Here is a 140,537-nt window from a genome sequence, read left to right as displayed (position 1 = left end):
TCACATATGAAGTTTGAAGCAAATGAATAAGATAGGAAGCTGAAATTGTGCGTTATGATTGGACGCATGTATTAACTTTAAATCATAGATTTTAAACTTAAAAAATAATCGGTTGGTAATGAAAGGAATATCGCATTTGGCATAGTTACCATTCGATAAGGCTTCGTTTTCTTGTCAGTTCTGTTAGATACCTTTAAAAGAAAAATAGTTGTTCTAGAAATATTTGACTCTTAAAAGATATTTTTAAAATGGTAGAAATAATGGAAGTTTGCTTTATTTGAGCCACCTAAACATTTTATAATGAACAGGGATAGAGAAATAATTTCAATAAAGCAAAAGCTGTATAATTTTTACATTTTATTTATCTTAAAAATAAAAATAAAAAACATTAAAAATTAGTTAGAATTAAAGCTTAGAAAGAAATGCACTTTATAATAGAAAACACAGCATAATTTATTAAAATTGTTTCTTGTGTTCCAATTAAATAAATTGATTTCCCGAATTGCAACACCAATTTCTTTAAGCTCAATTAAGAGCGAAATATTTTTTGATTTTAAAATTCATATCAACATGTAATGTTTGAATTTGACATTTTATGAACTGTTTTTTATTTGTTTGTTTGTTTCTCACATACGATACAAAAAGGCACAACTTTAGTCTTTATTCTTCTTGAAGCAACATTTGATGACTTTAATACCTCTCTATTGTGTCTTTTTGCTTGTTCCTATCTACTAGCACTGATTGTTATAACTGCTTTCTGGGCGTGGTAATAGTCCCCTTGATTTGATTTTTGTATTCGGGCAATGATTTCAAGTCCAATCTGAGCAATTTTTAAACAAAACCCAAAACATTCGCCTAACTTTATCTTTAAAGTATTAACAAAATTATTATAGTAAACGTAAGTACTATTAAGAATAGTGTAAGGAGTATTAATATTTTGTTAAAATATAATAATAATGATGATATAACCATAGGTTCCTATACAACTCATGACGCTTTCTTGAAAAAAATAATTCCATAAACCAAGCTTATATAAATGTGAAATAAGCACTTATTTTGCTGTCTAAATTCTTAACGGAATCGCGGTTACAATAATAATCCAATCTACGCGATTTTCCAAATGGGATAATTCTCCATTTTGAACAAAAAAATTCACAAAAGAAAAAAGCAGTATAAAATAGAAAATGGTTATAAAATTATATGCGACTTTCAAGTTTACATGTACATAGATTTAAAACAAATTGAATATTAGCAAGAAATTATTATCAGTGTTTTTATGAAAATAGGTAATAACTCACTAGCATTTTACTTGCAATAATACATTAGCTCCTGACAGTGTATCTGAGAATCCAGCGTTTTAATGCAGCACGTGTAGTTATTGCATTTACCTGTTGATATAACATGGGGTGAAGTATTTAAATAAAATAATAAATGAGTAAGAACCGAATAAAATGTATGCTGAACAGGTTTTTCTATTTAAGAATAAAATAAGGTAAAGTGTCTCAGATTTGAATAAATCGCAATCATTTTTACATTTTCAGATTGAAAATATGTTTTTTCTAAGAATTCACCAGCATTTATTTTTAAAACAATTGATATGAATCCTATCTGACTTATGTTAGCCAGAATGCTTATTATTTTGCCGAAAATTGAATTTAATACCACTATTTCGGCTTAGCATTCCTTAACCTTTTTCTCAGATATTGTCTTGTAGATTACATATAAAAATATTCAATTAGCAATTATTCTAAGCGTTTCTTTGAATAAAATGAAATTATTTCAATTATCACTATTGAAAAGTTTTTAAGAACGTGCTAAGAAATCACGTTTCTAGAATAATGTAATACATACAGCATCATGAATACAGAAAACGATCAGATGCTTAATATTCCTTTGACAAGATTATCAGAGATTTCGTTTTTTTTTTAAGAAAGAAAATATTTTAAATTGAAATTTAAATAACCTTCTATCGATTTTTACTTCTAAACAAATTCTATTATAATCAATTATCCTAATAAATTAAAATGTCAATACATATTTTTAAATAATATAAAGGCATGTATATTTTCAAAATTACTGGAAACTATCTACAGCAGTTTTTTAAAAAAAGAAATTTGAAAACATTTGAGGCGAACCTGCATGGGGACTTTTTAGCATTGTTTTACATCCCATAAAATTTAAATCGGGCATTGAGTGATACTGATTAATATTTTAAAAGAATGTATAAATTTTGTTCTTTTTCAATGAATCTAAATGAATCATATTTTTTAATTAATTCTTTGTAATTTTTTAAATATATACAGCTGCGAGACAACAATTAGGTACGGAAAAACAGCAAATTAATACTTTCTATCTTTCGATTTGTTATAGTTATAGAAACGGAAACAAGAAATTTATGGTATTTCGTTTATATTTCAAAAGGATGTTGAACATGAATCATTTTAAGAATGAAATAACCATTCATATGGTTTCGTCTTCCATTAAACTTACAAGAAACTGAATTATTTATTAAATAGAAATGAATGTGAAAAGTCAAGATGAGTAAATCTTTCTATGGTTTGAAAAGAATTTTAAGCGAAACGGGATTAATTTTAAAAGTTTATAATAATGATTTATCAAATTTCTCATTTAATTGAACAGTTTATAAGAAAAAGATATGAGTTTGCAAGATGCCACGAAAAGAAAATCTACAGGAAAATATTCAATGGGGTTCATAAATGCTTCAAAATCAGTTACATAATAATGGTTCGTAATTGTATGTGAGCTGCTAGTTTTCCAAAATCAGATTTTATATAAAATACATTCCCGAGAATCCGGCCTAATGTTGGAAGGGAAAGTTGGATAACAAAAAAGCCGGATAGACCGGAGTTCCATGAATTTATTTCTTTGTCCACCAATACCAGAAGACAAAGGTTTTATGCCAAAGCTCACTGTAATAACACGCATTTTCTCACTTCTTATTGAGTACTAAGCCCTCCATTTATCTCAAGCTATGTAGAATGTGAATGCGGCCGTGGCCCATTGAATCTTAGAAGCAGTTGCCGGTAACGTATCGAGTTAAAATAGAAGGCTCTTTGCTGGTAGTTTATATATGTCTATATACTGCACTGCACAATTCAAGAATTTATTAGAGAAAAAGTAAATTAAAAGATATTAATTGTTCACATTTTAATATAAATTCTGTAATGCCTATCTTAAATGCAGGAAACATAAACAAAACATTAACGTAAATCGTAGGTTGAATTCTTAAGAAAACTGAATCAAACTGATTTTATTTTTCACTGATAAATGCTTACACAGATATGAAAAGGTAACCCTAAGATAAGAGCCAAAACTTAGCTTTTAGATTTTGAAAAAGTCCTTAATAGATGACAATGAACAACGAGCGGAACGCTACTCTTTTCCTATCACAACTTGTATTTTGCACACGATACGGAGGGGGATCATAGCAGACGCCCACTTCCAATGTCTTAGCAATGCAACACTTGCCTTCCTCATTTAATTGCGATAAAAAGAAAACTAGGCTGGTTAGTCGTGAACCGGATACTCAGGAGTGTACTGTGTCTCTCCACCTTGTTCAAGAATTTTTGATAAAATGTAATGCATTAACTTTTTCTGTAAAAGAAGTATCAACATTGAATTATTTTCATCTGGAATAGTGTTATTTTCGTAAAATATTTTTCATAATCAGTTGTAAATAGATAATAAATAAACACAAGTCCGCAAGCATTCTTTAAATTTATATTAAGTTATTACTTTCATTTTGAAATATCAAAAGAAAACAATTTTAGAAAGTGGAGCAGCAACTAGAATATTTATGAAAACGTTTAGTGATTTTTTCTTAATAGCATAAATCTTCTTACTTTGAAAAATATTCACATTAAGCTTTTTACATATGTCCGATTTTAAACAACTCATCCACACAACATAGAAAAAAATATTTTCTGATAAAACTGAATAATTAATATTAAATAAAATTTTAAAGAGCAATTCAAGAACCCACCTTCAAAATACTTCTTCACCTCACAAAAAAAAAGCCAGTTCACAAACATTTGTGAAATGTTTGAAAACAAATGTCTTTCATGCATCCATTTTTATACAAAGAATGACATTTTAAATTAATATTACAAACTTCATGGAAGTTTATGTTAAAAAAAAGGCGGGTTTTAAATTATATTTTAGTTGAAGTTACCTATAATATTTAAATGACGCAGTGGTTTGAAGGAGTAAATAGAAATTACATCTCTTCTCCAGAGATTAACCCTTTCGCGACGGGCGTGTCATATATGTATCACCTACGAACGTCTCTCACAGCCCGGCGCACCACCCGTGCATTTCTGGAAATCGAAGCTTGGGACGGTGATGCATATATGCATTTTAAATTGGAACCATTTTTAAACGCCACTTGATGGCACCCATTACTTTTGGAATAAATCTAGTTTTAGTATCCTGACCTTCAGTTTACTCGTATTCAGCCTGATTTTGGTATTGTACTCATCGGCTGTTGCGGAGGAAGGAGATAAGAAGAATGTAAGTAAACAGAGCTGGGTTGTGGAACTTTCCACTTGATAGAATCATTGATCTCCCTCCGAATTCTTCTTCTTTTTTCATCATTACTGTATAACTGTAATTAGTCTTTTTATTGTCCGTTGTGTTGTATTTCGAGTAGCTTTCGGATACATTTTGTGCACTTCTCTTTTCATTACAGAAACCCTTGGTTTCGGTTTATTATGGCAAGAAAACGCTATTTTTCAGAGGAAGAATGTGCTCGTATTATGAATTCACTAATAATCTAAAAAGGTAGAAAAATTAACAATGTTAGAACTTAAATGCAATTTTTTGTGATTTTGTTTTTCAAAGTTAGGCTTATGACACAAAACTCCCGTCCTGTGAGATAATTCCTTTCGTGTACGCTCCACTAGAGGGCTCCCGTCTTTAAAGGATTAATCAAAGAAAATGATAAAATTTGCGGAATTAGTTCCAAATAAATAAATTTAGAACAAAAAAATGGAAATCAATAAGAGAACCCTAAGTGGTCCCTCCGTAGAAAGAAACGTGAATTACAAGTCAACCTGAATCGAATGTTTGAGAATGCACATCAAAATGTCGAAAGAAATGTAACAAACATGATTAATCCTTTATTAAATATTCTGACTCCGTATACTTGTTTTTACAATCCCTCTTTCAAAGCATTTCAAAAATTTCATCGAACCTTCACTTTAATTAAATATCCAGCCTCAATACAAGATTTCTTGAGATTCAATGTCAGAAAAATTCCTTCCCCTTTTAATACAGAAAATAATCCTTCCAGATATTATTTTGACTTTTTTTTTTTTTTTTTGTATTTAAGAGACACTGAAAAAATCAAGTCCAGAGCAATACAGGATAATAAATATAAGCAAACAGCTTACAAAATTCGAAAACCACCATATTTCATGCAAACCTTGTTTACCTTTTTTTTTTTTTTTTTTGTTTGTTTGTTTTTCATTTTAATTTATGTTTTCTTTCACTAATCTTAAACATTCATTCACAAGTTAGCTTTCTTATTTTTCACATATTAAAATCCCTTTTAATTAATTAGTGAAATTATTTCAATTCGATAAATTAAATATTGAAAATAATAAAGAGCATCGAATCTAATAAAGAGCATTTAAATATCTGTACTAATCAGAAGAAATTCTGAAGTTCCAATGCTCAATAAAGTATTCCGTTCTCAAATAAAATTCAAAATTAATTATCTGTTTTAAATATGAGGAAAAAAGCATCTGCTCTTTTTCCCAAAAGTGAGGTTAATTTTTCAATTCAGTAACACATTTTCAAAAGATATACCGTAATTCCTATCTAACTTAAAGTAAGTCCTCAAAGTTTGAAACATTGGGAAACAGGACAATGTTGATTTGGTTTAAGATATTTTATTGATTTAATTCATCTGAAGCACGTCATAAATGTGTTCAATTGCGGATATACACGAAATTCTCTTTCAAAACCGAGTATAAAGCATTTGATGAGCATTCATTTTCTATCATCTAACGAAGAATAAATTTTGGAAACACAGTGGTAGGGTCTTACATCGCGGAAGCAGACAGTTTTCTATCTATAATTTTTATTTCCTAATCTAAGGTGGCCTCGTGGTAGGGTCGCTGGTTCGAGACCCGATTCTATGGAAAATCCATCGTGTGTACGGATCTGATACAAGTAAAATCAGTCAAATGTCATACTTTCTACATCTGACACGGAGCGAAACACTACAGAAGTGTTTAGTTTAGTTTAGTTATATTAATGTAGCACAACTAAGACTATTTCGGGACGAATCTCGTAATTTTGAACCCCGTAGGACAACTCCTGAGCTAGCACTCCCTCTCCAAACTTCCTCTCCACACCAGCTGAAGGACACACTGCAAAAGGGAGAGTCAGCACAGATGTTGTACTAGCCATCTGATCATGAGTATCATCCCTAAATAGCCCTCGGGTAGCTTCTAAAAGGGATGTTAGCATAACGAAATCAAATTCCAATCTGAGTATCGTCACATACTTTTAAATGGATTTCAAAGGAATTAGCAAAAGAGTCTGATACAGATGAAAGAGGAAAAAATGGCGACTCCATTAATCTCACCTATGAAATCTCAAAAGTTTGATCATTTTAGTTTTGACTTTTTAAACGTAATCAAATATCAGTAAAGGTCGCCAAATTATTAATCGACTTTTTTAGCTATTGAGATAGAAATTCTGAAAAGGATGATGTTCAAATATTGCATTTATCCACTTCGATCTCGCATGCACCATGCTAATTAGCTAATTGCATAAATTAAATTTTTCCTGAAATATTAAAAAAAAAAATGTTAATATTATTAAATTCATATATTGGGGAAGAAAATAATTGCCCTCTCTTGCATTCCCAAAACCTGTAAAATGAGGAAATCTTCTTTTTTCTCGAATAAGCTAGAACAAAATTTTAAATCATTTAACAGACTCACACATTGGGGAGATAAGCAGCAGTCCCAAATTGGTTTTCCGAATCCTGAACCCGAAATTTTTTTAAAAAATTTAATTCAAGTTAATAGGGGCCAGTTTTTTTACTTGATAGTAATAATATTATTTTAAAGGAGACGCAACTGTCGTTCTGTTCAGCCTTTACAATATCCCCCTTTCTCATTTTAAATAATCAGAAAAGTCTACCAAAGACAAATGCTATGGAAACAAACACTGATATTACAGGACAATTTTCTCTTACCCCCGATTTGGCTGAAAATCATTTCATTGTGGCCATCAATACAATTTTCTCAATATGAAATATACTAGACCATATCAACTTAAGTGCAATATAATAGTTGTTACTTTCTGTAATTACAGATGGCGCCACGCTCTTAAAACGAATTAATTTTACTTCAGAGGAACATCGGAACTTGTTAAAAAAAGTGACGCTTACAAAATAATTCACATTGAAAGATCTGTTTTGAGTCCATAGAGAAATATTGATTTCAAATTCCTTTTTATTATTTTTATCCAGTCTTTATTTATTTGTTTTATTTTCTTAATTTGGAATTAATAACTAATTAGGTTAATTCAACATGGACTTAAAGATATATTAATAATGCAAGGATTACTTAAGAATATAACTGTTACACAAATAAACCAATTTCATATGTGTATTACTACTTTCCATAATTTTTCTAAAGAAAAAAGGATTCATTTGAAACCAGCGTTTCTCAATCAAATTAAGTAAACTTGCTAACTATTAAGAAATGAAATTTCGTATCTTCTAACGAATTACATTTTGTAAAATAATTCTTTTCAGACAATTTTTGAAAAGCAATTTTAAATTAAGAAGAAATATCTAGTAAATAGTCTCAGATAATGTATAGTTCTTATTTGTCATAAAATAAACGTCAGCACATATTTCTGTGACATTCGCTTCGAATGCTGTAGAAATCTTGAAATAAAATAATAATTTTATTTCAAATGTTAATTTTTTTCAATAATAATTATATTTTCAAATATTTATTTTAATTTATTTGTACTTATAAATTTGGGTAGGTTCCTTTTATTTGGGTTTTTTTTCTTAATAAATTTACACATATGTAAAACAGAACAAGGAATGAAAAGAGTAATCTTTTATTTAAGTAAGATCATTATACATTTTTAAAAAATATAGTTTCAAAAATCTGTCTAAATCGCTTTACAAAAATAGCGCCCTCACGGCAGAAAGTCTTTCCATTACTCGATGCGGTGATTTAAGCATCTCGCGGCTGTAAGTGCTGCACATTATGAAGCCTTTTTTTTTTTTTTTTTTTTTTTTTTTTTTTTTTTTTCAATAAACTGGTAGATTTAGCTTCAAATTTTAAACTGTTTTGAATTTAATTAAGATGTTAAAGATCTATTTTCAATTAATATTTTTTGTTCGTAGTAACTTTGGGAAAATGTATATTTATTTATTGATGCACGTCAGCCATATTTCCATACAATTATATTAAAGCAGTTATTTGTGCTTCAAAACACTGTCATGACTGAGTGAACTTAAATGGAGTGGTCTCCCAGGAACTTTCTCGCACACTGACCAATTAATGTTTTACTACTCTCTCCCCCCCATAAAATTATGGACACTGGGAAAGGCCGCAGATGCCTTGAATGGCATCAGCTAGAAATAGTTACGAAATATCGATCTTTATCAGGAACATTTTTACTGAGTGCTCACTGATCTCTCATGTGAATGTGTATTTTGAACGTCTTTTTGCCGACAGAATAAAACCAAAATTTGGCACGGAACTGCAGCTGAAACCGCAAGATAACACACTAAATTTCATTGACTTAAATCCTTCCGCTTATGAGTTGTTGCCTTTGCATGTATATTTGGTTCAAAATTTGATAAGAATCTATATTTTAGACGCTAAACCTGTGCACCAAATTTTATCTACCCAGCTGTTTGCAATTGAGAGTTATCGAGTTCACTTGTAATCGAACAGCCAGACAGACAGGCTGGTCCATATTAAATTTCATCCATCGAGCTCAAAGCAATTTTGATTTATCGTATAGACAGACAGATAGACAGACATAATGTAAAATACGTGTTTTTCGAACTCAGGGAGGTTTGAAACGTGGAGATTCGGCAAAATCTCGAGTTCTAATTATTTGACGATTGCAACACTTCCTCTACACTTCGTATGCGAAAATGTTATACATAAGATACATAGGAGCATGACACTTATATTTGAAAAAGTATTAATGTCATCCTAATAATTTATAATTCGGAGAATTTATATTTTTTACAGTTTTTTTTTTATTTGGCAAACTAAGTTATATCCCTTTTTAATTGAATTACGACCCGTTGGCCCTGAACCCAATGGCCCTGACTTGCCTAATAGGGAATTCGCCGATGACCCAATAGTCAGCAAGATATAATGTTTGAAAGATTGGCTTGTCATCATAGTTGCTCTAAAATACTTAAAAAAAGACAAAATAAATCAGGAATTCTTGCAGATTTGAGAAGGTCAGGAATTTGAGCTCATCAAGTTTCAAAGACTAAAGAAAGCATTCGTGCAAAGTTTGGGGGGATGTTGCTTATCAGATTATAACATGTGAACAAGTATGTACGAAATAAGGAAATGGATGAAATTCAGAAGATGAAATCCAAAAGCTCTTGAAAGAACAGTAAGAACAATATATTAATATAAAGAAAAAGATCTCAACATTTCCGAAAAGAAAAAGTTTGATTTTCAGGAAACGTCTTAGGAGATACATGAGGAGAAAATTCGTTAAAGTGAGCATGAACGCCGTGAAATCAGTATAGTTGCAATGAATAAGAAGAATTGCGTTTAGTGAAGATAAAAATCTCGTCACTGAGTTCTGTTAAATTTGAAAAGAGGGAGAAATTTTGCTTTTTGGATGATCTAGAATTTGTTCTATTAATGAACTTGCGTATCTGAAATTTCCTAAAACTACTTGCAACATTGGAAATCATTAACGCTTTATGAATGGCTAGAAGAACAGTTGATCCGAAAGTTCACATTTCATTAAATTCGTCCTCTAAATGAGGAAGAATTTAATTATTCTGCTAAAAACAATTGAGAATTATTCAAGATCACAGAAGCAAAATAAGTTTCTTTAAAATAAAGCAGATTCAACAAGATTTGTTGACTTCGAAGAAATAACAGAAACCTTTTCATCTGAAAAAGCAGGAAGAAAACATTTTTGCAGATATTTATGATTGAAATTCAATGGAAATCTTTTTAAAGATGATGATATCATACAATTTTATAAGTAAGATAGTTTACAATTCAGAATGTAATGTGATTCAAATATTAAAATGATTGCATCGAATACTGACATTGTTGAGAAATAAATTATTATATGGAATTTTTTTAATAATCTGTGTCGCAGTGGAATGCACAAGGGAAAAAGAAATATTTGCTCTCATTCCATAACAACAAAAACTCAGTTACTAAGAGAAAAGTTATAATAACTTAAGCAAATTTTTTGGTTAGCCAAAAAGTAGCAAACATTTTCTTTTGGAGAAATTGCTTAATTCAACACGGAAAGAAAGTAGCAATTAAGCATTCTGCTTTCAAATCTGCAAGTGATGTTATGATTTGAAGCATCGTTAATAAACGGTTTGCAGGGAGAAAATAAGCACTTGATTTCATGCAAGGAGATAGGTTAATGACAGTTTAGGCGGAAAATAATTTCTTAAGGGAACTGTTTATGGACCTCTTGATAATAGCAGTGACGATTTATTTTCTTCTCTTTCCGATGGTATAAATTATGTTATCTTTTTAATGTCGCATGACTATGCTGTTTTGAAGCGCAGTAGCTTGATTGGATTAAATATTTTGTCTTCATCATAGGACACATTTTTGTTTATAGATTCATCTCAAATATGTGTCTACAAGTGCCAGCTACAAGCTGAAATGAGGCATTAACGGTCATTACACATTGGTATCATTGCTACTGTTTACTATCGCATGGTTTTTTATGTACTTTTGTATCTAAACTACATTTAATACCTACATAGATTAATTTATTTAACATTTAATTAATTTACATTTAATGACAACAAATCAAATTTCTTTAGTTTCATGAAATCCATTCTAAAGGCAGTTCTTATTTCAAGTAAATCAATTTTTTATCCAAACAATATTCAAACACATCGCTTAAAAATACGTGAAAGAATATTCTCAGAATAAAAAATCCAAATCTTCGGTTTCTGGATTTATTCAATAACACTGTCAAATTTCTTAAATATAATTCGTTTGAGTTGTTCTTAAATAAAACCTGAATATGGATTTCTAAAAAATTCAAAATTTTACAGCATGCATCAATATTATTATACCGAATTTTTCAACTTTCGGAGCATGTTTCATTATATGAATGCTTTCTTAATACCAATAAAAAGTCCATAAAGCGTAGAATCCATCTTTATGAAAAATATTATTATATTACAGACAATGTATAAAAATCAGACTTTTGTAAAATGTCGGGATAAAAATACATTTGTGATTTAAAAAATATTTATTCTAAGCACTTTTATGTGCAGTAAAAGTCGTTCGCACATTTTTATCAAATATTTTTATGACTTATAAAAACGACAATCAACATTCAGATATAATTTCATATTAATATCTGCAAATAAACTTGTTTTGATTAAGGTATAAGAATTTTAATTTAATTGATTTTCTAAATTGGCGAATGCATTTGAGCAAGAAACATTAAATAAAATCCTGTTTCCGCAATAAAATTTCTGCACCAAAAACAAACGAAACGTTACAAAAAGCTTTTAAAGATTACATAAGTAATTTTTATGTTACATAATTGTTTAAAGGAAGTACAGAAACCGACATAGATAAATCATACTCTCATAGACATTTTACTTGGACTAACCCTAAATATGCCAATCAGATGAGAGAATTGGTACTTTGTAGTCAGTATTTAACATTTCGTAATATTACTAATCTCGTTGCATTTATATTCAATGATTATTAGATTTGAGCTGCTTGGCTTTTCAAATTGCTGCAAATAACAGCATATTTTTCAAGTGTCCTAAGAGATAATTTCTCAAGTCTTTTTTAAACTCTTTGTTACCGATGGCATCTGCTTTTGTTGCAGAAACAGCTCAACAATCAAGCGTAGGTGAAATGAGCGAATATGAAGCAAGACCACGCCAAAATTGCTCAAAAATCAGATTAATGATAACTGCTTTCTATGAAGATTGCAATATTGTGTATTATGAATTTCTTTCAATTAGTTAAATGCCGATAAAGAATATTACTTGAACGATTCGTGGGGCTTGCATGCAGCAGTTCTTCGAAAACAACTTGAATTGTAACTAAATGATTTATGTATTTTGTATCACAATAAATTTAAAAAATAAATATTATTTTACACTGCCATAATTATTTGCGAATTTTCAACAAAAAATTCAACAAATATAGTTAAATAATCCGTATTCACAAATATTGAACCATCTGCATCTGTTACACCTGCCTTTTTGTGGTCAAAGTTTTGAGCCTATTAATGTAATAATAATAATATTAATAATAATAAAACGCCCCAACCCCGAAAAGTTTTCTCGAAAAGGATTTATGCTCTGAGGATTAGAAAAAAGAATATTGTAAGAAGTGCATTGCAGTCGAATTACTTTGAAAGGAAAGTAATAAATATTGAACAAGTTTTAATAGCAGCCATTCCCTTTAGTTTTTGGTGGTTTCATGATATTTGAATCATTCTCATTCGTTCCCTATCCAAGGCGAGTTTCGTATGAGGAATATTAAATAGTTTGTATTTACAGGAAATTTAAGATTCATTCAAAATTCCATTTCAATGTATTATTTCGAAAAAGGAATTCTTATATTGTCCTTTTATTTTTCTGCAAAAAACTCCAGCGCTACTCATTCTGTGTTTATTAAAATTTCGAAAGTGTATTTTCCTTGAAATCATTTTTTACATATTTCATTTGTTTATATATTTATTTTAAGAGAAAATTCACATAACAAAAAAAATCGAGTTGAAGAGTGCATCACAAAAATGAGCATCAACATACAAAAAATAAAAGCTCTAAGTCCTGAAACATAAAAATATTTAAAAAGTTATTAGCAAATAAAATTATGCATATAGACAAAAAACACTAAAAGTTGGGAACGTTCCACAAAGTACTAATGTACTTTTAAAAGCAATCTTAAAGACGTATTTAAAAGTTCAATATTTTCAATCATAAAAACGTTAAAAAGCACAATAGAAAATTAAAAGTTGTAACTATTTAATTTTTATAACGTCAGAAGATATATTAAAAATATCAAGTTCCACAGAAAACTTGATGAATGTTTTATAAAATTAATATAACAGAAATTTATTTACTCAATTAAATTTGATAAACACATTCTGAAATAAGCTATAGACTAAATATTCTGGCGGGTACAGCAAAACGCAAAGAGATTAATATATCACAGAACACACGAATGAATTTACAGGATTAAATACATGGCGAATATAAGCTGAAGGTATATTACATAAAAAAAGATGGATATTTTTGTAATACAGGTATAGCATGAATTTAATTTCTACTTGCTCAAAAATTTCAATTGTAATTTTATAGTAAAGATCTAAACAAAGCTGCAACATTCAAAATTAGATCAGACAACACTGAAATACAAAATCTTAAATACCAACTCATTAGACATCCTTTGGTTTTACATTCGAAATCGAAATATTTTTTTATAGGTTTTGCTACTATGTCATCAATATGTTCTGAAAAAATTTAGTTTTATATCAAAAAACACCATGATCGTTAACTGAATCTGAGCAATTATTGCTGAAACAAGAGTGAAATGGAGAGTGTGATTTTCGAGTATAGCTAAGAGAAATATTTTTCTCAATATTTATAAGTAAAGGTTGTCCATGCACTGATGAAACAAATTATCGAGATCATTATTCAAAAATGCAGCATATTAGATCGTATAAACATAAAGAATTTCAAATCGCCAGAAATTTTTTTTTAAAAAATACAGGTAATTGTGAAATACAAAAGGTCATTAATAATTAAAATAAAATGAAGGGGTCCAAGGCTAGAATGGGTAAAGTGAGTCCTTGTAGTGATCCACAAGTACTTATAAGCTTATCAGATTCATTTGTCAACACAAAATCCATCCTTTCTTGCTGAATTTCTATAGTTATTGTTATAAAATGTTAAAGCATTTTAAATGAAAGTTGTCTATGAATTGTAGACAGTTGTAGATCTCGAGCTTCTAAGACAGTGAATTTCAAAATTCGAAAACGAGAGTATTAAAATAAATCATGTTGTTACAACAAGAATACTCTAATGTTATAAGGGATTTTCTGCACAATTTTGGAAAAGGCAGGAGTGAGCCTGGAAAAAATATCGCCGGAAGAACAATGGGAGACAATGCTTTCAAATAAAAAAGAAATGGCTAGAATAGCCATAAGAGTGCAGCCTACATGAACTGACCGAATAATTATAGGAGTGACAAGAAGTAGCATGCGATCGTCCATTTAATGGATTTCAAGTTTCCAAAAAAAGAAAATACAACCTCTCGGAAAACATTAAACTAAAAGTCAACCTAACGTTAAAAAATGTTAATATTTTTTCTTAAAAGGCTTTGAAAGATTTTTTTCTGTATTTTTATATCTTTATTGTGCAATTAAAAAGAAGTTTATGTTAATTATAATATTTATTTACATATTTTTCTACTTGGAATGTAAAATTTCTTATAATTTTTTTTCTTCTGTTCCTGTTTTTAGATTATGTCAGTAATTTAAAAAAAAAGTGTATTGAATTAATATCCAAGTTGGCAGAAAGATTTCTAAAATTTATTACGGATGGAAATGCCTTTTACTTCTATTCCTCGTATTATATATTTTGCTGATAGATTTATTATTGTACAGTTATTTGAAAAGATTGCTTCTTGGCATTTATTAAATATACATTTATGTATTTATTGAGTGACAAGAAGACAATAAATGTCAATAATAAACAATGCTATATTTTCAGTAAATATTTCAGTTTTAGAAATTATAAAAAAACTGTAATAATTACCATTGTTTATATTCATGCTGCAAAAATACAATACATAAATATTTTCTTTAGCTTTCGAAAATATTAGAAATAAGTAAAAATTATATTTGATACAAAATTATTACAAATAAATGCTTCTTGTAAGTTTTCAAAATTGTTGGAAACTACGAATTCCACCAAATTTGTGTAAACAAATATTCTGTTTCCTTTGATTTAATGTTACTCCTCCACTAAATCAACTTGTTTGATATAAATATTACCATTTTCCCATTTATAGTAGCTTTTTCTAATTGAAACCATCTATAGAAAGGTAATTCTTTTATATCATCAACTTCGGTTTAATGAATGTCTACAACTATTGCACTACGTCATTTGCTTAGTTGAGTAACATGTTCGGTATTATTGATTTTTTTTTATCTATGGAAAATGTCAGTAAGATTTTTCAAGTGTTAAAATTTATATTTGTCCATTATGAGTATTTTTAATCTATTTATTACTTATGAGATAAAAAAAAAGAGCAATCATATATATATATATATATATGAAGCATTATTTGAGCACAAATTCAGATTAAAAGTTAAAAATTCTGTTGTTGTTTTTCATCTCGGAAATTAGTATGATTTCTACATACCTAATACATTTCTGCAGAAACGGTTAGATAATGGATATTGCGTGGATCGTTCTTGATATCGATGAAATTTCTTTTATATAATACCACAATATTTTTAATATCTCAAGCACTTTTTGCATAAATTTATTCATTTTATTATTTAACTAAGCATATTTATTTCACTGCATGGTGTTTAAGTTTGTTACAATTCAATATTTTATGAACTTCAGCTTTTTTTTTGGGGGGGAGGAGGGTTCCAAGTCTGAGTCATGATTGTTTTTAGAAAAATAACCATTTAATAAGGAACATAATTATAATCAAATAAATCCTTGACACTTATTACAGGTAATAAAAGCTCATTAAACATTTTAAATTATATTCATAAAATTTCGTTGATTACCCTTTCAGTCCCACTTCCCGCATTTTCTTTCTTTTAGATATTAATATTTTATGATCTATTACATCAATGATAAATGAAGTACTTAAGAAAACATTAAATAATTGTAAACTGTGGGATAACCTAACTAGACAAAAGGCATGTTGCTAGTTTAAATGCTAATGTACGAAAGTAAAGATTCAGCGTGGTAAAAAGAAAGGAAAATAAGTTTCTTTTTAACATTGCACTATATAGTAACATATTTGCATCCGTATGTTTCAGTTGTATTTTATAATTTAAACTGTTCAATAAACTTATTTGCATATTTTTTTACAGGAAGAAGGAATATTTAGTAATAAAGAAATTCAATTAGTGTTTTTAATATATATTTTCACTTGTTTCTAGCATTCTTTCTACTTATATATATTTACATAATTTTGTGGTTTTTAAAGCTAGCAATTAAAAAAGCATGCTGTATAAGATTTAATGGAGACACTGTAATAATTTAACATCTAATTTAGCTTTGATTATCAAGATCTATAAATGTAGCAGAGAATGCATGCATTAAAAGGGCAATAATCACAGCACAAAAAGGAATGAATTAGTGGTATGTTTGTTCAAAATCTGTTTAAAAATTGGGGAATTTGGGTACAGCTTAAGTCTAACAAAACACTTCCTCACCTGCCCATCCATATCCTTTGTGTTGAGAAGTCAAATTTCAACGTTGGGAAACGCGATAAATATGTTATTAATTTATCTCAGTGAAAAGGCTCTAAACAACTAATTATGGTATGGTTAACTTCCTTTGAATAAATTTCCGGAAAAAATGGATAGAAATCTACAAATGTGGGCGCAAGTCCATATATCAAATTTCGTCTGTCTAGCTCAAAGCATTTTTGAGTTATCGCACAAAGAAGACCTAATGCAAAAAAATTCGAATTCAGGAAAGTCTGAAATGTGGACATTCAAGACTTTCTTTTTTTCTTTCTTTCGCCACAGAATATCCCCGAACTTGGAATCTCAAGGATTCCCTGTCGGTTACGGACATTCAAGACTGATAATTAATCAATGCATTCTTTCATGATGACTGATAAAGATATATTTATCTCGATGTTTTACTTATCAATGAAAGAAAATTTTCCCAATAAAATTGTTGAAAAAAATATTTTATTTGAATACTGCACCAAAAATTTCAAAATTGACGATCAATAACATACTCCAGGAGTCCTTATGTAATGCAAGTCTTACCTCTCACCCAACTTCCAAAATCATTTTTTTTTTAATTCTAATTTAATTTCCATAGCAGCAGATTTAAGCAGCCACTTTTGAAAAACTTAAATTAAAAAAATAATTTAATTTAAAAATAATATGAACCAAATTAGCTAACAAAAAATAACGAAGTTCTATTAATGCATTCAAAATATTGCTTACCCACAGGATCGGTTTTTTTTTTTTTAATTATAAAGTAAGATATTTTAGCAGAGTTATAAAATAATTCAAGGCAAAACTTGAGAAAGGTAATTAATATTGGTAAAATGTTATTTTAAAATTTAAGCGATATTTTTATTTTATTTGAATAACTTTGAATATCGTGATCTTTTTAAATTAAATACAATCATAAAATGGTATTAACAAATTAATTTAAAATACCTCAAAAAAATCACGCGCACCCATCAAAATTGTAGGGCACACATTCAGAAGTTTTCTTTTTCCTCTTATCTTTCATACGTAGGATTTTTCTTCCCTTCTGAAGCAAAAATATTAAACTTACTTAAGTTGAAAAATGCTTCAGTCATTTTTTTTATGTTATGTAATAATAATAATAATAATAATTTAAAAAAGAAAACTTTTTATTCGTGCTGGTTCTTAGATAACATCAGATGAGGTGCCATCTACTGGCAAAATAAACAAGGAATAACTTTAAATCTCATCTACTTCAAGGTATAAACACAACTTGTAGCTGATAAATTATTTAATATATAATCAAAGAACTTAGCTAGAGGTTTTTTTTAAAAAAAAAAGAATGGGAAGCTATGTTTCAGAAATAAATAAGTATAAACAACAATAAATTGAAAAAAGATTCTTTTAAAAATAACTATTTCGTCGACGTCTAACTTTTCACTTTCAAAAATATGATTTTAGTTTCATTAAATTAACATCTAGTTTTCAAGGTCGATCTCGCAATTTTTTTGATCAAATAATGAGGGCCTTAGCATATTCACATTCAATTCTTAATTAAATTTTCTTTGCAAAAGTTGTGCAATAATTTCTTTATAAATAATCTATTATTACATTTCCATTTAAATCCGTAGAATAATAGTTTTTATCGCTACCTTTTTAACTTAAATTTTAAAAAATATGTAGAATACATGTTTATCCAAATTTTCACAAGCAAAAAAGATGAAATTATGTACGACAAGCTTTCTTGGTACATAAATGATTAAGTTGAAGATAAAAAGCTTGCAATAGAAAGTATAATTATTTGAAAATAGTTTTGTAGTAGAAGAAAGTAGTTGGAAATGAAATTCCATAAGATAACAGATGTAATTTTAAAAATTAGCTTCAAAAAAGTGAAATCCAATAGTGGAAATATGAATGATTTCAATATTCATATTTCTGTAGAATTGTTTTTATTAATTTAAACGGTATGATATCCATATATATTTATATAATTACTTGATTAAATGTAAAATGACTTATTAATGAGATTATTTAGAAGATTATTTTTTCACATTTAATGATCATTTAAGAAAGAAAAATTTATTTGGAAAAAATATTCTACCGGTTTTTAAATCACTGCTTATTAAGAAGTATCTTTCAAGAAGAATGTTAACGAATTTCGGAACTTTAAAAATTAGTTTCTAGCAGGTTGGAAAATTATAAATTTTATACGTATCATCAATAATGAATAAAATAAACAGAAATTTACATTAAATGTTTAAAATTAAATGTAGAGAAGAATAAGAATTCCTCGGTTTCAAAGCTTTATTACAAACTATTATTATGTGGTATATCGTGCCAGCAACTAAACAAGAATTTGAAACAGCCATAGAATTCGATATCTTAGAGCAAGCTCCGCTCAATTTCACCATGAATGAGGTTGGATTTTATAAATATGAGACCGCAGCAAGGTTTAATGCAGGTCTTCAAAGTAGGTTCAAAGGTTCAAGGTTTAATGTAGGTCTTCAAAGAGTTAGCCCCCATCAGTGATTCTAAAATTAAGAATGAACTTACAGAGATGGTTTACAAGTGCAAGCCAGAGAAAGATAAAACCACTGATGTTTCAATGATAATTATTCTGAAAGATCATATACCAGTTTATTAACCAGTTCGCCGTCTGAAATTTCCAGTAAAGCATGAAGTCGATTGACAAATAGAGGAATGGTTGGAACAGGGAATAATTAGACCTAGTTCTTCTGAGTATGCTAGACCTGTTCTAGTGAAATAAGATAGCACTACTAAATTGTGTGTCAATTATAGAAAAATAAATCGGCAACGCGTCAAAAACAGAATTCCTTTACTTTTGTTTAGGCATGTTTTAGACAAACTCCAAGATACAAAAATTTACAACGCATTAGGTTTGAAAAATGGATTTGTCCATGCTAATGTAGACGAAGACAGTCGCAAATTCACTTCCTTTATTGTTCCAGATAGTCAGTTCAAATTCAACCAGGTACATTTTGTTTTAAGTACCAGTCTTGGTGTATTTCAAAAAATACGTCAACAGCATTTTTAGAGACCTTATGATGAAGGATACCATAACAATTTATATGGATGAATTTATTGTCCCATTAACAGATGAAGGTTGAAGATATATTTCATGATGGATTGATGATAAATTTCAAGAAATATCAATTCCTGTAAAGAAAATTTGAATTTTTAAGACATAATGTTGAAAATACACCCATCGCTTACGAAAATACTTGCCACTAGAAAATGTCCTGTATCAACTGTGAAACAAATACAAAGTTTTTAGGATTAGCATATTATTTTCGAAAATTATTTCAAGACGCTTCCAGGTTATTTCAAGATATATAAGCCACTGAATGATTTGACAAGGAGTGAAAATCGACTGATTTTTGGTCAATAATAGAGAGAAGCCTTTGAGAAACTTATTGTCAAGAAGTCCATCATAGAGCATTTTCAAGCAAGGGAAAAGAACAGAGCTTCACACAGATGCCAGCCAATATGTATATGGAACTGTGCTAAGACAAGAGAAAGAAGATGGAAAATTACATCATGTACACTATATATCCAAAAAGGCGTCTAGTTTAATCAAAATACAGTAGTTACGAAATGGAAATTCTTGTAATTGTCAAAGCCCTTAAAAAAATTGCGTCTGTTTGTTAGGTAATCAATTTACAACTGTTACTGATTGTTCAGCCTTTAGGAAAACCACGAATAAGGAGCTCATCACACGTATCACCAGAAGGATATTGCCATTGGAAGAATTTGACTATTAAACAGTGAATAGAGCAGGTCAAATTAAGCTAAACTCAGTGGCACGACAGCCCATGTGGGAAGGCTTACAGTGCCCATATCTGCTTTCTTGACCGAGGGCCCTGGGATGCAAGGCACATGTCCCGGTTAGGTGCTCAGCCTAACGTGGAACCCCCAGTGTTTAGTTCCCAAGCATGCTTGGTCCTCAGTTTATCGACCCATTGAAGGGACGAAAGGCTGAATCGACCTTGCCCAGCCCGAGGATCGAACCTCGGACCTGTGCGTTGTATGCAAACGGGCTTCCTATAGAGCAGGTCAGAGGATTCAATATATTCAAGCATGAGCAGGTACTTTGTTATGATTGTTGGAAAGACAATTACAGATTGGAGAAAGCTGCATCAGAGGATCAAAATGCCTGTACTTTAAAAACGTTCCTTGATAATAATGAATCTCAAGAATTTTTTGAACGAAATGGAATTCTTTATAAATTTGTAAAAGGTTGTGAGCTCATCGTATTTCCAAAGAATATGGAGACATAATTGATCAAATTATTTCATGAGAAACATCATTTTTCAGTCGTTAAAACCGAAGCAGTTATCAGACGAGAATTTTTTATTCACAATCTGAATAAGATAATCAAAAATGTGATCAGGAATTTAGTGTCGTGCACACTTTCCAATCAAAACAATGGAGAGAAGGAAGGATTTCCGAATCCAATTCCTAAGGAAGATGTACCTTTAAGCACTTATCATGTAAATGTTATTGGTTTATTATCATCCACCAACATATCCTAACAGTAGTTAATGCTTTCACCAAATTCGCATGGCTATAGCCCATGAAGGCTGTCTCGGTAGACGATGTGTAAGATAAATTGAAATTACAGCAAATAAGTTTTGGAAATCCTGAAAAAATAATAACTAACCAAGGATCCGATTTTATTTCAAAAGCTTTTAACGACTATTGTGTTGAAGAAGAAATCCAATATTTCCAAATAGCAGCTGGAGTCTCTTGAGGAAAAGGACAAGTTAAAAGAATCCATCGTACTCTCATGTTAGAACTAACGAAATCGACTCTGGATGATACTACAAAATGGTATCGACACGCAGACAAGACACAAACACTTCTCAACAGTATTACCAGAGGTAATATCAAATGGTCACCCTCCCAACTGCTAACTGGTGTCACAATGAAACACAAAGAATACACTGCATTGAAAGAATTGCTGGTTGAAGAGTTGATGGAAGAACTAAAAGAATAAAGAAATTAGCTTAGACAAGATGGGAAGAACTTTCAAACAATCCAATCCGAGAATAAAATGCCATATGATAAGAGTAGGAAAAAAGTGCCTAAATATAAAAAAAGTGATCTAGAGCGATCCAAAGAATGCAAATTTTTTTCCGGTTTAAAGCTAAAACCTACATTTCTAGGCCCATAAAGAATCATTAAAGAGAATTTCAGGGATCGGTACAAAGTAGAGAAAGTAGGCAACCATGGAGGACTTGATATGATCATCACTTCAGTCGATATAATGAAACCTTTCTCTTCCAGTTAAATTTTTAGCCTATTTTAATTATTTTGAATGTATTTTATATATAGGTTAAATAATATATAATAACAGTAAATATAATGAACATTAATATTTACTGTTATTTTATTCTAATTGTGTTTTTCTGAACTCACCATATTATTTTGATGATCATTACATTTTTTATCACAATTTTGCAGAGTATAGTTACTATGCAGTTTACATATAATCACTTATCAATGAAGAGGCTTGTCTGATGGCCGCATTTATAGGATTGTTTCGCATTTCTTATTTTTTTATATGTTATTGCTAATATATGCCACCTTTACAAGTAGGCAACGCGAATCAATATACTAAAATTGTTGATCACGCACGATTGTGTGTCTCGATGCGCAAGAGAGTGTCAAGTTGAAGGTATCTTGTTGCCTCTCCATAAGGAAGCTTCGAAATCGCGTTCTCGAAAGAGAAACAAAGGAACAGGTTCACAAGTTTTTTTGTTTTTTTTTCCGCATTCTTCTTCGGTATTTTTTTTTTTTTTTTTTTTCCTTTTCTTCTTTTTAATCTTATCTGTTTTAACTGAAAATATGCATTTGCAAATAATGGCAACTTTTTAAATATTCAATGAATAGTTTTTTCTTCCTCAATGCATACGTTTCATTGAAACCTCCCTAGATAAAACTCGCGTGGGTTTTTAAAAAACTTTACTTGTATATTATACATAAAGTGTTAAACAAATAAGTTGGAAAGGATTGCCTTCAGTCGCAGCTTTATTCTTCGTTGTATTAAGATTTTCCTTGCAATGACGGATGTAAGCATTTTAAGGCCCTAGGCAGCGCACATTCTGAAATGCCTTTTTAACAAACTGGTCAATTTAGTTTCGCTTTTTAACACAATTTTAATTTAATTAACATGTTAATAATTTATTTTAGGTTAATTTTTTATTTAAAAAATTTGTGAGCATGTAAATGCTTTTATTAGTTATTTATTATGACTCATGAATCTGTGGTATTCATATTAGTAAAAATTTTTTCTTTGAATCCAAATTATTAAAAAAAAAACGGATAAAATTTCATAAAAAATCCTTAATTTAAAAAACTATCTGTATCTTAACATTTAAAAATTATTTTTTTTATTCTTATTTGTAAAAAATTTTATTCTTCGTCCACAAATTTATTCCCTCAGTAATTATATATATATACACACACACAAAGTATTCGTCAAAATCAAATTCCCCAGAGTGAGACTCCTCTTTCAGAATACATAAAAACTCACCATAGAACCATAGCTCTATGGCATACAGTTTTAGAGAAAAATACGAGTCAGATTTATGTTTCTGGCTAGGTAGATTAGTTAACCGCCTGCGGTCGTTGGTTAGGGGATGCAGATAAGTCGATTAAATCGATGTTATAAGCCTAGTTATGCAAATAAACTTATAAAATATGCAAATTCTAATGAATTAGTATTGATATACTAAAATGTTGTACACTAGTAGAATATTAATGCCTTTTCAAACATTAATGGTAATGTTCTATAAATTTCATCACATTCATTTACTTATGATATTTATAAACACTGAGAATCTCTTAAATAATATTATATACAAATATGGATGTAGAAGATTCTCTAGTCATAATAAATAACTGATAAACACATTTACATTCTCAAAAATTATTAAAATAAAAAATTAAATCTAAAATAAATCATTAAAATATTGAATAAATTACAACCATGTTAAAAAGCAAAACTGAATTGACCAATTTGTTAAAAGACGAATTTCAAAATGTGCTCCGCCAAGGGCCGTAAAATGCTACCATCCGCCACTCGAAAAAAAAAGCAAGAAGATTTACTGAAAAAAAGGGAATAATATATATATATATATATATATATATATATGATACACAGTTTACACAAAGAAATTCTCAAATTGCCCACCTTACCATATCCAAGCACGCACACGTGGACCATATAATTGTTAACAGTATGCGATCTTTATATTCTCAAGTATAATTCTATTTTAATTAGGTTTGATTACTAAATTCTAAAGATGTCTCTTCTAGCAAAAACCTACAGGAGTCGTATTTGGTAATCGCGTCTGCTTTATAGCATTAGATCATTCCGATGAAGTTTACTATCGATTCTCAGGAAGTGACGTCACATTTTCCATTTTTATAAGATACTACAAGTAGATAGATGAATTATAAATTTGAGTAGAAGTTTTATATACTCAGAACAAGAAATTTTGTTATATACAATTAATGTGTTCTTGATGGAATATCTTGTATATCCTTTCATTTAATTCAAGTCAATCTTAAAGGAAAGACACTGAATAATAAGTAAATTATAAAACAAAAATCCAAAGCAAATGAGAAATAAAAAACACAGCACGTCTATTTTAGAAACATGGTCTCAATACAACTATTTAAAGAAAATAAACAAACTCGCTCAAAACCATGAAGAAGAATTTAAAACACTATGAAATAAAACAGATCAAGAGTCGAATCAAAACCATTAAAGCTTTTGCCAGCAAGGATGAGCAGCATCAAATTATAAAAAATCTTTGCAAAAAATGCACGTTAATCATTCATTGATTGAATCCTAAGTCGACTATATCTATCAACACTTTATCCTGCTAAATGAAAAAGTCAGGTGTGTGTGGGGGGGGGGATACACATGCCTATGTTTACAATTCAACTAAAATCAAAGCATAATTAACATTTTCAAAACAAAAGAGTAGTTGTTAGATATAAAGTTTCACAACTAACTTCTTTGCTTATTGCACTTTGTAACTTCTATTGCTTATCGTACGAGTATTAGGGATTTAGTATGATATATGATGTTTACTATGATTATTTGGCAAAATACTAAACAAGAACTCTAACATCTACTCCATCTCTTAAAAAAGAAATAGGAAACGGGATAGAAATGTTTAGAAAGTTATATGATACCAAAAAAAAAATTATTGAGGTTTTATTGTCAGAAAGAATAATGTTTAATTATTCTCACAAAAATAGTTATAGTTTTTGGACTTTGATTCCCAATGAAATGAACATTACAATTTTTCTTCTTTTGATTTGTTCTGTCTTTTAATGTGATGAAATTTCACTACTGGTCAAAAGTATTGCAAGTTTGAAAAATTTCACGTTTTTTCAAGAGTAAGCCCCTCCCCCCCCAAAAAGTAATATTTGTTTTTTTAAAGTGATATTTTCTTATGTCAATATGTTAAATTAGCCAATTAAATGTTATTATACTCAATTATATTTTGCCTTTAATTATTTTAAATTAAAGGCAAAATATAATTAAGTTATTGAACAAAAAAAAATATTTAGTTTCAAAAAGAATAAAATACAAATAAAATGTACAGGTTAACAGTATCGGAATCCATTTTGGTTCCCTAGAATAAAATGAAGTAAAGAAAAAATTTCAAGTTCTTTTGATCAGAAAAGATAATAGAGTTCGAGTTAACCGAAAAGCATTAAATAGTTGGTTGAGCCGCTTCTGGATTCGATCACAGTAACCACTCTGTTAGGTCTGGAATCCCCAAGGTTTTGCAACACTTCTTTCAGTATTTCATGGCACCAAACTTTAATTATTGTTCCCTAAATTTCTCATTTTGTTCTGGACTGATTCTCAGTTATTTTCTTTCCCATTACACTCCATAAATTCTAAATGGGGTTCTAATCTGGCGAGTTTCCTGGCTATGCGGGAACTTTAATACCATGTTTTGCAAACGCAGCCTTAACCTAAAATAACGAATGTTTCGATATAGAGGTCAGAACTTAACCGAAATGAAATTTAAAATTAAATGTAAAGTTTGTCTTGCCTTTTTCGATGAATGGCTGAGTGCCAGGTCTTGCTGAAATATCCATTTCTTCCTTGGGAACATGTTACGTGCACTACACGAAGCAATTGATCCTTCAGCACACCAACATATTTGTTACCATTCATGATTCCTAGTACAAAATGAAGTCGTCCAGTTGACTGATATGACATGCATCCCCCACCATTACGCTTACTTGTGTTTTGATGTACGAACCAGGCATTCTGACCTCTTAAGCTCCTTTGTTTTACGCCAAACATGGCCAGGCTTGTCAGACATTAAAGAAAAGCGACTTTCGTCTCTGAATATAACTTGTCTCCATTCCAAAATTCTCCAATTTTTGGGCACCTTGGCCCACTCCAAACGCTTTTTCCACAGTCTTTTCATCGGTACTGGGTTTTTTCTAGGTTTTTGTGCCTTGTAACCAGCTTCACATAGCCTCCTACGAAATGTTGACTGGCAATGACAGAGGTAGACTCATTTCATTCTCTTGCAAATGTAGCAGAACTGGCAAATCTATTTTTATGGCATAATCATGTCAATGTAGTATCAGCACGTGTAGAAGATAACCTTAGACGATCACTTCTAGGCTTTTTATCTTCGGTTCCTTCGGTTTTGAATCTCTTTATGGGGCGTGAAACAGTCGACTCACTGCAGTCGCATCGATGAGGAATCCTAACATTTGAAATGCATTAAAATAACAGCTTGGCGCTTCTTATGCGTAAATTCACACATTTTAAAAAGAAATTATCAGTTTAAATTGAAAAGCAATGCACAGCGAATGCACTTTGACGGCGCACCAAACGAAATGAAATCCTTCACAATCAGAGTGATTTTATAATAAACTACCAGGATGACACAATCGTAGCAGGTTATTACTTCACAATGGATGGCACAATAGCTGGAAACTTCTCCACCACATTTATACTAGAAAATATCACTTTAAATGGAAAAAAAAAATTACTTTTGTGGAGGCTTATTAATGAAAAAACATGAAATTTCTCAAACTTGCAATAATTTTGACCAGTAGTGTAATTTAAATGCTATTTAAAACGTGTTTCAACTTTTATTCTAATTAGTTTGCTTCAATCAGGTAAGTAAACAAATGATCCTTGAGACAATCATGCCACAGCAAAGCAAACGTTTATTTACAGGAATAAATGAGTAAGTTGTTAAAAATACATTGGTTGACAAGATAATATATTAGATAAATGTAGCCTTTATTCATCATAATTTGAAATGCTTTCCAAAGTAACATTTTTTGATCATTAAATTAAGTTCTGATGATTTAATTTCATATAAAGAAATTAAAAATAAAGAAATTCAAGTTGACAAATATTTATCCTACACCCAAAGAGATAGAGCGACCGATCCATAAAGCCCTAATTGCTATTATTTCATAAGGTACAAATATTACGGAATGGGGAACTTGCGCTCAATAAATAGTCCCCTACCTCATTAAAAGGTGTCTTTTGCGCTTATATTGTAGGTTTACTGGGATTTGGACCTTTGGCAGGAAAACTTGGCGTGCATCTACAGGGGTGACTGAGCGTAAGTTCCACACAGTTGCGCCTTCACAATCCACACTTGTTTCAGCGAATACTATCGCACCCCTGGAAACAGAATTAGTAAACTTTTGTAAAAGAGTTTGAAAGTTGCGGTTTATTCGTAAACTCAATTTTGCACATTTAGCTGCATCTCCGGTCGGGCTAAGTGGTGATAATGAAATTGCAGAAGTAAAATGCACAGCATCCTGTGAAAACATTACTCGAAAGGAATCAAAGCTAAAAATTTTGATTTCGGAAATTAAATAAATAAAAATCACAAATATTATTTTCAAGTGCAGAACCAGAAAAAAAAATTAGAAAACATAATAAGAATGTTTTCATAGCTTTTTCCCCTCTGGATATTTTATAACTGTATTTTTTAAAATATATATATAATTCAGAAATCGATGCTATTTTGTCTATACTTTTTTTTTGTAAAAATTTTGCATTTATCTTGCATTTATGAGACCTGGTACATACATTTATCTTATTCATATATCTTGCAAAAAATGACTATTAATTCTATAATTAATAAAATAGTAAGACTGTTTTTATCAGAAAAATAAATAGCGGAATTAAATTCATTTAAAAAGAAGTAAGATATAAGAGAATCTATAGCTGTTTTATTCACTAATATTTGAACATTCTCATATTTCTGAATGAATTTTCTTGAAAATCGCTATTATCTATACTCATAAAAGGGGGGAAATGTATGTGTGTGTGTATGTATATTACAATAGTTCACTAAGCAATATCTTTATTAAGAAACTAGCCGCCTTTGGTGACCAGCAGTTCGCCAGTATAAAAGATCTCTAAAATTTTCAATTATATATTTTATGTAACTTGGTCTCTTAATAGCTTTTTCTGCAAAATATTTAGCTATCAAAGTTTCGGAGTTTGATAGTTATATAATTCAGTCATACTATTATGTAGGCCTTAAACAGTTCTGTTCATTGTATTACTTATCTCTTACTAATTTTTGTCAAAGCTCATAAAATTTGCACGTTAAATTAGAGTGTAAATGTTAAACTGCAATTGATATAAAAACACTTTTTACTGTAACCAAGTACATCTTTTTTTGAATATGAAAATTGAATGCAGAGTCGCTCAGCATTGAAGTTGTATATGCAATGCAAAATAATTTTCGTAATTTATATAATATTTTAAAGAATTATTCAACAAAAATTTCTCTAACTCATCATAAAATTCAGTTTTTAGTTTTACTTTCAAAACATTTAAATGATGCAAATGAAAATATTTTATTTGACTTCAGTCAATAAATGTTCTTATGAAAAAATTATGAAGTTTAAATTTTACGCAGTCCTTTTGTCCTAAGGAGTTATATTCTGCGAAGTACTCTTGACACCAACTTTTAACTCAAGTTCAATAAATAAACTTTCTATCTTCTGCGATCAAATCTGTCAGTTTTTACATATCAATATTAGAACAATTAATATTTTCATAATCATAGGCCAATCACTGTTGAGAAACTCTGGTAAAAGATTGGCGTACCTTCTTTGAAACGGTCTATGAAGTGTTCTGAAATAGCCAATTTTTATAGAAGAGCGATATTCAAATTTGATAAATTATTTAGTTTTAGTGAATGATTTAGTTGATTGAAGTTCAAAGATTTTTATTTAACCCTCAGCGCTCAGAAAAGTAATTAGATGCATAAATATTTGCCGAATAAGAGGATTTGTTCCTTTCTCCGAAAAATTAATATATATGATTTTTTTTAGTTGAATTTTCGCGGAAAATTAATCTACAGATTTTTATCACTCTTGAGTATTTTTACCAGTCAAAATTTAAGAAAATAATTAAATAAAAAGCCAAAATGGTGCACTGCCTTGAATGCTGCCCGAGAGGAGATCGGAGTGCTAAGGGTTAAAATATTGATGTCTCAAAAAAAAAATTGTTAAATATGATTCAAAGGTTAATGTAAAAGGGTGAATCTATTGTTATTGTTAACTGAATCTATTGTTACCATACAATATACTTTTGTAGAAAATGAGACCAACTCAAGAACTTCTAAAAATGGCAGTTGTAACATATGAACAGAAAACTGCGAGCGATGATGAATTTCTTGCACGAAGAATTGTCTTCAATTTTCCAAACGTGAAAATTTTTAAAATTAATGTTTCTATCTACATCAAAGCAATATTCGTCTCTCCAAATAACATTTTTCAGAAAAAAAAGTTTTGATTTTGCATTGCAAAAATTCTTTTCTTGCTGAGTATTCCAGTAAGTCTCTGAGATTGTTTAAATATTCAGTTCCCCAAGTTTCTCTTCCCTTATTTATAAAGACAATAGTGCAACTGCCGAACAGTGAAAGTGAACAACGTTATTATTATTAAATTTTTTGAAGCCATAATGATTTGATGATGTACTAGTTGCATTCCGAAATAAACGCTTTCTTCCACATTTGTGGCCAGTCCTTCTAAATTTAAAACTAAGCATATTCTGCAAATTTTCTAGATAGAAATGTTAAATTTTGTATAGATGAAAATAAGAGAAAATATATACTAATTCACACTTGAAATTATGATGGATATATAAAAATTTAATTTTTGCAATTTTTGTACAAATGCCTATCTTATTTAATGAAATTTTGTAATTCAAAGTATGTTTAGATGCAATATTTAAAAAAACTAAAACTTGTTCGTAAGTGCAGTCCCTTAATGCCATTTTAGAAGAAAAAAAAAATAGTGACTTCGAAAACCATCTTACATAGTTGTGAAATTAGTTTTTATCTTAAGCCTAATATTTAAATATTTACCATTATAATTTCAATTTTGATTACGATAAAGTTGCAATCTATATGAATCTATATTTTTGGCAAGAAATTCAGGGGCAAAAAAAGAAAAAGAACGAATAAAATATAAAGTAATATATTTTATTTCTAGCTTTCTTTCTTGCATAGATTTAAGACAAATTGAAAATTAGTAATAAATCATTAGCAGCGCTTTTAAGAAAATAGGCAAAAATTTGCTACTGCATTACCTGCGAAAAAAATTTAAGCTCTTGATACTGTATCTGAGAATTAAGCGTTTTAATGTCTCATGTTTAGATGCTGCATTTAAATGTCATTTGCATTACATTGGATTATATATAACTAAATCTAAGCTAGAAAATGAAGTAATATATTTCAGATCTGAAGAAATTTCAGTAATTATCAACATTTCCTTATTGAATTTTTTTTTCGCCTGAGAATTAACCGGCAGCTGTTTTTAAAATTATTAATATGATTTCTATCATTTATTTTAGCCAAACCGCTGATTATTTTGCACAAAAAAAAAGCAACTTATTTGAACAGCTTTAACGTAAAAAATACATTAGCTCATTTCAAGTATCAGCTTGTGGAATGTATATACATAAAAACATACATACATATATATAGAAAGAAATAAACATTATTCATATCCATTTAAATTTGAATTTAAAGCCCTTTCTATGTATTTTTTTTTTCATTTTGTTAAATAAAGTTAAACCGTAAGAGATATAAATATTAAATCCTCATAAAACTAAAAATTATAATTCATTTTATTAGATTAAATTTGTATTATGCACATCAGAATTACAATTTTTATAAAGGTCTTCCGTATGGGAAAATTACAAACGTGTTCCTTTTTAATAAATACATTTTTAAAGCAAATTTTCTCACACTTTATATTAATTATTTTCAACACTCGTCTGAAACGCGGTACGGGTCATCAGAATTTTTCTCACGGAAGTTTCGTTTCGTTATCAGAGACAAGGAGAATCATTCTCTCATATTGATTTGATTGCCATTTGGCGTACATTGTAAAATCGCCAAATCTTATATGCAAACATAAAGTTCATAATGCGGTAGCCTTTTTTAAGGCTTCAGCATAAAAGACACCTTTTAATGAGGTAGGGGAAAATTTCTTGAGCGCAAGTACCACACAACCCAAATATTATACTCTGAATATAATGAACTAAAACGGAGTTTTCAACTAAAAAAAGTCGCGAGTTAAGGGAACATTATGTGAATTCTTATATACAGTTTAAATATCCATAATTCAAAACAGAATAGAGTAATGGCGAAAACTATATTTGCTATCTCTGGCCATTTAAATGTTTTCTAATATTTAATAAGATTATTAACTGTCTGGTAACAGATAATTTATATTAAATACGCTAAGGAATGTACAATACGGCCCACTTATTGACTGACATATGCAAAAAACGAATTAAATAAAAAACACATTGCAAAAAACATTTTATTTAAAAATGTAGAACTAACAATAAAATTACAGTTACATAAATAGCTTTAAACTGATTCACGTTTGCTTCCCATAGCTGAGACCAAGACTACTTTGCCTTAAACTGGACAAGAAATCTCTAAAAGAGAATATATACATATATATGCAAATACATATCACAATATATACCAAATATTATAATTTTCAAAAAAAAAAAACATCACTTTTTTAACTTTGAAAATATATTAGTATTAAATGAAAACCTATAAATCAAACAAATTAGGAAATAATACTTTTTCAACTATCACATTATTAGGAAATTATACTTTTGCAACTATCAAATTATTATAAGCCTAGATCTCTACACAAATGCTTATAAGAATATCATTTTGTTCTTCTTAAGGAACTTGCTACTTCAAATATGAGCATCATTTTTAAAAACTGGATTTTAAAAAATAACAAAAATATTAATCAAGATCAGAAGTAAAGTTATGTTAAAAAATTATTATCAATGAATGAAAACTTGTTAATGTATTGATTTCGATAGAATAATATAGCAACAAAGCTTTTAACATTTCCTGGTCATCAGGTGCCATCTCAAAAATTTTGAACACTTTTTTCTGTTAGAATTCATGCTTCATAGGAAACCTAGTTTACATATTTTCTTAGACGTAAGATAAGAAAATTTCCATATATCTCCTATCTATAATCATATAACAGTAAAATGCACCATAAAAATTCCTATTATCTTTGACATACTAAATATGTTTCTATAATTGATGAAAAGCACAAGACAAAAAAAAAAGAAATATCCCTATGTTCTCAGTTTAATCATTCATTTTCAGATAACAGTAAATAGCTGCCCAAGTCTAATGCAAAGCTAAGGAAGCTTCAAAAGAATTGCATCTATGGCCGTTTTTTTTGTAAGCTCCAGCAGCAAACAAATAGTCCTCATAATAAAAAGTAAACCAGTTAGTTAAAAACAAATCTGTGGTTGAAAAAAAAAATTATTTACAAATATTTACAAATTTAAACACCAGTTTCATATCAGAAATAATATCTGCTCACCCAACACTTTCTTTTGGTCTTGAATTTATGGGATTCTTCTGGCTGCAAGAACCTGGGTTAAGTAATCAGAAGATTAAAATGACTTCAACTATATATATGAAATAAAATTCAAACATTTTACATCCGTGATATATTCAAGACAAAAAGAATTTAAAAAATTCATTCATGTGCATTTTAAATTAGTTAATAACACACTGCTTGGGAACCTGATGAAATGTAACCATTCTATGTGTTTATAAAAAAAAAGAGGAAATTTTACTGAAATTATTTATAATACAGCATAATTATATCGTAAAAATAATTCATTTTATATTACTAATGCAAGAAAAAAGAACCTGCACTAAAATGTTGACAATTAAGTAGATGAATTCCAAGCTGTTTTGCCTGAAAAAAGGTTTGACTAAATGATTAAACAACACTGAAATCGATGAACAATTCTAACAACGTTTTACATATAGCAAGAATTCGGTGTCAATTAAAGGCAGGGTAGTTATTTCCAAACTACAAAAAATTTTCATACTGGGGAAGACCAGGATTTATGAGAAAAAATTCTAATCATTTACACTAACACTAAAAGAATCAGCAACAAGGTGCAGCACAACAGAAAATAAACAAGAGTGAAAATAATAGAACGAAAAACAGTTATTGCGAACAATATAACATGCAATTGAATGGAATTCAACTTTGTTTATAATGGTATGATTGCTATAAGTTTCCAGTTTAGAGCATATTATGCAGGGTATTCCAAAAAAGTAGAACAGTTTATTTTACTAAATACTGCAAACAGATACTTATTGCAACAGATACAAAGTTTCATTAAATAAGATAAGCATTTGTGACAAAACACTCTGGCTTTTGTAAAGGTTAATTATAGAAATTTTTTAAAATTATTTTCTTTATTGCACACATCCCCTATAGTGTCAACTAGTAAAATGTTTTTCTTAATTAGTAAAATGCCATACTTGCACAAACAAATTTTCATACTTCTATTCAAAAAAATTGATTGAAATAAGAGTTTTTTTTAATTTACAGGGATTTGTCACAAATTCAGATGGAAATATTTATTTCAGAAATGCAAATTGATTCAAAACTGTCATACTGTTTGTTTCAAGATCCTGCAACTAGCATTTTTTAACAATTTAATTCCACAACGAGGTAAACTACATTAAGATGTGCGTATGTGCGTTTACAGAATTCTTTGTCAGATCTTAACTTCCATCACGTTAGATACATTTTATTTCATCTCACCCATATTTTAGTGGAATAAATGCCTCCTCACGCATGAGCAGAAAGGCGGAGAAGTTATGTAATTGACAGTATGTAAACATTTGTCTAGTAATATATATCATTAAATAATCATGATTTGAAATTAACTTGCTAATCATATTATGCTTGCATATTATTACTCATTTTGATTGGCTGACAAATAGGAAAGTAAAACTTTAGACTTGACATTTAAGATATCTCGGAGAAGTGTTAGAATGCTGAGCAAGAAAATAAAATTATTTTCTCGTACTTGTCTGCTTTCTAAAAAAATGACAAATTTCAGTCACAAGGGAATTTGGATAAGCTGACGATTGATGCTATATGTAATCACAATTCCGGTCTAGTTGTAAGAAAATATAAACACCGTTTCCCGAATTCCCAGCCTCATAGGAAGTGCTTCCAACTGTGTACGCGATATTAAAGCTTTCCGAAAGAATGACACACTTGAATAAAATGAAGAGATTTGAAATGTCGTTACAAATCTGCAATCAGAGGCGGCGGTAGCAGGGGGGCAAGGGGGGAAATTGCCCCCCCCGTCGGCAAAAGTGTTCATACTTCAGAACGGTTGTAGAAATCGAATCACTATTGAATATGATTGTTTAAAAACACCTTAATGTTAATATATTGTAAACAAGCGAAATATCCAACTAACGGTTAAAGTATTTTGACTATATTTGGCAAAATAATTGATAGGGTGGTAGTTCGATAATATACCGCATTTTGCGGGCAATTTTTGATAGACCGACTAACTGAATGCAATGGATGTTTGAGTTCGCAAATTTTCGGGTATCTGATTCATATGTCGTTCATTCAACTTATAATTTGTATTACTTTTTGCAATATAACCGATAAGGTAACAAGTGAATAAGATATCGATAAGGTAACAGACTCATTTTGCTAGCAATTTTTGTTCGGCCGACTATGAACTCAATGTGGTGAGAGTCGAAGACGCTAAGATTAGTTTATTAAACGGCAGATCTTATGTGGGATATTTATTATTATTTTATTCCCTAGAATAATATAAGGACATTTGAAGTAATGATGCGTTTTCAAGTGGTTTTTGCATTTTAAATTACTTAATACTTTCAATTAATTGCGGATTTAAAATTAAAAATTTAGTAATTCTATACGCGAGTCAGACTCGTTATTTATACGAAGAGGTTAAGAAAAACCAATGCATGCAACTGAGGGGATAAAACTCATTTTTGGGAGGAATATTAGCTTGCGATAATTTCAAATTGCTTAATCATAAGAACGCATATCTAAAAATGAAGATAGGGAAATTCATATTCCAGATTTAATTGTTTCTTAATAAAATGCATTGATTTTTTAAGCCTAAATATATATCGAAAAATACATGGGGGATCTAATATTTAATTAGTCCATCTTTCATATCTTACATAAAATATTAAGTTTATTCATATATTTACAAAATATTTCCTCCAACCTTCTTAAGTATCTTTTCCTTATTCTATATTGTTCGTATCCAAACTATAGTAAATTTTTGTTGAGCACGCGCACTAATTCTCCTCGGACTCGAAACACCTCTTTAACAAATATTTTAGAAAGGAAACTATGCTGACTGGATAATATATTTGGAGAAATATAGAATATTTTTTTATTTATTATTCTGGATTTCTAAAAAAGTTTTTTTTATAAAACTTTTTGTTTCAACATTCATTTTATATAGCTTCTGATATAAAATAATTAGAGCATGCGTTTGTCTTCAATTAGAGCATCAGATCTTCAATTAGCATGTCATAATTTGTGTTTCTATCCATATACTACAATCTAGAATACCATATTTTTTTCTAAAATTAGATCTCAGAGAAATTAAATTTCAAGAGTCTCATACTTTTAATTTGGTTATATTAACATCCCGTTTCAAAGCAACACTAGGGCTATTTTGGGACGGACCTCATAATTTTGAACCGCAGTCAGATAACGAGGACGACACATGAGCTGTTACCCCCTCTCCAAACTTTCACACTATACCAGCGGGAGGACGTTTGGTCCCGACGGATTTAGCGTGCAATAGGCCCGCTTACACGACGGTTCTTCGATGGAATCGAATCTCGAGCCTGATTTCCTCTGGTTCTGAAGCCGTGACCTTACCACGAGGCTACAGCGGCCCTCAAGAGTCTCAAAGTAATAGATTCAAATATTGACAATTTTTTGATGGCCAATAAAAAAAAACTGAGAACATATTTTTTACAAGTATCTTTGTAAATTTTAACAATGAAAGAAAGGATCGGCATTTGAATAAAAAAAAGAAACCAAATAATATTAGATTTTCTTTAATCAAATGTAAAATTAATTATTATGAACGGTTTTGAAGCCAAATTAGAGAGATTATGCTTGCCCCCCCCGTCGGCAAATCTCTGCCACCGCCTCTGTCTGTAATGTTACTTTTCAGCAAGTTTAGTTCAATTACTGGAAAGACAGTTTTACGATCAGCTCTGTTGGATGCAGATCGGGTGCCACGTCAGTGATCCCAGAATGTGGCGACCACTTGGCGACAAAATAGATATTACTGAAAACTTCCAGAATTTTAGCAATTGAGTTAATTGGAACTGAGATAAGCCTGATTGTTCCAGAACTTTCTCTGCCCGCCTCCAGGGAACTATAAAAGGCATGCAGTCTCGACCTGCAGTCAGTCGTAGTCGTGTATAGAGTCGTCGAGAGGATAGCGAAGCAACAGCGGAACAGTTGGATAGTCTGGCGAAGCGCAAGCGTTTGTTGAATTGAGCTGTGTGCCGAGCCCTGGTGTTTACTGTGGAAGCAGCATCGAGTCGTGAGTGGAGTAGCCAGCCGTGTAGTAGTGAGTCGGCAGTTGGATGCAGCTAAAGCGATTGGAGAATTGCAGACATTTGAAGAGACCGTGGAGTGAAGCTACGTATATTCCCTCCCTCTACTGAATTCTTTCTGGCCGCTTTGTGTGCTGTGGTTGCTATTGCTACCAATTACTACTTGTGGGGTACTGTTGTAGAAGTGTGATGCTGTGTTTTGTCTCGGTTGTGTATTTTTTGTCTTCATGTCTAATAAAAGTCGTCACTGTTCGTTACTAAAGGACTGATTATATTTCATCCACCAACAAATCGAAAAAGAACCCGATGAAAGTATCCGTCACAATATCTTCAGAAATACAATTCTGATAGACAAATGTCGCTTTAATCAAGACGCAAGTAACAAAAGTCAAAACAGTTACTTTCCAAACCGAAAAATCCCGTTCTTCACACAAAAAAAAAAACTTCCGTCATTTGTAAAAAATTTCCACAAATGTGATTTTTTCATTTTTATAAGTTTTTTTTATCGCTTTTTTTTTTTTTTTTTTTTTTTTTTTGCACAACAATATGTTTAAAGTGGCCGCTATGCTGCTGCGTACTTGATTTTTTTTCTCCGGTATCACAGACTTGACTTATTGATTTTCATTCATCGGGTTGCTTACGTTCTTCTAGATATAACACGTTTCCTATAAATGCAGCACATCCTTGCCGAGAAATTCAATAACTCTGTTTTGATGTCACAAATGAGACTTGGGAGTAAGTTCTGATGGGAAATGGCAACTTTCTATAGGTGTTGGCGGTGTTATTTTTGAACAATCTTTTTAAGCACTACAATTGAAGTATTATAAAACCATTATTTTAAAATTAAATGAGTTAATCAATGCATTGTTATTTTTCGATTCCGTCTTTTTAGAATCTTTTGTGATATGTCTATTATTCCTGGAAATCTACAGCGAAAACATTCGTTCTAGCACTAGTCTGAAGTAAGGGGAAATGATCGATGTCACTAAACATGTCTTTCAATATCCAAACAAATTCTACAGATAAAAGTATGAGACTTTGCGTCTTTAGAGATGAATATAAGAAAAATATTTTAGTCATTGAAACCTTTTCATAACGGGGACCATATGAAAATTAAATTTTTGTAACTTTTTGATATGAACCTTTACAGACACCACATTTATTTCAGACATTCAGGTACCTTATTTGATAAAACATTGAAAATGGAAGCATATGCCTAGTAGCAAAAATTAAGGAAAGAAATATTTACTTCGGGTTTTTTTTTTTTTTTTTTGAAGACCTTGTATAAATTATATTCAAAATTAAAAATACAATTTTTGTGAAAGTTTCTAAAGCATAATAATTAAAAATCAAACACTTACAATTATTATCAATAAAAAAATGTTTTCAATGCATTACTAGGAGTCATTTCTCTGGGGAGGAGAATCTAATTAATAGCCACCTTGAGGTATCTAATTCATCACTTTGAAGAAAAAGATTTACAATTTTAATTTTTAAGATACAGCTCATTTTAAATGAGTGAGAGATGACCATCATTATGAAAAAGGAAATAAAAATAAACCTATATTACGAAACATTGTAATTTATAATACGCGGTTTTGATTTCATAACTTAACTTCACCTAACTTATATTTAACTTTTAGATGACAGCTATCCAAAATCTTAAAACATTATCTATAAATGGAGATTCAGGCACACAAACAGGAAAGTGACTTCCCACATCCCTAGTTAATTGTAGAAAAGATATTCCTTTCAGTAATCATGGCATAAATTACTCCTTTACTTCTTGCAAACGTTCTATCAAATCATTAAATTTAGTAACACAAGATGAAGCCCAGAAGCCAAAATCTTAACTAATGTTCCGAACATTAATTAAACACAGAAGTCGATTGTATGACTCATTAAATCAAATAAAACACTTCCGTTTTAATTCAGTAAAAAACGAGTTTTAGAAGCTGAAAAGTGCATGCCAGTTAATTCATTCGTAATAATTCTTCATATAATGAATCTAGATCAGAGAAGCAAATACAAAGTTAACAAACTATAAGTTTCTCACATTTCTGAATGTACATTAGGGTGGAACGAAAATGGCCTTAAAAAATTTATTTTAGATTTTAGTTCAGTAATAGTGTGAAAAAGCTGCCTTTTAGGGTCAAAAACAATTTTTTAAAATTTGGTCGAAATATTACATTATCTTGAGGTGCCGCAAAACGCTTGCAATTCGTAAAAATATCGGAAAAAAAATGGAAATTTTTAAAATGGGCCTTTAAAAATTTTTCTTAAATTTTAGTTTGGTAATAGTGTGGAAAAGTTGTCTTTTAGATTCAAAAACAGTTTTTAGAAATTCGGTTGCCATATTATATTATCTAAAGGTGCCGCAAAAAGCTTGAAATTTGTAAAAAAAATTGAAAAAAAGAAAATGGAAATTTTTTTAAATGGCTGTTTAAAAACTTTTTCTTAGATTTTAGTTTGGTAATAGTCGGGAAAAGTTAGCTTTTAGGTGCAAAAATTTTGTTAAAAAATTTGGTTGCAATACAACAATATCTCGTGGTGTCGCAAAGAACTTAAAATTTGTTTTTAAAAAAATTGAAAAATTGTAAACTTTGATAAAATATTTTCATAAAAATTTCGTTTATATAATGCTACAAAAGATGATTTCAAATACATATATAAGCATTACAACTGGAAAAAATCATTAATTACAAAGTATAATAATAATAATAAAAAAATATTTTTATGTCAAATTTTGCGTTTCTTACTTCTGTATCTTTAATACTTACAAATGTTACAGCTGCGAAATGTTTGTTTCCACTTCATTGCCACATTAAACTGTTTTTTTTTAATTAAATTTAGGCCTATCCACACGTGAGTCAATTTTTTCTCTTATGTATCCTTCTCTTGCGATTGAGCCACAGATATTCTAAGCTGATTCGGCCACCAGTTTCACAAATCTTTCCACTCCTTGCATGAAACAAGGAAGCCTGGGAAAGTTGATAACCTAGTCCCCTATACTGTTTGGTTCAGTTTCAGGCGCCTTCCGTATAAAGTATTTCAGAGAGTCCATGGAAACATATTTTAACAAGAAGATTCAGTTACGCCATTTTCAAGCCACGATCCTTTACACCTAAGTTTATCTTTAGAACATTTAACTTCTTGTCTCTGTCTTTACTTTCCGTTCTTGCTTTTAAAACACGTCGTAAACCAAGTTCTCTTTGAATTTTACGTTCACCACTTAGCATGGACAAAAGGATATTTTCTGAAGCAACAAAGTACCCATTTCTTCAAATTATCTGGTATATAACGTTCTTGAGGTCGTCAAAAAGATAGTGTGAATATGAGATAAGGTTAAAATGATGTTTGAAACCATAAGTACATAAGGGTTTTAACGTAATATTAAACTACGCAGGCGCCTGATAGTTTTGTCTATTTGGTGGATCTGGTTGGTTTGCCTCTTGTAAAGAACACTGTTGTTCTTCAGCGTTGTCATTGTCGCCAGAAATCGTTTCTGATGCACTAGTATTTTTTGCCCGTTTTTGATTAAACTTAACTATTTTCTGTAGTTCTTAACTCTTTCTTGTTTCTGTCTTCCTTAAAACGTTTGTGGTAGCAATATCAATATTAACTATAACCATTTTCCTGTTAGAGCACTGATCGTGTAGAACACATTATTATATAACTAGCACTTTTTTTGCCTTTTATACAAGTCAGCAATATCAAATAAACGTCTAGTTTCTTCTCTAAATTATGTGAGGTTGTAATCAAACTTATCTGAACATTTTTTTACTTTTTTACTTTAATAAATTCCGGTATTTAGCATGATAAGCTTTTATCATTTGTAAAATTCTTTTGCTAAAAGTGACGGGAATCGAAGCTCTTCACCATATATTTGTTCTATTGTGGGAACTAAAGTGTCACATATTTCGCTTACAGAAGGATCCTTCTCTGAAGAAATTTTGAGGTTATACCTAGTATAACAGCAGCACTTCATAACAGAGAGAGTAGTAATAGTAAGTAGGGAGTTCAACTTCAAGCAAATCACTAAATTTCTCCAAAATAGAATGCTGCAACATTGTCTTGTCTTTAATAATTTAGACCGAGCCATTTTTACTCACAGTAAAGCCAAGAAGCACACAAATTAACAAATCAGTTACACAAAAGACGGAGCAGAGACGCCAACTGAATTGAATTCGGCAAGCTGCTGCTTTGAAACCAGGCCTGTCCTTGTCTGCGTTCGGTGACAAATCTACGTCTTACCTCACTAACAACAGCTCCGGTGCCATGTCAGTGCAATAGTAAAACTGTTTTTATATTTCTATTCATATGAAAACGCCTATTTAAAGCTTTGTATCTCATAACCGAGGCACGCAAAAATCCTTAAAAAGTTACATAAAGTGTGTTCTTGTGAAACTTCAACGTCCTTGCGGCACCTCATGATGTACTCCAATATTGTTTTATATTTTTTATTTATCTTATCTATATCAAAAGGCAACTTTTTCATGCTATTGCAAAATAAAAATCAAAAGTTGATTATTTCGTAAAAAACTTTAAAATGTATCAAAAATTTCAAATTTTCGAAACTTTAACTCCTTGCGGTACCTCAAGACTTACATCAATATTTTTCATATTTATAATTTATTTTATCTACACTAAAAGGCAACTTTTCCATAATATTACAAATTAAAAATCAAAAATTGATTTTTTCGTTCCACCCTAATGTATATGCATCAAAATGTGAAATAATTCACATTATAAAAGTACCCATTTTACACATGGCAGTGGAAAAAACCTTCCACACAGTCTTGTTTAGGAGAGAAGCATACTCCAGTACTATCATCCAGCATACTCAGGAATAAGATACTAAAAATTGGAAAAATCTTTAATGCAACATTTTCCAACCCAATTTAAAATATATTGGAATACAATATATATATATATATATATATATATATATATAGAAATTACAAATAAGTTAGCTTTTTTTTTTTTTTTTTTCATCATGAGCAATCCCTTTACACTCTAATTAAGAGATTGAAAATAAAAATGATGCAAAGTGACTAAAGCCAAGTCATTATTATTAATATACCAATACTTCCCGGTAATAGTATGCTCATATTCAGATGTAAAATATAAATGCCTATTAAATTTTTCTGAGTTATTTATCATTTTTAAGTTCTAAACGTCCAAAGTACATAATCTTTCAGAGCAAGTCAAAATAGGGAAAATAACCTTTCATGTGATTCCAATCTCTGAGATCCTGTGTTGAAGCCTCTATCATTTTTGTTACATTTTCAAGAAGATGATCTGTAGGTGACTGAATATGCACTGGTTTAGCTTCACTGGAAGACTTTCTAGTATTTTGTATTTCCACTGTTACTTCCATCAATTCTTCTAATGACAACTATAATGAAGAGTAATAATAATTTTATAATAATAAAATTTTGTTTTTGTTTGTCATATTTATAACATATAAATAATTTCTGGAACAAATATTTTAAAAATGAATAGTAATGAGATCATTTAAGCTATATAATAATGCTGAATGCAGAATTCTTAATATGATTCAAACACCCTGCACTAGTCATTTACATTTAACATTCATTTAAACTGAACCCTGCATTATAATTTTCACATCTTGCTATAAATTCATTTATCTCAGAAAAACAAAATTTTCTAAATACAACTAAATTATAATTTTGAATTATATTCATCCAGGTTTAAATGCAGTTTCATAAAATATGTAATTAAATAAATGCAATTCACTTGAAACTAATTAAATAAAACTGCTACCATTTAAAATATATTTAATAAAAAGATTTTCTAAAAAAGAAATGAAACATACTTGAAATAACGGGGGGGAAAAATAAATTTTGTTAAGAATTTATTGATACTGTTCCATAATCTGCAATGTCATGATGAATATACAATGAAACTCTTACTGCTTATTTTTAGCTTATTGGCAATCAGCTTGCCTTGGAACCTCGTTAGCATTAACATTTTATAGATTACTGTTCGAGGTTTTAATACCTGGCTTAGTCACAAAACTGAAAGAACATTGAAGAATTTAATGAAATAAGTATATAAAAAAGATTAAGTAAATGTGAAATATTCAATATAAAGATGAAAGAAAAAAATTATATTAGAATATACCTAACAAAAAAAAATTCAGTGCAGTTTGCAGGAAGGGGAAAAAACATTTCTAACTATTCACAATATATAAATGTCAAAATCAAGTATTAGATAAAACAAAATATTTATGTCCTATTCAAACATATGCAAATAATATTTAGATGAATGTGAGTATGCAAGCAGTTTCATTATTTAAAAAAATCTCAATAACAATATACATTTCTCTTTTTTAAACGACTTTACATAAGAAATACTCTCTGGATATGGTATATTAAGTAATTCAATATAAATTTAAAATAGGAAAAAATTTACGGATATCACTAACATACTTGAATGAAGCAAATAAGTCCTTATAGTGCTTTCCTTTATTTTTTATGGATTGAATTGATAATTTAGAGCTGAGTCTTTTAGCTATTTTTTTAATAAACAGCGAGAGATAAAAACCAAAACATGTAATGACTAAGAATCCGAAATTAAATTTTTATTTGTAGAAAAGAAAACAATGATTAAATTAGACGTATGAAAAACTAATTAAATCAATAATTTTCAGTTGAAGTGAATTGATACTGCTTTTTGTTATAAAATATCTGCGATATTGATTTCTTCAAACTGTCTGCATACGAACAAAATCATCAACTTTTCTAATGAAGCTCCCAGCAGCATAGTAAATGTCCAGAGACATCCATTAAACAAAACATTGTCAAAGTTGTGCTGATGAACTCCCATGGATTTAAATTCAATGCATTTTTCGGCAGCTCAAATAGTACGCTACAACGTAATTGGATTTGTCAGTCACTTCAAGAATAACTTACTTCGATCATGGCTACATAACAATACTTACTTTTTTTTTTCTTTGAAAAATACGTCCTTTAAGAAATCGTTCAATACTTCCTCTTCTATAGTATTTTTTATTTACAAAATAATTAAGTATTTGAAAGCAGTCAATATATAAATTAAATACACGTTTATTTTCAATAAAATATTAACAGAAGCTCTTTCATTTCCTCACCCAAAAGTGAACCTTAGTTGCTCTAAAGTGAAGCCAGCTAATTATTTATCGATTTGCTAAATCCGTTTATAAAAGACTGATACTCAATCTTTTCTTTTAGTCATTCAATGTCTAATATTTAAATTAATAAAATTACTGAATTTACTTGATGAGAATCAAATTTAAAAAAATATTTGTCAAAGATGTAAAAATAGAAATAAAGTGATGATTTCCATAATAAAATTTCCACCAAACAAAATTATTATAATTTTTGATACAATGCCCATATAAAATTGCTTTTCCATTGGACAGAAATATAAATACTAAAAGGATAGAAACACTTAAATTCCTGCTTTATTTTTTAAGGCGATACTTTAGATTAAAAGTAGACCGGTGGCGTAGTGTTAGCGCTTCGCGCTCCCAACGCACAGGTCTGAGGTTTGATCCTCGGGCTGAGCAGGGTCAACTCGGCCTTTCATCCCTTCAGTCGGTCGATAAACTGAGGATCAAACATGCTTGGGAACTAAACACTGGGGGTTCTGCGTTAGGGTGACATCCTAACCGGGTCATATTCCTTGCACTCCAGGGCCCTCGGTCAAAAAAGCAGATATGGGCACTGTAGGCCTTGGCCTACATGGGTTGTCGTGCCATGAGTTTAGTCTTAGTATTTTAGATTAAAAAGGAACATTAAATTTGTTTATCAGAGATTTATTATTTTATTTTTCAGTAAATAAAATTGTTTGATTTTTTTATTTCAGAAATCAAGAGTTTTTCCCATACACTCTGCAACTATAAATAGTTTCGATAATTTATAATAGGATTTGCATGAAAAAATTAGCTTGGAATGCTAATGAATTTTCAGACTGAATCAGTAGCTCAATCCTTCGCTACATTTTTTTCGTTAATAATTATTTAATAAAAAAATTATAATAATACATACATATTAAGCTAATTCATTTTTTGTGACTATTTTCTTCATAGATTATTCATATAAAATGTTTAAATAACTAGCAAAATGAATAAAAAAGATGGTATTATGAATGGTTTTGAATTTCGGCGTACGTTTCAGATAACATTCAATGGAAACGGCAAATTTTGCAAAGCGGTGGTTTTGATTCATTAATTGATATCAAATTTTTTAAATACCAGTATATTCACATTTTTTTAGATATCGTTTAATAATTAATACAGTTTTACTTCAAATCAGAGAAAATGCGAACTTTTGATATTTGTTATGTAGAGATTAAAGGCAAAATAAGAATTATTTCTATTGTACTAGAAAAATATTTAAAACCTGCAACCTTCATTTAACATAATAATTTTCTATCTAAAGTGTTCACAACTCATAAGCTGTTTCTTTGAAACAACATTTATTTGAGAATCTACTACAATCTCAAGACGAAATATAGTTTTCAAACACAAATACTGTAATTTGAAAAAATTAAGAATTAGAATAAATTTTAAAATGAAGATGCCTCCTTTTATGGGCAAAATTATATTCATTTTAAAAGATCATTTTATAATTTATTTGTCCTGGCGTTTGAATACTTTATTGAAGGTATAGCTGAAAAATAAGTTATTCATATTTTATTTTGTAAGTTACCGACCGTTTTGCAACTAATGTTTCAATCTTAAATATATAGAAAATAAACTGATTTATTGCTTAAATAGATTTTTTTTAAGTTTAAAATTGTATCAGCATATTAGCTTTAACAAAAAAAGCTTAAAAATCAGTTTAAAAACTAAGGAAGAAGATTAGAAATTACTTACATTTGACAAGTTTCTCTCTCTCTCTCACACACACACACACAAACAAACCAATTATTACATTAATTTAATTTAAATGATGATTTCGTTTATTCTTTCACAAGATCATTTTGTTTAACAAACTAGTTTGGAAAATTAAATTGTAAAAAACAAAACCGCCAGACATATATAAAATTATATTCCTTAAGTAGGTAAGATTTCTCTAAATCGATGTTCTAGTGAGAAGTTTAGAAGAAGAAGTTTAAAAGTTTTAGAAGAAGTTTAGAAGTTTTTTTAATGTAGAAGTCTACTTCTTAATAAGATTTCATAACCAATTTTCCATTTTGTCATTATGTTAACAATGACAGGCAATATCAATAAATTTTCAAAAATTTTAAATTTTAAATAATCGAAACTTAAATTATAATTAAAGTATTTAAAATGCTATAACCCCTTTTCAGTATCCATGTATTCATATTTTGAAATTTTATCACAGAAAAATATGATAAGAAAACATAACTCTAATTATTGGACACATTTATATATATATATATATATATATATATATATATATATATATATATATATATATATATATATATATATATATATATATATATATATATATATATTATTAATTTAAATGACAGGCAGAAATTGAAATGACTACTTTTAAATAAGTCCTCCTTAGTATTTTCCTTTTCAGAAGTTTTCAACAGAACACCGAAATTTTAATTTTGCACTGAAAAAAATGTTGACAGCTATACAGTTCTGTATTTCAATTAAATAACTATGAAATAAATTAATGTCCTTAAAAATTTTTTCTCCCAGTGTCATTGACATACAAAGAAATTTCTTATCTTTTAATGAATTCTAATTGATTTTGAAAATATGGTTAAATAACTTACACATGATGATAATTGATGTTTTGACTGACTACACAAAAAGAAAGCAGATGAAAAAAGAATATTGACATGTATTTGTTCCATACAACTAGCTATTAATTACTTCATGCAAAATATAAAACCCCTTCAGCAAGCAAATATGAGATCTTACCAATTGGTGAGCTTTGATATGTTGTTGAGAAAGAGAGGGGGGGGGGATATATCTGTTTTTATTGAACTCTAACTGCACAAAAAAAATTGATGTAATAAAAATTCAGAGTTTGACAACGAACTATTAAGTATATGCGATGTTATTATATCATATTATGCATAAATATATTGAAATGAAGAAAAATGGATAGGAACTAAACCCAGAGTTAGTAAGCATAACTGTTTATTTAAATCAATCTAGATTGCTTTAGTCCAGACAAAAGAATGTGAAATCCCTCCAATTAGAAAATCATTGGATGTTTCTATACAACATCCACCGACGAAATTAATACATACCCAAATCGACATGTACAATCGAATATGGTTCGAATGTATTCGAGATCAAATATGTTTGAAAAGATAAAGCAAATGATAATATTAACTGCAGAAAAATTAAGTGGCATTATCATTAAACGTACATTTCTCTGTGGAAGAACTTTTTTTCTTGCTCTTTTTCTTTTAAAGTTTTTCAGTGTTTATATTAAACCCATTTTAGTTTCCTAATTTGTTGTGAGTTTCAGAGAGCCTATTCCTTATAGGGAGATGAAAGGAAGCACTTTCAGAATGCTGAATTAGATATTAAGATTCGAAGGATGTATTTTATTCAAGACTTTTCATGGAAATTCTTCTCATTTCATTCTATGATATATTGAGTCAGATATATTGCCCAGTTACAGTTATGAAACTGTTGAAAAATCATTTTAACAATATTAAGAAATCCACCTTAAGAAAATTATTAAAAAAGAAAGAAAAGAAAATTATTTCCTTAAACTGAACGAAGAAAAACCCAAGTTCCAGATAAATTTCTGCTTATTACCCAATGTCTTTAATTAGGAATTCTCAATGTTATATTCGTAAAAGTTGCTTTCAAATTCCAATCATGACATTCATTGGAAAGAAAGTGGAAACATGCATTTGGTTGGAAGAAAAAGGGAAAATTATCACTTTCATGACATGCGAAATAAATCAAAATCACAGATTCTCATTTTGAAAAGATCCACAATAAAGACTAAATCAGTTAAGTACTGTTAGATAAATATTTTTAAAAAATTCAAAGTATATTTAATTTAAAATACTGACACTTATTTCTAGAAAGGCAAAATATGCAGCATACATAAAGTTTTATATAAAAAAAAAATACCATCCCAGTTAAATGGAAAAGTATTAAAAATTATAAACCAGTGTCTATAACATAAAATGACTTTTTTTTTATTACACTACTTAATTACCATAAGAAGAGTTTTAGAAAAGAAGTATAAAGAGGATTTTTAGAAAGCAAATTGCATACAAAATTTATTCATATATAATAAATACGCTTAAGCACATAAATGCTTCTCAAAAACGCATAACCTGGAATACTCTGTAAAAAAAAAAAAAAAAAAAAAAAAAAAAGATTTTTTAAAGCATTCTTTAATCTTACCTTTTTGAAGTGTTATCAGAAATATAAACAAAAATTACCTCTTTTTTAATTTTTCTACTGGATGGCTTCAGAGATTCAAACTCTTTGCTTTTTAAAAACTCTTTAGCAGCTTGAAACGTAACTAAAACAAAGCTGAAAAAATACACAGCATTAATTTGCAGTGTAATTATCTTACAATATATATAATGAAATGTTTTATAAATTTTTCATTAAAAGAATGGCATGTGAAATTTCATAAGCATAATAACCTTCAGAAACGGATTACGATATATACAGTTCACAGGCAAAATAAATACTATATAAATAATAATAATAAGTTGTTTTTTTTAAGCTTTCATCAATATAAAAAAATGGAAAAATAGTTTCTTAGCAAAAAAATCTAGCGGTTCAAAAAAAAAATTCACAAAAGTGTGAAGTGCATATAAAAAGCTTTAAATTAATAAGAATTATAATCACGTTTATAGAGTATTTTAATTTTATGCAGTGAATTTTCAAATCTTTTTAAGATATATATCGTAATTTTATAACCCTTCTCAGGATTTTGCAATTTTTGTTTTGACCTCCAAATTATTGATAAAAAATTTGTATATTTAATGCACTGGGGAAAAAAGCACCTTTAAAGTATCTTAATATTTATTATTTACCAGCGTTGTAGTCTGTATTTCTTAAAAAAGGACTGTAAACATCTAAATCTTATCTAAGAATCAAATTTTATCATATTCACACTGTAATGTTATACACAAATCACTGAACTTAACTGAATGCTTTTTTATATTATTATTGAGTTTACATCAATATATTAATGAATCATGTAATATTTAATAGAGAAGAAACTACATTCTGTTAATTTTATAGCTTTCCGAGAATAAATATTCTAATTTACACATTTAACATTCTATAAAAATAAGAAATATTCTACAAGAATGGTAAATACTCTACTTTGCATTAGTATTATTTCTCATCCAAGATATATTTATTTAATTATTAGAGTACATTTATGCAGAGCAGTTGCAGTGGATTAGGTTGACAGCTGAAAATAAGTTGCTTTAGTTGGCATGTAGGGGCATTTAGCTGACCAAAGCTAGCAGGAAGCAATGCGTATTCGGCTGGTTGGGTTCTGACAAATTTCATTTTCTGAAGAGAAAGACGTTGTATCAGTAGAATAGTCTACGTTCTTTGACATTAAAAATGACTCAAGAAGTCACAGAACCCCCAAAGATATGAATATAAAAGGTAAATTTGTAAAATGTTTTTATTCATGACCCATTTGCAATAAAGTTACAAAAAAAAATCTCTATATAAAATTAATTAATCATTTATTAAACCCAAAAATATATCTGACAGTAAATATAAATGAAATTTTATTGCTAAATGTTTACCCAGTGTTTTTTGTTATCTCTTTAGTTTATGATTTTAATTCACTACAATATTCAACTATGTTAAAAAACAGGGAAAAGATGCATCTTTATTTTTATTTGTCATGATTTCAAAACATTAAGGTGTTGTTTAAAATGCAGATACTTAAAAGAATTATAAATTACACTAATTTCTAAAATACTGTTTTCTCCCTTTCTAATTTCATTTGCAGAAAGTCAAACTTATAATAAAACAGAAAATTTGTTTCCTACTTTAAAAAAATTACTTTAAATCTATTATAAACTAAATGCTCCCTTAATGAAGCAAAACTTATATATTATACTCAATAAAAGGAATGTTCATAATTATTCAATTTTTGTATGCGAAAATTTTAATGTTATTAATATTATTATTCTTTAAATATTCCAGCGAGTGAAAATTAATTGAAATTCTAACAATTTTAGATAAATACTATCTTAAAACCAATGAAGTACTTATAATAAGATAAATGCAGATATTTAGCTTACAAATTCATTGAATTCAATCAATGCCTAATTATTACAGCATATATAAATAAGCTTTTATATTAGGACCTTTAACGATTTTGTACCAAGTCGATAGTTTGTAATTAGTGTTAAGTTAAATAATATTTCATTATTGCCAATTGCAAAAGCTTTTCATTTGATTTACGTAACAAGTTACATTGTTGAAAACTCGAACTCATTTAATGTAAATCCTTATTAACAATTCCCTATGTACAACATAAAAACGATTAAAAGTGCTGAAGTGAAAAGAAACAGGCAACTTCAAATTTTATCAATTTCTATAAAATAATGCATGATTGCTGTTTCAATTATATACTGTAAGCAATTTTAAAAATTAAAAATACATATGTGCAATATTGCTTATGGAATAGCAAGGGGGAGGGAAAGGAGCCACTCAGCTTTATTCAGGTACTGTTTATCGTACAATTATAAAAAAAAGATATTCAAAAAGAATTAACATATTTTTAAAGATTTGTGAATTAAAATTTTGACATAGGGACATCTATATAATAAAATAAGAACTTCAAAATTTCCAACTGCAGCACCCATTTATGTCATCATATTTCAAAACCACAACAAATTTTATTCCTGGAAACAAATTTCCTTAATCTAGGTCTATATATTTTGAAATTAAAGAGCTATCAATATTCTGACCTTCTAATGCTTAAACAAAATGGATTTTCATTCATGTCTTAAAAAATAATCTATGAAAATATAAGATATTCTAAATACTTTGCACACAAATTTATCATTAAGACGCAATTTTTAATATGCGAAAAAATTTCAAAATTACAGTTTAAAAATTTCAATGGCAAACACACTTAAATTTGCACACAAATTCAAGGACAAGACCGTTTTATGCTATAAAATTTCAGTTCATTTCAATTAGTAGTTTTTTTCCTAATAATGTTTTCTGTATTGCATCTAAAACGATGCATTTAGTGACACATTCACAAAATCCAAAAAGTTGACAGCATTTTACTGGGCATTCTAATACTACATAGATATTCGTACTTCTTAAAGACATTCTATGGGATATATATATATAATTATTACTATATCAGAAGGAGGAATCTACTGATCAAGCATTTCTTGAATCAAATATCATTTTCCACATTGTTGTAATACAAGAATGTGTAAAAAGAATTTTGTCACCGGCCACAAATTTAAAAAAAAAAAAAAATGCTTCTTAGTGCCTAATATTTTATTAATAGTCACGGAGGATAGTATCGGTTCTTGAGGCAAGCTAGAATTTTTATTCAACAGCTCAAATGTCACTGATAGAATATGAAAAATTACTGAAAAAAAAATGGGAATTTTATATCCTAATAACGACTTTGCAAAATTATTTAGTTACAATTCTACACATATGCTGACCAAATTATTTCTCTTTATAATCAATGCATAAATAAAACAAAGTCATAGTGCTTATTTAAATTTATTGATGCTTGCTTACATGCTCAATATTTCTAATAACCTACATTAATTATAATTAATCTGCAAATTCCATAAAATTATTCTGCATTAATAGCAATTTTTATAACATTGTATATAATCATAAAAAAAATTTAAAAATTTCAGGCAACGAAACATTATTAGATAACCCATTTAATACTAATTCTTTAGATACAAAATATATTTTGTATTTATTTCCTACACATGATGAAATGGAGAATTTCCAAATTTTTTACCGATTCAAGAAGCAATTAATAATTAGTTCTTTGCATAAAATGTTTTTGTTAGCAAAAAATTATGCATTTCTTATTTCATATTTCAATGGAAGACAGAAGCACATCATATAATATTTTAAAACAATAAAATTCCAATTACTTGGATGTCGAAATGAATAAACTTTTTGGAAAATTATGTTTTAAGAACTTTTCGTGATAAGCAAAAATTATTTTGTAACGAAAAAGTGCACTTAACATCAATAAAATATTAAGTTATTACTTTTTTTAAAAAATTTGATGCTTACGAAGAAAAGAGGTAAGTAAATTTTTAATAAAATTTATGCGGTCATTATTTATTTGACTTCAACTATATGAACACTCATAATTTGTCGAAAAATTCTGTTTAAGCACATTAAAACCCACTCTTCCTCTATCCTTTTGGAATGAATCTTAAACTTTTAAGAACAAATGCAAATATGAGGCATATATCTATTATTAAACTATTTACTAACACATTTGATTCATAAATGCCAATAAAATTGGATTCATTTTGTTTTTCATTTTGTAAAAAAGTTCTAATATAGATTTTAGATTATATAGGTTATTTCTTAAAGACATTCTATGGAAAATATATATATCAGAAGGTGGAAATACATATGATGAACAATAGCTTTAAAAAGTGCAACAATGGAAATTAACGATATGTAGAATAAATGAATGTATTGAATAATATTGTGTTCCTTGTCTGTAACAAGTATATATCCTATACACATGTCCGTTATATTGCCGCATAATGAACTACTGATATCAATTCCTGTGGCTTGGTTGGCAAGACACGAGACTGTAGACCTTCACGACCCAGGTTCGAATACCAGCCAAGTCAGTTTTATCCAAAGACTGGAATTTTAATATAAAATGTTATTTATTATTTCTCTAGTTTCTAGTTGATTCTAGATCTTTCTTTAAATGTTCTATCTGGATGTTTCTCGAACATTCTGAGAGTGTATATAAAGTCAAGTGTCACCAGTTGTGATCGAGTTATCGGTCCTGTACGCTTGAGAGTTACTTTGCTTGAATAAATCGGATTACTTGTTCAACCTAACAGCCTTGTTATTTCCAATCTTCGTGACAAGTTTGGTGGAGGCGCCGGGTACTTATTCCTGCAACCGTGGACGATAGCGAAAACCTACGGAGGAGCCTTCGATTGAGAGGATTATCTCCCGAATTTGGATTTTACTCTCCAGAAAGCAGAAAAAGGACAAAAATGTCGGTAGAAGCCAAGCCCGTAGTAGTGACTGTTCCTACGCCCCAACAACTGAGGAGCCCATCGACATTCTCCGGAACGCCTGGAGAGGACCCTCTTAAATGGCTAAAGGAGTATGATCGAGTTGCCCATTTCAACAAGTGGGATGACATGGTGTGTCTCGCCAATGTATATTTCTTCCTAGATGGCACTGCTAAGCAGTGGTTTGAAAACAACGAAGACAACTTGAATTCCTGGGAAGCGTTTAAAAATGGATTACTAGGACTTTTTGGTGACCGTCAAAAACACACCAAGAAAGCCGAAGAACAACTTAAATACAGAGCCCAGCGCCCAGGGGAGAGTACGCAGTCCTATATTCAGAGCGTATTAGGTCTCTGCCTAGAGGTTAATCCATCGATGTCTGACTGCGAAAAAGTGTCACACCTAATGAAAGGTATTGCCGAAGACATTTATCAGGCCCTTTTAATGAAAGAAATCACCACTATAGCTGATTTCACAAAATGGTGCAACCATATAGAGGATATGAAGCAAAAGAGAGTAAAACGACAGAGATTTGAGAGGCTACCAAACGTCGTACCTGTAGCATCCATGGAGGACGAGCCAGATTTGACGTCCCTCATTCGCAGAATAGTGCAGGAGGAAGTTCAGCGGTTGGTTACCGAACTTAAAGCACCTTCGGAACCATATTCCCAGTCGTTAGAGGACCTGGTGCAAGACGAAGTCGTAAAAGCTTTGGCACCGGTTTCAGCAAAACCAATCGAACCTCGACCAAGACCATCTTATGCAGCTGTGGCCAGACGAACCAGAGCCCCTGCTCAGAGGTTGCCCGTACAGTCAAGAAAAACTGATATTTGGAGAACTGCCGACAATAGACCAGTTTGTTTCCACTGTGGCCGTCCAGGACATGTTGTGCGCTATTGCAGAGAACGGAAAGCTGTATTTGACAATTATCGACGCCGCCAACAGAACTTCGAAACTGACGCTGAAGAAGAAGAATACCGCCGACCAAATACCATCCGCCGTTCCACACCCAGTCCATCTAGAGGCCGATCCCCTACACGCCGTTTCAGATCACCGTCACCGTATCGTCGATCCAGTCAGTCGCCAAGCCGCAGAAATGAGGAAAACTGAACGGAGCGACCTTCCTAGGAGGTGAGGCCGCATGCAACGGAAATCCTCCATCGGCCGCCAAGATGACGGGAAATCAACTGGACGTCATTATAGATAAGAAACCTATACGTGCTCTAGTCGATTCTGGAGCCTCATTTTCGATCATTTCCGATAAGTATCGACGGTCGTTAAAGAAGGTTTTGTTTTCTGACACCAAAAACCTTGTACTGAAAGTCGCTGATGGAAGTTTCATCCGACCGATCGGAAAATGTATCCTGCGTGTTCGGATAAACAGCCGAGAACTGCCGTTTGAATTTATTGTTGTGCCGCATTGTAGTCACGAAATAATCCTTGGATGGGACTTTTTAAAAGCCTCGCAAGCCGTGATCGACTGTGGTCAAAGTGAACTATACGTAGAAGACATTTGCCAAGACGTTGCCACACCAGACACATGGAAATTGTATGCCACAAAAGACTACACACTTAAACTCCATTCTGTGACAAAGGTAGCAGTATCAGGATACCATGTTCAAGGAGACCTAAACGTAGTCATTGATGGTAATAAGCAGCTGCTCTTTGAGAGAAACATCGCCGTGCCATCCATGGTGTCCTTATACCATAACAGGAAAAGTGAAATTTGGGTTGCCAACTTGCAGTCCACGAACAGAGTAATCCCTAGAGGAATGTGCATAGGCCAAGCCGAACCACTGGATGGGGGACATTTATGTGTAATTTCTAGCAAGTCAGATGACATCGATGCACAGCAAGAGACGCCAAACGTCGAAATGGATTGTTCACCGATGTTGTCACCAGAGTTGAACAATGAACAGAAAAACAAACTAGCTAAACTGCTACGACGTTTTACGGCAATCTTCACGAAGACTGACAAGCAGACAGCTGCACGGACGAATGTGAGACACCGGATTCACACGGGTGATCATACTCCAATCAGCCAACGAGCCTACCGAGTCTCATCGACCGAAAGACGCATCATTCGTGAAGAAGTTCAAAAGATGCTCGATAACGATATCGTCCAGCCGTCTGAAAGTCCCTGGTCTTCACCCGTTGTACTCGTGAGGAAAAAAGATGGAAGCTGGCGTTTTTGCGTTGATTATCGCAAGCTCAATGCGATCACGAAGAAAGATGTGTATCCTCTTCCTCGTATCGATGATACATTAGACTGTCTGAAGGGAGCCAAGTTCTTTTCTTCCATGGACCTTCGCTCCGGATACTGGCAGATAGAAGTAGACGAGGCTGATCGTGAAAAGACGGCATTTATAACACCCGAAGGATTATACGAGTTTAAAGTCATGCCGTTCGGACTTTGTAATGCCCCCGCGACATTCGAGAGAATGATGGACAATTTGTTGCGCCATTTCAAATGGATTATGTGTCTCTGTTATCTAGACGATATAATAGTGTTCTCGGAAACTTTTGATGACCATCTCACTCGATTAAGACTTGTTTTAAAAAGCCTTCAAGATGCTGGTCTTAAACTCAACCCGAAGAAGTGTCTTTTCGCGGCCAGAGAAGTAAAAATACTGGGCCATCTTGTATCTAGTAGTGGCGTTCGTCCTGATCCTGACAAAGTGAAAGCCGTTAGCAATTTTCCTACCCCCAAAAACGCACATGATATACGGAGTTTTCTTGGCCTTTGCTCATACTTCCGGCGATTTATCAAGAACTTTTGTTATCTCGCTGAACCCTTGCAGATGCTGCTAAAAGGTGGTGCGGAGTTTCATTGGGGTCATGAAGAAATGAAAGCTTTTAACAGTCTGAAGAAAGCGCTTACGTCTGATCCTGTATTAGGAATGTACGACGAAAATGCCCCTACAGAAATTCATACGGATGCCAGTGGTTATGGTATTGGAGCTGTCTTGGTGCAAATCCAAAATAAAGCTGAAAAAGTAATCGCATACGCCTCCAGAACTTTGACAAAAGCCGAAAGAAATTATTCCACTACCGAACGGGAATGCCTCGCCATTGTGTGGGCAATCAACAAATTTAGGCCATATATATTCGGAAAACATTTTACAGTTAAAACCGACCATCATTCGTTGTGCTGGCTTATGAGTTTAAAGGATCCTTCAGGAAGGCTTGCAAGATGGGCCCTTCGACTTCAAGAACATGATTTTTCCATTCAATATAAAACCGGTAAGAAGCATAGGGATGCCGACACTCTCTCGAGAAATCCAGTGGAAGATGAGACTCATACAGCAGACAAATCCCTAGCCGTTACCACGAGTATGAACCTTGCAATAGAACAGAAAAAAGATCCAGACCTTGTAAAAATTAACATTGACAACAACAGCCGATCCATAGAAAAGAAAGGATTTGAATTAATTGACGGGGTTCTATACAGAAAGAATTTTGATCCAGCTGGACAAAAATGGCTACCAGTCATTCCGAAACATCTACGAGTCGACATACTTCGACACTTCCATGACGCTCCTACGGCAGGCCACCTTGGTTTCGCAAAAACTTACGACCGAATCCGCAAAAGATTTTGGTGGCCAGGGATGTACCGAAATGTTGTCCGATATGTCATGCATTGTCGGGATTGCCAAAGACGAAAACCTATTCCTCAACGACCACCTGGACGATTAGTTTCCATCCCTCCAGCTATAGCACCTTTCCATCGCATTGGGGTTGATCTCCTCGGAAGATTTCCAAAATCTGGTCGGGGAAACAAATGGATCATAGTCTGCACAGATTATTTGACACGATATGCCATAACAAAAGCCTTGCCGACCGCCGAAGTCGAAGAAGTAGCAAAGTTCTTGCTCGAAGAAATTATTCTAAAGCATGGAGCTCCACGAGTAATTATTTCGGATCGGGGAGCCGTTTTCCGAGCAAGACTTGTTTCCACCCTTGTTGACCTGTGCAATATCGATCATCGTTTCACGACGGCGTATCACCCTCAAACAAATGGACTGACAGAACGCTTTAATAAAACTTTGACCGACATGCTGTCCATGTATGTGGATACAGAGCAGAAAAATTGGGACGAAATTTTACCGTTTGTGTCCTTTGCTTATAATACCGCTAAACAGGAGACGACAGGTTTTACGCCTTTCTTTTTACTTCATGGACGCGACGCCGAAACGACGTTAGATACAATGTTGCCATTCTCTCCCAATGATGTAGATGATGATTACGTCGCTAAGATGGTTGCCAGGGCTGAAGAATCAAGACAGTTAGCCCGAGTGCGAACCCTGAGTGCCCAAGATAAAGACCGTCGACGTTACAACGCCAAACACCGAATGGTATCTTATGCTCCTGGAGATCTCGTATGGATTTATACTCCAGTCCGAAAAGTTGGACTCTCCGAGAAGCTCTTAAGGAGGTACTTTGGGCCTTACCAGGTTTTACGCCGTTTATCAGACGTAACATACGAGGTGCAAGATTTTGACCCTGAATCCCGAAGAAGACGACCAAGAGACGTTGTCCATGTACTGCGAATGAAACCGTACCATGATCCCGACAAGCAAATTGAAATTGAGGACAGTCAAAATGAAAATGTCGTACCTGCCGAAAATCAAGAAATTTACAAGGGTCCCATGACACGTTCCAGAGTAAAAGCCCTTAACCTGATTGACAGCGGGGCGCTGTCTTTCTTTGGAGGGGAGTAATGCCGCATAATGAACTACTGATATCAATTCCTGTGGCTTGGTTGGCAAGACACGAGACTGTAGACCTTCACGACCCAGGTTCGAATACCAGCCAAGTCAGTTTTATCCAAAGACTGGAATTTTAATTTAAAATGTTATTTATTATTTCTCTAGTTTCTAGTTGATTCTAGATCTTTCTTTAAATGTTCTATCTGGATGTTTCTCGAACATTCTGAGAGTGTATATAAAGTCAAGTGTCACCAGTTGTGATCGAGTTATCGGTCCTGTACGCTTGAGAGTTACTTTGCTTGAATAAATCTGATTACTTGTTCAACCTAACAGCCTTGTTATTTCCAATCTTCGTGACAATATTACAAAATCTTTTGCAACCAATATACAATGCCAATTGCATATTGGCATCTTGCATACTGCCAATTTGCAATCCTTTTTTGTATAGAGCACTATGATGCCAGAAAAGCATGGAAGAAAATCGATTTAAACTTATCAGTGAATGAAATTCATTACTTTCCTCAAATGCTCGTAAAATAAAGTGGTGTATCATTTTATATCTATTTATGAGTAGTCAGAAATGGTGATAAAAATGGTATATACTGATAAAAAAATAAATTGCAAGAAGAATAAAACTCAGTTATTTTTCTCTCTATCAGTAAAATATTAATTTTAATACAAAAAATAATAATTCTTTTAAATAATAAAAATTTTTTATTGAATTTCATTTCTTTCAGTCATACAACAGGACTCACTTTGACGCGTTTGATGTAATGACGATTCAGGATCGTATGCAGTTTAAACAAAAGTTCGTTCTTGAATATTTCTTTGCAGAAAAGAATCAAACTTCTCCCAGAAATTTTCACAGAAAATATTTCGTCACGCTTCAAGTATCAATAAATTTTAATCTATAGATGCTTTTAAGATGTCACATTTTTTTTTTTTAAATACTATTACCGATGTCCAGAAAATATCTAAATCTAAATATACATATTGAAATATGGTAACTGTAAACAAAGAATATCAAATATTATTCCAATGTTATTATGGCAATCTTACTTTGAACTCGGGGTAATTTTTCCATAGAAAATATATTCATGTGATCATGAAAGGATGTTACCATAGGAAATTTCAGAATTTATACAATTTTAAATGTGTACAACTTTTTGTATATGTTACTACCTTTAACATGGCATTTTTAATTAATGATTAACAAAAGAATAAAGTTGGGCATCTTTTTTTTTTCTGCGACTGCATATATGTAAAACGGCAAAAGAAAAGAAAAAAAAACATTGATGTACTTTCATATTTTGATCTGGTAAAAAAGATTAATAAGCATCTGTTAAATGATATTTATCTTGAAACATTTGATTTTATCTGGAAGGCGAATAAATTAACAAATTTCTATATTTTTCTGGGTATCCTCTAAATTTTATTTTTTTCTCCAGGTAAACTGATTACTAATAAGATCTTTTGCCAGTATACATTCCACATGCACTATTTTTAATCTTTACTTATTCTTTTAAAATGCATTCCTTCTCGGTTAACCTGATTCTGATATACTATTGCAATAGTTCCAGATTTCATTTAATTCATAATTTCATTTTATTAATTTCATTGCCTGCAATTATTCCTTCTTATTAATTCTTAAATCATTATCTGCTGCTATCGTAATATGCTTTTTAAATATTTATTTATTTGTATATGTCATAATTGTTTGGTCTTTGTAACTGGTTGAAAATTGACATTTTAGATCAGTTAATCATTATTTAACATTTTTAAAATTATCTGTCATATTACACATTCACAGTTTAGTGTTAGAATGAAAAAAAAAAAAATGTGCATTTTACATAAAAGCTTTTTTTGAGTGATAGCTTAAGAGACTTTTGCTAATATTATTTGTAGTGCATTTTCCCACTTGATTTTTTTATTTGATTTAATGACAGAGGATTGCCCAGTTTATTCAAGTTATTAACTGAACTTTTGATGAAAACAGTTTCTTGAAGCTATTAATTCAAGGTTGCCGATGAATTATCATTCCATTAATGAATCTCTTTCTCTTCCAAATGCGAGATTAAAAAATGAAATGGCTCATCAACTTTTACAGCAAACATTTTTTTTTATATTATGTTGTGTTACAGTTATATTATCAAATTATTCGGCTTATTTTCAAGTTTGATATAGTCAATACAATGGAACCTTCATATATTGCCCTTGAATAAATTTTTAAAAAGCACTCCTTGTGCTACTTATCGAACAAATATGTTCACATAAAAAAATTATATTGCAATTTAAAAAAGCAATTGTTTTCCATCATACAGAGAAATATACATTAATTTTTGAAATACTTTGGCAGATACTTACTGTAATTTCGATTTCTAGTCTTCTCTCGGAAGACTAGAAATTAAATGAGAAAAGAATAAATTTCCATCCATTGTATGTGATTCTTATCTTCTGTTACAAGAATCCTTTTCCAAACTTGTAGCGAGAATTTCAGTTTAAATTCAGTTTTTCTTTACTTAAAACATTGGAGAATTCAAAACATCTCACGACCTTAGGCAACACACTTTATAATGCTCAAAAGAAAGCTTTAGAAAACTGGTCAATTTAGTTTCACATTTGAACACATTTTTAATATTTTAAATACAAAGATTATTTTTTTATTTTAATAATTTTATTAATATATATGTTTGTATAGATTTATCACGACTTTAACCAAGATTATACACAATATTAAGAAGGATACTGGTAATAATAAATACTGGAACAATTAAGTGGACATAAAAGCACAGACAGAAACCTGACAAATTATGCTTAACGAATGCTATTATCATTCTAATATTTTATAATTCATAAACTTTCTACAATTTGCTACTTTATTTATTTCGCAAATAGGCAAACAGTTTTCGATCGACTTGCAAACGGGCCCTTTTTCAATCTAGCGACCCCAGGCAGCTGCCTACGCGGAAATCCACCACTGGATTACCACAAATTAAATTTTAAAAACGTTTCACCGATTTTTTCTGTAATAAATCATTCGAAGACTCGAAATTAAAAGAAAAAACAATAAATAATTGCCAATGAGCTATGCGTTATTCTAATTTTCTGCTTCATGAATCTCTTTCTGAACCTGAAGCAAGAATTTCAGAATTAGAGAGAAATTTAAATTCAATTTAGTTTAGCTTTAAATTTCTCATAGTGGTAAGGCTTCTCAGCGGAAATCCTTCAGGGTGAAAGAGAAATTCAGCTGATACAGAGAAAGAGAGTTAAAAAATAAAGGCGCGAGAAAAGGAAGTGAAATTTTAGCTTCAATGATAATGAAAGATAGTTGCTCTTTGTACATTAATTAAAAGTAATTTTTTGATAGCTTATTTCTTTACAAAATTCTATAATACAAAAAATTTCAACTGTATAGTTATTTTTGATAAGAGTGATGAAAAATAAGCAATATTCAGTATATTGAATTTTCGATATATCGATTTTTTTTCAGGAATAATCAAATCCTATACATAAATATAAATATGTATCATTTATGTATAGGATACTACTTTATATATGCATGCGCCGTTTTTTTATTATTATTATTATTATTATTATTATTGTTTTCTCTCAGTCGCTTTACCACAGAACAGTTGCCAAATGGCGAAAAATATATTACGGAAAACAAAATTTATAGGTATCATCTGTTCCTCCATAAGGTTTAGAAAAAATGGCGAAAAACTTGTTTTTCATTAATATCTAAAGTTTATCTCTATTAGTTTAGCTGTTAAGAGCTCAACTTACTAAAAGCAATAAAAATTATTTCATCAAAATTGGTTCAAAAATTCCAGTCGTCCATTGCTTCCAAGGTGAACAAAAGAAATTTGTGAAATTACAATAACATGCAAATGTTAAGATCCTAATAATCCTTCTGATGCTCATTATTATTTTCTTGATGAATTACAATATACAACAATTGCATAGTGGAAGGCGATTTAAGTCTTAAAAAATATCAAGCTGATTTATTTTTTGTTTAATTTTTGATTATAATTTTGACAGTGCAAAATTAAGTTCCAAAACATTAGTTAGCAGAGAAAGAATTCAAAGAATACAGAAAGCAATAAATAAATAAATAAAATTAAAAAATTTTAAAGATTTCAGATATTACAAAATCTTCATGTGTTTTGTATTTTTTGCATGGCATTTTACTCTTTCTTTTTACCAGATAATATTAACGAGGATACTAGGGCAACAATTCGTTTCTGGACTCAATTCCATAAACTGTTATTCAATTGATCAACAATACCCCTTTAATTTTGAGACCTGAAGATTAATATTTTAAACAGCCCCCTCCCCTAATAGAAAATTCTTTTCTATAGTTGCACAAGTGCGATTACTCAATGAAAAAGAAAAATTGGTATAATAATGTATGAATTAACCGATTGATTTTCCAACCTTTAAATTTTCTCCAATGCCCAGCTCGTTGAAGTGTTTTCTGTTATCCAGTGTTATGGCTAATATTATATTAACAGACTGATAAAAGAAAATGCATTTCTTATATTCAAAGGATTAATAATTTTAAGTAAGTTTTTAGAAAAGAAATTGTTTCAACCGCTTTATTAAATATGAGCTTTAGATTCGCTGAAATACTTCCTGGCTTTAATATTTAAAAATTGAGGGATGAACGATTTCAAAACAGGTTATTATTTTAGTGCCAATCTGCATACTTCATTTGATATTATTAACTACCTGAAATGTGACAATTTGCCAGGATTATGGATTTCCAAGTCTTTAATACATTTAACGCTTCTTTGGCAAATGAAAAATTGAGAAGATACTTTTGATCCTTATTAAATTTTCGGGGGTAGTGTCAAAAAAGGGGTAAGATACGTAATATACAAGCTCCCCTACAAATCAGCACTGTATCATTTGGTGAGAACAAAAAGTAAAGGCCAAGAAAATAATTTAAAATGCAAAAAAATGCTTTATTAGCTGAACTTGTTTTCTTAAAAATCATTTTACTTTCTTCTTGCAAACTTCACACTAGTTTATAGATAATTCTAGTTTAGTTTTAGAGTTTATCCATCTACACATAATATATAGCTTTACACTAAGAAAATAAATGAAACAGATACTTTTATTAGACCTAAATTGCATTTTGTTTTGCATATACTTCGAACTATCATGATTCATCAACAAACTGATGCATGAACGTTATGCTGATGATAAAAAACAAAAAATTGCATACTGTAGTAAGTCCATATATTTTCATTTACTTTGAAAGGAATGTATGAATGGACGTAATGGGCCAATTTTATGACAAATTTTATTTCTCTTCATAAGTATTTAACAGTGAATGCTATAATAATCAGATAGACAGAAATTTAAAAAATTGATTAAAAACAGTCGATTTCCGTCACATTTAACCCATACGTGGGAGCAGAAAATATTAATCAATTTTAATAACTTTTTTCTCATTATATTTATCAACTGACCAATTCCCATAATATGGAGACATGAAAATAAATGTTTATTTTTTCGACTCAATTATCTTGTGCATGGTTAAAACATGAATTTATTCAGACAACCATGGTGAAAAATGCAAAAATATACATAAGGGAGAAAAAAGATACACATGTATAAAAAAACAGTTAATGAAAATTTATATCAATATCAAAAGAAAAATAAATTCTTCATTAACTATAGCTACCAGAATATTACAAAATAAAAAATGCAAAAACATAAGATCCAAATATTAATCAGTTTCGTTTTGTTCAGCGACGAATAATTAAAGTTTAGAATGGAGATTTATTAATTTATCATTAAAATATTATTATACCATTTTTATATGATATTGTAATTATGGAGGAAAACACATGAATTCTCAAACTGGAGCAAATTTATTTACAATAAAAGGACATTTAAAGTGTCTTGTTCTTAGAAATGTTAGTTATTTTTTTAATTCAGACAAATTATTTTTTAAATTAATAAAATATATTCCTATGCAGAAAATGTTATTTACCTTATCTTATCAACTGGAGAGTTTTCCCAACAGAAGTTTTGAATATAATATAAATTACTAACGAAATATTGAGGTCTGGCTTGAACAATTACATTCACTAGCAAAGGTATTAGGTCATCTGTTGTTAAACATGGTGTATCTGAAAGCAGAAATTGCCATCAGCATATTTTTGTAACATAATAATACAAATAAAATATTTTATACATAAATTGAAGCAAGGTGATGATTAAAATAAAAGCAAGAAATAAGAATATATATTAATTAAGTTTAATGATAGTTTAACAGCAACTATCATAAATTAAATATTGACTAAGCAGTAAGAGAAAGCCATAAAGGATTTTAAAAATATGACAAACCTGATATTTTATAAATTTAACATACAACTTTTTAATTGCAGAGGAGGAGGGACTATACAATTACAATTTCCCAATAAATTTTTGGAAAATGGCTGTACAGATTTAACTGTATTAAAACAGATATTATAGTCTGTTTAAAAAAAAATTTAGACACACTTTAATATTCTTTCACTTCAGTAGCAAATATAAACTTACATTCATTTAAATTACATTACAAAAGAAAAAATTACAATCCTTCCTACACTTCTCATATTTCAAACAACATTACTATAAAATTCATAAATATTTTCCATCGGAAATACAAATTATATAATATCTTACTCTAAATAAATAAAGCAACTTAAGTCACAATGGCGTTCACAATGAAATAATTCACAAAACAGTGTAAAAAACGATAACTAAAAAAAAGTATTTTATGAAGTGACAATTGCATGCAAAATTTGCATGAAACAAAATGTAGCTTAAATTACTCAGACATTATTACCTTTATTGCTAACCGGATAACAAGTTTCTAATAAGAACTGTTCAATGTCTTGATTCAGAAGTTCCTAAAATGCAGCATGAATTAAAAAAAAGAAAAGAATAAAAACCTTGTGACATGTATAAAGATTTCACAAGGATACAAAGACTTTTAATTGTTGAAAATTGAATTCTTAAACAATGTAACCAAGAAAGTTCAGTACAGGAAAGAATATAAAACCTTTATGATTGATTTATCAAAAATAAATATATATATGTACGAATTTTATAATTTCATTCTTTAATCTGATTGCTTCCATAAATTAATAAAATGGCACAGTTTACAGAAATACAATATAAAAGAAGTGGCTTAACCCTCTGTTAGGCGTGGATGATCATTAAAACTGATTAGGTATTCTCTGTGCTCGTTCTAAAAATTAACTTCTGATTGTTTTAAGCACAGTAAGGTATCTGCATGGACCTTCAATAGGTGGGGATTAATGAGCTTTCGGCGATAATTACCTATCTCTAACCGCCTGAAATCACAGACAATATGATACGTTGCTGCGTCTGAAGTCGTAACTCTTTATTTCCCCCCCTTTATTTTGTATTTACATACTTTAAATTTTAACTATTGGAATAGTTTAAAACAAAAGTTACGACCTCGGGATTCTACTCTTTCTGCAGATTATTATGATTTTTCTAAAATTGGCGCGACTGATGCTAGTTCTGAAAACGACCAATTCCCAAAAAAGATTTTTTTTTAATCTGTCATTCTATAAAAAGAACCAAAAGAAGAATTGTGTACACAAAATGAATGCATGCTGCAATGCTAAAAGAGTAAATGTAAGATACCAATGAATGCCCCCCATACGGCCAGAAAAAAAATAGCCGGATTTTATTAGTTGGAAATAAAATAATAATAAAGAAGCTTTTTAGGCTAACTCATTCCCAGTAAAATACTAAAAAGGACTTCTAGACCAAGATATTAGCTTACCATTACTGCAAAATTTCATTACCTATACAAGTCCACATGAGAAAATGCTCCGATAAAAGATAGACCAACTCTGTCAAAACATTAGGAAAGGAATGACTCAACAGGTTATGTTTGTAGCAGGGTTAATACAGGGTGTCCCACAAGGTATGCAGCGTTTAATATTTAAAGATTCGGACAAACAAAACACGTCAAGACGAGTATTTTGATGTATAATACAAGAAGTCCCTGAATATAGCATCATAGTCTAATTAAGATGTGAAACTTGTGTTATGAAAACTTCAAGAAATGAGAAGGAAAAAAAAAAAAGTAAAAATCAATGTTTATTGAGACCTTTTAATACAACAGATTCTGGAAATTTCAGCTGTTCGAACAAATGACATGGCGAAGTCTGGAATCGAAGTTCTCAATTATTTCTGCAAAACATCTGTTCCAATTTCCTTGACCTTGGTTTCAATTGCTACTGTCAAGTCGTCAAATGTGAGGACTGTGTGCATCTTTTAGACTTCACACGGGTTAAGATCCAGGGAATAAGGTGGCCACTTTATACTATATAATGGTTTCCAACCCGATCAGTCTACTGTGAAAATGTTCCACTAAGAGATCGAAGTTTCGCTGAGTGTAGTTAGGTTTAGCACCATCTTACATAAACCAATAATCGCTTCTCTTGTTTGTGCCATGCAAGAATGAGATGATACCGTCATTCAACACGCCAAAATAAGCTTCACAGGTGACATTCTCAATTAAAAAAAAAAAAAAGAAAAAAAACCCTGCCTAATGATGTCTTCGGCAGATAACGCATATGAAACTGTGATCTTAAGTGGAGGCAGAATGCGTGCCGAACTATTGCACGATGAAAAATTTCAGTGGCCCAGAACCTCCAGGTGTGTTAACATACTCTTGGAGGTGGGAGTGCGCCTCGTCACTGATTCAGATCCGATTAAAATCAATTTCGCCATATTCAACCTTATTAATCATCGTGTTCGCAAAATCAAACCTCCTTAAACCATCCATATCGATCAACGGTTAATTGACTTGAATTTTGTAAGGGAACAGAGCCGCATCCCTCCTCATTGTCCGATATACCGTGCTTCTGGACATGTCGAGTTGTCGTGCCACCTTGTCGTACCGAAGTTGATACACTTGCTTCACACAATTCTTTTACTTCCTGAATATTAGCTTCCCATCTGGCACGCATCTCTTTTTCCCCCCATCTCTAGCATATTGTCCAATACAGTGTCGCTCTCCTTAAATCTTCTGCACTTTTTGATCGTCGTGCCGTTTTTATTGTAGTAATTGCTGAATTTCTTCACCACAGCCACTGATGATTACAATTCATGATAATGAAAACACGATGCTTAGTCAAATATTTGCTCATTTCAGAACCACAATGATTACGTACAGTACACACTAATTTCTTAGCGAAACATACGACTCATTCTCATCAAACCTGTTTTCTAGCCTAATATGCCGCAGTGGTGGAATTTGCATAGTCAGCCCTAAGGAAGCTTAAATGTTATGCAATCATCGTATGCATCGTAATTTGGAATACAAACTGTCGGATTCGTAATTAAAGTTCTTCGCATTATTAGACTATGATGTTATATTCCGGTCCCCACATATTATAACATCAAAATACTTGTCTTGATGTGTTCTAACCAAATCTGTAAATATTAAACACTGCATACCTTGTGGTATACCCTGAATATAGTAATATAAATGTAAAACTAGTTGCTAGATCACAATCACTTAGGAAAACCAAGGATGGATCTGAATAATAATTTTAAAATTTAATTCCCATTTTTTGAGGCACTAGATTTTATTTTTTAATATTCTATACCCGTACAAAAGATTATAAACGCTAAAATCGATTGTTAATAATTTATTATTATTTTAATAATTGGATAATTCATAATATAATTAAAGTTGCTTCGCTTCAATTACGTCCCGCTTATTTAACGCTCTTTGTTTGCTTTTTGAAAAACTTCTCTGATATGAAAAAAATATACACAATACTAAATATATTTATAGGTGTTTGATTACAAAAATTAAAACTTTGAAGATAAATAATGCGCATAAGATACGAGCGATCGCCGCAACTAATATGAGACCTAAAATAGCCACACCTAATGGAGGGGTAAAAGAAAAATACTATGCAGTTCTTGTTATTTAAGTACTGAAATTTCAAATGTCAAAGTTTTAAAAGATTTTTTTTTTCTCTAGAATTATAAAACTAACTTACAAGAGTCTTCATGAAACAATGCAGTTTTTCTGCAGGACTTTTTCTTGAATTCAGAGAAGCAAGTTCAACTACCTGGACAGATCATGAGAATAAATAAATTCAGAAATTCTGTAACCTTTAAAAGAAATTATTTTTATTCAACTAACAGAATAATTATTTTTAATTTTGAAGTTTCTGTATCTCAAACGTTCACACCCAAATCATGAAGTAAATAATATTTTAATTTAAAAATAAAAGCCTATATATCGAAAGAAATAACCTAAAATTTCAAAATCTTGAAACACAGTAAACATAGTAATTCAAAATAAAAATTAAGAAAAATATTTATATTTTTCGACAATCATACTGATACTAATGAAAAAAAATTCCCTGTTATATTATTCAATTAACACTGAAATATTAATTCATAATGGACCATAATCAATGGTATAGCAACAAGGGGCAAGGTGTTATAGATGTTCTGAGTGACAGTCTTAGGGGACGCCATGAGAAAAAACAGTGTGTTTGCATTAATTTTAAAAACCATCTTGCGAAGGCGAAAAAAATACCATACCCCCGCCACCATTTGCAACTGCTAAACCACAAAACACAACAGGGTGCAAAAAATCAAATATTTCCCTGGGCTCTAGATGCTGTTGCACATCACTAGATGAGATATTTAATTATAAAAGGCAAACACTAGGAAAGTACAACCATCAGTTTCACATGTAAAAATATATAAGAATCAGTAGAAACTTTTATACAGGGAAATCATGCACAAAAATGCAAATTCGCTAGTTTTATCTTTATATACAAAATTAAAATAGGAATGTAAAAGAAATGCAGCTCACCTTACTAAATTTGAAAAATATTTCAGTAAGATTAGTTGAAACCACAAAAACATTAAAGCATTGAATCACAATTCGGAAAATACCTGGATGAAATTCTGCAGTGTATTTTTAAATCCAGTGTGCATTTATTCAGAACTATCATTTAAGAACTGCTATTATATTTCATAAGTGCCAAAAAAATTTCTTGGCAAAGGAATGTAATTTTTTTAAAAAAAAAGGAATAATTATATCCTCAAATTAAAGATTTAGAATTATTGACTTTCTTGGCTATAAAATATACAGAAATTATTGTAATCATCGAAAAGTTCGAACCTGCCTGAGAACATAATTCTAAAAATGCTTTTTTAGAATGTTATAATAAATATATGAACATAAAAATAATTTTATATTCATGTTGATACCACAAAATGTAAAAACTATATATAACATTTTCTTGCGTTCTTAAGTTAGAAGTGATATATATTACCGCTAAGCTTTGTCTAATTTATTTGCATACTTTTTAAGTTATCATTAATTTTCAGTTTATTCTGTTCACTTTTGAAAATCCGTTATTATTCATTTAAATATTCATAAAATAATTCTCAGATGGTACTGATTTTACTGTTACTTCTTAATTTTTAGTGAACACTTTTAAAGTGATATACAATAAAATAAAGCTTACTTCAATCAAAACTTTTTAAAAAGAACAAAACTTTTAAGTACTTTAACAGAAAATAAGATTAATTATGTATGTATCCATTTATAGCAGATTAAAAATATTCCTATACTTGGAAGTGTCCGTTTGAAACACCATTTAAGAATAAAATTTCAGCTGCATTTTCAGACATGTTTTTAATTTAAAATTAGAATATCATTCTTATGAAACAAATCTCCCTGAAACAACAATTTAATATAACAATGAGTAAAAACGAAACATCTTTTTCTGAAAGAATTATTACCTTGAAATTTTATGAGAAAAGAAATTCTTACATAAAAGATTACAAATAATATTATAACTCTTAAAGCATTTTATGGTCTGAAATTGCCATATCTACATGAAAAACTTTTTTTTTTTTCAATGGGATAAAAATTTATCATCTACCAATGTTTACTAATGATTTTTTTTTCTTTATTAAAATCTCTTTAACTTGTAATCTGTAAAGAATTACTAACTTTATAAGACAATATTTCTGCATTAAATAATTTCATTAAAGCTACAACATGGCAAAGTATAGAGTGCTAATTTTATTCAATCTTTCAATCAACTAAATCTTTCACAGATTTGAAACATTGATAATTTTTATTTCTTCATATGCATGCTAAACACAAAAAAAAAATTATTTATTATTTTAATATGAAGATAGATCAAAATGAATGATGTCTGGAAAAAAATATATATTAAACTCACAGCACTGGGAGTTTCACAACAAAAGGACTCGCGAACACCAAGCTGATCTGCAGTAACATGATCTTCATATAGTGACACAAGTTTCTGAAATAATTTTCTGTCTTCTTCTTTACAGAATTTCTTTATCACTGGGAAAACTTTATCGTGCACATGAAACATGATATAGCTAAAAGAAAAAAGTTTACAAGTGTAAATTGTATAATCTATTAATTTATAAAAGTTATATAGTTATAAATTTATAAATTACATTTTAATTTATAAAATTTGAGAAATGGAGATTCTGGTGAATTAAGTGAAAATCACTTTCTCTCTAAATTTTCATATCTGAAATATTTAAGCAAATATAAGTAAGTACAGGAAAAAATTTAGAAGCACCTAGTACATACAGATTGATTTAAAATTCTAAAATAAGAATGCATTAAGTAGAAATAAATCACAAAAATTACACTCATTTATCAAATTTTTTTTAACATTAAATCTAAATTATAGTGAATTTCCATCTTCATTTGCATTTACATTCATGTGCTAAAAAAAGTAAATTCATTTGTTTTCAAAAAGTCAAAATCGCTAGGTCTCCCGACTTGTTTTAAAGTCTAAAAAGATAATAATTAAGCGTCGTTGAGAGATAAAATTCTAAACATTTTTAACTACCATATATTTCCGAATATAGCCAACCTGTGCATAAGTAGGGAGTGTGTATCTTCTTCAAAAATTAACCCAAAATTAAAAACTGTCTCTAAGCCTAAACAATTTTCTTTAAACAAAAATCCTGTGACATTCAAATATGTTGCCAAAAAGGCAAAAATATCGTTAAGCAGTAAAATAGATGGAATATTTTCCAATGAAGCCATTGTAAAGTAAAATATCAGAAACCAACGACATTAGTTTTAACTATAGTAAAAATATCTAAAGCCAGCACTATAATTTTTCCATTCATTTACTGTTTTGTATAAATGAATTAGGCTTTGAAATCTGTGCAGACCTGGCAGATACATTTGCTTTCAACAGGGTAAATCACCAGCGTTAAATGCTGCAGAAATGATTAGAAACCAGAAATGCATCAATAACATTTGGGTACACAGATCTTCCGAAATTCTCGAAAAGTAATCAGCGGCCATTTTGTACAGCTTTTTGAAAGCAATAGGAACAGAATTATATCCGCATTTATAGTTTTCTCTACATATGAGTATTCTGTGTTCAATACTGAAACACATTAAATATAGTTCATTGTAAACAGGGCTTTAGATAGGAATAATCTACTGAGATAATACATATATAAAATAATACATATAAAAAAAACATATATTTTATCTCGGCAAAGCGCGAGTCAAATCTTCAATCGGCACTTGATAACACGAAGTCGTTCAATGATTTGATTGCTCATTCACCAGCAGCTGCACTTGGTTCTACAAAAATTCTTGAAAAGTTTCCCTTTGAAAATATTAGGTAGTCCTACCTTCTAGATGGCGAATCTTTCAATAAATAATTCACACTAGATATTAAAAAAAGAGGTTCAGTATCATGTAAGGATACTATTTCGGCAAATTTTTTTTAAAAAAAAACATATTACTATGATACAAGTTACGACAGAAATAAGTATGTAATATTAAAATTGCATGACATTAAGACATCTTATTGTAGAAGGAATTTCCCCTCCTCCTACTACTTGTTTCCTGTCTCACGATCAGGGCCTTTTTATCCATACCTATTTATATCAATGTTTTAAAAATAGACAACCAGATAGAAAAAGCATCAAGAGAAAAACACAAAGAAAACACACATGTCACAGTTGGTTTGAAATAAATTAAGATAACTGTCCATACTTTTCTAATGCTGCTGATATTTCAGATTTGGAATAATCTTCAGATGTCCGATATTGCAGAGAACTAGAAAACTCCTAAAACACGAGAATGATTCAAATATTACTGATAGCAGAAATACATAAAATTAAATGATAAAATGGTATTCCTAGATTAGCTTACAAGCACAAACTTACTTTCACAACCCAATTCAACATCTCTTTCAATTTAAGAGAAGCATGTTGCAAATATTGGGGTAAAACCATGTATGAGGTATTAAATATCTGTATTTTCTTATCGAGCATTCTTAAAACCTCAGAACACTCTGGAAATGACGCAAGAAAACTAGAACACCTAGAAGAATGCAAGCAATAAAAAGATTAAGCCTCAAAAGAAGAAAAAAAATCCAAACTGATATAAAAATTTATTTCTAATTATTTCCCTTTCATTAAACTATTATGTAATCAAAATAAGTTAGATATCCATCATATGAAATAATTTTTAAATCTAATGAAATAATGTGCAATCAAAAGTCAAAAATTTCCAAACTAATTTTACAGCTCTATTTCTAGTCAGCTACTTACTCATTTAAAGACAACCTAAGACCATTTTTAGTATTCTTAGTACAGTGCAATTCATCCTAAAAAAGATACAAATTATACAGCCTTAGTTTTTACAATGAAATACAAAATTTTTAAAAATAAGTATAATGATCAACCTAAGAATCTCATTAATAACTTCTGAATAGAAATCACGTCTACAATTCGGAACTATTTAACAATGAATCACATTTGCAAGTTACTCTAAGCAGTATTTATTGGGCTTCTCTAAATCTGAAACATACCAGAAAATTTTACTTGGATGAAATACGAACTAATTAGCAATACTAACTACTTATATACCTCATTGAAGGACTTTTCTAAAAATTCAAGTTGTGAGTAGCATGGCAGATGCAATAACCAGTATCTGGGGATTGCAGTACCGGTATACCAGAATACCGGTATTTTAAGCCATTTGTACTATTTTGTAATACCGGTATTCAGAAGTTTAAATACCGTTTTTTCGGTATTTTCTAGAAATTTTTTAAATTGCCTCCAATATATATTCAGGGATCGCCAACATAGCAAAATAGTATTCGTTTTTGATTTTATGTCTCCCTAACGGAGACATAAAATCATCTTTAACTCTCCCTCCTCTAATTAGACTGGGAATACAAAGTTGCATCATACAATCAAGAGAAGTGATAAAATACTGTTTTAGAACGGATTGTAAAATCTTCCGCGCTTTTGCGCATGCGCTAGGATGGGCTTAATTCGACAAAATAGGGATGAGAGGAAAGATAAAGAAGGAGATGTTTAAATTTAACAATGAAGATTCACGGTTTTATGAGACGTAAACATTACAGATAATTAGTAATACAGAAGGAAAAAGGTACTAATGCACAGTAAAATATTTCAGAGCAATTTTTATTTAATAAAAGGGACATACACATTAAATCATGAAGAATGAATGAAAAATTTCTGTTCTTAAAATTTAGTAATTATTTTTTTACAAAATAATAATGATCTTTTTTTATATTAAAATGTTTCTTTTTTATGTTATTAAATTTTTTAATAATTTATTGTTGATAAATTCTAATTTATTAATAGCTAATGCAACAAGAAATGGGTTCAATAAATCAAGTCCAAAAGACAGTTTTCCCAAGAAAAAGCAAGATCTGGAGTAAAATTGTTGTGTAGGATTTGTTAGAATATGCATTTGGTAACAGAAAGTTTTCATTCTATACTTGGTATGGCGCAAATTAATAACAAATTATTATTTAATCTTTTCTTTATCCACAATACCAGCCATTTTTTTCCCCTGTGTATAGGCCAGTATAACAGTTGTACCACTAAGATTCCAGTTTCACTCCCTTCAATTAGTTAATCAATGAGATCTATAATCACCCTGTAAAACACTTTTATCCCTATAAAGTACTGCAGTGTTAAATGCATAAACATTAGAATTATTGTTATTGATGGAAGCACAAGTAACCCCATGGTGGTCACAAATCTTATCTACTAATTATATTAAATCGAAAAGGAATAAGAATTTTTTTACATCTTGTCAGAATCCTACTTTAATAAAATATATTAAGATTTCTACAGTTTGTATTCTTAATGTTAAATCACAAAAGCATTCATTATAAAACAAATGGAAGTTGCTTTAGATATTTATAAAGCAGTGTAAAGATGGTATTCTCAAATAAATGCATGTTAATAAGTAATACAAAATTTCCTTCTTAACTGTTTTAAAGAGTCCTCTAATAACATCATGATAATTAAACTTCTTGAAGAATTTCCATTAAACAGATATAATTACCAACGAAGAAAATCATTTATGCTAATAAACATAAAATCATATCCAAATCTTCTTGAAAAATAAACTTTCAATTTTAAACTTCATATAATTCCTCTAATATCATTCACCTTTCATAAAGCATAAAATCTAACTAATGATTTACAAATTATATGTATTATCATACACACAAGCCTTAACAGGCATAATCTGTATCAGTATTAATAAAATGATAAAATGTCCAACAAAACATTAAAAAAATTCTCATAAAATAATACCTTGATACTGGATGAACAGAGTGGAGTTTCAGTTATTAATATCCTATACGGCTTATAATCCTAAAAATAATAAACAAAAATTAAATTTAAAGATAACAGTAGCTATACCACTTTTTAAATTCATTTTCAAATACTACATACAATACAGGTGGTTTTTAAACAATTTTATTTTATTGCCGAATAAAAAAGGGCTCCCTTTTTTTTTTAACATTCACAATTTAAATTTTAAAATATAAATTCAAATGATATGCATTTTATTACTATTGTTTGAACTGTACTCTCCAGCAAAGCCGAAGGATAGAAAGACAGTGGAGCCAGCTTTTATGGATTACATCTGGAAAATCCAATTAAATGGAATGTAATGGGTAATGATGTGCTACTCCAACATTCTAAAGGAGCTTGAGATGTTGAAAGGAACCAAGTGACTGATTTCAGTAAGCACAATAAAAAGAATCCGAACCAATTTAAACACTGAAACAAACACTAAACAAAGAATTTAAACACTGAATTAGGTAGTAATTAAAACATTTCTAATTTGCATGCTTTATACTTTGGATTTTGACCAATAATGATTCAATATAATTTGTCTACTTTGATTTTAATGAAATCCCATATGCATATGAAATTTGAAATTGAGAGGTAATTGAGTAAAATAACTAGAATTTTAATTCAAGATAACCATTTTTAAGCATTTTATTCAATACCCAAACAAGCATTTCAAATGAAGCCAGTTTTCTATTTCAATATTTAAATCCATTTAGAAATAAGACTTTTCTATTAAAACAATAATTCATCTTCAATCTTTTTTTTTTTTTTTTTTTTTTCTTCTTCTTCTTTTTCTTCTTCTTTTAGCAAATTGCACATTTCTCACATTTCTTTTTAGCTAGTTTCAAATTAATTATGTAATTTTTAAGTTGTACAAGAAAAACAGATATAAAAGAATTAAATTGCAATTTGCATATATTATAAAAACAGCCTAACCCAGCAAATATTACTAAAAATTTAATATTTTTTGTCCTAATGTTCCCATTTGGAGAAATTTTTGGCAATATCAATATTACATATATATTATAGTTCTTAAATGGATGCACAAAAAAAGAAAAATTTGAAACATTTATTTGAATTCACTACAAAAAAATAACTATTGTACAACATAAAGGATACCAGAAATATATGATCAAATGTAACAAATAGTACATCAAAAGAAAAATATAGTGCTACTAGTACCTCAAGCAAATAAAGCTTACAAAACAAAACAAATTTTTTTAACTAGTCTTGATTTATTTGCTCCTATACTTAACATTTTACAGTCCTCCTTACAGTTACTCCTATACTTAACATTTATTTTTGCATTAATAGTTTCTTCTTTTGTGTTAGTGCAACAAACTCTTTACCTTCAAGAAAAAAAAATAACTTATCCTTAACAGTTTAAAGAATCATAAATGGCATGGCAATAACAATGATGAAACAGTCCTCTAACACTCTGTTTTTCAAATTAAAATAAATAGCACTTTTCATTGGCAATTCCTTTCAAGTAGCTAAAGTTTAAAAATGTAATGAGTAACTGAAAAATGAAATTGCATAGTTTTCACTGGCTATGCTTAACTAATACATTACATTTCAAGAATGTGATATTTCGTGTAACAAATACATAAATTTCATTAGAATATGTTAAAATTATATCCAATAACTTCAGAAGACAAAGATAATGATATTGTCCATTAAGTATCTTATATAATAGGACTTATAATAGTAAATACAAATTGCATAAAACAGAAAGATAACTTACATCATTATATGCAGTTTCTTCAGCTAAAATTTTTATGGTCCCTAAAATGAAACAAATTAGGATAAACCACAAAAAATTAACAAAGCTACATAAAAAAAAAAAAAAAAAGTAAAAAGCAACAGCAGTTGTTTACAGCTTACCAGTTTGAGTTTTGATTGTGTCATCTTCAATTTCAAAACTCAAAGGATTATTGATGTCTGTTGTGACAAAATGACTACAAGAAAAAGAACAATTAGCTAGGGTATTATGATTATTAAACAACTAAATGATGTTCTATTCATGTTTTAACATAATTTATTAAAATCAAAATCTACCTTTTAAAGAAAGGAGAAGGTTTCAAAACATGAGTATCTGCAAACAGAAAAAAATTGAATAAGATTTCAAGCTAACTTTTTCAAAACAATTATAAAAATGCAGGTAAAAACTTACCAACAAATTCTTTAGTAATTGTAGCCCCTTTAAGACTTTTGTGAAATGGAACACAAATTAGCCAAAGTTTCTTTTGTGCTTCCTTTAATTTTTCAGAAAATTTGGTCTAAAAAAAGCCAGAAAATTACACCAAAAAAGCATAATATTGATAAAAAAAGTATTAAAAGACTGTAAGAAAACAAAACTTAAAATATTTTTAGAAGATAGATTAGATATAAGAAATTTCAAATTCATCATCTTTTTTTTTTTTTTTTTTTTTTAACTTTTATATACAATGTCATAGACCTAAAAGATTGCATAATAACTTACAATCTATCTATCTCTACCTCTTTTTATAGTATTATTTGATGTTACTAATTTATTGCATTAATATATAAAATTTAAACAATTGAAAATATAATTTTTTATAATTTTGGACACCAGAATTATAAATGTAACCTTTTTTATATGTTAATTTAATTTTTATAAAAAGGCAAAACTATTCAGACACTTAACTTTGAAGAGGAAATTGCATTTTAAAGACAGAAATCCAAAATTACTTTTGGACTGGTAATTCATATGAAGCTAATACAGACAAAGAAATCTTCACAATGATTTACAAACATAAAATCTTTAATTAAAATCATACTGATGCTTCATTAGAATGAAAACTCTTAAAAATGCAGACATAATGTTGGAAGAAGAATTGTCTCATCCTGCGTGATAACAAAATATCCCGAAATTAGAGGGAACAAATTTGAGTAAAAATTAAATTTTAAGGTTCATCCAAGAGATAGAAAGGTATGAAATGATGTTAAATTTCTTGATAATTCTCAACATGTTGTAAGAAAAGCTACTATTTCCATTTTGAAATTATAACAAAAAAAAAAACCTCATCTCAAATATTCATAAAAAAATTTAAATATTTTTTAAATGAAAATATATTTAAGAAAGTCGATTTAATTTGCATTGTAATGATGCAGAATAGATTTTTAATTAAGTAAGGCACATTGCAGAATATGATTAGAAAGAGATAAGAATGGAGTTCTGTGAAATGATGAAGAATAAAGTTTAGAGAGGTATAGCACCATATAGATAAGGTATAGAGTGTAGTAACCACTCTTATTGTGATCTACTAGCTATTTTTTTAAACTTTTAGGGATAAGAATAACCTTTTAATTGGAAAAATGCTTTAAATGGAACTAAAAATTATGTTTTTTGAGCCAATAGATGTAATACTAAAAAAAAATTATGAAATCTCAAATATTATACAATACACTTGGGTTCTATTAATCATATTTAGTACAATATTTTTGATATATTAAATTTTAAAATCAAAAATTGCATTTAAAATTAAAAAATTCCATAAAATTAAAATTAAAAATTCCATTCCTCTGTAACCAAATCTGACCAACTTACATGAAGCTCTGAATATCACTATTTTAAAGAATAATCACAACTAAATTTCACAATCTCAAGAGTGCTATTAAGCACATGCTAAATGAAAATATAAATTAATATGTTATTAGGTTTAAATTCTTTTGATTACTTGACATGAAAGAGTATTACTGTAGTTTCAAATAGACTAGTATTAACTCTTTTATTTCACTATTTACAAGGTATTATACTGATATTTCAAAGAAAAAAAAAGGTGGGGTATTATGATACATTGATTTTATAAAGATTAATATACATACAAACGATCACTCAGTCAAAATTGGAAGTGGTAAGCATGCTTACCACTAACCATTATGGGTTATAATATCTTAGAATAATCACTGTTAAATATACTTATAAATTAAGCAAAAGGAGACATTTTGTTGGCATTTTTCAGCCCAAAAGAATGGAATTTCAAGGAACTGAAAAAATATTAATTAAACACAATAGGAGCTCTATTTTGTTTTAAACAGAAAGGTTATACAAAGGATTAAGTTAAATTGCATTAAAAAAATTGATTAATGCAAAAGATTATTAACTCTTAGCACTCCACTGGTTTCGCTACAGAGACATTAGGCTGTATGCATATTTTATGCTTAAAACACATATAATTCAATTTTTTATTCAAACAGCATTGACAAATCTTTCCTGAGACCACAATTATTAATTATGATTGCTAAGTAAAGCAACTGCAACATCTTTTAAGGAATATAACAGGCAAATGCAACCAACAAATCACTATATTTAATTAGATTTTAGATAGCAAAGAAGGATAAAGGGTTATTATAAAAAGCTTGAATTTGAAAAAAAAGCTGATTGCATCAAAACAGTTGACATGTCTCAGAAATTAAATTAAATGTATTCAGCATACTGCATGTAAAAAATACTGACAATTAGAAGTATGACAAGATGTAAGGCAGTAGCATCCCATAACGTTCTTTTTTAACTAAGAAAATCATGATTTAAAATTTGAAAGCAAACAATAGTCATTTCTGTGCGTTAAAAAATCATCATAACACACAAACAAATAGGTACAAGTGCATTGGTCTGCGACTGTTTGGTGCAGAAAATAGAATACTTCAATTAGATAATTTTTCTTTGATGACGTTACAGCTTGTGCTATATAAACCACTATTTTATCTGGATCATTATCTGTGTTTTCTTTCTTTCTTTCCTATAGGGTCTGCAAACATTTTGTTTCAGATCCCAAATCTTTCCATTTGCATACTTTCTTGATCATTCGAAAATATCGCTGTGGTTGGATACAGAGGTCTTTGTTAGTGACTCCCAAAATCACCAAATTCAAATGCATTAGATTATTTCTTTGGGCATTACTTTAAAAAAATAAAGTACATGAAAGTGAATTCACGAATAGAGCAGGCTCGATAAATGTCATTAAATCAATGATTCCCCAAAGAAATAAGAAATGTCCTCTTTATAAAATTACTCGATCAAAAATGACGAATAAATATAACTATAAAATTACTGAATGAATTTGAAAACATCTATATTGTACATTTGTAGAAATCACAGTCAGGGCCATATTAAGTTTTGCAGAGGCGTTTAGGTAATGCAAGACTCAGGTGCCAGCTTTTCTTCTTTTTCACCTTCGAAGTTAGATTTTTTAAAAATTTAATTTGAATTTATCTCTATTTTACAAAGCAAATTTTTCCATACTGAAATAAAACTTTTCATTATAAGCCTCTTTCTGGAGAATTGCTATCAATATCTTACATATACCACTATTCTAAGTGTAAATTTTAAAATAATTTTAAACAAAACTGTAAAAAATAGCAGCAATTTCAATGCAATATAAATTACATTTAATTATAAAGCAATACTTTAAAGCAGAATAAAACAACACAATATAAAACTAGCAAAAAGTGATTTATTAGGAATATTATTTGAATGACTTTCCAAAATTCAAATGATACTTTATTTTAAGTTGAATAAGTTTGAGTCTAACAAATAAGTCTAATCTAAGTCTTTGAATAAGTCTAATTTAAATGATATATTAAATTACTTTGAAAATGCCGCAAGAAGATATTGAGACTCTAGGTAGTTGCCTATTTTACCTGTTTAATAATACGGCCCTGCATAAAAAGTTGTTTAAAAACAAATAATGACTTATCATGAAATATAATATTAAAGAGATTTCATGGAAATAAAATATACTGAAAAAAAGATAGCCTGCATTAAAATGTATATTCTGCATTGCTTTATATGAAAAATTTATATCCTGCATTTCTTTAAAATAGTCTGCTTTCTTTAAATCAGGCATTAGCTGCAAATAAATTTTTCCTCCTCATAAAATTTTATCGCAATTCTTTTCATCATTTAGTTCACCAAATTGAGAAAGCTTTCCATGATATGCAGTTCAGTAAAGCTTTAGAATCCTGTTTTGCATTTAATAATCAGTTTACTACTATCAGCAAAAAATAAAAATAAAAAATAAAGCCTTTATGGATACATCTTATATTTTTCACCTAAGCAAGAAAATTTAATTGCTGGGCACATTATACTTTTTGTAAAAAATAAAAATTTATTTCAATTCAAACTCTAGCTAAGATTGCACAAATAGCTAAATATTTAAAAATTACAGATGGATGGAAGATCTAATTTCAAATGCAAGAGCAAAATGTACAAATCAACTGCTGGAGAGGAAATAAAAGACCTACAAAAATACAAACGCGAAAAAAAAAATCAATGAAAGATCGTCTAAACAGCAATAAAAAAAAATTATCATAGGGAACCTTTCGTTTTGAGGTTGCCAGATTAATTATCGGTATCAACACCTCTTGCACATAAGATCATATACGAAGATTTGTTTGGCCTTGACGGCCCTCAGTAATTTCCAAAGTGTGTAACAGCTTAAAACGGATAACCCATAAGATTGGCATTCAGTAGGCGATTACCACGCTTTAAATGCGCAAAAGGTGAAAGACAAATATCTTATTCCTCACATAGTCGCTTTTACAAACAAATTGCATCGTAATAAAACATTTTTGCCTCTTGTAGAAGCATTTCACCAGATCCAAATAGCTTCCGAGAATATACATGAAGTGAAGTAACTTCCTTTGATCCTTTAACGCGAATGGACTTACTATCGCTTGCTACAAGAGCATGTCCTCACACACAGCTAAGTGCGGCATGAAAGCAAGCATTGTTGTAATTTTAAATGCTGTAAATAAATTATTATTGTATTATATGATTACAGCCTGGCTGTAATGATTGGAGTCGATATAAAGACTACCTTCACTACATGAAACCTAACTTTAAATGAATTTAAAAGTTTCCGTTCCTTTCACAGCTGACGGGCAGAAATTTAGCACCAATTTTGTCTGACGAACTGGAACTTTAATGGCGTATAATCCCTAACTGCTCGATGGAATGGCAAAATATCCCCTGAAAAAGGGCAATTTCGTTTACTTAACAGATCTTAGAAAAATTTAAACATCAAGACTCGCTTCATATTTTAGCTTCATATTTAGCAACCGAAACAAACCCTTTTTCAATTAAAAGATATCAACCTATATTTCTCTTAAAATATTATCTTTCCTTTTTCAAGCCCTAAAGCAAAATGACTGGCATACTCAAATTTATTTAAGATATTCTATTGATTGGAATTACTATTTTATCTACGCTTTAAATATGATCTTATATTCGTCCGAAAACATGCAAATTAAGATTGTGCAACTCAAATTAAATCATCAAATCGAAATGAAATAACAGTCAACGAATTACCAAAAAAAAAAAATGAAGAAAATAAAAATTTTATCTATTTTTTCTGCAGCAGCAATAAGAGCCCGCATTTACTGAACCACATTTATAAATAGCTTCATTTTAGAAATTCGGAATACAGGTATAAGAAGTGGTGTTCCATCAAAAACATATTGAATAACTAATTTTATGATAATTTTCCTCTCTTGTGATGCAAATGTGAACTTCTTTTCTTTAAAATATCTTCACTTTTATCTTCTTCCTGGGGCTAATTCAACCATCTATTCTTAGTGAATTACTCATTTCATACTGCTAAAGAAACTGCCCTTTATTCTTTCATGTTAATTTGGTTATGTGTGATTAGCAATAGTAAAACCAATGTCATTCACATGCAAACTAGACAATAAATCACTTGTTCCTATTGCATGAAGATAATTATAATAAAATTTTTTAAAAAGGCTAAAAAGCTATGTAGTTTTAAAACAAAAGTATATTTAAAAAATCCTACGATTATTCATATTTGATACAATCCTGCTGATTGCATCCTCACATTTCTTTCTTTTTTTTTTTCTTTTTTTTTGGTTCTAGTAATAGGGTTCGAGAGAAAAGCTTCAATACAGAAAAGTTCACGTTCAAATTATTATTGTTCTTTTATACTATGATTACCTTCGTGACTATATTGCAGATGCATACTATTACTGAAAATATTCAAAAATGCAACTCATGTTTTATTTACATTACGGTAATAAAAACAAGTCTTTTCGACTTTAACGGATTGAATCAAAAATTCGCCACAACACTACAACTTTAGTTTCAAAACTACGTAACAAATTTCAACTATCCAGCTTGTAGCTCTGAGCAATCTCGTCTGAACATTCAGGAATCGAAAAATTATTAGACAATCAACTGTTTGACTGTTTATTAGTCAAATTTTGATACAGATCGTAAAGTCTTATGATAAAACCTTATACCGCAATTCATGCATTCAGCTTTTAAGTATCGTGTTCGCATATACATAATAGGTAAGACAAACAAAATAATTTCCATAATTTGAATTTAATCAAAACTTAATACAATACTCATTTTTGGTGTAATGACCAAATATGACATTTTAACAACTCTAACTCGTTCTTTAAATCATTTCTCTCACTCGCTCCATTTTTGAAGACAAGCAAACATAATTCCAGTTTTTTTTAATTTTATTTTATTTTAGGAAGATCTAAAATATAAAATTTCAGTTAATTCACAGGGTTAAATTGTTAGACGATTACAGCGTATCGTTTTGTATAATTCGTATGCAAAAAAAAAAAAAAAAATGAAAAATAAAAATTTAATTTTCGTGAAATAAAGGAAAAAAAAAATTAATTCCAATGATGAGTTGCTTCATCATATCATAAATGTCTTCCGTATGCAATTATTTTAACAAGAAGTCGATTGAATTTTCTTTAGTGAATCGATCTTTCTGTAATTTAAAATCAAACTCAATTGTCTTATTTATCTAATTAAAATATTTTTGAAATGTGTTTAAATCTAAGTGTATTATTTTTCTTATAAACAAAAAGTACTTCTCAGCTTAATGAATTTCCTATCTAACCAACAGTCATTTCTTCCTGAAAATAAATTACCTCCTTTAAATAAAGGTTGAAAAATTCATTAGCTTAAAATACCATTATGTGAATTAGTTGTATATATGCCAATGAAGTAATTTTTTACTTAAAAAACATTCAAACCAATACGCTTCATTGACAAAAATTTCTAAATGTTTCTAAAATGCCTAGGGAGATACTTTTTTTTTTTTTTAATTACAGCTAGTCACCCCATTACCACAGAATTAAGCCGTATAAGCAGATTATCTAGAGCAGGATGAGAGGCGCATTCAGAAATATTTTGAATAGTAATGAAATGGGTAAATTTCCAATTAAAAAAATCATGTTAGTTCGAATTTGAAAATGAATGTTAATGCTAAAGATCTGACCCATCTGAGTTAAGTTTTGCTAAATTTTTGGGATCTCAGAGAAATGAAACCAACGGAGTGCATGTTTTTGCTTTTACGAACCCATATTTACCGAATTTCTAGATTTAATAAATTTTTCTTTTTCTCGGATTAAAATGAAGACAAAAAAAACTCTTATTTAACGGATTATCTCAGAAAAAAAAAATTAGTATGGTTAAAAAAAATATATTGGATTGCTTTTCAAGTGACTACAGCATCCATCTTGTCGCGAGCAAATGAGTAATGAGGAAATGTATATATAATGAGTAATGAGGATGTTTGAGTTTAATGTTGGCTGGACAGTAATTTTTTTTCTTATCGCTCCCCATTCTACAACGCAGAAAGTGAGGTGTACTGGACGCTCGGTCTTACAGAACATGTGATTTTTGAAACACTGTGAAGCATAGTAAATTGTCGGAAAATGAAAACGTTTTTGTAAACAATGAGCAGAAATTGAAAACGCATTTGTGAAATATGATGAAAGACCGTCGAAAATAAGCAAAGCAGCAATGTAAGCTAAGTAAGAGCAATTCTATAGTTGTTAAATTGGATATCAAAAACACACCCTTATATGTACTCCCGGATAAAATGGAGGCGGGGTTGTAAAAGCTATTTTTTGCCTTTTATTTAAAGGACATTAATCCAAAAGGAAATGTTTAAATAGGATATTAAAAAGACTTATACAATGAGTTGTCTAACATTAAGATAGCACATACAGAGTATGTGTATTTATTAAAGCGCTAATTTAAAAATTAAAAAAAAAAATCCTCAGTTACAGCAAAATTTTTGCAATTCCATTTAATTATGTGTTTACAGAAAAAAATATCAAGTAAAAATTCCAAGTAGATATGTGTATTATTTTTACGGATAAAGACGATTTAAAATCGAAATATACGGATTTAAACATGAAAATTTAATTGCAAAGAAGCCACAATATCTCCTAATCAAGAAAATATGGGGAAAGCAATATAGAAATAACTAGATACTACTACAACACATGATATTTGGGAATTAGTACTATGTAATGAAGCTTACAAAATATTAACTTCAAGATGGTATTTACTATAAAAAGATCAGAATAGGGCAATTTAAATAATGTCTAGTTCCTCACAGATATAAATAAGAATATAGAGAGGATTATGAATTGACAATTTCACTATCAAAGATTTTGAAACAAAAATATTTGTCAGATTTCTAGTAGCTTTTAAATAGCAGGTAAAACAGCATTTTATGAGATGTATACTGATTTGTATGGAACTCTAACTCAAAATATATGTAAAGAGATACCAGAAAGCTATGATATTGATAAAAATAATGTTTTAATATTGAAGAAGGCATTGTATGGTCTTAAAGTGAGTAAGACTAGGAACTTTTCATAATCTCAATTTCTTTCATATTTTATCCTGAAAATAACTGTATTATCCTTATATATGTCAATGATTTTATTACTTTTGCCAAAGTTGTACAAGTGCTGCAGAGAGTATTTTTATCTGTACCTGTTAATTATGACATAACTAACCTAGGAAGTGGATTTAATCAATGTATATTTTTTGGGAGTTAAGTTTGATGAACCTACAGGGAAAATATATATGCACCAAATTCAATATATTTAAAAGATATTAGAAAATTTTAATGTTGATTCAACTGCTTAAGTATATAACTCCTTAGACCTAATCTTATTTATACTCATTCTCAAATAAGTGAATACATGCATATTTCCTTTTCGAGAATTACTAGATACCCTATTTTCTGTTATATATGCTGTTCCAAAATTCTTTTAAACTAAAAACTCATCATTATAATTTACTATTAAGTAGTATTACAGTTTATTATTTACTTACAAGAATATTGAAATATGCTTCAAGTTCTACATTATTAACTTATCAGAAGCCACTTCTAGGAATTTAATCATATAATCAGATGAATCCTCAGCTTCTAATACAGAAGATCTATCTTTAGTTGCATATGAGATATAGACAAAGTTTATTTGTGATGAGGAATAATAAATGTATTGCAAAAAGAATAATGGAGGAGATATTTGTTGCTTTTAATATGGTTGTTAGCGAAGTTCGTCATTTGTCAAAAATAATGAATAAATGTAAAGATTTAAAAGTCTTTTGAAACAGCTTTTACAATCCTTTGTGATAATTAAACAGTCATAACTTTTTCTAAGAATGCCACAATAAACTATGAAACAACACATATTGATGTTCGTTATTTTTAAACTGAAGATTTAACCAAGAGAAATTTGTTATCATCAAGTGTGTGCTCACAAAATTGAGCATAACAGATCTGTTGCAAGAGCATAGTTGAAATCAAATTTAATAAAATATGTTATTTTCAAAATTCTGAAAACAGGGAATATTCAAAGCATATATGCAAAAACACAGTGATTAACTGCCGAATAGAGTAAACTGTATTATTTTTATATAATCCTTTTTACAACCATTTTATATAAAACTTTTTTTTAAACTCTTTTCTGACGTGTTAACAAAATAACGACTTATTTTTGTATATTATCCTGCTTTTTCTCCTAGTCCTGATGACATCACCCAAATATGATTTCAAATGTATATCTTTCAGACTGAAGGAGATCTGAAGTGTTGAGAATCCTGATTGTATACCTAAAAGTCATAACCACTGAGTTTATCACCAATGAGGCAACTGATAAAATTCTTATAGCAGCCCTTTGGCTATATTGTTGATGTAATTACAAGTGTTTTATGTTGATGATTTGAAGATCTATTACATAAATTTTGAGATAATTGAGACATGAAAATATTGAAAACTAATTATTTAAAGAATAAAATTTCTTTTTAAATTAGAAAATTTTATTTATTAATTATATTTTCACAAAGAATGTTAGATCATTTATGAATTTTATTGTTCCCTCTTGCAAGAAAGGAGTGGTTTTCACTAATTTCTTATTTTAATTTTTAAAAAATCTTATGCTCTAAGCTTTCCAGATCCTTCTGTTTTATTTTAGAATTCATTGCTTCAATTTCAGTCTTCATCTGCTTAGCAGAATTTTTTTTATTCCTCAAAATAATGGATAAATGACGAGCAAAACATTTTTTTTTTTTTTTAATTTTTATATTTGGATAAATTGGGAATGTTTATTGGGGGCATATATGTTTTGGCTTCTCTCTTTTCATTTTGCTACAGAACCTGTTTTAATTTTCTGAGATTCCTTTTAACATGCAAGTACAGCTTCTAACTCATGGCAGCTAATCTGTTACAGCATAAATTTTTAAGATTCAAAAATTTGTCAGACAATCATTTTAGAAGCCACATGCATTTTAAGAATTGTATAATTATCTAATTGCTTATCCTATGAGTGCTAGACTGCCTTTTAGCAAGTTTAAAGTCAGTCAATTTTTTCTGCATCCTGAAATTTTCACAGTGTAAAATATAATCTGTTTTTATTTTACAATTACATATTTCAATTATATAGTATGCAGCATATCATAACAGCTAGCTTTATTTAAAAAATATCTTAACTTGTTTGCAAGCATTGCTTCTAGATAATGATTTTAAAAAATGGCAGTCAAAAGACTAAAATTCTCCTTCAGACAGCTGAACAGCACTATCAAAAAGAGTTCAAAACTATTTTTTGCTGTAAATGAAATCTCTATTAATGTTTAAGTTGTCAACCTTTAATGAAACAATATATTTCGGTGTTTAAAACAGCAGCCATCGTGATCTGCCTACTTGCTACTTTTCTAAAATAATATTTCAATTTGCAGATTTCAATTAGATCCTGTTTGACAAAGAGTATTCGCCTCAAGATCCTTCTTTCCTCCTCAAAGGAAAGCTAATTTAATGAAAGGAAAGCTAATTTAATAATAATTTAATTATCATTCAAGCAAAATCTTCTACACTATATTCATTTGTTTACCAGCAACAAAACTTTCCTCTCCCAAAAATAAGATAAAAGTCTTCAATTTTCACTTCCAGTTCTTTGATTTTTCTCCCCAGTCCAAAAAAAAAATATAACATCGTAAGTAAATTAACAGCAGCAACATCTTACATGAATTATTTAACTTTCTGATCCATCTTGAATGGGATTTTACTGAATATCTCTTAGCCCAAAATGAATGAGGATAGTCCTGACATCTTTCCTCAAGATATATCAGTCAGCCGAAGAGCAAGAAACAAAATTCTGTTCTTAATCATACTAAAGACAGAACTAATGCAAGAAAATTCATTAAACTTTTAAGAGCAATCCCTTTTAGTTCCTAAATTAATCAATCTTCCTTATTTCAACATGTCAATTTTTCAAAAAAATTTCATTTGCAATTAAAAATTTTAATTATTAGTTGCATTTACAATTTTGTTACAGCCTATTGCAATACTCAAATCCATCACTTGGAAAGTTTGCTATAAACCTTCAACACACATACAAAACTATGAATAGAAAAAAAAATTATCAAACATGGGAAAATTAATGAAGGAAGCCACTGATGATGCATGTACTCTTGTTATCAGAAGAATTAAAAAGCAAAATGAATGAAAAAAATGATGCAGAACCTGTGAACAAACAATCAAATAATTGGTAATTGCATGCTGATGTTTGTAGTACTAAAATAACTATTCAGTTTTAAATTTGCATTACTTAACTAGAAAAAAAAAATATGTTTATAATTTTGTATTAATAATTTTAAAAATGTCTTTTAATTTAGATTTTTTTGAATTACTTGAGAAAGACTGAGAAAATAATCATGACAAACTCTCAGATTTCTGATTGAAACTAATATTTTGACATTTTTAGAAATTGAAATCATTGAAAATAAATTAGTGATTTAACAGTTACATAATTTTACATTATGACAAAAAGTCTACAAGATAAAACTAATGCTATTATTATTTTGAATATATATGTTTCTATCTTCAAATGAATAATTAAATGAAGTTCATAGAATTTACTGACAGTTAAACATATGATTTTTATTAACATGGCATTAGAAATTAATACTGACTTTAACAATTTTTTCTGGAAAACTGATAAAGTCATGAAAACTTTAATATAAATTCCAAGTAGAGTGGGATTTTTTACTCTCTTTCTCAGATGAATAAGAAGGAAATACTCTTTTTCACATAAATATATGATAGTTTTTTGTTATTTAAATAGGTATTTTTGATATAAATGAAAAATTAAGGATAGAAGAACATCAATAACTCGAATGGTATAAATATATACACCAAATTATCACCATTATTATACAAATAGTGGATTTATAAAATTTAGTTTCATTAAATGACAAACAACCCCTTCTAAACAATTTCACCTTCATGATTTTAAAACAAATCATACTGCAAAAACAAGTAATAAAACAAATCATATTACAAAATAATATATGAGGGAAACACTGATTCCCACAGAGGGAAAAAAAATCTACAAACCTCCAATGAAGTATAAAAAGGGTTGTTTTCCAGTTCATCAAAAGTTTGGGCCATTGCGTATTCTTCGACAAAGAAAGAACAACACAGTCAGAAATTGAGATATACAACTAGCTAACAATCCTTTCAAATCCTATTCATAACCCTGAGCAAAATTCAAAAACACTTAAAAGTGAAATGACATAAGTAGCACGTAAATGCCAAACAGAATAGACAACAGGAAAATGGAAGGAAAGTTGCCATTCCTAACGCATTTAATTTTTGTAGTTTTTATTTCGACTGAAAAATAAATGCTTTGTCCTCACATATTTTTGCAATTATATTTAAAAAAAGTGTATTTTAGCAATATTATTTCAGGTATCAATATTCATGATTCATTCAATTATTCTTCTACTTAGTTGTATGTGTTTTTTTCTGTTAATAATCTGCATAGGGAAATTTTAAAGTAATTCATTTATTTTGGAACGCATGCTTATAATACTTGGCAGAGTCTTGAAGTTCCTTTAATCATTTTTTAATTAACTGAGCATGAGTTTAAATTTTTGTACATGTAAATTTCTGTATTTTATTCGAAAAATAAATATATCCTGGACTGCATATGAAATTATGTGAAATTCAGGAGACTGGAAGCAACATTTACTTGAAAGGATTAATTTGAAAAAGGATTTATCTGAAAATTGATTTATCTGATGTTTAATTATGATGTTACAGTGTTGTTCGGTAATTATATTAATTATTCTATTTTTAGAATCGACTTACTTGGTTTTTCAAACAACCAATCATCCATATTCCACGTGCTTGGGTAAATCTCTGTATTTTTACGTAGCTGAGGAAACTCGACAGCAATCACTCTATGGATGACGTCATGATACCAACAATTTCCACCAGCTGGATTCATCCCTACCAAACGTAAAATGACGTCAACGAGGGTATTATCTAAGCTGTGGATGGTCGCCAAGTAATAACAACGCGAGCGATAGCTCATCGGCGATGGATCTTTAGTTTCATCTAGAGATGCATAATCCACGATTTTTTGAATAACAAATAATATTGCTATTGTTATTTTTAAATATGCGTTCCAAATATCTGTTATTTCAATCATATTATTAATTAAAAATTATTACTTAATATTAAATATAAAATTTATTGATTGTAATTAATACTTAATTTATCTGTTTCAGCTTACTTCTTAAATTTTATTTTTTTCTCAAAACTATTTATTTAATTTATTTATTAGAGTGAACCATTTTCTGGAAACGATGAGTTAAAAATATATGTCATTTCTTTAAAATGTTTACTTTAGTCCTATATAATACCAATAGATGGCGCCAGCAGTAAACAGAGTACATGTAATCAAAGTCAATCATGTCACGAGCAATTAAAAATGATCTGTATGGAATAGTGCATCATCAAATACGAATATCGGTCACTCCCGTAAAGTGGAGCGGTGACTTCGCACTTTCCAGTGAAGCCGCGCACTTTCCGGTAAAATCACCGCTCCGATAAATTTCAGTGATGTGCAATTCAATGATACGATACGATAATTCCAATAACCGGTCCGTTCACTTTTCAATCCAATCACAAATTTCTTTCGAGAGCTTCCATTGGACAGATCGTATCGATTGTTAATCTCCAGTGAAGTCATCGCTCCGGCAAATTTCAGTGATATCGTATCGATTGTTACTTTCTATCGTGATCCAAAACCTGTAATCGAAATATCATCAGTAAGATCGTATCAAGGATTTGAATCACACCCCTCTTTGAAAAGTATTGATCACTTGTATTTGTGACTTTTTGATACTGGTTACGTAATAACCGCTCTGAAAATATTCGTCATCCCTAGTTTCATCTTTGCGATAATGGTCCGCGGATCTAAAGTGTCCATCTGTTTAGTGCATGCACTTTTAGTAAAAAGTTCCTAATTTTTCCTCCTAGGTATCTTGTGGTTGTGTGCCTCCGTCTTAGTATAAAATTCCCTTTAGAAATGTTATTATTAAAAAAACTTAATAAATCACAATAATAAAAATTAGTCGTTAATTTTATGGTATGTCCTTTGCTGAAGTTTTTATATTCGTTATTAAGAAACACTTTGCATGTGGAATTGTTACAGAATCATCTATTAATAGCAATTTGATTGAATTTGGTAACAGAATATTTTTTAACTAGAAATGGAAGCAGACAGCATACATAATTGTTTAAAAATCTAGATACAACAAGTCGCGTTTTTTTAATCGAAATTTAGAATTGGAAAATTTTGTGAAATATGTTTATTGTAAAACAATTATTATTAACAATCATAAGTTTTTTACCAAAGGACTTGAACAATTTCCATTCTATGATGGTATGGTGTGGTAGTTCAGTGAATCTCCAAAAATAAATCTTATATAATTTTCAAGATTTATTTGGGGGATATTGTTATCTTTTATGGATTTTTCTTATTTAAACTATCTTTAATGTTGCTTAATCAAAGGAGGGGAAATATCCTCTTACAAAAATAAATAAATACCTAAATGGAATAGGCCTGCTTCGCCACAGTACAGCTTATTTGTAAGCAATTTCGTATAAGGCTGAGATGCAAAGACAAATTGTAATTTGACAAAGATAATATCTCTAAACAGCAACAAATATATGTTTTTATATATTTTATATATAATATATATATTTATAACAGAAACAATTTATAAGGTTTTATTATTAATTTCTATAAATTAAAAATAAAAATTATCTCGTAGAATTAAAGTAACTCTTTAAGGATGTTTATGCATCTGTAATGGTCATTCAGAATGACGAAGCCCTTTGAAATAAAAACTGAAACTAGCAAAGTAAGCAATTCAGCAAAAAAATTCCGGAAAACTGAGTCACTTACTCCACGCAATAAACTGATGAATTTAGATGAACAGAATGAATTAATTATTTTGTCCAATTAATTCTAGGCAATTCTCATTTTTTCTATTTATTGAAAATAAGATTACAATTTTAACTGATATATCAATTAATTGCAGTGACAGAGAAATGTTACAGTTAAAATTTTGAAAAATCTGTTACAGTTAAAATTTTTGCGTGAAAAGAGTGTGAATCTAATGTTTATGAAATTTTGACTTCTCTGCCCGAAATAATTTTGACTCATGATCAGTATATTTTTTAAATTTAATATTACACAGAATGAAAATACTCTCTACGAATTTTATTAGAAACCCATATTGTTTCAATTGTAGGATATATTACTTCTTGAAATATTATGAAATGAAATGGTTTGAACTGCCGGATATTATATTTCTTGAAATATTATGAAATGAAATGTTATGAAAATGAAACTCACAGGATTCCGTGAATTCCAAAACTAGTTAGTATTATACAGAGTGTTTATTTAAAAATTGTAATTGTGTGAAGACTGACTGAAAATTTTATGAAAGGTCAAAAATTCATAACAAAAAAGACTGCATATGTCAATTAAAGTTAATGACTTTGATTAAATTTTCTAGATATCCTGCTCATGATTAGAAATTTTTAATGATCTTCATGAAACTATGATGAGAATGATTTAATTTCCCAAGGATAGCAATAAAAAATTTCATACGCTTAATTTTTGGAAATAAAAATTCGAAGTATAATTTTAATATTAAACCCATCTAAGCGCCCAATCTAATTTAAAGTAGAGATTTTATTTCTTTGAAATTATATTAAGAATAGTAAGACTAAGATTAATTGAAGTAAAATGCAGATTTTTTTAAAAAGAAAAGGCATCGAAAAATAGATAAATATATATATATGTGTATAAAACATATATAGTGATGGCCAAAAGTGTGGACATTTTTTGAAAGTTTCATGTTTTTCAACTTTGCGTGCTTGTAGAATATATTAATTTTCACTTAAATACAAATGTTTATAAATCAAATTGAAGGTAATTTAATGTAGAATTTAATGACAAAAACCGAATTACAATATCTGTATTACAAAAAAAGTTACGCTCATTTTAGTAGAACAAACAAACACAAATCGTTTTGAATAATGACGTGTTTTGTAATAAAAGCGTACTAGTTAATCACAAACACTGTTCTGAGGACCAATCGTCTGTAACTATAGTTTAGGTTATTTGGATGGTAAAAGAGTTATTGTTGTGGAAATATTTTGCGGAATGATGCATACTAGTACAATTAAATAGACTATTGTTGTTTTTGAATATTTTAAGTCATTTTTTTATTTAAACTAATTTTAAACAATGTCACCAACAAGAAGAACTGATTGGACATCTACAAAATGAAGCCGAATTGTCATATTGAGAGAAAATGGTCTCACTTATGCTGAAATTGCAAGACAAGTTGGTGGTTCAGTGACTTGTTCTGGTGTACGAAAGTTCTGTTTAGGTTATTAAAAAACGAAATCAGTAGAAAATAAGGCCAAATCAGACCGAAAAAAATGCACAAGTGCTACTGCCGATAGAAAAATTAAACGGCTATGCCTTCAAGATAGAAAAATTTCATCAGATGCCATTAGATGCGAAATGAATGCAGCGGGTTTTGCAGTAAGTTCAGGAACAATAAGAAGAAGGTTATCAGGAATTGGACTACAAGCTAGAATTCCAAGGAAAAAACCATATTTAAATCAAAAACAACGAAAAAAAAAGGAGAGTGGGCAAAAGAACACATTAAATGGTCAGAAAATCAATGGAAGCAAGTAATCTGGAGCGATGAGACTAAAATATCGCTCTTTGGTAGTGATGGTAGAAAATACGTGAGACGTAGAGTAGGTGAAGCGCTTCATCCTGATTGCATTGAAGCAACTATAAAAATAACAACAAATGCCCTGATTTGGGCATGTCTGTCTGCAGATGGTGTGGGCCGAATTCAAGTGATTGATGGCATCCTGAATGCCAAAAAATACATCGAAACTGTCCTGGAACCAAAATTGATACCTTTCATCAGGGATTTCTTCCCCAACAAAGCACCATTTATTTTTCAGCAGGATTCAGCTCCATGCCACACAGCAAAAGTATGCAAAGCATGGTTTCAAAATAAAGGCATAGATGTATTACCATGGCCAGGAAACAGCCCTGATCTCAATCCAATTGAAAATTTGTGGCGACGTTTGAAAATTCTTGTATGAAAAAAACGTCCATCCAATAAAAGACAAATTATTGAATCTATAATTGATTCTTGGCACCATGTGATTACGAAAGATGAACTCCAGATACTCGTTCACTCGAGGAAAAGACGCTGTGAAGCTGTCTCAAAAAATAAGGGTTATCCTACGAAGTATTGATTGTGTAAGTATCACTTTAAAAAAATGCAAATCTAAGATAGATCTTACTAAAATGAGCGTAACTATTTGTGTAATACAGATATTGTAATACTGTTTTTGTTATTAAATTCTACATTAAATTATAAATATTTGTATTTTATTTATTATTATTTTGTATTATTTGTATTTGTATTTGTATATAAATATTTGTATTTAAGTGAAAATTAATATATTCTACAAGCACGCAAAGTTGAAAAACATGAAACTTTCAAAAAATGTCCACACTTTTGGCCACCACTGTATATTATATTATATATGTATGTGTGTGTATGATGATATCTCAAATCTAAATTAAATCCTAACTAAAATCCTAATTTTTATCTTTATGTAACCCATAGTAACTTAATTTTAAAATGGTCTCTTTATTTCCTGATCCAATTCCATCTTTTTTTTTATTTAAATAATCTTACGCGAGCGATCAATCAGCAATTCCACGCTCCGAATGAAGGGATAAAAATCTGTCATGCTTAGCAAATTCTTTTAAAATATACCTATATTTCGCATTCCCAAGTCTACATATGTCAAAGAAATATTTATCAGAATCTCATAGTATAGAATCATTGAGGAAAAATATTATGGTCTCTTTCGCTCTTGCTCTTCTCTTATGTCGCGGACTGATGTATTTCGTCGCTTCTTTCTTGTGCAAAATTTATACCTCCCGGTATAAATAATAATCGGAATAAATCGGAAATTTTAAAATTTCAAAAGTGTCTTCTCTTTTTGGCCACGAGATTGTTTTAAAAATATGTTTTTACCTATATAAGTTATAAGAAACTATACTTCAGCGGATAAAAAGATATTTTGAACTTTATTGTTGTATTTCTTAGTGAATAAAAATATTAAATATTTTGCTTCCCGTGTAATATTAATATTTGTTATTAAATATTGCTACATTTATTTCGTTCATTTAATTACCACATTCTTTAAATATTTTTAATAACTTATGGGGGAAAAGCTTTCGGAGTTTTTTTGAAAATCATCTGGTTAGTCAGTAATTTTTAGAAAAGCCATGAAGATTAAAAGTAGTTAAGTGCAAGTAATATTCTCATTCTAAGTAAAGATGCAGATGATAAGAGGACTTTGCTTGCTTTCCATAAGTGTAAAAAATTTGAATACTATATATTTTTCAAGAATGTTCTTTTGTACGAGTATGTTGTTATTTCATCGGCTTTATAAAAAATTCACTAAAATTAGAAATAAAAATATTTTTATTCCGAGGAAAAGAAGAGCATATCAGTTAATTTGGGATAAATTAAAGTACATTTCTCCTTAAACTTTTCTCAATTTCATGAAAAATTTATCATTACTTTAGCGGCAAAGAGGAATATATATGCTAGGATTTAGCAAAAAGAAAAAAAATTCGGGAGTCGAATTCAAACAGGGCTCGAAGTTGCTCATTTGTTTACTAACCAATGGAAAAATTGTAATAAAAAAAATGCATATTGAATTTCTTGCTCGCCCAAAGGACCTTTGAAAAATATAACAAAATTTACCTTTATAATAAAATTGTACAGATTACTTTTTTTTTTTTCGTATGTAATAGCTTCCATGTATTTTATTTTAGCTGCATGATAACAGAAAAATTATATTTACAAATACTGCTTAAATAGTTTGCAAAAAGGCCTCAAATTTTATAATTTAGGTGAAAAGATATTTTTATTGTTTTGCAAACAGACACTATATGGTATTTTAAATCATGAAACCCTGTCTTACCCTGATGATGCATTCATGTGATTGACTTAAAAAAATCTTTTTTACAAGAATAGATCATTTTTGAGTTCCTAAATTGAATTTATTATTGTTTATGAGATGTCGTAGGACACACCAGGAGGAGATAATTATAATTCGAGTTCCACCCATATCCTAATCAGCCAATTTCTGTGTGTCAAATTATGTTTATTTAATCAAAGATGTACTAAATTCAGATTTTTAAAATTAAATTTCGGTATTAAGGATTTTTAGAGCTAATTAACATAGCAAAGCTAATTTAACATAGTAAATCTGTTTCCTTGTTTTCACACATCTTTCTGCAGAACTTTCTGAATAGTTTGACGTATCCTCCCAAGAGTAAGATATGACGTGGAAAGTTTTATAAGTCAAATTCCGCTGAGTTTTATATTACTGAACTGTCAAAACAGCCTCTTTTGTTAAAGTTTTCATCATTGAAGAGGACTCTACTTTATATTTTAACGAATCTATTAGATCAATGTAGCCAATATCATCATTTTTAAGAGTTTTAAAATTTCTTGTGGTTTTTGGATTTTGTTTTCTTATGTTTAGTATCCTCCTGCAAAAAAACTTTCGAATGTGTTGTCTCTCATCCATTATCATAGTCAACGACATGTTCTTTGTGACAGAATAAAGTGTTTCATTTAATCACAAAATCGATGAATCTTTTAATGTAATCTGGCTAACATCTCTTTGCTAGAACAACTTCAAAAATATATTTAACCCTACAATGTGTGACTTTTTATTATTTTACAAAAAATACATGTGTGTTTAAATAGCTATATATAATTTAGGAAAATTATTTAAAAAAATTTTTAGTTTATTTTTTCTAGTGAAATTTAAACAAAAGAATTAAAACGTGCCAACTGGCTACATTATGAATTAAACAATTTCCAAGTGACACAAATCACATTATAAGAGTTCTTTAATAGGAACAAAAGTCCCTTTTTATCAATAAATTTTTTACAATACAAAAAATATTTCGATAGCTCTTTTAATAGTAGAATTATTCATACAACAGCCATCTTGGTCTTTTTCTTAGTTCCCAGTTTAAATTTGATTCTAGTACCTTTCTTGCCATAAATCGGTCTTTTTTGAAAATATTTATCAAAATGCTTTTAAAAAAGGATTTCAAAACACTCGTTGTTGCCCTGTGAAACAGTCATGTGAAACTTATATATGAAAAAAAAAATGTGTAGCCAAATGGCTACACGATGCATTGTAGGGTTAACACTATATTCTACAGAGTTGTATCTTTGTTAAACCACATAGGAATATATGCCTTCACAATGTAGTTTACAATAATTTTGAGTTCATTTGTAGGAATTTTGTTTTGGAAATAAATAATTATCAGATCCGATTTGCACCTGTCGTCCTTCAAGAATGATTGAGAAAAGAAAGGATCTTTTGTCTTACCTTTGATAATACCGCCTGTCTTGATTAGGATCAGTGTTATTTACATTAATTTCATTTCACTTAAATCATGGAAATTTATAATAGGTATTTTCTTGCAACTAAATAGGGTTTTTTTTTTTTCTTTTTAAATATTTCCCTGGGAATCAAGCTATTCTCGATGTCTCTTCGTCCAAGAACTCATATATGTGTCTGAATGCCAACTCACTGAAGTGAAACAAATAAATGAACCATTGCGATAGACACTGAAGGTTAAACTCTATGCTACTGATTACACCATTTTTCCACCCTATGTCTGAAGAATTCTCCTTTTCAACTTTTTCGCATGCTCAGAATATAATCATCTTTATTTGGTCGCTTTCGATTATCTAATAATATTTTTTTTCGGTGATTCGGAAAAAAAAGTATTTTGAGAGATGTATTTATTTAATAATGGAAGTTGAATCAGGAGAGAAAGTTACAAATTCATCAATCGTTCAGTGTCTTTTCAGTAATGTTTATTTTTTCTAGGATAAATCGTGGATTGCAGTCTATTATTTTCTATTAAGTATCTTTCAGGGTATGATGATGTAAATGGAATGAGTGGAAATGAATTTCTGAAAAAACAATCAAATTATGAAAGGATTTGCTATAGTTTTAAGAAACTAATTACTCCAAATAATTTATAAGTAATTTTTCAACCTTTTACATATCAATACAAATTTAATTGGAAAAAAATTCATTTTTTAAAAATTATTGTCCGTTAAGATTTACTTGTTGAGAAATCATGTTATCAAATTTTGGAACTTTAAAAATTAGTTGCTAAATAAAAAAACATTATATGCATCATCAGTACTCAAAATTTTGTAAGAAATCGAAATTCATAAATTGTTTGAATGATTAAAGAGAAACGTAGAGTTAATTAAAAATTATTCGGCATCTAAGCTTCACTACACATCAACAGGGAATCAACATGTGAATTAGAAATTTGTCTTGAATAAAGAGTATAGTTGTCCGGTGTGGGAGTTTGTAGAGTGAAGAGTTACATAAATTTCTTTTGATTTAATATTAATTTACATTCATTAGATCCTATATCAAAAGCTCTGATGACTATTATAATCGGATGTTATATTTTAAAAGATCAGTTGTGAACAAAATAAAGTTGCCACTAAAAATTTTTATATTAAATGTCTTTTTCAGAAATTTGGATATTGGCAACTTTTATGTGCTTATTGATGGTTACATTAAATTATTTGACATTCTTTTAGTAAGCTGTTTCTTCAGTTTAAATGCAATTTTAAGATTATATTTCATTATTTAATGCTCGTTCTAAAATTAGTATGGAGGTCGTTTTTTCTGTTTGCATACAAGTGTAATTTTTTTTTTTTTTTCTTTTTGTGGAAATTTGAGTCATATATCAGTATAAACATATATTTTAAATTGTCATAAAGATTCTTTTAGTGAAGTTTATATCCAATGTCTTTTATTTAATAAAATAAAAGAAAATTATAATGTATTTAATATAAATATTGTTACGAATTTGTAATATTGCTTCCAACCATAGTGAGTCTCCTGGTCAGGAAGGCAGTTTCACAGATAACTCTATGAATCCTGATTGGATGTCGGATCGATGGCCTTCGGATTTGACGACCAGTTGGCGACGAATTTGGACACAAAATAAAAATTAAAAAAAAAATCCAGAATCTACCAGAAATTTTGGCGGTAAGTTCATTAAACCTTAGGTGATTTTTTCCGAACCTTTTTTATTGCAATATCAGGGAACTAAAAAATGCTAGAGACAGAGCCGGAGTCAGTCAAGTATTGAGACAGCATTCAGTCGTGCACTGAACAGGCATTCAGTATTGAGTAGGCAATTGGTTAGTAACGTGTCAGAAATCAAGTTCAATTCAAGCGAGTAGACTGCAGAATAGCAAACGCTGGAAGGGCAAAAATAGTTGCGTGAAGTCATTCTTCTGCGGAGTTCTCTTTGAGTGCATTGTGCTGTTACGGTTGTTTTCTACCAATTTAATTCTTGTATTCTGCTTTTTACTGCAAGTGCTGTTCTTGTGTACATTTCGGCTTTTTGTTGCTGTTGTTGTTGTCTGCGTGTTCGTGTTAAATAAACGTCGTTCTTTTCTATTGAACCTTTTGGAATGTTTCTCCTTACACTCACTAATCGGACTCGGACATCGGACACTTTTCCATAACAATATTTTAAATGATCTATTTTTTCTTGTTCGTAAAAATGTATTCTTGAAAAATTAATAAAAGGTGTCAAAGCGAAGGCTGAGAATGTAAATTTTTAATTCCTTTTGAGTTTAATTCTTCTTATAAATTTGTGGATTTTTTTTTTATTTCAAGATTTGAATGAGATAATTTTGATACTCCTATACGCGTTTTAAAAAATTTACAATAAATTGAGCCCTCGAGGTAAGGATTAGAGACAGCACGTTCTTAGTTTTTGAAAGAAGCAATATCACAGCACAATTAAATCGGATATGGTTGACCGCGGTTACAAACTATTATTTCGAAAGTACAACCAATAAAACTTTTCCGTTAATTTTACTCTAAAATAACATATTGCCAAATCTTATAACTGCAAAAAAAAAAAAAAAAAAATGCTATATGAATTGATACAAAATCGGTCTGCGTATACGTTTCTGAAAGTTGGCCACATTTGCACTATAACTTTTTACATTCATTATCTTTAAAAAGACATTTTGTATACAGAGTTAGTTGGACCTAATCAGCGAAAAAACAGGAAGATAGAAAAGTACATGTGTATCAGAAAATATCATAACAATTCTACCCCATCTCTCACTGTTTCTGCAAATTATGGTGGACAAAAGAATATGCTACAAATCTGGGGGGGGGGATCAAATTAAAAAAAAAATTGACAGATCCGCAAACATCATGTGCTCATATTTTGAAAGACCAGAGTAAATTCTATAAGTTGACACCATTTTCACCATTTCAACCAGAATCACACGCAACTTCTCACAAAATCAGGAACATCTTCCAACACCTACGACTCTTCGACTCCTCCTTAAACGACTCTCACTGCTCTTCTCTCCTCTCAAAACAAAAATACCTCATTTTATTTCCGTCAAATATCCGCCTCTAATTTTCTCATTGGTGCACTTGAGTTCCTTATCACCCAATAGCTGCTCAGCAATTCTTCCTCAATGGTCTCCAGTCGATCGTGGGAATGTCTGTTAATGGTTCATCTTTGCAGCTGACCATTTCTAAATTCATGCTAATTATATTCAATTCACAGGTAACACCGTCTAAAATCCATCTGACTTCGAAATTTAATGACAACGGTTGCTGTTGATTGATCGTTTCTCGAAGATGTGTGGAGTCTGTTTATAATGGAAAAAAAAGTTTAACATCTGGATGTTTTGACGTTCTTCTCCCTTGAAGATATGATGGATCTCTTTGAAACGACGAAGCACACATATGTTGTTCTTTATCTGAATACAACAAATGATCAGACAAAATGACTCCACAGGTGAAGAGGATCCCCATATGGCGGTCCGGAACCACTTAACGATGTGTGAGAAAACAGGTGACGTTACATCTGGCCTGAATGCCAATTATCATGTGAGGAAACGAAGAAACGTTACAATATCAATCCCTTGTTTAAAATGACTGATCGTATTATTCTCTAGTTTAAAATTGATGACAATAAGCGATTGAGTTATCACACTAAATGATATTTTTTGGATAAATTTTAATACGTCGATTCGAGGTCAGAAGACTTTCATAATATAAGGTGAATAATAATATCAATCGCGATAACATTAAGCAGCATTCACTGTATTATTTCTTTTGAGAAAAAAAATACAACAAAAAGGGTTTATAAGTTGTATTGATGAATTAATGTTTTTAAGATACTAAACAGAGTAAGAGAACTTTCTTAAAATGAGAAATTAATAGTTGTTTCTCTAATCCATCTCCACCCTCTTGCCAGAAGAAATTTTTTTACCTATTATAAAAATTCTCTATCATTTACTATTGTTACTTTGGGATTTATAATTTTTATGAACAATTTTCTTGAGAGAATTTCATACTGAAATGGCTTGCGGATAAACTGAACCGATCAAATACAGCCTGATACTTTACATTTCTTATGAATTGAAATTAAATGCCTTTTTTCTTTAAAATAATTAAAATTATACTCTAAAACATGGTTTTGTTTAGTTATATTAACGTCCCGTTTTTAAAGCAACACTAGGGCTATTTTAGAACGGACCTCGTCATTTTGAGCCGCGGTCAGATGATGAGGACGACACCTGAGCTGGCATCCCTTTCTCTAAACTTCCACATCACACCAGCGGGAGGACGTTTGACCCCGGTGGATTCAGCGTGCACCAGCACCACTTACACGACGGTTTTTCAGTGGAATCGGGCCTCGAACCTGAAACCCTCCAGTTATAAAGCCAAGACCTTACCACTTCAACCCTCCGAAACAATGAAAAAAATACTTAAAAGAGCTATCGATGCAACAGCTATAATTCTCTAATAAAATTTAGAGAAAATCCTATCATTCTGTTAAATTTTAAAAAAATATGTCAATCATTAACTGAAGCGAATTAACCAAATAATGACAAAATTGCATAAACATTAATTTCATACTTTTTTCTGAAAATAATGAAAGAAATACTGAAAATTTAACTTCATATTTCTCTATTAGAAGAATTAGAAAATTAGAATTTTCAGGAATTAGCCTTTTCATTTACCTTGTTTCGTTCGATTCCCCAATTTAGTGAGGGATTAACTTAATTAATTTTGTGGAACTTTTTAGAAGAATGCCTAATTACATCTTAGTTTGTTAGTTTCAGATTTTATTTCGAAAAGCTCTTTCAATCAGAAATCTCCTTGTACCTTTTCAGAAGCTTTAAAAATCGTAGAGAAGCTCCTTTAATTCCACAAGACGATTTTTTAAATTTTGTTCATTAGGACTTTTTTTTTGTTGTTATTGTTGTTATCAGAGAATGTTTTCCATTCATTGATTAAGCAGCTGTAAAGGTAATTTAGTTGAAAAGCTTGATTAATATCCACTTTTTTAAAACCATACAAGGTTTATTTTTAGAGATTATGTGAAGTTAGTTTCATGTGAAGCAGGATGCACTTTTGAAGACAGTGAAGATACTTTGTATTTTTAAATTCGTTTTATTCACTCGCGGGAGGCAGGCATGATTTATTTACAAGAAGGCGCGAACATGGCACAACACGGCACAAAAGCAGAAGTCGGGAAGAGCGCGAAATAAATCATCCCTCTTCTTATATAACATGAGATATGGATACGTAAAATATTTTTTTACAGTACTAATATATTATTAAGATTCTGATAGGGATTTCCGACGCATGTCAATCACAAGTAAGAGAAACACAGGGATCTTTTAAAAAGAATGTGCTTACTGGAAATTTGTCTATCCCTTCATGCGGACCGTGTGAATGTGTCGGCGTTTAGCCGATTCAGCAATTTTATAAAGCTTCTGTTGGATTTATTAAGTAGAGACAGTGGAATTGGATTAAGAAATAAGAGAATATTTTAGATTGAAGTTACTATGGGCTAAATTAAGATAAAATCTTGGAATTAATTAAATTGAAATCAGAGTTTAAAATATTATATATATATATATATATATATATGTGTGTGTGTGTGTGTGTGAGTGTGTGTACAGGGTGTCTTAAAAATCTAGACCGCGGCTTTTATTCCTGAAATATTGATCGTAGACATATACTGTAAATTACAAAGTTGCGCAAATCAGGTGCAAATTGCTATGAAATCCATTAAAGTTTTCAGGGGATAAAATTTTACAAAATACAAAATTTAAATTTTTATATGGACCCCGTACAAAAAGTTCCCAGTGAGTAAAATGTGCCGCATCCTTTAATAAGGTCATGTACGAAATTTCAGCTTTTTATCACAAAAAGTCTCAAATATATGAAACTACATAAATGCTGTCTAAAATCACTTTTCAATGCCTGGATATGAGTTCTCAAAGAGAAAAAATTATGTCGAATGTTCATGTTTTAGGGGTCGTACACAAATTAACAAAGAAAGTAGTGATTGAATAAATGAATAATAATTTTACTATTTATTGGTTCAAAAGTATTAAAAATGTGTAGAAAAAATAACTTAAAGGAAAGATTACATAAAGGAAAGATTACACAAGGAAAGATTACTTTATTGAAAGATTACATAAGGAAAGATTACTTTATTGAAAGATTACATAAGATTTTTTACAAGTTCACTCACTGACTGTGCTATTTTTAAATTATATTCTATAATTGATGACAGAAAATTTTAAAGTATATTTCAGGAAGCATAGATTTTAAAATTTGTATTTAAAACTAAAGATATGAAACATATTTAATTTTCTTATGATGCATTCCTGCGTCGCGTCATCTGCACTGAAGCTGTAAACATTTGCATTTTAATTTGTGATTGATCCTTCCCCAACTTTGTTTTAACATATCTTTGAGAATTTTCATGATAAAATTCTGAAATTTTGTACATGACCTTATTAGAGGATGGGGCACATTTTACTCACTGGAAATTTTTTGTACGTATAAAAATTTAAATTTTGTATTTTTTAAAGTTTAATCCCCTGAAAATTTTAATCGATTTCGTAACATTTTGCACCTTTTTCAACGCAACTTTGTAATTTACAGTACATGTCTACGATCAATATTTAAGGATATATATATATATATATATATATATATATATATATATATATATATATATATATATATATATATATATATATATATATATATAAGACTTTGACTTTACCATTATTTCTTTTATTCCTTTTTTATATTAATATATATTTGTTGACGTTTTTCGTTTATTTTAAAGTAGTGATTTAACGATAACTAAAAGAAAACATAAGTTTACCACTCAAGTTCAGATGAAAACTAGAAAAATAAATCTTTCGTGAGCAAAAGAAATGTTTTCTATTCTTCATGAACAAGAATGCATATCAAAGGCTTTTCCTAAAGCCCATGAAAGAAAATTTAAAAGAAAATTTTAGAAGCAAATGATTAAAAGTATGTATCAAGAAACCTACCGATTTAGTTGATTCAGTTTTTTAATAATGAAAAAGTAACTATTTAATTAATTGTTTTTCAAATAGCTCTTTAAATTTTTCTTATACTTCAGCATTTGTGAATAAAATTTGCAATACTAATATAATTAATATTACTAACTTCACAGTGAAAGTAGCCTGTTTTGAATGTTATTCTAATTTTGATGAAAAAACATTGCAGACGATAAAAGGTTTTTGTATATTTAAAGTTTTATTCAAAAATAAATTTTACATAAAAATTTATGAAGGAGAAAGGTTTTAATCGCATTCAGTACCGTATATATCAGCTAATATTCAAAAAAACTACTTAGAATTATCAACATCAGTGCAACTTTTTTTTTTTTTTTTGGCAGAATTGCATAGTTACAGAAATATGAATCGACCACAGATTTATTTCTTTCCATTTAATAAGCTAAAAACATGGTTTAAAGGACTATTTGAGGCAAAAGTATACCAGCAAAATCGTGAATTCTGCCGTAGAAAATATTTCAGATAAGATACGAAACTTTCAATTGAGCTGTATAATGTGATGATGTCCTGTCCGCGTTACCATTACCATGGAAGGGGGGTGTAGTAGCTTCTGAGGGTAAAGACCCCTCAGCACCCGAGGGCAGAAGTCTGACTTCTAGATCATATGAAGATGAAACTCACACATTCGCTTGAACAACCCCTTTTTACTGGGGGGCACATTAACTCACCTCACAAATAGAACACAGATGAAAAACAACCACACCCGAACCGGGATTCGAACCCGGGACGCCCAGATCACAGGGACCCCTGTGCAAAGACGCCGGCGTAATATAAAGTAAAATATGTAATCTGTACGCCGTAGTAATTTTTAAGCGATTTGCTAACAAATGTTTTTTTTTCAACGAAAATTTTTTATATATAGTATAAAATTCATGTCACAATTTGACTTTTATTATAATTTAATTCAAATATGTAATATATGCAATTTACATTTCTATCATTATTCATTGCTAAGATTTTAATTATTATTATTATTAAATTTGAAAGATTCCATGTATCCTTTATCTCAAAGTAGCAGCACGAAAAAACGCCTAATGTGGAAAGGTTATGATGTTCGAACAAATCAAACCTTCTCATTACAACGGGTACAAAATTTATTGCGTGAGGCTTGGAGAAAATTTTTACAAATGACTGGGAAAATGCTATTATCCATGTAACAAAAATTGAAAAAGAGTTTTCAACTATAGATGGCCTGATGGATGGCATTTGGGAGCAAAATAAATTGAGAATAAACATTTCTGACTCCAATTCTGATGATACTCCAGAATGTAAAATTTCTCAATTAATAATTTAAATTTAAATATACAGATATACTGATGTGTAAGTGTAATGGGATGTATAGAATATAGCCCAGGATGTATTACAATGTTAGATTTTTTTTAATTCGATGCGTTTGTTTAGGTATTATTTTTTGATATTCGAATGCTAACTTAAGATTTTAATTTGAATCTTAATTTAAAACATAGTACACTAGATTTAAATGTCGAGAACAATAACTAGAAATATCGTTGATACAATTGAGTCGAAAGTGTGTCCATAAATGATGCTAAGAATAATATTTAAAATAGAATGCCACTTGTTATTACCTTATGATAAATGTAAAATATTTAATAAACATGCCATATTTATTTCAAAAACTTCTATACAAGTGTGCGTTCTGAGAGTGAAAAGAAAAAAAAAGGTTTATTGTGCGTATAATTAAAATTTTGTGTTGCAGTTTGATATTTATTTTAATTTAATTCTATTATATTTATTCCATGTAAATATGTTGATTTTGTATTACTTTTCCGTTTAATTTAATTGATTTTATAAGTTTCACTTAATATCCATTTTATTATAAAATACAATAAATTTTAGATTTAACTGACAAATAGGTGCGAAATGTACGGTATTAACGATATAATATAAATCACGAACGGTACGTGCATAAAATAGAAACAGGATATGATGGTCGCAGTTGTTCTTTACAATAAAAATACGACATATTTAATGTTAATACTGTATTAATTAAAAAAAAAAAAACTCCTAGAAACTGCGTATTAAAAATGAGAAAGAAATTTAAAAATGTAATGGAAAGAAATGTATAATTTAAAATTAATAACTTTTCAGCTCGAAATATATTAAAATTTCATGTAATTGTGCCAGCTTTTCTCAACCTTTCAGTATTTGCAGCACAGTTTTCAATCATAATTCTCATCGCGGTCCCCGCTTACAATAAAATGTATACAACAATAATGCATATTGAGTATTTTGGATTCTGTTTTTAAATTATTTTTAACTAACTGCCAAAACAAGAGTAAAAGCGAGCCAACGTTGGCGAGAAACCACATCTTGCATTTTGGACAAGCAGGCAGTGGACAGATGAAGCGAATAAAAGCGGGGAAAATTTAAATATTATATTTGAAATGAAAGCCAAACAGGGATATAACGTTAAACGAATATGAAAGTGGAAAAATTCGTTAATGAAAGTTAACCTAGACGGGGTGAGCTAAATTTAGAAACTGGGAATACATTTTTTCGAATAATAAAAGAAATAAAACAGAAGCATGACTAAACAAAAGTGAAAAAAAAAAATAAGCAATGTTTGTGGAAGGGAATCCACACGACCTATGCCGTCTCGAGCATGCGCAGAGCAAATGTTTTCTCATAGGAAGAAGGAAAATGTTCGATAGCACAAGTTTCAATTCCAGCCAGTCTCATTCGAGTCAATCATTTTATTGCTATCGAATCTATTGTGAATGTGTATGTTATATATGTTTTCGTGTTAATTGCAATTCACCATATTAAATATTCACAGCAGTAGATTTATGCAGACTCACGGATAAATTTTTAAGCGGAAGTAAGCAAGCAGTAGACGATAGTCAAGCATCAACAAGTACACAGACGAGCGTGGTTCCGAAAATAAAGTCAAGAAAATATTCTCAAGAATACTTAAATTTTGCTTTACCAATGCTGAAGTAAATGAAGAAGCAACGCCCCTCTGTATTATTTGCTCAAAAATGTTGGCCGCAGACAGCATGAAACCTAATAAACTTAAACGACATTTGGAAACGCTTCATAGTGAATACGTCAACAAATCCAGAGATTTCTTCGAATTAAAATCATATAAAAAGCAAAAATCTTTTTTAAAGAAACTTTGTTTGTGAATAAAAAAGCTTTAATTGCATCTTACAAAGTTCAAATAAAATAGCCAGATATAAAAAACTACACACCATTGGTGAAAAGCTTTTTTTGCCAGCCGCAATTGAGATTGTAGAAACTATGTTTCGAGATAATTTTTCAAAACAATTGCAGTCCGCACCTGTTTCAAGTGATACTGTTGCTCGTCAAATTGGCGATATAGCCGAAGATGTACAGTGTCAGCTTTTCTCGAATTTGCGGGATAAATTGTTTTCAGTACAGCATAACGAAGCAACAGATAGTAATAAAGATGCTCATTTAATTGCCTATGTTCGAATTTGTGATAATATGTCAGTAGTAGAAGAACTACTTTTCTGCAAACCAATAGAACTCAAAACAACAGCGCTCGCATTATTTGCTATTTTAAATGATTTTATGAACGAGGCAAACATAGAATGGAAAAATTGCGTCGGAATATGCACTGATGGTGCTTGTTCAATGTCCGGAAGATTCCAAGGTATACAAGCACTTGTAAAACATAAATCGTCTCAGTGTGTCTGGACACATTGCATGATCCATAGAGAAGCTTTGGGTTTGAAAGAAATGTGTCCTGGTCTGAATATTGTGTTAACTACGGTTGTAACCTTAATAAATTATATAAAAATGAGACCTCTGAAATCGAGAATCTTTACCGCACTTTGTAAAGACATGGGTTCAGTCCATTCAGCGATACTATTTTATTGCGAGGCAAGATGGTCATCACGTGGGAAATTTTTGCAGCATGTTTATGAATAAAGAGAAGAAATCGTCATTTCCTAGAAGAAAACAGACCGGAGGTCGAGAATTTTCGCGATGGTTTATTTGTGATGAAATTTAGGTACATGGTCGACATATTCGAGAAATTAAATAACTTGAATCTTCAGCTCCAAGGAGCAAATACACATATGTTGGATACGAGTGATAAATTTAATGCTTTTTGTAGAAAATTGGAATTGTGGAGCAGAAATTTAAAGCAAGAAACCTAACAACGTTTGCGAATGTGAATGATTGTACTAAAACTTACAAGATATATTTGACTACTTTGTTTCTTTTTTTTCAGAGCAAAGAGTCACAACTAAAGTCCGGCGCACTCAAAAGTAAAGTTAAAAAAAAAATCTTCCTGCAATCGGCGAACTGTAGGAATCAGTAACCTTTGACACGTAGAAACGGGAAAACGTCATCCATCAGGGAAGTGCCAGAGTTGTAGCATTTCCTCCTTAGGTAACTTGTATTGAAGCGGGCCCTTTTCGCGCTTAGACTATAGTAAGAATTGTAATAACAGGTAAAACTGAATGCAAAAATAAATGATAGGATTAAACTTCTCATTCTACGATGAAACGTTATCGCCACTACAAGTTATTGTCCTTTAAAGAGTACAACTGCAAGTACAGAAAAGTGAAACCACTTAGCGTAATGTGACGGAATTCTTTCTATTTTCATTTTTAGTCTATTTAAATCAAAAGGACTGCTGTTGCAACAGTTTTTCGTTCCCGTTGATTGGGGAATTGCTGCGAGTTTAATTGAGAAGAAAATTTCTGATCAAGTATTTTCTGTTAAGCCCTAAATTTTAAATATATTGATTGACAGAAACAATCACGTTAAACTTTATTGATGAGTGCTACTAAATGCTTACTAAAATAACTTGAAGGTAAAAAAAAAAAAAAAAAAGAGTCGATAGTGATCATCTGCAAACTGAACTGCTTATGTGTAAAATACCATGGATTATAGACATAGAAAAGTGATCCAAAAATATATCCATCTTCTCCAACAATCGATCGATTTGCTCGATATTAAAGATGATTTAAGTAAATCAAAAATATTCACTACCCATATGCTTAGAGATATTTATGATGGGGAAGCATCGTTTTTTGAAGAATTACCTACTCGTGGTCCTGATGCTTTCTTTCGTTTCATTAATTTGTTAAAAGATAGGAAGAATTATGCTTCCATAGCTGAAGATTTGTGTCATTTAGCAAATCCAGCCTACCAGTTATCAGATAAGTATGGATATTTTTATGTTTTATTGAATTATGACTTTGAAGGAATTCAAACTGCTGTAGAATCAAAAGTTTTGCAGGATGGATTTAAATTGGAATTTCGAGCTCTTGATTTAGCTTTATCAACAGTTGGTTATAAAAGCCACAAATATAAAGAAAATCTATTAGCTGATAGTTTTTACTCAAAACTGAAAAAATTTTCTAAAATGAATTTTAGTGATGTAAGTTCTTGCATTGTTATTATTCTAGGTTTTGGTGTCAAAAATAAGGATTCTAAAGTTATATATGGTAGTGATGGTAAATATATTATGCTTCATGATATTTTGAATTTATTTAGTGACAAAAATTGCCCTTCTTTAAAATATAAGCCAAAAATATTTCTTTTACCATCATTTGATATGTCTCAAAATGATTCTGTAGAAAATGCTGAATTATTATATAATGTAAATGACACTTTTCTCTGGTATTTCCCTCCTTTGAAGAATTATAAATATGTGAAAGAAAAATTTTTTGGTGAAGTTCTTTCAGAAAATCTTGAAACTAATTATCTTCAATCTGATTTTGAAACAATTTTTAAATCTTCTTATAGCATGTTTATAGACCAATTACAGAAGATTTCACTGGAAGATTTAAATTCCACTCCAGAATATGAAAGATTAGGGAAATGTAGAGAAAAAATTTTATTTACTTAAAAGTCTTGAAATCTCAAGTATCTACGTAGTTTTGTTCATAAGTTATATCTGAAGAGTTTCTTCATAAGTTATATCTGAATTCAAGGAGAAATTAAGAATTCTACATTTCAATGAAGAAAATTGTAGGAAGTGATGGAGAGGTAAACAGTCTTGAAATAAATCAAATTAGAAACATAAAAAATAAATTTTGTTTACTCAAGAAAAAGAAGGAAAAATTTATTATATGTGTATACTGTAAAAAAATCTATATTTTCAAAATGCTCTCCGAACTTGTCTGATGTCAGTGCCCAAAAAATTTGAACTGAAATTGTTACCTGAAGGAATTCAAATTAGAAGCAAAATAAAACAAATTTTGTTTTCTAAAGAAAAACTCTATATTCATGCATAGACGGTAAAAAATCTGTATGTTCAGAATGCATTCCAAACTGACGTATGTGTGTATATGAAAGTCTGAACTGAAATATTGCATGAATTTCAGGAAATGATAGAGAGGTTAATAATCTTGAAGGAATACAAATTAGAAGCACAAAAAGACAAATTTTATTCTCTAAAGGAAAAAAAAATGTTTAGATGGTAAAAGATCTGTATGCTCAGAATGCACTCCAAACTTGTCTTGTGTATGTGCACGAAAATCTGAACTGAATGAATTTTTACATGCAAAAACAGGTCAGTTTTCCCTCCTTCATTTTTTAAAGATATCTTTTATACAAGGGCTAATTTTTATATTCTATTATCTTTGTCATGTAATTATATAATGGGAAAAATAAGTATAAAAAAAAAACAGAAAAATGCATTTGTTTAAATCAACATTAGTTATATATTCTGAAATTAATTTTTCTAGATAATTTAAAGCATTTTTTTGTAGTATTTAAAATGTCTGCAGAGTTTTTAGAATCCCATACTGGCATTTTTATATGAATTAAATTTTTTTTGTACCTCCCCATTTAAGTGTTAACATATTATAATAATAATAATAATAATAATAAAAAAAAAAGCCTTTTTTTTCCCTGGAATAATTTTAGATTTTAAATTATTTGAAATGAAACTGATATATTTTTAAGACAATTATTAATTTAATTTTCTACTCTTTTAGGTAAAATTTTATTTACTGTTAAATTGAATTTTAAAGTACTTCATTATGACTTATCATATATTCCTGAAATGTTCCTAATATATAATTAATATTTTAAGAGAATTTTGTTTAAATTATATTATTAGATATTCTATGTTATAAAAAAAAAACTAGCAAAGTTATTTACCATTATGTATTTTTGGATAAAATGGTATTTGTAGGCAGGCTCTGTGCCTGCAGAAAATTTTTTGTCTCAAATAGAGTTCATGTCAGATTTAATATTCCTTTAGTAGGAGTTTGGAAATATTCATTTTGTAATTGAGTGTAGGAAATTGAATACTCCTTCCTTGATTTATAAGTAATTTATGATTTACTTATAAATTGGAAATATTTCCAATTCATTAGAAGCATTTTATTATGTTGGTTTCATTTAATTTCACTTGCTAGTTTCCATTTAGTCAATTTTAATTGCTAGTTTCCTATTAATGTGATTTAATTCACTAGAGATAATGTGAAGGGTGAATGAAATGGCAGCTCTTGAAAATTTAAAAAGTAAAAATTGAATTTCTAATCTTAACAAGTTGTATAGCTTAAAAAAAATCTTATTTATTATCTAAGAATTTATTTAGCTTTTTGCTGCTTTCTTTGATCTAAATAGCAGACATGACACCTTTCAGCAGATTTTAGCATTTCCAGAATTGAATTTTGTCATTTTTAAGATCGATCGATTTTCCTTTTATGTAATTATGCTATGATATTTTTAATCTTAAGCCCATATAAATTTATTTATTTTGTTTCAATTAATTATACTTATTTAATTTCACAGTGAATTTCATAAAATAATTCATTATTTTATAAAGTTCAGCTTTTTTTGTTCTTAGTCTGCATTATGCTTGAAATAGTTTAAAAGCTTATAAGCCTTAATCTGCTTATAAGTCTGTTGAGAAATTGAAGTTTTTTATTAACATGCTTCAATTTAATAACATAATTGGTTTTCTATCAAAGTGTGAACAACTAGATAGTAAATATCCATTTGCACTTATGAATGAAGTATCAGGAACTCAGTGAAAAAGGTCCCATTCTCTTAGTCATAATGTTGTAGTTTATGTTTTTTTTCAAATGTAAGGGATCTTTTTTTCCCCTTCCACTTGACTAATTTATTTTGGTTGATCAATTAAAAAAAATTTTATTTGTGAAATTTATTTTAATGTTATCCTTTTCTCAGTCATGTTTATCAGCTAAAAATCTGAAAACCATTTCCCGTCAATGAAAAAGCCTTATTTATTATCACATATATTTAAAATAACTTGTAGTCTGATTTCTCCTTCCTCCTGTACTTGGAAGTGCTCTAAATTAATAAGTATTTTAATATTACACCAACTATAGATAAAAGGATAGTATTTATTTTTAGAGCCTTAAATTATTCCTTCAGAAAAAAAGATTACTTCTAAGAATGTACAGTATCTGCAAGTGACATTTTATTTACAGATACTGCATTAAGAATAATTATTTTCCACAAATAACAGTAGCTGCAACTAAAATCCATTTTATTATATATTTGGCAATTACATATTAGTTGTATGCAAAATTTAATATATATATTTTGTAGAAAATAAACTGCTTTATTATTAGATGATTTGCTATTATTTTTTTACCATTTTATTTTAATTTTTAAAATTTCGAGTATTTTGAGATTTGCTGATTTGAAAAAAGGCTGAAATGCATAATGTAATTTATCATTCTAAGCATCTACATGCAAAGTAATTTTTTTGTCAAATTATTACTAATATATACAGCATGATAACATGCACAGGCTTGATTAAAAACAGGCAAAATAAGCAACTATGTAAGGGGGATTACAAGATTTTTTGGGATTCTTTCAGAGAAATTTAATTTCTTACTTCTATTTAATTTAAAAATTCACATACTTGAGTTTATTCAAATAAATTCAAATATCATTTAAATTTTGTAATCTTATTCTAGTAATATTCCAAAGTAATTATATTTTGCAAGTTTTGTTTTTTTATAATTCTGAAAGGATATGAGGCTATATAATTTTAAAAATATCAGATAATTAATTAATATTTGAATTGTATTAAAAATATCTTTATCTTTTTTAAACTATTCTATTTTAAATCACCTTTAAATTTAAATTTTGAATTTTTTACTTGTGTGGTACTTGTGCTCTTGAAATTGACTTGAAAATAAATGCTTTATTTCAATTTGTTAAATTTTACTACCTAAAATTGCATGTACACTGATTGAAATTAAAATCAATTAAAAAAACTATGATTTGAAAAGTGGGGTGGATCTCAAGATTTGTGTTGCCTAAAGGCCATTAAAAGAATTAATTCAGCCTTGGTCATGCATGGAAAACGTGATTTGAAGATTCAGGCATAGAATTTTTTAATGATTTTTATTCTTCATAATTTCAAATAGCCCAATGTTTTAGCTTTTATCAAGATGTCTTTGACCAAGCTATGGCAAGTGTGGCATAGAGAACTGTATAGGAAAACAGATAGCAAGAAAGAGCAACTAGGAGAAAATATTCTGAGCTTACATAGCTTTAGAAAAGAATTTGTTGACTGAGCATTTTGATTCCATGGGAAAACAGTAATCGGTACTATATAGAATGCCATTATTATGAAAATGGCATTTGAGAGATTGAAATATTGTTTTTAAAGAATTGATTAATTAGAAATTATTTCAATGTCTCTTCCTTCACAAGCCTTGTCTGACAGCTGAGCCCTTGTTGTCATATGATTCTGTGAAAATGGAGCAGCTTAGTAAGTGTATTTAAACAATTTTAAGGATTTTATTGATGGCTGATCATGACTTGAAGCAATTATTCAATATGCAAAATCTGAAAATAATTATGAAAATACAAAATTTTAATGTATTAGGATAAATAACATGAAAAATAACAGTAAAGACAGATTTCTATGAAATATTTAATTTCAGTAATATTTGTATGATATAATTCCATTTGATAACTGAGCAAACTTATTTCAATGTGGGAAAGGATAATATTTACTTATGTAACTGTTTGATAACAGTAATAACAGTATTTGTGATTTGTGACTCATTTTCAGTTTTTCTAGAGAGTGGAAACATGCTTTAGTTTAGAATTATGCACTATTTGATTTGTTTATTTTACCTAGAATTTATTAATTTTTTTAAACTTCTTTAAAACATTATTTTGTTTCATTTATTTATTCCTTTATCCTCGCTTATTCTTAATGACAATCTGAGGTATGAAATTTTTAGACTTAAGAAATCTGAGAAAATGGGAAGACAACATTTTTATTTTCATAATTATGTTAAAAAAAGTTTTGTTTATATGTAATTTTTTTAAAAGTTGTTAAAAAATTTTTAAAATTTATAATAATGTTAACATAGGTTATAGTATGGCATTGTGGAGCAAAATGTTAATTTGAGGACATTGGTATTTGTAAAACATTTTGTTTTTAGTGAGAATAGTATGTAGGAATATTATCGCTTACAGAAATGTATATATTATTGTTAAATCCGAGTTAATCTATACTGTAAATATCTCTTGAGAAAATAACCTTTATTGTAAATTAGCAGTAATCCATTTTCTCTTTTGCAATATAAGATAATTTGATCCTTGGGAGACACGAGAAGGTAGGATATTGGTGAATCCCCCCCCCTCTTTGTGAATGAACAACAAAACCTTTTACCAACTGTCTAGGCTAAAAGGTAAGCAGTTGTAAATTTTATTTTTAATGAATAAAAATCTTTTTCCATGTTCTAATGATAATTGTAAGCACCAAATTAAATTTTTAAACCAAATAATATAGTTATTTTAGGAACTAATTTTGCAAATCTAGTTACACTGTATTTTAAAGAGATCTTTTAAACAAGCAGCTACAATAACTTCTTAATAATAATACTAAATACTTATTTATGGAGATTTTCAAAACAATTATTAAAAATAGGTTAATTTAATTTATCTTAATTCTTTTTAATATAGCAATGCATCATAGTAACACTATCTTCACTTAAAATATATCTTGTGTAGTCTGTCAGAAAAAAATCTGGACACTGCTCTATTTTGAAACTGATTATCGCATAATAAAACTGTAAATGGCTTCATTGTACAAATATGTTCTCTGTAAATGTAGGAAATATTTCCTGATGCAAGTCTGATGATGATAATTGTCTCTGATGATTGCAAGTCTGATGATGAATTACTCAGATTCAATTTTTTGAAAGAGCAACAGCTGATTTTGAATACATATCTGAATTCTACAGATTAAAGCAGTGCAAAAACATTTGACATTTTGCAATTTTAAGTTAACAGTTGATGAGTTATAATCAATTGGAAATTTGAATTCCTTAAGTTAAATGAGTTTACATTTTTTTCAGTGTATTCAAAAATATAATGATGATTAAAAAAGAGCTTTTATTGTGCATTAAAATATTCAACAGTAAAAAAAAAAAAAAAAATGTTTGCCATTTAAAAATTTTGAATATTTTATATTTTAACTTTTAATTTACAAATTAATAATTTTTGAAGTGAAACTGTTAATAATTTTGATGCCAATCGAAGGAGCGAGACTTAAACACATCGTAATTGCGAATTTTACCCATTTCTGTCTAATAGTTTTTAAGATATGTAACAATAACCAAAACCTTTCCCAACAGCAATTTTTTGGGGGGATCTAATTCAGATTTACAAATGGGATCTCTAAATAATAATAATAATAATAATAATAATAAAATCATTAAAATAAAGCGTAAAACAAAGCATGTCTTTCAAGATTGTTTTAGATTAATATTTTTTTTGTTTTTGTTTTTTAAGTGAATACTAAGATGGTGGTGGGTGGTGGAAGTCAATGCATATAATGGGTCCTACCCCAATTACATTTCAAACGAAATTTCGATTGGGATAAATGGCACCAAGTAGAGTTATAGAAATGATTTGTGAGCACTTTAACTAGTAAAAGAGACAAAATTTTGTGCCAAGTACAAAATTTATATAACTTGGAAATATATAAATAAATAAAACAGTATTGAATAAAATATGAAAGCTACTCCCTGTACATAGATAACGCTGTGTCTCTCGACATCCAAAAAATACTTTTAAAAATGGAACAAAATAATAATGAATTTTATAAACGTTTCAGTAATTATTATTATTTTTATTTTTCTCTTAAGAAGAGGGGCAGTATAAATAAACTCTGAAAAATGATTTAAAGTATTGCTTGGTGGAAAATTAAACATACAAATCAACAGCATAATGGTATTATGTTTCAGTTATAAAGGAATGTTTCAGAAAATAAGCATCTGACTTTTATTTTTCAGCTACTCCAAGAACTTTTAAGTTTGTTTTATTAATTGCTAAATTTATCCAGATTTTATCTATTATTTATTTGCAATTTACAAATAAATACATGAATTTTTATTTAGTCTTGTTTCATTACAAATAATGAAAAATATGAATGAAGAAAACATTAATTTTTGTTTGAGCAATGTTTCATCCTCCACAGATGCATACATATTCACTTAAATTATTAGCAAAGAATAAGTGCATATAGAACATAATTAATCGTAAAAGTTTGAAAAAAAAATCAGTATTTAGATCGTTTAAAATTTTACCTTCCGACAGAAAACAGATTTGGGGTTTGTAACAGTCGCTCGCCTAAGACGTAAAAGCTTGCAAAAAGAAAAAAGTGTGTACATCACCTTTGTTTCGATATAAGTAGGTGCCGGGTAGAAAAGCTGGTGCCTTCACATTGAAAAATCAGGTTTATGCTATGGTCGCAATGCTGAGAGATGATGAGTTATTCACGCCAGTGAGAACGATTGCATTAAAGATTACAGGATAGGATTGTGTCGGGCCAGGGCTGTAGAATTGGTGAGGTGAGAACTGACAGGTTCACACGAGGCGGTTGCGCGACTGACAGCTAGCTGAGGAACTAGCGGCCGTTAGTGTTCAGCTAATGGCGATGGCAGGTGGTGTTGCAGATTCGCCTTTCGTGATTGGGTGGGATTTTTCATTTCTCCAATACTGCCGAATGAGAGACGTGATTCAAAAGTTTATATGAACTTTGGGGATGAATAGGGAGGAACCGATCCAGTATAGTAGATAAAAAAAGACTGGTTATAACTTTGAGGTGGGATTCTTAAGCTTTCACAGCAATAGTTATTCAGTTTTTGATTTTGACTGGAATTATTAGGAGTGAGATTTGAAAGAGTGAACTAAAATTTTGATTTTTAAAAAAGTGCTTAAACATATAACATTCGAAAAGAGTTTATCAAACTTCTGCAAATTTCAATATGTACCCCTCATATTTTAACTAAATTCATTCATTTAAGTAAATTGAACAGCTTTCTGTAGATCAAAAATACATTTGCAAGTTTTTAACTTAAGGGAAGGGGGAAAAAAAAATCGGTTGCACATTAAAAAAAAAATTTTTTTGCTTTGATAAACTTTTCAAGCTTCAAGAGTTTTTAATCTGTGGATTTTTTTGTACCAGCGGCAATCGTGAATTTTTAGTAAAACTTTCAGATTCTCATATTTTTAAGAAGGAGGTACATTATAATGTTGTCTACTTTATCAAAAGCAGTTTTATGCCTATATTACATTTAAAAAAAGTAGAGAAAAAATTTAAATGCATAATTCTATAGAAATGTGATGATGACAATGTATGCAATGTTTCTTTTTTAAATCACAATATGCAATAATTGTGATTAAAAAAGACCACATTGTTTTTGATTTGTTAATATCATGATATATAGTGACGTTAAAGTCAATCATAACTATTTTATCCAACCTTATTTAGTTTATAGTATTGTAAGAAATAGACTATAAATATTAGAAACACAGATTTATCTTTATTAAAATTGTGTTTCTAGATATTTTAACAAATTCTTTATTAATGCAATATAGAAAACATGACAATTTTTAATATTGTACGTCATAGCATTGTAGAAAAATAGAAACAGTAAAATAACTTGATTAAAATTGCACTAAACAAGCAATACCGAAAATATCATTTTTTCAAATATTGTTCTGAATTATGAATATTGTTCTGTTTTCAAATATTGTTTTGAATGCACATGAAAATTAGAAACAAATTTATCTTTATTAAAATTGTACAAACACAGGCAATATAGAAAATAATAAAAAAAAATAAGTAGCATGTTATTTCACTTTATAATGATGTAGAAAAATAGACTGTGTACTAGAAATACAAATTTATCTATGAAAAATTTAATTTCAAGTTTAAAATTAAGTATGGCTAAAAATTATTGTACAAACCATGCAAAATTTACAAAAACATATTGCCTAGTTTCAAACCCTTGTAATTTGGTATTGTATTTAGCTAAAAATAATTGTAGTAGCCTCAAAACTATTTTTAATTTAGCAATTTAAAAAGGACTGTACTTTTTGTGAAGGACTCATTATTTCTAAAATTTGAAATTGATTCATTAATCAGTATACCCAGTTCATTAACTTTCGAGTACTTAACCAAAGTTTCCATTTTGGTTTTCAGTTTAAAGTGAGACTAAATTTATTTCAAGGTTCTCAACAGAGATCCTCATCCTGGCTATTTTTTGTCATGTCTTGCTACTCAACCACCCCCATTTTTTTTTTTTCTGAAATTTCAATCAATTTATTCCAACTAAATTGTTAGCTCATGCTCTTCATTTTGGTGGTGGTTTATGCTTTCTTTTCTGGCACATCTGTGACCTCCTTTGAGCTAGATGGAGCTCTGCATTTTCAAGAATATTGTGCATAATCAAGTTGCTTGTATTTGGAAATTGGTACAGTGTAGCCAATTATGGCTCTTGTGCCGATAAACAACACACACCAACCATACCAAGTGTGTTCTGAAATGCTATGGAATCCCTGAAAAATCCCAGTTGCTATACATGTACGGCGCTATTTTTCGGCCTCCATTTCCCAATATGCCATTTATTCACTGTTTTCTCTGTTAAAACGGTCGTTTGAATATTTTTCAATTTTTTAAAAATATCCATCTGGAAAAATGCATTTTATCAGTTCAAAGATTGCAAAACTTTGATTTTTTTTTTTTTTTTTTTTTTTGAATCTGCATATTTATGTAACGAAATTACTCTTTTTCTAATTGTTACTATTTTTTTTTCCAGGTATGTATATAGGCAGCTTTGACTGAAAAAGAAATATCTCCTGTAAACCAAGTCTAGTCATTTCAAGAAATTGCTTAGGGCTACAAGGAATCAACAAACTTCCCGCATTGCATAGGGCAGTTGATGGGAACCACATCTGAATGGTACAGTCAGATAATAGTGACACCCTGTTTTATTGCTATAAATTTTTTCTATAGTTCTGTTGACCATGCACTATGCTTGCTGTTATACTTATTGATTTAGGATTGCATGGGAAATCCTCAGTCTCGGGAATTTTCAGAAATTTTGGATTGCATGACAAATTATTAAAGGGATAACTGTATATCCCTTCCCCAAATGAGCTGGGAGATGAGTTAGTATCCTACGTCATTCTGGAGGATGAAGGACTTGCCATGTCAGAAAAAAAGGCATATGATGGCAAAAGTCTTTTGGTAAAGAAGGGAGTCTTCAAATAAGACAAGACCTACCCAAGACAAGGCGATGTATCGAATGTGCATTCTTCAGCACAGTTAACTAATGGATCATATTCCATTTCCCATTAAATGTTTTAATTTGATTTTGAAAGTATAAATGAAAGATGCCTGTGTTTTGCATAACTTCGTTCATCAAAGAGATGGGCATCGAAATGAACAATCCAGTGGAATTAAACAGTCTGTATTGTATGATATTAAAAATGACTCCACATGCAGGGAAGATTTTAAAGTTGTGATTTTATGGGATAAATTTGCAAAGTATTTTGAAAATAATCCCTTAGAATGGCAAAATGAAAAGATTTTAAATTAAAATTGTGATATATTTATACTCATGTTAATGTGTTGTTATAATAATATTTTGTTTTTAAATGAATCCTCAATCCAATCCTTTCTTTTACAATGCAGTTTTTGCTTTAAAAAAAATTGTCTCCCAGCGAATTTTTAAAATGTTATCCTTGTATTTGTTTATTTTCATATCCCATGCAAATGGTTGTTCTGCTATTAGTGCTTTTATGCTAAAACTCATTTTTTTCCCCTGAAAAATAAATATTACCTTAGAAACAATAGCAACATAATTATTAAAATGAATAGAATTTAATTGCTTTAACTCTCTCTGCTTTTGGCAATCAGCTGCTTCATCAATATTATTAATAGTTTCTATTGCAGTTGATAAATTAAATCTTATTATGTTAAAATAATAATAATAATAACGCTAAGCAAAATAACTCTAAAAAATGTCAAATGAATGTTATTACATTGTCCAAGTCACAAAAATTTGGAAATATTGTCTAGTTTTTAATGCTATGTTTTTTATAATATTATAAACAAATCTCAGAAAAAAATACTGTTTGAAAAGGTAAATACTTAAGCATTGAAATATGTTTGACTTTCATAACAACTATGAAAATCATTACTGCAAATTTTAAAATTGTCTTGCAGACATTAAATAGTGTAGAAAAGATTAAAATAATATAAATGTATTAGAAGTATTAGTTTTGAATTGTTATTGTTAAAAAATCTGTAATGATTGGGGTCAATTCATGTGACTTAAAAGTTACATGTCATGAACTTCTGCGCATGGCATTTAAGTTTCATCCGCACCGCTTTCGTCGATTAGTCTGTCATTAACGTTCTCCGCCAAATATGAAGCGGATTTTTTGTTTACATTTGAAGTTATAATTTTTGAATCATTTTTTTTTCTCCTCTTATTATGTGTTAAAAGAGAAAATATTGGTGTGCTGATGGATGCATGCTTTAATGCGAAACACAAGAGTGACTGTCATGATAAAATGTTTTCTTATTTTCCTTTCAACAATCCTGACTTGGGTTGATAGCTTTGGTATAGATTTTTTTAAGCCTTCGAAGTGATATGCTTCGATCATTTTGAAGAATTTATTCAGTTTGTGTCCGTTTATTAAATATAGCTGTTCCAGTAATTTGTTAGAAAAACTGTTCGAAAGAAAAGAAATCGGTAAGCGATTTGCCGTCAAAAACAATCAAACAAAATCGTGAGTGCATTTCTAATTTACTTTATTCACATTTGATGAAATTTCTGATAATTTTGAATATGCTTAGAAGATTTTAAAATGTTTACATGAATATTACATTGCATTTTTCTACAAAATCTTATCTAAATTTAATTAATGTAAGTAAACAAACTCCTGTTGCAAAAATAACAACTGCTAAACTTAGGTGGAAGTGAATATTACTAGTTTTCTAATTACATTTGCAGATTTGTGATGGATTCAAATTGAATTTATATCAAACAAATTTTTTATTGTTCAAAATAAAATGTCAATAGTTTATTGTATTTAAACTGAAATTGACTGTTATCATAATATCATGTTATACCATTGTGCACCTCAGTGATTTCTGTTTTAATAAATACAGGTCTTTTCATTGAAAATCAATTTCCATATCAGCATTTATTATATAACTTTTATCCCCAACCATTGCTACATGCATGTTTCACTTTTTTTTTTTTTTTTTTTTCTATTTCTTTAACATATCAATTTTGAATTGTAAAATTCTGTAAAAGCATAAAAGTGCTTCTTTCAACTACTCTTTATATCCTATTTAACTTCTCTGTCTCTCTCTCTCTCTCTCTCTCTCTATATATATATATATATATATATATATATATATATATACCGTGTGCGGCATAAATTCGTGCAAACTTCAAAAAATCATAATAAAAAAAGTAATGCTCCAAAAAAATTGCGGTTTGCGGGAATATGTTCAGTGAGCCTTTCCATTAAAAAAATGTATTTAAAAATGACCAATAGATGGCGCTCACATGGTCATACCGAGACGGTTTATGCAAACCAGGAAAGCAGAGCACAGTAATATTATAGTACATTTTATTTTAAGGCATAAGATGCTCAACATGACCGCCACCACAAGGTATTAAGCAAGTGAGGCGCGTAGACCCGGTAGACACGAGACTTTCAGGTATCCCCACAACCAAAAGTTCGCTGGAGAAAGATCTGGCGATCGTGAGGGCCACTCATTCTTACATCCTCTGCTTATCACTCTGTCTTCAGTGAATGTGTGTAGGAGGAACGTCTTAACGGAACTAGCAACGTGGGGTGGGGCACCATCCTGCATAAAGGTGACGGAGGATAACGCACGTCTTTGCTGAAAGGCAGGCATAACGTGGTCTCGCAAAAGCCTAAGCTAGCGTTCTGCAGTGACGGAACAGGTTTTCCACCCGAATGCAGGACAATGCTCATCAAAAAAGAAAGGTCCTAGAGTGAAGGACGCAGTGAAACCGCACCAAACAGCCACATGTGGAGAATGTAGTGGTTTGGTCGTGTACGCACGAGGGTTTGATGTTGCCCAGGTACGACTGTTTTGCGTACTGACGTCACCATGCAAGTGGGCTTCATCTGTCCACATGATGTTAAATAGCCATTGTGGGTCACATTCCATTTGTGCGAGCACCCATGTTGCAAAGGCTTGTCTTTTCTCGCAATCTGCTGGTAACAACTGGTGAAATGCCTCTATCTTGTACGGATGCAGTTTCAAGATTTCGTGCAGAATGCGTCGGATCGTCCTTTCCGGAATTCCTGTTATTTTACCTGCTTCACGTGCACTGGAGCAGGTAAAATAACAGCCGAGACTTCAACTCCCCGTTGAAGTCTCGGCTGCCACATTTCTCATGACCCTTTGGACAACAGAGACGTAGTCAGCGCTGACGCATGGTCTGCCACTTCGTGGACGATCCGCTAATCTTCCCGTTTCCTCAAAACTGCGAACTAAATTCAATATCCCATTCAATGAAATTGAGTTTTTCTACGCCTTAATTCCTTTCACCGTCCGCAACTGTCGCAATGCTTTAGTCGCGGATTCACCGTTCTTATAGAACAGTTTAACCACTAATGGTCGATCTGGTAGCGATAGCATGCTACTGGCGTCAAATGACAGATCCATTTCCAGCTTTGTGTTTTATAGCTATACTGATTTTCATAAACAGTCTCGGTATGACGTGTGACCGCCATCTATCGGACATTTTTTAAATACATTTTTTTTAATGGAAATAACAAAATCCAAAGGAAAGGCGATTCTCTGAACATATTCCTGCAAACCGCAATTTTTTTCGAGCATTACTGTTTTTATTATGATTTTTTGAAGTTTGCACGAATTTATGCCGCACCCGGTATATATATATATATATATATATATATATATCATGACCTTATTCTTGTTTATTAAATTTACTGTATTGTATGTTTTTGTTTTATTTTAAGCTATTCATTCAATGTAATTTTTATCAATGTAGCTTTAGTATTTTAAAAAAAATCATAAATGTTCTGCTTTAAAAGTATATTGTTCAACATTGTTTTTATTGGTGATAAAAAAACAACTGCTGTTTAGTATCTAGGATGTTTCTGTTGAGTAAAATTGATTTCATCATTTATATTGACATTCTTGTCATACTGTGTTTATATTATTTCTAAGTGTCTAGAAAAATAAATGTTGATAAATAGTAAATAGTTTTTTATTTTTCGAATTAGTGAGTACATAGAAACATCCATTTGATCATATTTTTTCAAATAATTATCACATATATTTTATCTATCTATATATCTTTTTTGTAATGTGTAAATAAAAATTATGAAAGCGTGATTTTGTTAGTTTTCCTTTAATGATTTTTACCAATTAAAATGAAATTATTGATTCATAAGTGGCATAAATTTAAAAAAAGGTATCTATACCTTTTATATTTCATAATTTGAAATTGTAAACATAATTTATTCAATATATACTAATTTGAGTTTCATGTTCTTTCCTCTGAGCAAACTGAAAACATCAGTCTCAATATTTATAAAAGTAATTACATAAGAAAAAAAATGTAATAATTTTATTAGTAAGCTTTAAAATATTAACTTCTCTAAGAGTAATAATTACTTTTAAAAAGAACTAACTGGGGGAACTATATTCATAAGATTCAACATTCAATAATATTTAAATAATATGTAAAAAAGAACACATGTAATTTTTCAAAAACACTGCCGTAATCATTTGCCAAAATGTATCCTTCAAATAAAAAAAGGGGTGAGAAAAAACGATATGGGAAAGAAATGAATAACGCGGCACCAAACGAATTAAAAAGCGATGTTAATTAATTATGCAAAGACCATAATTCCATTGCAAATATTATTTAAAATTTTAATATAAGAAATGAAATTATATAACTAAGTAAATTTGGAGAAAATAATTCAAAATAATATCTTTAAAAAAAGAATCGCAAGTTTTTAATAATTGATCGGCTAGCGTAATATTTACTAAACAATGGTTTCATCCACGTTATCGGCAGACATCAGGACATGCGCAGAACGGTTGAAAATTGAACAGAAGCGGTTTGTTTGGTACCTGCCACATAACCGTGAATTGACCAATAATCTTCCATATAAAGTTGGAAAACTATTACATGAAAGTACTTCATTATACACTTATACTTTTTTACTAAAATTCTACTAGTATCCATAGCAAACACTTTGAATTGCAAAACTGAGATCACACATTTCATTGCATCTATATAGATATATATACATACAGATAAAACAAGGGTTTATAAGAGATGAAAAACTTGCAGGTTTTTCTGACAGCTGACATTTTTCTTTTTCCATTTTCAAATGCTGTAACTTTATTATTAATCAGCTAGGTGCGTTCGACGTGCATGCAAATTGAAGACATAAATCCATGTCTTCATTTTGGCGCCGTCGATGTGTTATTTTATCTAATAAAAATGAAATCTTATTCTTTATTATGACTTTTTGCAAAATTTACTGTACAACCATTGGTATTGCTTTCGACGTGTATATACATTATCGCTTGACTTTAAAATAGGGGACTTGAAAGGTTTTAAAAATTAATTCCGCAATTCACTGTTTAAAGAGGCAAAAATCCTTATCTAGATGCGAGAGGGTAAAAGGATCGAAATATTTCTCACAAAAAGATAATTCTGTTTTACCAAAAGACAATTCTTGGTGTGTGTGTGTGAAGTAAAAGGCTAACATTATTATATATTTGCAGAATAATTATTTAACAAATCGAATACACTTTGGCTGTAGCTTGAAACAAAAGAAAACAATTCGAACACTGCACATTTTTTTATAGAAATAAACAGGAACGTTCACTCTAAAAGTAAAATTTTTTGGATGAAAATTCAACAACATTCAAGTAACAATTACTACAATGAGTTTTCACCAAGAATTCATGTTGTAAAATCAAGTTTTTTTACAGTATACGTTTATGTTTATTATCTTGTGAGAATTAGTAGCAAAATTTTCCCGAATTTTAATTTAAAAGGCAATCTAAGTCAAATAAATGAGAGCTGTTCCTCCACCCACCCCCCCATCTTTAAGCTCCAATGAACCATTGAAAAAAAAAAAAAAAAAGACGAGAACCGAGAACAAAATTAATCTATTACCTGAAGTTATATACGAACATGTTTACTTTTCAATATAATCATCGAGAAAATGCGGGCATTTGTCATATCAGTGGATTAAGTTGCCGATCCCCACTTCGAAAAGCATTGCCTTCAGGGAGGTGAGATAGGTCTTGACATTTCGTTGAAGCTCCTCATTAGACTAGAATTTTTTAGTCATTCTGGCCTAATTCTTCAAATCAGAGAAGAGATGAAAATCACTGTTCTAAGCCGTGGTTTCTGTGGTGGGAGACAAGGGTGGAAAATTGTCGCAGAAGAAAATCTTTTTTGACGAGTTGATCAAGTCCTTTGAAAGAAACGGAGGTTTTTGGAATCCCAAGAAGTGAGCTGGCCAACCAGCATGCCAAAATTGCGGCGTTGAAAGCTGAATATTTAGATATTCCTTCTTCATATTCTTTTCTTCAACGAAAATTCAAAGAACTTCCATACTAATGAGGAGCTTTGAAAGAACGTTAAGGCCCATCTCGCATCACTAGCGGCAATATTCTTCTAAGAAGGGATTGGAAACCTGTTTCTACGATATGACAAATAGTTGAATATTTAAGGCGACTACGTCAAAAAGTAATCATATTTAATAAATTCATTTTGTCTTTTTCTATGGTCCATCGGAGCTTGGGAAAAAAGGGGGGAGGGGACAGCACTCGCGCATTTTTTTTTTTTTTTTGGATATTTAAATGTGAAACTGAAAATACGTAAATTCGTAGGCAACTTAAAAATTAAGTGTTAAATATTATTCAACTGTTCTGAAACATTGACAATTTACACCTGGTAGCATACAATCAAGCTGCTATTGTGATGCTTTAAAAAAATCTGTGGATAAGATTAGTGATATAAATAAATATATAAAAGAGCGCATGTACCGTTTAAATTACGCTGGTATCTTCGTAATGTAACAATGTTTTTCTAACGGTGTTTTCAAAAGAAACGAAGAGCGTAGCTTCGTGAAACAAGCAGTAGATATCAGCTGAAAGTAGAAATTAAAAGTCTTTAAGTATTAAGTAAATTAAGTTATTTTAATTAATTAAAAAAAGTTATTTTTCTCTTTCTTGAACTATCCTGTACCAAAACTGAACTAATACTGCAAAAATAAAATTGAAAAATTGATAGCGGTTATAATTCGGTAAGTAAAGGGTTAAAATTTTATTAGATTTGTACTTATGTTACTGAAACAACGTATAAAAACTTGATATTTGATCTACAAATAAGCAGAATTAAAAAAAATATATCAAATTATTTTTATAACGAATTAAAACCTTTTTCTGCACCCCCATCAAAACATTTTTAAATTTTTAAAAGTTGCTGGTATTTACCATTTTATCTAATATTTTACCATGATATAATTTAAAATCTTGTTTTCTCTTCAAAAGCAACATGCCAACATTTTAATTATATTTTAGTACCTTTTGACATTTATTCAGTTTTTACATGCATAACATTTTTTTATATATATTTAAACCATACGTCTGGCTAAGTATAGTCGGGACTGGCTCTTGCGCCAATAAAATCTAAAAAATTAAATCCAATCCAAAACCTTTTTCTTCGGATAGAAAATAAGAATTAATTTCATCGAACATTCTACAGGGTGCGGCAGAAAAACCCGGACAAACAAATTTTAATATAACTTGATTAATAAATTAACAAAATATAACAAATAATAATAAGAGTAGACTTTTACTGATAAAAAAATTTAATTGGTTTCAAAGACGCCGGCTTTTGCAGCGATGCAGAGGCTCAAACGCTTATTGAAATTTTCAGCAATGGGCCGCAAGTCTTCTTCCTTTAATCTATCCCATTCTAGCAGAAGCCATTGCTTTAGAGAGTCCAAGCTTTTATGTCGTTTAGTGCAAGCCCTAGACTCCAAAATGTACCATACCCTTTAATCATGGAACTGAGATTCGGCAAGTATTGTGCCCGTTCTTCAGATGATATCACGTCCAGAAAATGTTCCTTACAGCACTCTTCTGTCTTTTTAGCCTTGTGAGCTGATGTAGAGTCTCGTTGAAATTCCCACTTTACACTGTAGAATTGCGTTTTGGCCATGGAAATATAACAGCTTCTAGAATGTCCCACTGATACACTTTTTTAATTATTTTATCTCCCTTATCCACAAAAACCAGAGATGTTTTGCAGCTTTCGCAAATTCCGCTTCAGACCATTACCGACTTTGGATTTTTGTGATATTCACCAATTGCTGAAATGCTTGGTGAGTCTACAGACCAGATCCTATTGTTCTAGGAATTACGAACTTTTGGACGGTAAAGAGCTTCTCATTAGTGAAAAGGAATCTCACTCAGTTCTGACATGCGGCCCGTTTCAAAAGTTTTCGGGGTCTTTGGAGCCGCACAAGTTTGTTTTCTTCAGTAAGAAGCTGAACTTTCTGGACCTTGTAAGGCTTCAGTCCAAGCTCTGATTTTGTCATTCGTTGCTCTGATCGGTCCCTTATTTCCAGTTAGTTCACTAGCGATCTTTTTCATGGGAACCTTCGAATTTTATTGAACTCGCTTTTTAATAACCTACGGCTACTGAAAGTGTTGACCATACGTTTTAGTTCACTTCTTGGACTTTGACCATCATTGCCAAGCTCTTTGAAACGATACATTGCATCAGACACTGTTGCACATTAAGCAAACGAACCACTTCATACTGTTCGTTTTCCAACTTTAAAATAGCATATATTTTGCTTGGCACTGTAAAAAGGCCAAAAATCAGTACATAAACTAAAAGATATATTATAAAATATGTTATAATTGAAGTGGTAGACAAAAAGAAATGAATTAACTTCTATTCTATGGTGTAATAACTTTGTCCGGGTTTTTGTGCCACACCCTGTACTTATTGGCCACAATTTCAGTCCAAAGAGAAATATTTATTTCGAGCAGTTTGAAAAACCGGCTAATTGAGACCTGTGAAAAGAGAAAATTTCACAATTATATATTCTTGGGAAGTCATGCTATTTTCAGATGAACGATGACTTTTGGGTTTTTTTTTATAACGATAAGCGTGAACATTATGTGTGATAAATTTCAATCTTTACATTTCTCAAAGATAATGGTGTAGAGTGACGGAAGTCAGCAGTACACAAAATTATGGTAAGAAATACACAAAATAATACTTAAAGCATATTCTGAAATTTTCTCTTGCTCGAAGTATGAATATTATTCTATAAGCAAATTTATATTACTTGTATGGAGATTTTCAGCAAAAAATTGTATGTTTTTAAAAATAATTTCAGGTCGGTCCGAGCAAAAGCGATTCTGGCGTAAGATAGGCTTTTGAAGTCTTGAAACGAATTTCGGATAGCAAAATAATAATTTACTAAGATTTTTGCTGTTTATTACATTGCATAAATTGATATAGTAAGGACTTGATGATACATGAAAATGATAAATAAATTAATGTAAAAAATTGACATTTTAGTCACACATCTTAACAATTAAAAATCAAATAACAAAAATAATTATTTTAGAAATTTATATAATTGGTATGCGACTTATAATCATTTTAGAAATTTTAATTATTAGTATGCGAATTATTGGAATAAAGCTACAATATGCGAATTTTGTTTCATTTTCTTACTTGGTTTATTTATGGCAACTTTCTTGGTAATATCATTATAATTTAGGGTGTGTTTTTTAAAAATTATTCAGATTCAATAGATAAAATGAGTGTAGAAGTAAATCGTTCTTGACTAATGCTAGATTTCAAGTTAAATTTTTTATTATCTTCAGTTTTGAGAAAGAGTGTTCTGCGAATGCGTCAGTAATCGGCAAGGTCAACACAATTTTCCGAACAATAATAAAATTCGGATACAACTCAAACTTTTAAAAAAAATAAATATTGTTATATTATGCTCCTAAAAGTAAAAAAAAAGCTTAACAATGAATTTTGATTTTATAAAATAAATCAATGCAAACATCGTCATCTTGCAAAATCACATATAAGACTTTGTAACGTTAAAGAAGATCGTCTTCAGTCAATTTGTGAATATCATCCGAATTATATTGAAAATTCGAGGACGTCAGTCAATTTGTGAATATCATCCGAATTATATTGAAAATTCGAGGACGTTATAAATTCTCATGTTCGTCGTAAATTTCGAATCTTTTCTTAAAAGAAATAATTTGACGGTAACTTGAAAACATTGGATTCCGAAATATTTTTTGTCAATGAAATCAGTTTCAGCTGATTGTTTCCTTTCAAACATTTTTTTTCTTTTACTTCCTGTTCAATGTTTTTATTTTTAATTTGAAATAATTTTCATAGTAAAAATCAATACAATAATAATTCAATAATTCATAAAATTTTCATCTCTTCATTTAGTTGTTAAAGAGGATATATCATACTTAAAAAAAAAAAAATCTGTTCTAATCTTTCTTGTCAACATAAATTCATGCTATTTTCAGAATAAGTGAAGTGAATTACAACTTTTGATATTAGAATTGTATTTCTGAGTCATAAATTATTGTTTGAATACTTGCTCTCTTATGCTCTCAGGATCAGAGTTTTAAATAAATCCATAGTCAGTCATAGATTTTCTATCAAAAATATTAAATCCTTTTAATACAGATTTAAAATTAAATTTCTTTGAATCAGTCATCTGTTCTTGAGGTATGATTAGACTTCAATTCGAGTTCACGCTCAATTCAATTGGCCAATAGAATAATTCAAAAAGCTCTAACCTGTCAGAAAGGAAATGAAGGTAACTAGTGGATATTTCACATTTTAATCAAACACAGCTAGCATATTTACAGGAAAGCGCACAAAGACAAAGCAACACAACTAGACATCACAACGTATACAACAGGACTAACCCAATATAAAAAAACTCAGAGGGGAACACAGCGCCCTCGGGCGGAAAACATTGGACCTCAAGGGGTGTAAATAAAGTTTTAACACACTTCCCCGAATGACCAAGGAGTTCATTCAAATTATTTTCTCCCATATCTAATTTTAACATAAATTAAAATTTCTATAAATTCACATCATTTAAATCAATATTTATGTTGCAATGTTATGAAAATTTCAATTTATTAAATATTTAAATGCTTGAATATTTTTAACATTTTACATTTAACACATCAGGCATAATGCAACATTAATATAAGGCAGAATTTCAGTGACACAAATTCAATATTTCATAGCAATAATTTACATACTCTCAAACTTATCATAATAAAGTTAAATACAAGTTAAGGAAAAATATCTTCACATTTGCATTTAAATTCCAAATCTCAATATTGGTTCCTAAGAAACATAATGAAATTAATAATAATATTCAAATTAATCATTAATCAATTTCCAGGTTGAATAACAATTGAACAGGCCTTTTAATACAGGTGTATTCGTTTTAACTTGACAAGATCTAACTTTACCATCTCTGCCAGGAAATACAGCTACTACTTTTCCTAATTTCCAAAAATGCCTAGGAAGTTTATCATCATTAATTAATACAGTATCATCAACTTTAAATTCTCTAACTTTGGCGGTTGGTTTCGCATAATGAGTACATCTTATCATTAAAAGATATTCTTTAAGCCATTTTTTCTAAAATGATTAGTTAACCTTTCACGATAATTAAACCTTTTAATTACCATTTTCTTATTACTTAAATTAGTGTCGATAGTAAGCCTTGCAGGAGGTAAACTACTAACTCTTCCTCCCAATAACAAATCAACTGGAGTAAGAGGTACAAGTTCCTGAAAATCAAAAAACACATAAGTCAAAGGACGAGAACTAAGCACACCTTCAATTTCAATAATTAAATTCCCTAATTCTTCTCGAGACAAAGTGGTTTTGCCTAAAGTTTTTCGAAGGGCAAGTATCACAGATGCTTCACTATGTTTATCTTTCTGTCTCAAATGACCCAGCTTCCCTTCATCAACTTCAGAACAAGATGTATCATCACCGTGATTATCTTTTTTGTCATCTTTAACTTTATCCCTTTCTTTCTGCCGATCAGATCGTGGCCCTCTTTCAACTTTAGATCGTCTATATTCTCTTTTACCACGATAAGCACCAACACCACTAGAAACAGCAGCACCGGACTTTACATTAGAAGTTCCAGATCTATTGCCACCACCACGACCTGTAGAACTTTCATAACGTGCACTGCTTCCACTTATAATAGTAGGTTGGTCAGTATTATTACCAAAGAAGCTTCCTCCTCTAGATCGTGAATTGACACCCCTTTCTCTTCCATTTCGCCTGCGTTCTCTATTCTGTTCGCTTCTTGTGGAATGTTCATGTTTTTTCTTTTTCACCACGTTGTTTGTCTTTATCATCTATTACAGAAATACTGTCCTTTTTTGGAACCTCTGAAGAATCCAGTTCACTTTTTTTAGAACTTTCTTTATTAAATGATTTTGGTTTTTCAAAATGAGTCTGTTCATATTTTTCAGGTGTCTTTTCAATATCTTTTGCAGAACTTTCACTCTTTATTTTTTCATTCTTTTCTTCTTTTGCATCTTTTTCTTTTTTCACACTAGAATCCAATTCAGTCTTTTCACTGAAAGCATTTTCTTTAACAGGTTCCAACTTTTTGTCAGGTGTAGAAGAGGAGGTAATGGCAGCATTAGATCGCCTCAGAGGTGTGATATTTTTCTTTGGAGGCCTGACACTTTCAAACTGCATAGAAGTTATTGGTGGTGGGTGATGATACCATTAACGTCTTTTAGATTCTACAGGATATGAAGTCCCTCCCCAATCCAGGGTAACAGACTTTTCTTTCTTTTCTTCTCTGGAATTAAGTCCTTTTCCATCATGTTCTGGTTGAGAACTAATTTCAGGTCTGTCTATAGTGTGCCTATCATCTTTAGTGGATTCTCTACTTCCTCTTGAATCTCAGCCATCTGGCCGTGGAGGTCTATCCTCTTCCCACCTTTCTTTATCTTATCTTTCGTATCGACCATTCCTATCCTTTCCAGAGTTTTCTCTAGAAGTTTCATGGGGCTCATCAAAATGATCTGATGGCATTCTATCTTCATAATCTCGATAATTAGATCATGAAGTAGATTTATTGCTTTTGTCTTTTAATTCACGACTATGGCATTTAATGGTTGCAGAAAGCATAAATGGACTAGATGTTACACCGAATAGTACGCGTGTCATTCTCAGAATTTTGTGAGACTTCGAAACCTGGTCATCTGGGAACCAGAAAAATCTCAAATAATCCCTATCCTCCTTAGCTATTCCAATTTTTAAAAATGCTCCTTGTATATCACTACAAAATGCATACTCAAATTCGCTAAATCTCAACAGCACATCAAGGTTTCTAGGATTCAAAGGCGGACTAGGTGTAAGACAAACATTTAAAGACTTACAACCTTTACCTTTTGAAGAAGCGTCAAAAACCATTCTAACCTTCGTCGATTCTTACAACTGCGGAATGAGGCATATAGTATGCGTTTTCTTCATTTTTCGAACAGTATTCCTCAACAATATTCAGATTTAATTGATCTGCAATAATATTCTTATATCCATTCAAATGCCAATTATTTTCTTTCATTCTCATACATAAATTTTCAATTCTGCACTTAACTATCTCGGAGTTATTATGCAATTCGTCAGGAGTTTTATCCCAAAAGAGCTAAGCTTCCTTTCTTCCATTTTTGAATTTTAAATTGTTTTCAAAGCGCGCAATTAAATCCTTGTCACAATCAGAAATATTTTCCGATTTCTATTATTCCCATAGAATCTAATTCCCAAAACATTTTTAAATTTTCATTCTATTTTTAAAACAGAAACGTTCTTGTCGCAGTTTAAATCTAATGGTGAGATTCGTCCTTGCACGACTTTACCGAAAATTGTATCAATTACAAATAATGTTTTAATTAAATTTTCCCTTTTGTCTGAATGAATTTTCCAAAAAAATTGCGCTCCAATTAAGAGAAAAAATTCGTTTCCGAAAGACTTAAGCATTTGAAAGTTGTATATTTTTCTTACTAAGCATCTTTTCTAATTTATTAGACGACACTTTAAAAGAAGAACTAGAAATAACTTCGCAAAATAAGGCTTCAATTTCAATACTTTTTTCAGAGTCACCAGAATTGCAAAGAGTAAATTTCACAACTTTATATGTTTTTTCTATCGGGTCCCTCAAACAAAATGTATAAACTAACAGTTTTTCTGTTCTCATTATAGGCAATTTCAACAAGTCAGCTATTTCCCTTTTCAAAATGCATCGCTGCGAAGCGTTGTCTAGGAAAATATTTACCATTTTTCCTTTTTCTCCCTGCTTCAATAAAGCCGAACATGTCTCTAAAAGAACCTTACCCTCATTGATATTTATGTTCGAACAAGTTACAATTTCTTTCCTCTCTACTTCTGACCTTTCACCCCCTGCGGGTTCAGAGGGGGTTGACGCGTCGGAAATTAGCTCTGAATGCCTACGGCGACATTTACCACATGTCAGTTTTGAGGTGCAATTTTTGTAAACATGTCCTGCTTTCGTGAGCCACAAGAAACATATCTCGTTTCTTCTTAAATGTGTCTTTCTTTCCTGAACCGGCAAGGGGCAAGTTGAAGAATCGTGGTCGGATATAGGCTTTACGCAAAATAAGCATTTTTTCACATCTATTACAAAGGAAGACGCATGCGGAGTATTCGAGCTTATTTAGTTATTTCGGTTGTATAATTCAAATTTATTCTTATTGAATTCTCCGTATTTATGTTTAGGTTTTTCATAAGTGCTAATTCTAGATTCTGGGAGTGCATCTGTGCCAAATTCTTTGATTAAATGTTGATTTCGCTTGCGACATTGAATTTCGATTTTTAGGAATTCTAATAAATCCGAAATAGCATTTTCTCTTTTCGAGTACATTTTATGTGAAAATTCCAAAGATAATTCCCTAGGGATAGATTTTAACAATATGGAACATAACAGTAAAGAACTATAACTGTCTGGACTAACACCATTATTTTCTAAACCGCGTATGTGCGTTTCACATATAGAATATAATCTGCGTAACGACTTAACATCGTTTGCTTTTAGTACAGGATTTAAATTTAATAGTTGGGACATATCAGCATCAATAATCATCTCGGTTCTACCGAATCTTTCTTTTAGAATATTTATCGCACCATCATAATTTTCTGCTTTTAGAGCTATGCTCCGAACAGCCATTTCAGCATCGTTAATTAAATAAGATTTCAAATAATTAAATTTTTCCACATCGCTAAGACTTGAATTTTTATGTATGACTGTATCAAATTGAGAATAAAAGTCATTAAATTTCAGAATGTCTCCATAAAATTGAGGTATTTGTAATCTCGGAAGTTTGACTGAACATTCTTGAGGGTTTCTGTTAATATTTCTATCATTGATAGTTTCGCTTTCATTTTTTCGCAAAAGTTTCTCAGCTCGTATTTTCCAAGTTATTATTTGATCCCTGTATTCTTGTTGCCGTTCCACTTCGTTAGTCAGATATTGCTCTTTTCACAAATTTAAAATCTCTGAGTCAAGTTTCTTTAGTTGATCATCTTTGTCTAATAATTTCGCTTACAGTTCTTAGATTATATCTAAAGATCTTTCATCCGTTTTGTTTATTTCCTGCTCTAGTTGTTTAAAATGTTCTGCTGCCACCTTTCTGACAGGGGTTCTAACTTTTTTTAAGCATTCCAGATCCATTTTAGCTAATTCGCATCTAGTTTTAGTTTCGCATCTAAAGGTATATCCAGTCGAATTGGGCGCTCCCAGGTTTCGGCACCAAAAATGATTAGACTTCAATTCGAGTTCACGCTCATTTCAATTGGCCAATAGAATAATTCAAAAAGCTCTAACCTGTCAGAAAAAAAATGAAGGCAACTAGTGGATTTTTCACATTTTGTTCAGACATAGCTAGCATATTTACAGGAAAGCGCACAAAGACAAAGCAACACAACTAGACATCACAACATACACAACAAGACTCACCCAATATAAAAAACAAAGAGAGGACACAGCGCCTTCCGGCGGAAAACCTTGGACCTCCAGGGGTGTAAATAAAGTTTTGACAAGGTATTGCAATATTCCGTGTAAAAACCACCGCATTAAACCGAGCGTTTTCTTTATAAAACGCAAATATTAAGCGCTTCTTCTCATTCTGTATTATCCCAACTCATATAACTTAGTTCAGTTGAGTTCAATTCATATAATTACAGTTATTTTCTCAAAATTGGACAGATGGGGAAAATGAAACCCCCTTTCGAAACTTCACCAACTGGAAAATATTTAATGGCAGGCATTTTTGGAATGTTTCGAAAAATTTGATTAATCATTTTATAAAAATTCTCTCATTTCAAAAATCCATTTTTCATCAAAGAGCACAAGCACTTTTTTTTTAATATATTTCTGAATATATTCCAAGATTATAATAGATTTTCTGAATGTTTTCCAAGATTTTAAAACAAATGACACAAGGTAGAGTTGGTGCCGTTATAAAATTGAAAAAGTTTCAATTACTGTTCTGCTGAATTAACTTAGATTCTGAAAGAACGAGACTATTCAGTTCATTTCAAAAATAACATTGGCATTTTTTTGTGAGTGCTTCGTGTAAAGGAGAATGGTCGAGATGATGAGTAGTAAGCTGGTAAACTCTTGCAAAAATTAATTTTAACTAAGATATATGGATTTCAGTGATGAGTAATAAGTAACACTAAAATATTGAGAATGTGCTATCATATAAAATAATAGACTGTTTCTAAGAAATATATAACATAAATCATAGAAAAAAAAATTGTTGTTTTAATTTGAAGTTTGCCAAATTTTTCGTGTTTTAATTTGAATTTACTTTCATCGTTTACGCAAATTTATATTTAAATTTGCTTATTTTTTAGGTATTTGATAAAAAACAACAACATCGTAATTATTCTTGTTTTCTCGAAATTTATCAAACCTGTATCACTTTGTCGAAATACTAGAGAAACAAAAAGAATATTTCATTTGCAATTTTCCACACCTGATATCTATTCTCCAGTATTACAATCTGTAAAGATAAAGAAACTAGAGAATAAAGAAACTATAAATACCCCCTTTTTCAAACTAACTGCAGATTTAGACATAATCCTAAGAAAAAGTAAACGTGGCAATGAACATTCTATGAAATCTTTCATTATTTATTAATACTTAGCTCTCCACACTCACATTTTCAAATAAAGAATTTTTCTCTTTGAAAATAGACAATTTCTTCATTTATACAAAGGAAAAGATAAATTTCAGTCGCAGACATAAAAGAATAAATAATTAAATTAAAATTCACAAAAAATCAATTTGAGGGAAGGGAGGAAAGGAAATGAATCAAACACATGAAAATAGAAGTCATCTATAAGGAACCGAAGATTATATTGATTTCAAGGATACTTAAACTTTGCTTTGCCGTGTGCAAAATTAGTAATGGACTAAAAAGAATAATCTTTTGACGATTTTGTATAATAAATATCAGTTCCTCACTCTCTAAACTTCTTAAATTCAGTACTTGCAATATCAGTAAATAAAAAATCAATCTTGCTCAATTACAATGGGAGAAACGAAAAGCGACTGTAGAATTTTCGTACTTCTGAATTGGGTCAAAAAAGAAAGAAGTAAAAGCAAAGCTCAATCACATCTCAACATGCAACCCAGAGTGAAAGTGATTAAGATAGATTTTTACTTATTTTTTGCTCACTTCAAATAAAATAACTCAAAATATAATTATCATATTACTATGCAATTTGGTGGACTTTGTCTTTATACTATTTTCTAGGGAATGAACTAAAAGAATTTAGATTGAGTAAATGTTTTTTTTTAATTTACAACATATTGTTTGAATAATAACGTCATAAATTTACTAAAAATTTCATGATAAATCTTCAAATGGTTCTAAAATTTCTATTTATTATTATAGTCATACACTTGTATTTCATTTCCTAGAGAAAACTATGTAGCTTATTTTGGTATAAGTTTTGTTCAGATGAGAGCAATGGTTTTTGGTGCAGCCAATTTGAAGTTTTTTTAAGAATTTGCTTACATTTATGCTATTAAATGCCAATTTTCAAAAATAACTAATTTTTATTTCAAATATTGACATTCTATTGCTAATCTTTAATAGCCTTAAACCCAGAAATATGGTTAAAGTATGTCTACACCATGTTTTTATCAAAAAGCTGTCCGAACGTGTTCGGATACCTTAAGAAAATGTTCAAAGGTGTGTATATAAGTTGCTTTTCTAATTTCTGAGTCAGTTCTGCTCTTAATAGAATTACATTTGAACCAGTGTCTACCGACATTGAACACGGGATGCTGTAATTAATTCAATCAAGTAGAGTCAATTTTTTTTCCTCTAGACATTTTTATGTGGAAACTTTCGGTCTTTGTTCAGGGGCTTTATTCAGAAAATCCAGCCTTCGATCGCAAATAACAATATATTATATTTTCTGTAATTTCTTGAAACCTTCTCTGAATATCCCTCCTTTTTTCGCACTTTGATTTGTCATCCAGTTCGCTGAGTGCCTTTTATATTTTGCTGAACTCCTTTTCAACTTCGTCTTTTATTTCATCATTTTCCCCTTTCGCACGTTGAGAACCTCCTATTTTTCCTACATATACATGAACATGATTTTAATTTTTTCGACATGCCTCTCGATGAATATTCTCAACTCTTGTTTTTGCTCAGATTGATTCTTCAATTTTTTCGTTCCAAGATTTCATTTCATCATTGAACTTAATTTACTTTCATTCGATTAGCAAAGTGATCAGATCGCCGTTTTCAACCATTTTTAGTGTATAAAGCTGGGATCTCATCAACTTCATACACAGCAGAATCTCACTTCAGACACCCGGTTTGAGAAATTTGGTTCGTTAGGTGTATGGTGAGAAATTCAAGAAGCTCGATAATGGATACTTAGCAACATTCACTCCATAACACTTCATTCTACAAGGGAAAAAAAATCTCTATGAAAATACATGTAACAAAGCACAACCGAATAAAGAAATAACACTTGCAAAAATCAGCAACATAACACACAAGCAGCTAATTGCTGATTAAATAACAGCACGGTACATTGACTTTTAGACTGCAGGTAGAGAGCTTACTCCGCTATTACATTTCAGAGTGAATCCAATCGACTGATTCGTTTTAGCTCTCTCGCGTTTTTATATTCTGCGTACAGGATACAGAAGTTTCTAGAGGGATCTTCGAATTTCGGCTCCTAATAAATGTACCGCGGTTCTTATAGTAATTTTAAAAACCTTCATTTTTGTCTCCAAGTTCGCCAAGACCGGGAATCATTGACCTGGCATCCATTCAGCATCTATTAAAATGTCTGTAAAGCTCTGCACAAGAAAATTACTGACTGCGCAAGAAAACAATACTGTAAATTCGTATTAATATTTGGATATTTAACACCTAAAATAACATTTTATGCTGCCAGAGTGAAATTTGAGCTAGACTTTTTGTTTACCTCTGAAATGGCAACAATTTTGATTAAATTCATGACATGAATCTATTGATGTGCAGCAATTTAAGAATATGCTTTTGTTACTTTATAAGAATGTTTTGATATTCAAAAAAATAAAAAACAATGAAATTTCGAAATATTTTACACATCACATGTACAAATTATATATATGTATTTCAGTTTTACAAAAGAGCCTAAATAGATTTTTACGTTTTCTTGTCAAAATGATGAATTTAAATTATCAATGATACAAGAAGAGAATAATCTATACATTTTAATAGTCCTTTCATTTTTTATTTCACTTTTATTAAGTGAAATCAAGAAGTTAAGTTATATTAAAAGACAAACACTGATTGATTTATAATTTTTTTTTTATTACTGCTAACAAAGTAATGTATATATTTAATGCTCAGAAGACTGATTTATAATTTTGATTTCAAAATAACTTTAACCAATATCAGTTATTGTTCCTCAGCCATTTTCAGAATCATAAAACTTAAACATTCATCTAAAGCAGCGATTCTCAACCAGTGGGGCGCGAGAATATCCAAGAGAAAATATTATTAAAAAAAATTGATTAACTGACTGAAAGGGAAGCACACATTCACATAGAAAACAAAATACATTTCGACATATTTAATAACTTATTAAAATAAAACAACTTACTAAATCAAAACTTACTTCATCAAAACATACTAAATTAAAACAAATTTAATAATTATTAGTGACTTCATGGGGCCTGTCTTGCAGAGCAAAGTTTTTCGAAGGAAGGCTTAATATTAGAAACACACTCTCAGTTCCGCTGAGATCTATATTTTGTCTTCAAAGTAGCCACAGCAGAAAATCCAGTTTCTCAAAGGTAGGATGTTGAAAATGGTAATAGAATGCGAAATGCCCTTGTTTTTAGTGCAATTAAAATCATCCTCTACTCCTGCCCAAAATTCAAAAAGTGATGTATTACTAAATTGTCTTCTAGTTTCGCCACTTGTCGTGAAGTCTATGAATTTTTCTTCCTCATCAATTG

General features: G+C 29.8%; 3 protein-coding genes across 5 annotated transcripts; 1 reads left to right on the top strand and 2 right to left on the bottom strand.

The window, feature by feature from the left end:
* Positions 1 to 31,557: 31,557 nt before the first annotated feature.
* Positions 31,558 to 89,299, bottom strand: LOC129959946 (ankyrin repeat domain-containing protein 27-like). Of its 2 annotated transcripts, XR_008783485.1 has the most exons (18): positions 89,071 to 89,299; positions 76,539 to 76,644; positions 76,424 to 76,460; positions 76,250 to 76,323; positions 76,110 to 76,150; positions 74,321 to 74,380; positions 72,290 to 72,345; positions 71,903 to 72,059; positions 71,730 to 71,803; positions 69,907 to 70,072; positions 67,690 to 67,761; positions 64,479 to 64,542; positions 63,639 to 63,777; positions 48,111 to 48,204; positions 41,925 to 42,096; positions 41,457 to 41,555; positions 32,626 to 32,677; positions 31,558 to 31,696 (listed from the first exon to the last, which is right to left on the bottom strand). XR_008783485.1 is itself a non-coding variant. In XM_056072861.1 (17 exons), the coding sequence occupies exons 1-17, from the start codon at positions 89,122 to 89,124 to the stop codon at positions 31,636 to 31,638; spliced, it is 1,479 nt and encodes a 492-aa protein (XP_055928836.1). In that variant the 5' UTR covers positions 89,125 to 89,299; the 3' UTR covers positions 31,558 to 31,635. The 2 variants fall into 2 exon arrangements, 1 of the variants encoding a protein (XP_055928836.1); XM_056072861.1 differs by lacking the exon at positions 41,457 to 41,555.
* A 19,202-nt stretch (positions 89,300 to 108,501) lies between these two features.
* Positions 108,502 to 123,828, top strand: LOC129960251 (caspase-8-like). 2 transcript variants are annotated; one of them, XM_056073526.1, is made up of 3 exons: positions 108,502 to 111,132; positions 115,155 to 115,258; positions 119,678 to 123,828. In XM_056073526.1, exon 1 carries the CDS (start codon positions 109,495 to 109,497, stop codon positions 110,464 to 110,466), a length of 972 nt encoding a protein of 323 aa, XP_055929501.1. In that variant the 5' UTR covers positions 108,502 to 109,494; the 3' UTR covers positions 110,467 to 111,132; positions 115,155 to 115,258; positions 119,678 to 123,828. The 2 variants fall into 2 exon arrangements, with proteins under 2 accessions (XP_055929501.1, XP_055929502.1); XM_056073527.1 differs by lacking the exon at positions 115,155 to 115,258.
* Positions 123,829 to 133,102: 9,274 nt separating this feature from the next.
* On the bottom strand, positions 133,103 to 133,456 carry LOC129960379 (uncharacterized). The gene has a single exon (XM_056073790.1). The coding sequence runs from the start codon at positions 133,454 to 133,456 to the stop codon at positions 133,103 to 133,105; it is 354 nt and encodes a 117-aa protein (XP_055929765.1).
* Positions 133,457 to 140,537: the final 7,081 nt, after the last annotated feature.

The sequence above is a fragment of the Argiope bruennichi genome, chromosome X2 (genome assembly GCF_947563725.1).
Source record: "Argiope bruennichi chromosome X2, qqArgBrue1.1, whole genome shotgun sequence".
Taxonomy (NCBI): Eukaryota; Metazoa; Arthropoda; class Arachnida; order Araneae; family Araneidae; genus Argiope; species Argiope bruennichi.
Note: the sequence above shows the minus strand (reverse complement) of the source record. Positions and strands in the feature narration are given on the sequence as shown.

Coding starts and splice junctions, on each gene's coding strand:
- LOC129959946 (XM_056072861.1), bottom strand. CDS start 89,124: ATGGCCCAAACTTTTGATGAACTGGAAAACAACCCTTTTTATACTTCA. Junction 76,324..76,423: donor CCTTCTCCTTTCTTTAAAAG/GTAGATTTTGAT, acceptor TTTTTCTTGTAG/TCATTTTGTCACAACAGACA. Junction 74,381..76,109: donor AAGAAACTGCATATAATGAT/GTAAGTTATCTT, acceptor TATTATTTTTAG/GATTATAAGCCGTATAGGAT.
- LOC129960379 (XM_056073790.1), bottom strand. CDS start 133,456: ATGGTTTTTGACGCTTCTTCAAAAGGTAAAGGTTGTAAGTCTTTAAAT.
- LOC129960251 (XM_056073527.1), top strand. CDS start 109,495: ATGGATTATAGACATAGAAAAGTGATCCAAAAATATATCCATCTTCTC.